The 140,817-nt window shown below is 52.7% G+C and overlaps 2 protein-coding genes across 2 annotated transcripts; one reads left to right on the forward strand and one right to left on the reverse strand.

Annotated features, from left to right (window-relative positions):
* Positions 1–26,902: 26,902 nt before the first annotated feature.
* MARCO (macrophage receptor with collagenous structure) lies at positions 26,903–78,250 on the forward strand. The gene is made up of 12 exons (XM_029069196.2): positions 26,903–27,121; positions 38,099–38,200; positions 39,132–39,413; positions 41,194–41,229; positions 44,231–44,275; positions 45,821–45,928; positions 52,851–52,949; positions 71,310–71,354; positions 72,000–72,107; positions 73,716–73,760; positions 74,009–74,182; positions 78,085–78,250. The coding sequence occupies exons 1-12, from the start codon at positions 26,956–26,958 to the stop codon at positions 78,213–78,215; spliced, it is 1,341 nt and encodes a 446-aa protein (XP_028925029.1). The 5' UTR covers positions 26,903–26,955; the 3' UTR covers positions 78,216–78,250.
* Positions 78,251–127,262: 49,012 nt separating this feature from the next.
* C1QL2 (complement C1q like 2) lies at positions 127,263–131,470 on the reverse strand. Its single transcript, XM_029072338.2, is given in 4 exon segments — positions 127,263–127,740; positions 130,817–131,068; positions 131,071–131,433; positions 131,435–131,470. Coding segments are annotated over 4 exon segments (831 nt in total). The 3' UTR covers positions 127,263–127,560.
* Between the last annotated feature and the right edge of the window lie 9,347 nt (positions 131,471–140,817).

Here is a 140,817-nt window from a genome sequence, read left to right on the forward strand (position 1 = left end):
TGTTGTTTCCCATTTTACAGATGAGGTAACTGAGGCTCAGAGAAGTGAAGCGACTCGCTCAATGTCACATGGCAGATAAGTGGCAGATCAGGGGTTAGAACCCGGGTTCTATCCACGAGACCACACTGCTTCTCATTTCCCCATCTGAATTTATTTCTTTGTCTGTCTCCCCCTCTAGATCGTAAGCTTCTCGTGGGCAGGGAATGTGTCTACCGACTGTTATTCTCTTCTTTCCCAAGCACTCGGTACAATGCTCAGCACACAGTAAGCGCTCCATAAATACAATCGATCGATTGGATCTCGTCTGCCGATTCCAGTGTTTTGCACTGAGAAGCAGCGTGGCTCAGTGGAAAGAGCCCGGGCTTCGGAGTCAGAGGTCATGGGTTCGACTCCCGGCTCGGCCACTCGTCAGCTGTGTGACTGTGGGCGAGTCACTTCACTTCTCTGGGCCTCAGTTCCCTCATCTGTAAAATGGGGATTAAGACTGTGAGCCCCTCGTGGGACAGCCTGATTCCCCTGTGTCTACCCCAGCGCTTAGAACGGTGCTCGGCACATAGTAAGCGCTTGACAAATACCAACATTATTATTATTATTATCACAGTCCCAAGCACTAAGCTGTAAGCTCGTTGAGGGCAGGGAATGTGTCTATTTGTTGTTATGCCGTTATGCCCTTTCCTCTTCATACAAACCGATTCCATGTTAACCCAAGCCCTTCTCCTCTCCTGCCTGGATGACCGTACCAGCCTCCTCGCTGACCTCCCTGCCTCCTGTCTCTCCCCCCTCCAGTCCAGATTTCACTCTGCGGCCCGGCTCGTTTTTCTACAAAAACGTTCAGGCCACGTCTCCCCCCTCCTCAAGAACCTCCGGGCCTGGGAGTCAGAGGCCGTGGCTTCTTACCCCGGCTCCGCCACTTGTCAGTTGTGTGACTTCGGGCAAGTCACTTCTCCGGGCCTCAGTGACCTCATCTGGAAAATGGGGATTAAAACTGTGAGCCCCACGTGGTACAAGATAACCTTGTTTCTCCCCCAGAACTTAGTGCTCGGCACATAGTAAGCACTTAACAAATACTATAATCATCATCCACCTCCGCATCAAACAGAAACGCCTCACCATGGGCTTTAAAGCCATCCATCAGGTCGCGCCCTCCTCCCTCACCTGGCTGCTCTCCTCCTCCAGCCCGGCCTGCAGACTCCGCTCCTCTAACACCAACCTGCTCCCTGTCCCTCCATCTCCTCTGTTTCCTCATATTCCACTCTTCCCCCCTTCAAAACCTTACTGAGGGCCCACCTCCTCCAAGCGGCCTTCCCTGACTGCGCCCTCCTTTCCTCTTCTCCCACTCTGACTCGCTCCCTTCATTCATCTCCCCCTTCCAGCCCCACACCACTTATGTCCACATCCTTCATTTATTTCTTTCTATTCGTGTCTGTCTCCCCCTCCAGACTGTCAGCTCACTGTGGGCGGGAACGAGTCTGTTATGCTGCCATATTTTACTCTCCCAAGTGCTTAGGACAGTGCTCTGCACACAGTAAACACTCAAGAAATACAATTGATTGATTGAATTAGGTCAGTCACAGTTCCCATTCCACAGTTTCTGTGAGACGGAGAACCGATCTTGATTCTCCATTTTACAGATGAGGAAACTGAAGCACAGAGGAAGTGAAATGACTTGCCCGGGATCACACAGTCAGGGCAAAGAGTCCAGGCCTAGGAAACAGGGAACCTGAGTTCTAATCCTAGCTCTGCCATTTGTCCTCTGGGTGTCCTTGGACAAGTCACCTCGCTTCTCTGTGCCTCAGTCACCTCATCCCTAAAATGGGGAATGAAAAGACTGCGAGCCCCACGTGGGACATGGACTGTGTGCAACCTGGTTATCTTGTTTCTATTCCAGGGTTTAGTACAGTGCCTGGGACTTAGTAAGCGCTTAATGAATATCATTAAGAAAAAAAAGTGGACCCGGGAATAGAACCCAGGTCCCCTGACTTCCAGGCCCTGGCTCTTTTCCCTAGGCCACACTGCTGCACTCACCCAAGTGCTTAGTCTAGTGTTCTGCACACAGTAAGTGCTCAATAAATATTGTCGATTGATTTTTTTCACGGTATTTGGTAAGTGCTTACAATGTGCCAGGCACTGTACTAAGCTTGGGGGTAGATAAAAGATAATTGGGTTGAACACTGTCCCTGTCCCACACAGGGCTCACACTCTCAATCCCCATTTTACAGATGAGGAAACTGAGGCCCAGAGAAGTGAAGTGACTTCCCCAAGGTCACAGAGCAGAAAAGTGGTGGAGCTGAGATTAGAACCCAGGTCCTTCTGACTCTCAGGGCACTGTGCTAAGCGCTTCGGAGAGCACAATGGAACAATAAATAGACACATCCCTGCCCACAGTGATCTCACGGTCTAGAGGGGGAGACGGACACGAATATCAATAAATAAATGACAGATCTGGATGTAAGTGCAGTGAGCTGGGATGGGGGGGATGAATGAGAGATTCAAACTCGTGCAGTTGAGCGGAGAAAATTCTTCCAATAACCTTGGCTGACTTCCAAATAGCAGCTTGAGGTGGGGTAAACATGATTCCGGCCTCAGGGAACCCTGGGTGTAGATGAGCTAGAAACATCCCCAACCACAGGGAATCCCCAGTGTAGACAGGGTAGACATGACCCCGGCCTCAGGGAATCCCCAGTGTAGACAGAGCAGACATGACCTTAGCCTCAGGAAACCCCCAGTGTAGACGGGATGGATGCGACCCCTGATCTCAGGGAACCTGGGTGTTGACAGGATAGACAGGATTCCAGTCTCAGGGAGCCCTGGGTGTAGATGGGATACAAACAACCTCAACAACAGGGAACCCTGGGTGTAGACAGGGTAGACACGACCCCGGCCTCAGAGAATCCCCAGTGTAGACACGACCCTGGCCTCAGGGAATCCCCAGTGTAGACAGGGCAGACATGCCCTTAGCCACAGGGAACCCCCAGTGTAGACGGGATGGATGCAACCCCGCTCTCAGGGATCCTGGGTGTTGACAGGATAGACAGGACTCCAGTCTCAGGGAGCCCTGGGTGTAGATGAGCTAGAAACATCCCCAACCACAGGGAATGCCCAGTGTAGACAGGGTAGACATGACCTTAGCCTCAGGGAACCCCCAGTGAAGACAGGATGGATGCGACCCCCGGTCTCAGGGATCCTGAGTGTTGACAAGATAGACATGACTCCAGTCTCAGGGAGCCCTGGGTGTAGATGAGCTAGAAACATCCCCAACCACAGGGTATCTCCAGTGTAGACAGGGTAGACACGACCCCGGCCTCAGGGAATCCCCAGTGTAGACAGGGAAGACATGACTTTAGCCTCAGGAAACCCCCAGTGAAGACAGGATGGATGCGACCCCCGGTCTCAGGGATCCTGGGTGTTGACAAGATAGACATGACTCCAGTCTCAGGGAGCCCTGGGTGTAGATGAGCTAGAAACATCCCCAACCACAGGGTATCTCCAGTGTAGTCAGGGTAGACACGACCCCGGCCTCAGGGAATCCCCAGTGTAGACAGGGCAGACATGACCTTAGCCTCAGGAAACCCCCAGTGTAGACAGGTTGGATGCGACCCCGGGCTAAGGGAACCTGGGAGTTGACAGGATAGACAAGACTCCAGTCTCAGGGAGCCTTGGGTGTAGATGGGATACAAACAACCTCAACAACAGGGAACCCTGGGTGTAGACAGGGTAGACATGACCCCGGCCTCAGGGAATCCCCAGTGTAGACAGAGTAGACACGGCCCTGGCCTCAGGAAACTCCCAGTGTAGACGGGATGGATGCGACCCTGGTCTGAGGGAACCTGGGTGTTGACAGGATAGACAGGACTCCAGTCTCAGGGAGCCCTGGGTGTAGATGAGCTAGAAACATCCCCAACCACAGGGTATCTCCAGTGTAGACAGGGTAGACACGACCCCGGCCTCAGGGAATCCCCAGTGTAGACAGGGCAGACATGACCTTAGCCTCAGGAAACCCCCAGTGTAGACAGGTTGGATGCGACCCCGGGCTCAGGGAACCTGGGTGTTGACAGGATAGACAGGACTCCAGTCTCAGGGAACCCTGGGTGTAGATGAGCTAGAAACATCCCCAACCACAGGGAATCTCCAGTGTAGACAGGGTAGACATGACCCCGGCCTCAGGGAATCCCCAGTGTAGACAGGGTAGACAAGACCCCGGCCTCAGGGAATCCCCAGTGTAGACAGGGTAGACAAGACCCCGGCCTCAGGGAATCCCCAGTGTAGACAGGGTAGACAAGACCACGGCCTCAGGGAATCCTGGGTTTAGATGGGATAGAAATGACCCCGGCCTCAGGGAACCCCCAGTGTAGACAGGATTGACGTGACCCCGGCCACAAGGAACCCTGGGAGCGAGAAAATTATACATGGCCCTGGCCCCAGGGGACACTGGCTGTAGACAGGGTAGACATGACCCTGACCGGAAGGAAACCTTAATATAATAATAAGCGTGGCTCAGTGGAAAGAGCACGGGCTTTGGAGTCAGAGGTCATGGGTTCGAATCCCGGATTGGCCACTTGTCAGCTCTGTGACTTTGGGCAAGTCACTTAACTTCTTGGTGCCTCAGTTACCTCATCTGTAAAATGGGGATGAAGACTGTGAGCCCCACGTGGGACAACCTGATTCCCCTGTGTCTACCCCAGCGCTTAGAACAGTGCTCGGCACATAGTAAGCACTGAACAAATACCAACATTATCATTATTATTATTATTAAGTGCTTACCGTGTGCCAGGCACTGCACTAAGCATTGGGGTGGATATAAGCAAATGGAGTTGGACACAGTCCCTGTCCCACATGGGGCTCCCAGTGTTAATCCCCATTTTACAGATGAATTAACTGAGGCCCAAAGTGAAGTGATTTGCCCAATGTCGCACAGCAGACAAGTGGCAGAGCTGGGATTAGAACCCAGGACCTTTTGACTTCCAGGCCCGTGCTCTATCCGCTACACCGTGCTGCTTCTCAACCCTAGCCTCAGGGAACCCCCCTTCGTTGACGGGATAGCCACGAAGCAACGTGGCGTAGGGGATAGAGCACGGGCCCGGGAGCCGTAAAGTCATGGGTTCTAATCCCGGCTCTGCCATTTCATTCATTCATTCTTTCATTCAATCGTGTTTATTCAGTGCTTACTGTGTGCAGAGCACTGTACTAAGTGCGTGGGAAAGTACAATACTGCAATAAAGACAGACAATCCCCTGCCTACCACAAGCTCACCGTCTAGAGGGACTGCGGCTGTGTCTTGTCTGCTGTGTGGCCTTGGGCAAATCCCTTCACTTCTCCTGGTGCCTCAGTGACCTCATCTGTCAAAGGGGATTGAGATCGTGAGCTCCACGTGGGGCAGGGACCTACCCAATTTGCTCGTATTCAGCCCGGCGCTTAGTATAGTGCCTGGCACATAGTAAGTGCTTAACAAATAGCATCATGATGATGATGACGATTATTATTATTATTATTATGACCCTAGCCTCAGGCCACCTTGGGTGTAGACAGGATGGGAAACAGCTTCTCCCTCGGGGAGTCCTTACAGAACCCCTGGTATAGACAGAAATGACACAATCCTGGCCTCGGGAACCCCCCGGTGTAGACGGGGTAGACCGGACCCTGGCCTCAGGGAATCCCCAGCGTAGACGGAAGATAAGACTATCTGTATATATCGCTGATGTATTTATTTATTTCTATTAATGTCTGTTTCCCTCTCTAGACGGTGGACTCGTTGTGGGCAGGGAATGTGTCTATTGTATTATCCTCTTCCAAGCACTTAGTACAGCGCTTTGCACACAGTGAGTGCTCAATAAACGCATTTGAATGAATGACTGAAGAAGGAGGACACCCAGGCAGTTCTTCCCTCAAGGGGAACCCCTAGTTCATTCAATCAGCGCTGTCCGGGTGCAAAACGCTGTACTAAGCGCTTGAGAGAGGACGATTCAACAAGCAACAGGCACATTCCCTGCCCACAGTGAGGTCACGATCCAGACAATGAGCTCATAGTCTAGGTGTAAATAATAATAATAATGTTGGTATTTGTTAAGCGCTTACTAGGTGCAGACCACTGTTCTAAGCGCTGGGGTAGAGACAGGGTCATCAGGTTGTCCCACGTGAGGCTCACAGTTAATCCCTATTTTCCAGATGAGGTCACTGAGGCACAGAGAAGTGAAGTGACTCGCCCACGGTCACCCAGCTAAGTGGCAGAGCTGGGATTAGAACCCACGACCTCTGACTCCCCAGCCCGGGCTCTTGCCACTGAGCCACGCTGTAGACCGAATCCACGTGGCTCCACCGTCAGGGAGCAATCTTCACGGACTGTCCCCTAGAATGTAAGCTCGTTAATGATGATAAATAATTTTGGATTTTTTAAAGCCCTTAATATGTGGCAGGCCCTGAAATAAGCACCGGAGGGGATGCAAGCAAATCGGGTTGGAGACAGTCCCCGTTCCATGTGGGGCTTGCAGTCTCCAACCCCATTTTACAGATGAGAGAACTGAGGCCCAGAGAAGTGAAACAACTTGCCCAAAGTCACACAGCAGACAAGTGGTGGAACAAGGATTAGAACTCATGACCTTCTGACTCCCAGGCCTCTGCTCTATCCACTACGCCGTGCTACTTCTCGTGTGGGTAGGGATCGAATCTACCAATTCTGTTGCATTGTACTCTCCAAGCGCTTAGTACAGTGCTGTGCACACAGGTCATTCATTCATTTATTTCAATTAATTTATTAAGCACTTACTGTGTGCAGAGCACTGTACTAATCGCTTGGGAAAGTACAATACAACAATATACGGTGACATTCCCCACCTGCAGTGAGCTCAGAGAAGCAGCGTGGCTCAGTGGAAAGAGCACGGGCTTTGGAGTCAGAGTTCATGGGTTCGAATCCCGGCTCGGCCACTTGTCAGCTGTGTGACTTTGGGCAAGTCACTTAATTTCTCTGTGCCTCAGTTCCCTCATCTGGAAAATGGGGATTAAGACTGTGAGCCCCACGTGGGACAACCTGATTCCCCTGTGTCTACCCCAGTCCTTAGAACAGTGCTCGGCACATAGTAAGCGCTTAACAAATACCAACATCATCATCATCAGCTCACAGGCTACAGGGGGAGAGACAGACATCAATACAAATAAAGAAAATCACAGATCAATACCATTGATTGGCAGCTGCCTGGCCTAGTAGCAAGCTCACAGGCTTGGGAGTCAGAGGTCGTGGGTTCTAATTCCGGTTCTGCCACTTGTCTGCCGTGTGACCTTGGGCGAGTCATTCAACTTCTCTGTCCCTCAGTTACCTCATCTGTAAAATGGGGATTGAGAGTGTGAGCCCCCCGTGGGACAATCTGATTACCTTGTGTTCATCCCAGCGCTTAGAACAGTGCTTGGCACATTCATTCATTCAATAGTATTCATTGAGCGCTTACTATGTGCAGAGCACTGTACTAAGCGCTTGAAATGTACAAATGGGTAACAGATAGAGACAGTCCCTGCCCTTTGACGGGCTTAAAGTCTAATCGGGGGAGACGGACAGACAAGGACAGTAGCAATAAAATATAATAAGATAATAATAAGAGCTTAACATAATAAGAGCTTAACAAATACCACAATTATCCAGCGCCTAGTACAGTAACTGGCACATAGTAGGTGCTTAACAAACACCATAATTACTATTATTAATTATCTCTATGTCTGTCTCTCCCTCTAGACTATAAACCCTTTGTGTGTAGGGATAGAGTCTATCATCTGCAGGATTGCCCGCCAGCCGTGTCCACCTGCATGACTGACCACCTACAGAAGCAGCGTGGCTCAGTGGAAAGAGCCCGGGCTTCGGAGTCAGAGGTCATGAGTTCGACTCCCGGCTCTGCCCCTTGTCAGCTGTGTGACCGCGGGCGAGTCACTTCACTTCTCTCTGTCTCCGTTCCCTCATCTGTAAAATGGGGATTAAAGTGTGTGAGCCCCAGGTGGGACAACCTGATGACCCTGTATCTCCCCCGGCGCTTAGAAGGGCGCTCTGCACCTAGTAAGCGCTTAACAAATACCAACATTATTATGATGACCGTCCACCTGCTCGAACGGCAAACTGCCAGATTGACCGTCTGCGGGATCGTCCATCTGCCGGGTCCACCTGCGTGACCGACCGCCTACGTGACTCTCCGCCTGCTGGAATGTCCGTCTGCTGGACTGACCGTCTGCAGTGCTGACCATCCGTAAGACTGTCAAAGGGACTAACCATCTGTGCGACTGACCACCTTCCAGACGGTCTGCCTGTTGGACTGTCCCCCTGTCAGACTGACCATCTGCAGGACTATCTATAATAATAATAATAATGTTGGTATTTATTAAGCGCTTACTATGTGCCGAGCACTGTTCTAAGCGCTGGGGTAGACAGAGGGGGATCAGGTGGTCCCACGTGGGGCTCACAGTCTTAATCCCCATTTTACAGATGAGGGAACTGAGGCGCAGAGAAGTGAAGTGACTTGCCCACAGTCACACAGCCGACAAGTGGCAGAGCTGGGATTCGAACTCATGAGCCCTGACTCCAAAGCCCGTGCTCTTTCCACTGAGCCACGCTGCCTCTCCATCTCTATCCGTCGGGCTGACCGTGGGTGGGACCAACCGTCTGCCAGACTGAACATTCGCATGCTAGAGAAGCCGCGTGGCTCAGTGGAAAGGGCCCAGGCTTGGGAGTCCGAGGTCGTGGGTTTGAATCCCGGCTCCGCCACTTGTCAGCTGTGTGACTGTGGGCGAGTCACTTCACTTCTCCGTGCCTCAGTTCCCGCATCTGTAAGATGGGGATGAAGACCGTGAGCCTCACGAGGGACAACCTGATGACCCTGTATCTACCCCAGCGCTTAGAACAGTGCTCGGCACATAGTAAGCGCTTAACAAATATCAACGTTATTATGACTGCACACCTCCCGGATTGTCCGTCTGCTGGACCGACCACCTGCAGGACTGGCCACCTCCAGGACTAACCATCTACAGGACGATTTATCTCCCCGCAGCACTTATATCCACATCTGTCATTTATTGATTTCTATTCATGTCGGTCTCTCCCCTCTAAACTGTAAGTTCACTGTGGGCAGGAAATATGTTTATTGTTGTATCGTCCTCTCCCAAGCACTTAGTACAGTGCTCTGCACACAGTAAGGGCTCAATAAATACGATCGGATGAATGAATCTGTGGGCCTGATCATCGGTGGAACGCCTCTCGGCGACAGTCAAGACAACGCCACTCGACCTTTCCTGCGGAAATCTTGGGGATCCCCCGTCCCCCGACTCTGGCCCAAACAGCCCCGTCCCAGGCAGCAGAAGGGTGGCACCAAGGTGGCGGAGAGACCGCCGGGCTGGAAGTCCGGAGACCCAGTCCTTGGAGCCAGAAGGACCTGGGTTCTAATCCCGGCTCCAACATTTGTCTGCGTTGTGACCTTGGGCAAGTCATTTCCCTTAATCAGCAAAAGGGCTCGCCATCTTACTTGGACTGAGAGCCCCATATAGGATCGGATAGAGAAGCAACTTGGTGTAGTGGGTAGAGCCCGCGTCTGGGAATGAGGCGGCCATGGGTTCTAATCCCCTCTCTGCCGCTTGTCTGCTGTATGGCCTTGGGCAAATCACTTGACTTCTCTGGGCCTCAGTTCCCTCATCTGTAAAATGGGGATTAAGACTGTGAGCCCCACTTGGGACAGGGATTGTGTCCAAGCCAATTTGCTTGTATCCACCCCAGTGCTTAGTACAATGCCTGGCACATAGTAAGCGCTTAACAAATACCACAATTATCATTTTTATTATTATTATCATCTTGTATCTACTCCAGCGCCTAGTACAGTTCTTGGCACACAGTACACACTTAACAGATACCACAATTATTATTATTACTTAGACTTTGAGCCCCATAAGTGACAGGGACTATATCCAACCTGATCCGCTTATAACTACCCCAGCTCTTCCAACAAGACAGTCATTCAGTCAGTAGATCATGTTTATTAAGTGCTTACTGTGTGCAAGACATTGTACTAAGCGCTTGGGAGACAATAGAACAATATAACAGGCATTTCCCTGCCCACAGAGAGCTTACAATCCAGAGGGGGAGACAGACATGAATAGAAATAAATGACGGATATGGACGTAAAATGGACATAATTCAGACATTATAAAATAAATGAATAAATTAGGGTATTTGTTAAGCGCTTACTATGTGCAAAGCACTGTTCTAAGCGCTGGGGGTTACAAGGTGCTCAGGTTGTCCCACGTGGGGCTCACAGTTTTAATCCCCATTTGACAGTTGAGGTAACTGAGGCCCAGAGAAGTTAACGACTTGCCCAAGGTCATCCAGCTGACTAGCGGCGGAGCCGGGATTAGAACCCGTGACCTCTGACTCCCAAGCCCGCGCTCTTTCCACTGAGCCACGCTGCTTATAAAATAATATGGACATAAGGGGGACAAAAAGTCCCCCTTTTAGACTGTGAGCCCGTTGCTGGGCAGGGATTGTCTCTATCTGTTGCCAAATCATACTTTCCAAGTGCTTAGTACAGTGCTCTGCACACAGTAAGTGCTCAATAAATACGATTGAATGAATGAATGAAACGGTGTGGGGCCGGAAGCGGGGAATGAATGAAGGGAGCAAGTCAGGGCGACGCAGAAGGGAGTGGGAGAAGAGGAGAGGAGGGCGCAGTCAGGGAAGGCCTCTTGGAGGAGATGGGCCTTCAGGTATTATTATTATTACTGTGGTATTTGTTAAGTGCTGACTATGTGCCGAGCACTGTTCTAAGCACAGGCTTTGAAGATGGGGAGAGTCACTGTCTGCGATTCGAGGAGGGAGGGCGTGCCAGGCCAGAGGCAGGACGTGGGCGAGCGGTCAACGGCGAGATGGGCGCGATCGAGGGACATTGAGAAGGTTGGTGTTAGAGGAGCAGCAAAGTGTGTGGGCTGGGTTTGCCACACAGTAAGCGCTGAGGAAATGCCATTCAAAAGCAAGTCTTTGAGCTGCGCTGGGCCTCAGCTTCCTCATCTGTGAAATGGGGGAAAGACCAGGGAAGCTGAGGAAATAAAACCAGGTCGCTGATGTAACAGCCCTCCACAGGCTCCAATCTGTTCACGTGAGCAGGGGAAGACCAAGGGAGGAGGGGATTGTCGGGGGATCGGGTCTGGGAGAGCACTTATTGTGTGCAGAGCACTGTACTAGGCGCTTGTGAGAGTTCAGTGGAACAATAGACACATTCCCCGCCCACAGTGAGCTTACAGTCTAGAGGGGGAGCCAGACATTAACATTATTATTATTATGGTACCTGTTGAGCGTTTACTATGAGCCAAGCACCGTTCTAAGCCTTGGGGTAGATAGAAACTCATGAGGTTGGACACGGTCTCTGCCCAAGGGGCCTCACAGTCTTAACCCCCATTTTTTACAGATGAGACAACTGAGGCACAGAGAAGTAACTTGCCCAAGGTCACACGGCAGACGTGGCAGAGCTGGGATTAGAACCCATGACCTTCTGACTCCCAGGCCCACACTCCATCCACTACACCACGCTGCTTCAGCCGGAGACCCTCCATCTGGATTCTTCCAAGCCTGATGGGAAACACTTGAACTTTTTTCTCTTTTTTTTTTAATAGTACTTATTAAACACTAATAAATTTGATTGATTGATTGACTATATGGTAAGTACTCCACTAAGTGCTGGGGTAGGTACAAGCTAATCAGGTTGGACACGGTCCATGTCCCGCATGGGGCTCCCAGGCTAAGAAAGAGGGAGTAGGATTTAATCCCCATTCTACAGATGAGGGAATGAGGCCCAGAGAAGTGAAGTGACTTGTCCAAGGTCACACGACAGACAAGTGGCAGAGCCGGGATTGGAACCCAGGTCCTCTGAATCCCAAGCCTGGGATCTTTCCATTGTGAGAGAACAGCAGAAGCGGGACTGCAGTCCAGTCAGTTCAACTTTCATGGCTCTTCTGAGAGCTCACCTCCTCCAGGAGGCCTTCCCAGACCGAGCCCTCCTTTTCCTCCGCTCCTCCTCCCCTCCCCATCGCCCCGACTCCCTCCCTCTGCTCTACCCCCCTCCCCGCCCCACTGCACTTGTGTATATTTGTACTTATTTATTACTCTATTTTATTAATGATGTGCATTTATCTCTGGTTCTATTTATTTATATTGATGCTATTGATGCCTGTCTACTTGTTTTGTTTTGTTTTGTTGTCTGTCTCCCCCCCTTCTAAAAATAATTATATTGGTATTTGTTAAGCGCTTATTATGTACAAAGCACTGTTCTAAGCACTGGGGGAGATACAAAGTGATCAGGTTGTCCCAGTGGGGCTCACAGTCTTAGTCCCCTATTTACAGATGAGGTAACTGAGGCACAGAGAAGTAAAATGACTCGCCCAAAGTCACCCAGCAGACAAGCGGCAGAGCCAGGATTAGAACCCACGACCTCTGACTCCCAAGCCCAGGCTCTTTCCACTGAGCCACACTGCTTCTAGACTGTGAGCCCGTTGTTGGGTAGGGAGTGTCTCTATTTCGATGCCGAGCTGTACTTTCCAAGTGCTTAGCACAGTGCTCTGTATACGGTAAGCACTCAATAAAGCAGAGAAGCAGCGTGGCTCAGTGGAAAGAGCACGGGCTTTGGAGTCAGAGTTCATGGGTTCGAATCCCGGCTCGGCCACTTGTCAGCTGGGTGACTGTGGGCGAGTCACTTAACTTCTCGCTGCCTCATTTACCTCATCTGGAAAATGGGGATTAAGACTGTGAGCCCCACATGGGACAACCTGATTCCCCTGTGTCTACCCCAGCGCTTAGAACAGTGCTCGGCACATAGTAAGCGCTTAACAAATACCAACATTATTAAATACAATTGAATGAATGAATGAATGTCCCTTCACTTCATCGCTAAAATCCATCCTTTCCTCTCCGTCCAAGCTGCTCCCATATTGTTCCAAGCACTTATCTTCTGCCTCGATGGCTGTATCAACCTCCCCGCTGACCTCCCTGCCTCCTGTCTCTCCCCACTCTGATCCAAACTACACTTTGCTGCCCGGATCATCTTTCTACAAAAACGTTCAGTCCACATCTCCCCACTCCTCAAGACCCTTCACTGGTTGCCCGTCTCCCTCTACATTAAACAGAATCGCTTCAGCATCGGCTTTAAAGCCGTCCATCAGCTTGCCCCCCTCCTACCTCACCTTGCTGATTCTCTACTCTAGCCCAGACATTTTCAATCATTCAATCATAATTATTGTGCATTTACTATGTGCAGAGCACTGTGCTAAGCACTTGAGAGAGGACAATACAACAAAAAACAGACATATTCCCTGCCCACAATCAGCTTAATAATAATAATGTTGGTAATTTGTGAAGTGCTTACTATGTGCTGAGCACTATTCTAAGTGCTGGGTAGATACAGGATAATCAGGTCTTGTCCCACGTGGGGCCTCACACTTTTAAGCCCCATTTTACAGATTGAGGTAACTGAGGTACCGAGGAGTTAAGTGACCTGCCCAAAGTCACGCAGCTGACAGGTGGCGGAGCCGGGATTAGAACCCATGACCTCTCAGTCCTAAGCCGGTGCTCTTCCCACTGAGCCACGCTGCTTCTCTAACAGTCTAGAGGGGGAGACAGACGTGAATATAAATCAATAAATGACAGATATGGCCATATGTGTTGTGGGGCTGGGAGGGGATGGAATAAAGGGAGCAAGATTTCGCCTAATTATGTTTCGTCAATAAAGACCTGCTATGGAACCATTTATTTTTAACACCCCGACTACCTCTAGGACTGCAAGCTTACTGTGGGCAGGGAATGTGTCTACCAACCGAGTACCAACTCTCCCAAGCGCTCAGTACAGTGCTCTGCACCGTCATTGGGCAGGGATTGTCTCAGTTGCCGAATCGTACATTCCAAGTGCTCTGCACATAGTAAGCGCTCAATAAATACTATCGAATGAATGAATAAGTGAGCAGCGAGGCCTAGTGGATAGAGCCCCGGACTGGGAGTCGGAAGGCCGTGGGTTCTAATCCCCGTTCCGCCACCTGTCTGCTGTGTGACTTTGGGTAAGTCACTTCACTGCTCTGGGCCTCAGTTCCCTCGTCTGGAAAACAGAGATTAAGACTGTGAGCCCCATGTGAAGGCAGCGTGGAAGCAGCGTGGCTCAGTGGAAAGAACATGGCTTTGGAGTCAGGGCTCATGAGTTCGAATCCCAGCTCTGCCACTTGTCTGCTGTGTGACTGTGGGCGAGTCACTTAACTTCTCTGGGCCTCAGTTCCCTCATCTGTAAAATGGGGATTAAGACTGTGAGCCCCACGTGGGACAACCTGATTCCCCTATGTCTACCCCAGCGCTTAGAACAGTGCTTGGCACATAGTAAGCACTTAACAAATACCAACAATATGTGGGACAGGAACTGTGTCCAACCTGGTTACCTTGTATTTATCCCAGCCCTTGGAACCAGTGCTTGGCACATAGTAAACACTTAACAATTACCCCTCCAAAATAAATAAAATAAATAAACACCATTGACGGATGGACTGATTTTTTTTTCTACAAAAACCTTAGGAACCTAATTCCCTACACCTCAAGAAACTCCAGTGGTTGCCCATCCACCTCTGCATCAGACAGAAACTCCTCACCATTAGCTTCAAAGCCGTTCATCAGGTCGCCCCCTCCTAAACCCTCCCCCACTTTCCCTCCGCTCCTCCCCCTCTCCCTTCCCCTCCCCTCGGCACTGTGCTCATTTGTATAGATTTTTATTACCCTATTTATTTTGTTAATGAGATGTACATCCCCTTGATTCTATTTACTGCTATTGTTCTCGTCTGTCTCCCCCGATTAGACCGTAAGCCCGTCAGTGGGCAGGGATTGTCTCTATCTGTTGCCGAATTGTACATAACAAGCGCTTAGTACAGTGCTCTGAACATAGAGTAAGCGCTCAATAAATACTATTGAATGAATGAATGAATACCTTACCTCGCTGCTTTCCTCCTCCAGCCCAGCCCGCACGCTCCGCTCCTCTGTCAGCTGTGTGACTGTGGGCAAGTCACTTCACTTCTCTGGGCCTCAGTTACCTCATCTGTAAAATGGGGATTAACTGTGAGCCTCACGTGGGACAACCTGATTGCCCTGTATCTACCCCAGTGCTTAGAACAGTGCTCGGCACGTAGTGAGCGCTTAACAAATACCGACATTTATTATTAACACCAACCTTCTCTCTGTACCATGATCTCCTCTATCTCACTGCCGACCCCCGGCCCACGTCCCGCCTCTGGCCGGAACACCCTCCCTCCTCGAATCCCACAGACAATGACTCTCTCTCATCTTCAAAGCCTTATAGAAAGCCCATCCCCTCCAGGAAGCCTTCCCTGACTGCGCCCTCCTTTCCTCTTCTCCCGCTCCCTTCTGCGTCGCCCCGACCCGCTCCCTTTCTTCATCCCCCCTCCCAGCCCCACACCGCTTAAGCCCATATCTGTCATTTATTTATATTAATGTCCATCACCTCCTCTAGACTGCAAGCTTGTTGTGGGTAGGAAACGTATCTGTTTATTGTTGCATTCTCCTTAGTGCTTAGAACGGAGCTCTGCACACAGTAAGCGCTCAATAAATACGATAGAATGAATGATGATTGCCTGTGGCCAGATTTCAGGACTTCAGTGTTCCCCATGATATTAGAACCAGACAAATTGTTGTCTTGTCCTTGCGCTGTGTTTTGGGAGGTTTTAAATAGTATTTATTAAGCACTTATTATGTGTCAAATACTTTTCTAAGCACTGGAGTAGACGTAAGTGAATTAGACCCAGTCCCTGTCCGGCATGGGGCTCACAGTCTAAGTAGGAGGGAGAACAGGAGACCTTGGGCAAGTCACTTCACTTCTCTGTGCTTTAGTTCCCTCATCTGGAAAATGGGGATCAAGACTGTGAGCCCCTGGAGGGACAGAGACTGTGTCCAACCTCATTTGCTTGTATTTTCCACTTCCCCTTGAACTCAGTACTTAAGTAGGCACTTAACAAATACTATCCAATCCCATCACATTACGTACATATCTGTACTTTATTTATCCGTACTGATGCCTTTCTCCCTGCCTCTAGACTGTAAACTCATTATGGGCCGGGAATGTGTCTGTTTATTGTTGTACTGTCCTCTCCCAAGCACTCAATACAGTGCTCTGCACACAGTAGCGGAAAGAAAGAAAGAGAGAAAGAAAGAGAGAGAGAAAGAGAGAGAGAAAGAGAGAGAGAGAGAAAGAAAGAGAGAAAGAGAGAAAGAAAGGAAGAAAGGAAGAAAGAGAGAGAGAGAGAAAGAAAGGAAGAAAGAGAGAAAGAAAGAGAGAAAGAGAGAGAGAGAAAGAGAGAGAGAGAGAAAGAGAGAGAGAAAGAGAGAGAGAAAGAGAGAGAGAAAGGAAGAAAGGAAGAAAGGAAGAAAGGAAGGAAGGAAGGAAGGAAGAAAGAAAGAAAGAAAGAAAGAAAGAAAGAAAGAAAGAAAGAAAGAAAGAAAGAAAGAAAGAAAGAAAGAAAGAAAGAAAGAAAGAAAGAAAGAAAGAAAGAAAGAAAGAAAGAAAGAAAGAAAGAAAAAGAAAGAAAGAAAGAAACACCACAGGAGAACTAAGTCATGGAGAAGTGAAATGACTTTGCCAAGATCACATAGCAGGCAGGTAGCAGCACGGGTTTTAGAACCCAGGTCCTCTGACTCCCAGACCTTGGGCTCTACCCACTAGACCGTGCTGCTTCTCCCTAGGGGAGTGGGCAGGGAATATGTCTGTTATGTGGTTGTGTTCTTTGTGGGCCTGGGAGTCAGAGGACCTGGGTTCTAATTCTGAGTCTGCCATGTGCACATGTGTCTATGTGACCTTGGGCAAGTCACTTCACTTCTCTGTGCCCCAGTTACCTCATCTATAAAATGGGGATTGAGACTGGGAGTCCCCCGTGGGACAGGGACTGTGTCCAACCTGATAGAGCACGGGCTTGGGAGTCAGAAGGTCATGGGTTCTAATCCCGGCTCTGCCACGTGTCTGCCATGTGACCTTGGGCAAGTCACGTCACTTCTCTGGGCCTCAGTTCCCTCATCTGGAAAATGGAGATGACAGAGAGCCCCAAGTGGGACAGGGACCGTGTCCAACCCTATTTGCTTGGATCCACCCCAGTGCTTAGTACAGTGCCCGGCACCTAGTGAGGGCTTAACAAATACCATTATTATTATCATTATTACAGTTCTCCGTACATAGCAAGTGCTCAATACAGACCAATGATCGATTGATTGATTGAGGGGGTTGGTGGGCCCTCCGCGAACCGGAGAACTGACCGGCGCACCCGGTGGGCCCCCTCCCGCTCCTCTCCCGGGCCGGTCCTCCAGCCCCATTCTCCCTCACCCCTTCCTCTGCTCCCGCGGCCCCTCTTCCACCACCCCCCTGCCCAGTGCCCACCCCCCACCCCTCAACCCCTCAGGGCCAAGCGGACATCCACCTTCCTGCTTTGGCCCTGGAAACCCCCTGGATCCTGCCCCAGGATCTCACCTCCTGAACGAGGGGGAGGGGGCGATGAGAGCTGGGGCGTGGGGGGGGGGGGGAAGGGGGTCAGCGCACAACCCCAGCCCTATCTGCCCCCGTCCCCCCAGCTCCCAGACACAGGCTCCAGCCCCCAGCCCCCTCCTGCCCCAGCTTCAGACCCCGTCCCAAACCCTCACCTGCCAGCCCAAGACCCCACCCCCAGACTCCACTCCAAACCCCCAGTCTTCAACCCACTCCCACCCCAACCACGGCCCCTAGCTCCAGCCCTAGCCCCAGCCCCCCATTCTTATCCCAAACTCCCACGCCCAGCCCCTAATTCTCAGCCCCAACCTCAGCCCCTAACCCCAACCCCAGCCCCTAACCCAGCCCCAACTCCTCCAGAGACGAGAGTCCCCACCCACAGCACTTCTCTCTTTCTCTTCTCCTTTTTGGGAGGAAGCCTGCCTGGAAAGCCTCCAGGAAAGCAAGACAGAACGGACGGTGGGTGGGGGGACATGGTATCACGGGGATCCTGCCCTCCCACCCCTGTCCCAGTCCACAGTGGTCAATTCCCTCTCCCGTCCCCCCACCGAGGCCAGGTCTGGACGCCGCCAGGCAGTTGCAGTGGTCAGAGCCCTGATGCCGGGCCGTTTTCAGTCGGTCGGTCAATCAGTTGTATTCATCGAGCGCTTACTGTGTGCGGAGCACCGTAGAGAAGCAGCGTGGCCTAGTGTCAAGACCACAGGCTTGGGAGTCAGAGGTTGTAGGTTCTAATCCTGACTCTGCCATCTGTCTGCTGTGTGACCTTGGGCAAGTCACTTCACTTCTCTGGGCCTCAGTTACCTCATTTGTGAAATGAGAATGGAGACTGTGAGCCCCGTGTGGGACAGGGACTGGGTCCAACCTGATTACCTTGTACCTACCCCAGCGCTTAGTACAGTGCCTGGCACATAGTAAGTGCTTAACAAATGTCATTATTACTATTATTATTATTAATAAGCACCTGGGAGAGTACAACAGTAAACAGATACATTCCCTGCCCGCAGTAAACTTAGAGTCTAGACGGGAGACAGACATTAATAGAAATAAATAAAATTACAGCTATGGACGTAAGTGATGTGGGGCTTGGAGGGGGGATGAATAAAGGGAGCGAGTCGGGGTGATGCGGAAGGGAGTGGGAGAAGCGGAAAGGAGGGCTTAGTCAGGAAAGGTCTCTGGGAAGAGATGGGCCTTCAGTAAGGCTTTGAAGTGGGGGGCAGAGAAATTTTCTGTCAGATTTCAGAAGGGAGGGTGTTCCAGGCCAGAGGCAGGATGTGGGCGAGAGGTCAGCGGCCAGATAGACAAGATCGAGGGACGGCGATAAGGTTAGTAGTAGAGGAGCAAAATGTTTGGGCTGGGTAGAAGTAGGAGAGCAGTGAAGTGAGGTAGGAGGGGGCGAGCTGATTGACTGTTTTGAAGTCAATGGTAAGGGGTTTCTGTTTGATGCGCAGTTGGATGGGCAACCACTGGAGGTTCTTGAGGATTGGGGAAGTATGGCCTGAACGTTTTCGTAGCAAAATGACCCGGGCAACAGAGCGAAGTATGGACCGGAGTGGGGAGACACAGAAGGCTGGAAGGTCAGCGAGGAGGCTGATAAAGTGATCAAGCCGGGACAGGATAAGTGCTTGGATTAAAGTTGTAGCAGTTTGGATGGAGGGAGGATTTTAGCGATGTTGTGAACATCAATCCAACAGGATTTAGTGATGGATCGATTACGTGGGTTGAATGGCAGAGAGGAGTCATGGAGCCCACGGTTACGGGCTTGTGAGACAGGTGGTGCTGTCTAGAGTGATGGGAAAGTCATGGGGAGGGGAGGGTTTGGGTAGGAAGATGAGGAACTCTGTTTTGGACATGTTAAGATTGAGGTGACAGCAGGAAATCAAAATACAGATATCCTGAAGGCAGGAGGAAGTACAAGACTGCAGATAGGGAGAGAGACGCGTCGTCAGATCTATGGCCAGAGGGAGAAAGTTGTGGTGGTCAGAGCCCCGGGGCCAGGAAATTGCGGCAGGCCGAGTCCTGGGGCCGGGCAGTTGTGGCGGTCAGAGCCCTGGGGCTGGGAAGTTGTGGTGGTCAGAGTCCTGGGGCCGGGCTGTTGTGGTGGTCAGAGCCTTCGCGACATCACTAAAATCTGTCCTTTCCTCTCCATCCAAACTCCTATCCGGCTAACCCAAGCTCTTATTCATTCAATAGTATTTATTGAGCGCTTACTCTGTGCAGAGCACTGTACTAAGCGCTTGGAACATACAATTCGGAAACAGATAGAGACAATCCCTGCCCAATGACGGGCTTGCCGTCTAATCTTATCCCACCTTGATTACTGTGCCAGCCTCCTCTCTGACCTTCCCAGCCTCCTGTCTCTCCCCATTTCAGTCCATACTTCGCTCTGCTGCCCAGATGATTTTTTTACAGAAACTTTCCGACCATGGTTCCCCACTCCTCAAGAAAGTCTGGTGGTTACTCATCCACCTCCACATCAAACAAAAACTCCTCACCATCGTCTTTAAAGCCGTCCATCACCTTGCCCCCTCCCACCTCACCTCGCTACTCTCCTAATCCATCCCGGCCCGCACACTTCGCTCCTCTAATGCCAACCTTCTCACTGTGCCTCAATTTTATCTATGTCACCGCTGACCCCTCACCCATGTCCCGCCTCTGGCCTGGAACACTGTCCCTCCTCAAATCTGACAATGACTGTCCCCCATTTCAAAGCCCTATTGAAGACCCTCCAAGAGGCCTTCCCAGACTAAGCCCCGCTTTTCCTCATCTCCCACTCCCTTCTGCGATGCCCTGACTTGCTCCCTTTATTCATCCTCTGTCCCAGCCCCACACCACTTATGTCCATAGCTGTCATTTATTTATTTCTATTAATGTCTGTCTTCCTCTCTCTAGGCCTTGAGCTCATTATGGGCAGGAACTGTTTCTATTTATTGTTATATTGTACTTCCCAAAGCGTTTAGTTGCACACAATAAACACTCAATATATACGATTGAATGAAAGAGCCTTGGGGCCTTGGGGCCAGGAAATAAAAAAGCACTCAACAAACACAATTGAATGAAAGACCCTTGGGGCCAGGAAATTGTGGTGGTCAGAGGCCTGGGGCCAGGCAGTTGTGGTGGTCAGAGTTTTGGGGCTGAGCAGTTGTGATGGTCAGAGTCCTGGGGCCAGGGAATTGTGGTGGTCAGTGCCCCGGGGCCACAAGGTTGTGGTGGTCAGAGCCTGAGGTCACAAGTTGTGGAGGTCAAAGTCCTAGAACCGGGCAGTTGTGGTGGTCAGAGCCCTGGGGCTGAGCATTTGTGACGGTCAGAGTCCTGGGGCCAGGAAATTGTGGTGGTCAGTGCCCTGGGGCCACAAGGTTGTGGTGGTCAGAGCCCTGGGGCCACGAAGTTGTGGTGGTCAAAGTCCTAGAACCGGGCAGTTGTGGTGGTCAGAGCCCTGGGGCTGAGCAGTTGTGATGGTCAGAGTCTTGGGGACAGGAAATTGTGGTGGTCAGCACCCCGGAACCACAAAGTTGTGGTGGTCAGAACCCCGGGCTCGGGCAGTTGTGGTGGTCAGAGCTCTGGGGCCAGGATGTTGTGGTGGTCGGAATCCTGTAGCCGGGCAGTTGTGGTGGGTTGAGTCCTGGAGCCCTGGGAAGCAGCCTTACTTAGTGGTTAGAGCGAGGGAAGGGAAGTCAGAAGGTCATGGGTTCTAATCCCCACTCCACCACTTGCCTGCTGTGTGGCCTTGGGTAAGTCATTTCACTTCTCTGGGCCTCAATTACCTCATCTGTAAAATGGAGATGAAGACCGCGATCCCCATGCGGAACAGGGACTATGTCCAACTCAATTTGCTTGTATCCACCCCAGTGCATAGTACAGTGTGTAGCACATAGTGAGCACTTGGAAATACCACAGTTATCATTATTATTTTTGGAGCCGGGGAGTTGTGGTGGTCAGAGCCCTGGAGCTGCGTAGTTGTGGTGGGGCATGTGTGTATGTGTGGATTTGTGTGTGTATATTCATTCATTCAATAGTATTTATTGAGCGCGTACTATGTGCAGAGCACTGTACTAAGCGCTTGGAATGAACAAGTCGGCAACAGATAGTCCCTGCCGTTCGACGGGCTTACGGTCTAATCGGGGGAGACGGACGGCGAGAACGATGGCGATAGAGTCGAGGGGAAACATCCTGTAAAAACCGATGGCGGATAATAGGATACGATGGCGATGTACATTTCATTAACAAAATGAATAGGGTGATGAAATATATACGGTCGAGCCGGCGACGAGTACGGTGCCGAGGGGAGGGGAAGGGAGAGGGGGGAGGAACGGAGGGAAATGGGGGGGAAAAGAGGGTTAAGCTGCGGAGAGTGAAGGGGGGGTCGGTAGAGGAGTAGAGGGAGAAGGGGAGCTCAATCTGGGAAGGCCTCTCGGAGAGCGTGAGTTGTAAGTAGGGTTTTGAAGAGGGGAAGGGAATCAGTTTGGCGGAGGTGAGGCAGCGAGGGCGTTCCGGGACCGCGGGAGGACGCGGCCCGGGGGTCCGACGTGGGACGGGCGAGACGAGGGACGGAGAGGAGGCGGGCGCGGAGGAGCGGAGCGTGCGGGGAGGCAGTGGAAAGAGAGAAGGGAGGAGAGGTAGAAAGGGGCTACCTCTGCCTTCTTGCCTTGGAGAAGCCAGCACTAATGGTCACAGTCCTCTAGGAGCACTTGTAATAATGTTGGTATTTGTTAAGCCGCTTACTCCTGTGCCGAGCACTATTTCTAAGCACTGTGGTAGATACAGGGTCATCAGGTTGTCCCCACATGAGGCTCACGGTTAATCCCCATTTTACAGATGAGGTAACTGAGACTCAGAGAAGTGAAGTGACTTGCCCACGGTCACACAGCTGACAGACGGCAGAGCCGGGATTCAAACCCATGACCTCTGACTCCCAAGCCCGGGCTCTTTCCACTGAGCCACACTGCTTTCGTAACAACTTATGTGGCCGAGAAGGCCCATGTAGGACCCACAGTCACACAGGACACACAAAAGGTCCGTCCCTCGTTGCATCATCGTATATGATGTGGGCACGATTTTCTCTTCGGCCTCCTCGCCCATCTAGGTGTGTGCAGCTTTTGGAAGCAGAGAGGGGCTCTCCAGTTGGCGTCAGCGACCCGGTCCGCTCCGTCCTCGGCCACGGGCCCCCGCCACCCGCCTGGGCCGCGGCCCCATCCGAGCCCGCTGGCCCCCTATCCCGAGAACGCTCCCTCCATCTTCCCGGCTCCCGATCCCGGCTGTCCACCCAGCGGCTCTTGGGCAATCTCCCGGCCGGGGCTCGATCTCCTCCCGTGTCCTGCCCAGAGTGGACGCCTGAAGGAGACTGGGGTTTCGACGCTCCGAGACCGACCACATTCCGACACTTCACCGTCCGTGATCCGGTCCGTGATATTGAGGGGCAGCGTGACTCTGTGGAAAGAGCCCGGGCTTGGGAGTCAGAGGTCGTGGGTTCTAATCCCAGCTCCACCCCGTGTCAGCTGTGTGACTTTGGGCAAGTCGCTTCACTTCTCTGGGTCTCAGTGACCTCAACTGGAAAATGGGGATTAAGACTGTAAGCCTCATGCGGGGCAGCCTGATGATCTTGGAAAGAGCCTGGGCTTCGGAGTCAGGGGTCATGGGTTCGACTCCCGGCTCTGCCACTTGTCAGCTGGGTGACTGTGGACAAGTCACTTAACTTCTCTGGGCCTCGGTTCCCTCATCTGTAAAATGGGGATTAACTGTGAACCTCATGTGGGACAACCTGATTACCCTGTATCTGCCCCAGCGCTTAGAACAGTGTTCTGCACATAATAAGCTTTTAACAAATACCAACATCATTATTATTATTATTATTATTACCCCAGCGCTTAGAACAGTGCTTACCACATAGTAAGTACTTAGCAAATACCATCATTATTATTATTACTATATTGAATTTGACCTTAAGCAGTGCCAGTGGGACCCTTAGATCCAGCAGGCCAGGGCCAGAGCCGGGACTCAAATCTAGATCTCCCCACCCTTGAGCTCTTTCCACTAGACCACACTGAAAATTAGTAGTAATAATAATAATGATGATAGTCGTTAAGCACTTACTATGTGCCAGGCACTGTACTAACCCCTGGGGTGGATACAAGCAAATCGGGTGGGTCACGGTCTCTGGCTCACATGGGACTCACAGTCTAAGTAGGAGAGATAACCGTTATTGAATCCTCATTTATCACAGTGGAGGAAACTGAGGCCCAGAGAAGTGAAGTGACTTGCCCAGGGTCACACAGCAGAAAAGTGGCGGATCTAAGATTAAAACCCAAGACCTTCTGATTCCCAGGCCCGCTCTATCCACTACACCATGCTGCTTCTATTCTCTTTCTTTCATGGGAAACAACATGACCTAATAGAGGGCCTGGGAGTCAGAGGACTTGGGTTCTAATCCCGGCTCTGCCACTTGCTTGCTGGGTGACCTTGGGTGAGTCACTTTGTTTCTGTGGGCCTCAGTTTCCTCCACTGTGAAAAATGAGGATTTAATACCTGTCATCCCTCCTACTTAGATTGCGAGTCCCATGTGAGACGGGGACTGTTTCTGACCAGATTGTATCTACCCCAGCACTTAGAACAGTGCTTGGCACATAGTAAGCCCTTAACAAATATAATAATAATAATAAAAATGGGAAGCAGCAGCATGGTCTAGTGAAAAAAAGCATGGACCTGGAAGTCAGAGGATGGGGTTTCTAATCCTGACTCTGCCATATGTCTGCTGCGTGACCCTGGGCAAGTCACTTTACTTCTTTGTGCATTAGTTCCCTCTGTAAAATGGGGATTAGGACTGTGAGCTCCAGGTGCGACAGGGATTGTGTCCATCCTGATTACCACATATCTACCCCAGTACTTCCCCTCTCAGGGACGCACCTGGAGAGTTTCCAGTCCTCTACCAGTCACGACTACAGGAGGGAGAGTCAAGCAGAGGCCTACCCATTCCATTCCTAGCTTGCCAGTGGCTAATAATAATAATGTTGGTATTTGCTAAGCGCTTACTATGTGCAGAGCACTGTTCTAAGCGCTGGGGGAGATACAGGGTCATCGGTTGTCCCATGTGAGGCTCACAGTCTTCATCCCCATTTTCCAGATGAGGTCACTGAGGCACAGAGAAGTGAAGTGACTTGCCCACAGTCACACAGCTGACAAGTGGCGGAGCCGGTATTCGAACCCATGACCTCTGACTCCCGAGCCCGGGTTCTTTCCACTGAGCCACGCTGCCTCTCTAGCTGCTTCTAAGAATAATAATAATAATAATGTTGGTATTTGTTAAGCGCTTACTATGTGCCGAGCACTGTTCTAAGCGCTGGGGTAGACATAGGGGAATCAGGTTGTCCCACGTGGGGCTCACAGTCTTAATCCCCATTTTACAGATGAGGGAACTGAGGCACGGAGAAGTTAAGTGACTTGCCCACAGTCACACAGCCGACAAGTGGCAGAGCTGGGATTCGAACTCATGAGCCCTGACTCCAAAGCCCGTGCTCTTTCCACTGAGCCACGCTGCTTCTCTGCTTGCTAGCGGTTGGAAGGCCATCTGCTACAAGTCAAAACTCACCTTTGCTGAGCAGCAGCGGCACGGGCGAGAGGCGAGGGTAGAGACTCCTTTTACTGCGCGGAAGGAGGCAGTGGTCAACCATGTCCGGATTTTTCCCAAGAAAACCGCATGGATCCACTCCCAGAACGGTTGCAGATGGAAGTGGGGCGTTCTGGGAGAGATAATAATGTTGGTAATTGTTAAAAACTTACTATGTGTGGAGCACTGTTCTAAGCACTGGGGTAGATACAGGGTAATCAGGTTGTCCCACGGGAGGCTCACAGTCTTAATCCCCATTTTACAGATGAGGGAACTGAGGTACCTAGAAATTAAGTGACTTGCCCAGGGTCACACAGCTGACAGGTGACGGAGCCGGGATTAGAATCCATGACCTCTGACTCCTAAGACCGTGATCTTTCCACATGCGTCAATGGCGTCGCTATGGGTCGGACGCGACTGGACAGCCTAAGACCACAACGCCAGTAATTAGAACAGTGCTTGGCATATAATAATAGTAATAATAATTATGGTATTTGTTAAGCACTAACTATGTGGCAAGCACTGTTCTAAGCGCTGGGGTAGTTACAAGGTAATGAGGTTGTCCCACGTGGGGCTCACAGTCTTCAGAAGCAGCGTGGCTCAGTGGAAAGAGCCCGGGCTTGTGAGTCAGAGGTCATGAGTTCAAATCCCAGCTCTGCCACTTGTCAGCTGTGTGACTGTGGGCGAGTCACTTAACTTCTCTGTGCCTCAGTTACCCCATCTGTAAAATGGGGATTAACTGTGAGCCTCACGTGGGACAACCTGATTACCCTGTATCTACCCCAGCGCTTAGAACAGTGCTCGGCACATAGTAAGCGCTTAACAAATACCAACATCATCATCATCATCATTCATCCCCATTTATAGATGAGGTAACTGAGGCACAGAGAAGTTAGGTGGCTTGTTTAAGGTCACACTGCAGACAAGCGGAGGAGCCGGGATTAGAACCCATGACCTCTGACTCCCAAGTCCTTGCTCTGTCCAGTTAGCCATAATAATAATAATGTTGGTATTTGTTAAGCGCTTACTGTGTGCAGGGCACTGTTCTAAGCGGTAGGGTAGATACAAGGTCATCAGGTTGTCCCACGTGAGGCTCACAGTCTTCATCCCCATTTGACAGATGGGGTCCCTGAGGCCCAGAGAAGTGAAGTGACTTGCCCACAGTCACACAGCTGACAAGTGGCAGAGCCGGGATTCGAACCCATGACATAGCAAGTGCTTAACGAATACCGCAATTATAATCACTATTACATTGTCCTCTCCCACGCCCTTAGTACGGTGCTCTGCACGCAGTAAGCGCTCGATAAATATGACTGAATGAATAATAATAAGGGGGAAACTGCGGTCCAGAGAGGTTGAGTGACTTGCCCAAGGTCACGCAGCAGGACAGGGTTGGTGATGGGTCTTTAATCCAGGTCCTCAGGCTCCCCACCCTCTCTCCCCTCCAGGCCACACTAGCTTCCCTCCCCCTAGGCCGGGCCAGGGGCCAGGTGAATTTCGTTCCGCGGCACCGGGGAAATCAGGTTTTGCCAGTGGTGGCTTCCCGACCTGGGCAAATCTCTGGGTCAAGATGCCACGCTCTGCTTCTGGTTCTGTTCCAGTCTCCCCATCCCCCCAACCAGGGGCGGGGGGCCGGGCCACCAGGGGCCGGACACTTTCGAGAAGTGGCTGAACTCCGACCTCAGCGGGAAGTCATGGGCGAGTTCCTGACGTCCAAGCTGGGGAGGGCGGGCGGTGGTCCGGCACCAGTACAAATACCGGACGGTCACGGGACGGGGGAGTAGCCACCCCTCGAGGGCCGCTCGCCTGGGTCACTCACCCCTGGTCCGCCCGCCCGCCGCCATGGACACGCGAGGGATCCTGAAGGAGGAGGTCACGGGTGACCCAGAGGACCTCCCTGGGGCAGCACCGACCACCGCCTTCGCTGGGTCAGTCCAGACCACCGCCTTCCCTGAGCCAGACCGAGTCACCACCTTCCTCTCGGGCATGGCTCCGCTCCAGATGTACGGTAAGTTCTTTTTCTTTTTTAAGATATTTGTTAAACGCTCACTGTGGGCCAGGCACTGTACCGAGAGTTGGGGGAGATACAGGCTAGACCGGGAGCTCGCTGCGGGCAGGGAATGTGTCAGTTTGTTGTCGTAGTGCCCTCTCCCAAGAGCTTAGTACAGTGCTTCGCACGCGGTAAGCGCTCAATAAATACGATCGAATGAATGATTGAAGCCAATCGGGTTGGACACACTCCCTGACCTACAAGTCACTTAACTTTCTGTGCCTCAGTTCCCTTATCTGTAAAATGGGGATTAAGATCGTGAGCCCCGTGTGGGGCAGGGACTGTGCCCCACCTGATTATCTTATACCTATCCCAGTGCTTAGAACAGTGCTTGGCACATAGTAAGTGCTTAAAAAGTATTACTATTATTATTATTCTCTCCCAAATACTTGGTAGAGCGCTCTACACACTGAGCACAGGAGCAGCATTGTGTAGTGGATAGACCACTGGCCTGGGAGTCAGAAGGCTATGGGTTCTAATTCCGGCTCCACCACTTGATAATAATGGTAATGATAATCATTATAACTGTGGTATTTGTTAAGCACTTACTATGTGCCAAGCCCTGTTCTAAGCGCTGGGGGAGATACGAGGTAATCAGGTTTACCCACGTGGGGCTCACGGTCTCAATCCCCATTTTACAGATGAGGTAACTGAGGCACGGAGAAGTTAAGTGATTTGCCCAAGGTCACACAGCAGACAAGTGATGGACTCAGGTTTAGAACCCATGACCTCTGACTCCCAAGCCCCTGTTCTTACCACTAGGCCATGCTGCTTTACTTGACTGCTGTGTGACCTTGGGTGAGTCACTGCACTTCTCTGGGCCTCAATTCCCTTATCTGAAAAATGGGGATTGAGACTGTGAGCCCCATGTGGGACAGGGACTGTGTCCAACCCGATTTACCTATGTCCACCCCAGTGCTTAGTACGGTGCCTGGCACATAGTAAGTGCTTAATAAATGCCACAGTTATTATTAGCAGATGCTCAATCAGTATCACTGATTGATTTTTTGATCGATTACTGAATATCTACAGTGTGCAGAGCCCTGAAGTCAGACCTGCAGAGACTGAAAGAGAAGTCATAATCTGCGCCTCTAGACTGTAAGTTCGCTGTGGGCAAGGAATGTGTTCATTCATTCACTAGTATTAATTGAGCGCTTACTATGTGCAAAGCACTGTACTAAATGCTTGGGATGAACAAATCGGTAACAGATAGAGACGGTCCCTGCCCTATGATGGGCTTACAGTTTATTGTTCTGCTGTACTCTCCCAAGCGCCTAGTACAGTGCTTTGTACGCAGTAAGCGCTCAATAAATACGATTGAACAAATGAATATGTCAGGCCTCGCCTTGCCCTCAAAGAGCTTCCACTCTAAAGGGGTGACAAAAAGAAAGATGGGCATCATTTACAGACCGGAAGAGCAGGAGATAGATTGAAGAGCCAGCAGGGAGCGGGTTGAAATCACTGGATAAATAATAAAATAACTCTACTTGGGAAAATATTGAGCCACGGTAAGTAGAAGCAGCGTGGCTCAGTGGCAAGAGCCTGGGCTTGGGAGTCAGAGGTCATGGGTTCGACTCCCAGCTCCGCCACTTGGCAGCTGTGTGACTGTGGGCAAGTCACTTCACTTCTCTGTGCCTCAGTTACCTCATCTGTAAAAGGGGGATGAAGACTGTGAGCCTCACACGCGGCAACCTGATTACCCTGTATCTCCCCCAGCGCTTAGACCAGTGCTCGGCACATAGCAAGCGCTTAACGAATACCAACGTTATTATTATTAATGTTAATGGAATCTGTGGTGTGCGCCTTCTGAGCCAAGCACTGCGCTAGCTGAGGTGTTTGGGGGCGGAGCTGGTGAAGGTGGCGATCGAAGCAGCGTGAAGCAGCGTGGCATGGGCTTGGGAGTCAGAGGATGTGGGTTCAAAATCCAGCTCTGCCGTTTCGCTGCTGTGTGACCCTGGGCAAGTCACTTCTCTGGGACTCGGTTCCCTTATCTGTAAAATGGGGATTAAGACTGTGAGCTCCATGTGGCTCACAACTACCATGTAAATAATAATAAGAGAAGGGGTCACGGACAGGTCTGACCATAGTCTCTGGTGCTTCCCAGCCTCAGAGATCTCTGCCCTCCCCAGCATGCTGTCTCCCCTCTCCCTTACCCACTATCTCCGCTCTCCCCCGCCCTTCTGTCTCTGCTTTTCCCACCCTGTGTCTCTGTTTTTCCCAGCCTACTATCTCCGGGTCTCTGCCTCTGCTTTTCCCAAGCCCACTATCTCCACTCTCCCCAGCCTGCCGTCTCTGGTCTTCCCAGCCTGCTGTCTCCGCTCTTCCCTGCTCACTGTCTCTCCTCCTCGCCGGCCCTCTGTCTGTCCTCCTCCCCAGACCACTGTCTCCGCTCTCCCCAGCCTGCTGACTCTGGTCTTCTAGCTCACTGTCTCCACTCTCCCCGGCTCTCTGTCTCTGCTTTCTGCTTTTCCCAGCCCTCTGTCTCTGTTCTCCCCACCCCGCTGTCTCCGCTCTCCCCCACCCACTGTCTCCGGTCTCCCCAGCCTGCTGACTCCGGTCTTCTAGCCCACTGTCTCCACTCTCCCCAGCTCTCTGTCTCTGCTTTCCCCAGCCCTCTGTCTCTGCTCTCCCCACCCTGCTGTCTCCACTCTCCCCCACCCACTGTCTCCATTCTCCCCAGCCCTCTGTCTCCGCCTTCCCCAACCCACTGTCTCCACTCTCCCTTGAATGATGTCTCTGCTCCTCCCCTTCCCTCTCTCTTTTCTCAGTGTTTGGCTCCTAGTAAGCACTTAAAAAACACCATCTTTTTTCTTCCTCTTCTCCTGCCTTCTGTCTCTCCTCCTCCCAAGCCCACCGTCTCCACTCTCCCCATCCGATCTTCCAGTTGCCCCAGCTCTCTTGTGAACTGGTGGAGGGCTTTAAAGCTGCTGGTGAGGAGTTTCTATTTGATGCAGAGGTGGAAAGGCAACCACTGGAGGTCTTGAGGAGTGGGGAAAAATGATCTGGACAGCAGAGTGGTGTACTTAATAACAATAATAATAATATTGTTGGTATTTGTTAAGCGCTTACTATGTGCAGAGCACTGTTCTAAGCGCTGGGGGAGATACAAGGTCATCAGGTTGTCCCACGTGGGGCTCACGGTCTTCATCCCCATTTTACAGATGAGGGAACTGAGGCGCAGAGAAGTGAAGTGGCGTACCCAAAGTCACACGGCTGACAAATGGCGGAGCCGGGATTAGAACCCAAGACCTCTGACTCCCCAGCCCGGGCTCTTTCCACTAAGCCATGCTGCTTCTCACTTAGACTGTGAGCCCCAAGTGGGACAGGGACTGTGTCCAAAATGATTAATTTGTACCTACCCCGGTGCTAAGTATTCATTCAATCATTCATTCAATAGTATTTATTGAGCGCATACTATGTGCAGAGCACTGTACTAAGCGCTTGTAATGTACAAATCGGTAACAGATAGAGACAGTCCCTGCCCTTTGACGGACTTACAGTCTAATCGGGGGAGACGGACAGACGAGAACAATGGCAATAAATAGAATCACGCAGGGCTTGACACAGTGAAAGTGCTTATCAAATACCATCATCATCATCTTCATTATCATCAAGTATGCATTACAGCGGGGAGAGACAGGAGGCAGAGAGGTTAGTGGGGAGACCGAGGCAAGAGTCAAGGCGGGATAGGATAAGGGCTTGGATTAACGTGGTACCAGGAGAGGAAAGGACAGATTTTAGCTATGTTGTAAAAGTTGAACCGAAAGGATTTGGTGATAAATCGAATAGGTGGGTTGAATGAGAGAAAGAAGCGAAGGATAAGGCCAAGGTTGCGGGCTTGTGAGACAGGAAGGATGGTGGTGTCGTCTACAGTGATGGGAAAGTCAAGGCAGGGAGAGGGTTTGGGTGGGAAGATAAGGAGCTCTGTTTTAGACACGTTAGGTTTGAAGTGTCAACAGGATATCCAAGTAGATGCCTAAAGATAGGAGGAAATGAGAGATCTCAGAGAAGGGGAGAGATCAGAGCTGGTGATTTAGCTTTTTTTAATGGTATTTGTTAAGCATTTACTATGTGCCAGGCACTGCATTAAGTGCTGGCGTTGATACTTGTTGGGCACAGTCCATGTCCCATATGGGGCTCACAGTCTTCATTCCTATTTTGCGGATGAGGTGATTGAGGCGCAGAAAAGTTAAAGTGACTCGCCCAAGTTCACAGCAGGCAAGTGGCGGAGTCAGGTCCTTCTGACACTAAGCGCTTCGTACCGTGCTCTGCACACAGTAAGCGCTCAATAAATATGATTAAGTGAATAAATGACACTAAATTCTACATTCCCAAAAGTAGATTTGGGAATCATCCACAGAGAGGTGACAATCGACGCCGTAAGAGCAAATGAGTTCTCCGAGGGAGTGGGTGTAGATGGAGAATAGAAGGGGATCCCGAACTGAGCCTCGAGGGACCCCCACAGTGAGGGGGTGGGAGGCAGAGGAGGAGCCCATCAAGGGGACGGAGAAGGAGCGGTCGGAGAGGTAGGAGGAGAACCGGGAGAGGACAGTGTCCGGGAAGCCGAGGTTGGATAACGTTTCCAGGAGAAGGGGGTGGCCTACAGTGTCGAAGGCAGCCGAGAGGTCGAGGAGAATTAGGATGGAGTTGAGGCCGTTGGATCTGGCGAGAAGGTCATCGGTAACCTTTGAGAGGGCAGTTTCTGTGGAGCGAAGGGGACGGAAGCCGGAGTGGAGGGGGTAAAGGAGAGAATTGGAGGAGAGGAAGTGGAAGCGGTGGGTGTAGGCAACTCGCTCAAGACTTTGGAGAGAAATGGTAGGAGGGAGATGGGGCAATAACTGGAGGGAACCATGGGGTCAAGCGAGGGGTTTTTTTTAGGACAGAGGAGACATGGGTATGTTTGAAAGCAGTGGGGAAGAAGCCCCCGGAGAGTGAATAGTTAAAGATGGCAGTCGGGGAGGGAGTAAGGGAGACCGCAAAAGTTTTGACAAGGTGTGAAGGAATTTGGAAAGGAGGCGGAAGATCTCCCGTTGAGATAGTGCTGGGAAAGATGGGAGAGACAAAGGGGCAGGATGAGGGAGACATCGGAGAGAAGCAGAGGAATTTCATCTGCAGTGTCACAGTCTATGGGAGGGGGAGAACAGGCATTTAATCCTGATTTTCCGGATGAAGAAACTGAGGCTTAGAGAAGTGAAGTGACCTTTCCAAGTTCATATCAGGCAGGTGGTGGATCCAATCTAGCAGTCAATCGATGGTATCTACCAAACACTTACAGTGTGCAAAGCACTGGTCTGAGTGCTTGGGAGAGGACATTAGAACAGAGTGTGTAAAACATGTTCTCTGCCACTGGAAGTAGAGGAGTTTACTTTCTAGAGGAGGAGGCAGATGAAGAAATAAACGGTGGCTATAAGCACAAGTGCTTGGGGCTGGGAGTGGGTAAAAATAAATAAATACCGGGGCATATTTATTTATTCCCAATTCAAGAGATGACTGATTGGTCCATAAAATTTAGGCTAGGTGGTGGAGGCTTAGAAAAGCAGTGTGGTCTAGTGGAAATCAATTAATCAGAGCTTTTTACTGAGCACTAATTATGTTCAGAGCACCATACTAAGTGCTTGGGAAAGTCCAGTATAACAGACTTGGTAGAAATATTCCCTGCCCACAAGGAGCTTTCAGCCTAGTGCGGCGACAGACATCGATATTTATTTATATCGATGCCTGTTCACTTGTTTTGATGTCTGTCTCTCCCCTTCTAAACTGTAACCCCGGTGAGGGAAGGGATTATCTCTCTTTATTCCTGAATTCTACTTTCCAAGGGCTTAGTACAGTGCTCTGCACACAGTAAGTGCTCAATAAATACGACTGAATGAATGAATGAATCGATAAATAAATCAGGGATATGGACATAAGTGCTGTGCAGCTGAAGGAGGGCTAAATAAAGGGGGCAAGCCTAAGTGGAAGGGTGAGACAGAAGGGAGAGGGAGAAAAGGAAAGGAGGACTTAATCAGGGAAGGCCTCTTGAAAGCCAGTATTAGAACCCAAAAGTCTCCTGACTCTCAGATTCAATATCTTTCCCCTTAGGCCTCATTCATGAACTTATTTTCACCCCCTTAATACTAATGGGCTAATAAATACTGATCAATTTATTATTTATTGATTGTGATCATTTCAGTTGCAAATATTTTTATATCCATCTCCGCCTTCTAGACTGTAAGACTGGTGTGGGCAGGGATTGTCTCTCTTTATTGTTATTTCATTCATTCACTCATTCAATCGTATTTATTGAGCGCTTACTGCGAGCAGAGCACTGCACTAGGCGCTTGGAAAGTATAACTGGACAACAAATAGAAACAACCCCTACCCAATAATGGGCTTACAATCTAGAAGGGGGGAGACAGACAACAAAAGAAGTAGACAGGAATTGATAGCAACAATATAAATAGAATTATAGAAATATACACATCATTAATAAAATAAATAGAATTATAAATAAGTACATATATGCACAAGAGCCGTGGGGAGGGGGGTAGAGAAGAGGGAGGGAGTGGGAGTGATGGGGAGGGGAGGAGGAGCAGAGGAAAAGGGGGGCTCAGTCTGGGAAGGCCTCCTGGAGGAGGTGAGCTTTCAGTAGGGCTTTGAAAGAGGGAAGTGTGCTAGTTTGGTGGATGTGAGGAGGTAGGGCATTCTAGAACAGAGATAGGACGTGGGCCAGGGAATTATTGCTGAATTGCACCTTCCAAGTGCTTAGTACAATTCATTCATTCATTCAATAGTATTTATTGAGCGCTTACTATGTGCAGAGCACTGTACTAAGCGCTTGGGATGAACAGGTCGGCAACAGATAGAGACAGTCCCTGCCATTTGACGGGCTTACAGTCTAATCGGGGGAGACGGACAGACAAGAACAATGGCACTAAACAGCGTCAAGGGGAAGAACATCTCGTAAAAACGATGGCAACTAAATAGAATCGAGGCGATGTACAATTCATTAACAAAATAAATAGGGTAACGAAAATATATACAGTCGAGCGGACGAGTACAGTGCTGTGGGGATGGGAAGGGAGAGGTGGAGGAGCAGAGGGAAAAGGGGAAAATGAGGCTTTAGCTGCGGAGAGGTAAAGGGGGGATGGCAGAGGGAGTAGAGGGGGAAGAGGAGCTCAGTCTGGGAAGGCCTCTTGGAGGAGGTGATCTTTAAGTAAGGTTTTGAAGAGGGAAAGAGAATCAGTTTGGCGGAGGTGAGGAGGGAGGGCGTTCCAGGACCGCGGGAGGACGTGACTCGGGGGTCGACGGCGGGATAGGCGAGACCGAGGGACGGCGAGGAGGTGGGCGGCAGAGGAGCGGAGCGTGCGGGGTGGGCGGTAGAAAGAGAGAAGGGAGGAGAGGTAGGAAGGGGCGAGGGGACGGAGAGCCTCGAAGCCTAGAGTGAGGAGTTTTTGTTTGGAGCGGAGGTCGATAGGCCACCACTGGAGTTGTTTAAGAAGGGGAGTGACATGCCCGGATCGTTTCTGCGGGAAGATGAGCCGGGCAGCGGAGTGAAGAATAGACCGGAGCGGGGCGAGAGAGGAGGAAGGGAGGTCAGAGAGAAGGCTGACACAGTAGTCTAGCCGGGATATAACGAGAGCCCGTAATAGTAAGGTAGCCGTTTGGGTGGAGAGGAAAGGGCGGATCTTGGCGATATTGTAGAGGTGAAACCGGCAGGTCTCGGTAACGGATAGGATGTGTGGGGTGAACGAGAGGGACGAGTCGAGGATGACACCGAGATCGCGGGCCTGCGGGACGGGAAGGATGGTCGTGCCATCCACGGTGATGGAGAAGTCTGGGAGCGGACCGGGCTTGGGAGGGAAGATGAGGAGCTCAGTCTCGCTCATGTTGAGTTTTAGGTGGCGGGCCGACATCCAGGTGGAGACGTCCCGGAGGCGGGAGGAGATGCGAGCCCGAAGGGAGGGGGAGAGAACAGGGGCGGAGATGTAGATCTGCGTGTCATCTGCGTAGAGATGGTAGTCAAAGCCGTGAGAGCGGATGAGTTCACCGAGGGAGTGAGTGTAAATGGAGAACAGAAGAGGGCCGAGAACTGACCCTTGAGGAACTCCAACAGTTAAAGGATGGGAGGGGGAGGAGGCTCCAGCGTAGGAGACCGAGAATGATCGGCCAGAGAGGTAAGAGGAGAACCGGGAGAGGACAGAGTCCGTGAAGCCGAGGTGAGATAAGGTATGGAGGAGGAGGGGATGGTCGACAGTGTCAAAGGCAGCAGAGAGGTCAAGGAGGATCAGAATGGAGTAGGAGCCATTGGATTTGGCAAGAAGGAGGTCACGGGTGACCTTAGAGAGAGCAGTCTCGGTAGAGTGGAGGGGACGGAAGCCAGATCGGAGGGGGTCTAGGAGAGAATGGGAGTTAAGGAATTCTAGGCATCGATTGTAGACGACTCGTTCTAAGATTTTGGAAAGGAAGGGTAGTAGGGAGATAGGACGATAACTGGAGGGGGAAGTGGGGTCGAGAGCGGGTTTTTTTAGGATGGGGGAGACGTGGGCGTGTTTGAAGGCAGAGGGGAAGGAGCCCTTGGAGATCGAGTGGTTAAAAATAGACGTTAAGGAAGGGAGGAGGGCAGGGGCGATGGTTTTAAGAAGGTGAGAGGGAATGGGGTCCGAGGCGCAGGTGGAGGGGGTGGCACTTGCGAGGAGGGAGGAGATCTCCTCTGAGGATACCGCAGGGAAGGATGGGAAAGTAGGGGAGGGGGTCGTTGGGGGGAAGGGGAGAGGCGGAGGGGTGACTTTGGGGAGCTCAGACCTGATCGTGTTGATTTTCGTGAGGAAATAGGTGGCCAGATCATTAGGGGTGAGAGATGGGGGAGGGGGAGGAACAGGGGGCCTAAGGAGAGAGTTAAAGGTCCGGAACAATCGGCGGGGGTGACGGGCATGGGTGTCGATGAGGGAGGAGAAGAAGCTTTGCCTGGCGGAGGAGAGGGCAGAGTTAAGGCAGGAAAGGATAAATTTGAAGTGTGTGAGGTCGGCTCGGTGCTTGGACTTTCGCCAGCAGCGCTCGGCAGCTCGAGCATAGGAGCGTAGGAGGCGGACGGAGGAGGTGAACCAGGGCTGTGGGTTAGTGGAGCGAGAGCGGCGGAGGGAAAGGGGGGCCAGAGAGTCGAGATGAGTAGAGAGGGTGGAGTTGAGAGCGGAGACCCGATCGTCGAGAGTGGGAAGAGAGGACAGGGCGGCAAGGTGAGGAGAGATGCTATTGGAAAGACGGATGGGATCGAGAGAGCGGAGGTCTCTGTGGGGCCGTAGCGAAGATCTGCAGGGGGAGGGAGTGTGAGAGATGAGGCAGGTGAGAAGGTTATGGTCAGAGAGAGGGATTTCAGAGTCGGTGAGTGAGGAGATAGCGCAGCGGTAGGAGATGACGAGATCGAGGGTGTGACCGAGTCGGTGAGTGGGCGCGGTATGGTGGAGGAGGAGGTCGGCAGAGTCGAGGAGGGATAGCAGGCGGGCGGCAGAGGAGTCGTCGGGTACATCCGTATGGATGTTGAAGTCTACAAGGATCAGAGTGGGCAGAGAGAAGGAGAGGAGGAAGGTGAGAAAGGGGTCAAGGTGGTCGAAGAAGTCGGAGGTGGGACCGGGAGGGCGGTAGATGACGGCGACAAGTAACTGGAGTGGGTGGTAGAGGCGAATGATATGGGCTTCGAAGGAGGGGAAGGAGATTCTGCACACAGTAATCGCTCAATAAATACGATGAATAAATTGAATGAATAAAGCTCCTATAAGGGTTCAAGAAATACCACTGATTGATTCAGTGGCTCCTTCCCCACTGCTTTCAACCTGCCCACTTATCTGATGTCCCAGGGAAAATGCCAAGGCTGTGGGCTGGAGAGATGGGGAAGATGGTAATGTTGCCTACAGTGATGGGAAATTCTGGAGGCTCAAAGGGATTGGGTGGAAAGATGAGGAGTTCTGATTTGGACATGTTAAGTTTGAGGTGCAGGCGGGACGTCCAGGTAAAGATGTGCGGAAGGCAGGAGGAACTAAAGAGAATGAAGAGGAAAGAGGGTGGGGCTGGAAAGGGAGATTTGGGAATCACCCGCATAGAGATGAAGCAGTGGGAGCAAATGAGTTCTCCAAGGGAGTGGGTGGAGGTGGAGAATAGAAGGGGACCCAGAACTGAGCCTCAAGGGACCCCCAAAGTGAGGGGGTGGAAGGGGGAGGAGGAGCCCGCCAAGGAGATTGAGAATGAGCGGCCAGAGAGATAACAGGAGGACCAAGAGAAGACGGAGTCCGTGAAACTAAGTTCGGATAAGGAGAAGGAAATGGTCCACCGTGTCGAAGGCAGCTGAGAGGTCGAGGAGGATCAGGATGGAGTAGAGGCCGTTGGAATTGGCCAGAAGGAGGTCACTGAGAACTTTAGAGAGGGTGGTTTCCTTGGAGTGAAGAAGACAGAAGTCAAGTTGGAGGGGACTGAGAGGAAGTGGAGGCAGCAGGTGTAGGCAACTCACTCTGGGAGTTTATTGTTGGGGAGACCCACAGCTCCCACGGGGCCTGTTGGGGGAAGGGATTATTTCATTCTCAGCCCACACCAATGTCCCCGGCGTTCTCACTTTGTGGGATGCCGTGCTAAGCCTCTGTTTGCTCCCTGAGCCGGATGCTAAGAGAAGCAGCGTGGCTCAATAGAAAGAGCCCGGGCTGGGGAGTCAGAGGTCATGAGTTCAAATCCCGGCTCAGCCGCTTGTCAGCTGTGTGATTTTGGGCAAGTCACAATATCTGTGCCTCAGTTACCTCATCTGTAAAATGGGGATTAAGACTGTGAGCCCCATGTGGGACAACCTGATCACCTTGTATCCTCTCCAGCACTTAGAACAGTGCTTTGCACATAGTAAGCGCTTAACAGATGCCATCACTATTATTATTATTATGTTGAGCTAGGCCTCTGTGACCGTTTGTCCCATTTTAGAGCCAAACCCAAAGCGTCCCAGTGGAAAGAACCGCTTCTTCGCAGCTGTCACTCTCTACCTCGTCCTGCTGACGGCAGGCCTGGGATTACTGCTGGCCCAAGGTATGTCTTCCTCTTCGTCTCGGTCGGAGAGCCAAAGCGGGAGTCGGGGGAGGCAGGCTCCCCCTCTGCCGATGTCTTTGGACTTGAGTGGGATGGATGGGTGAGTGGGTGGGTGGACGGATGGATGGATGGGTGGGTGGGTGGATGGTTGATGGTTGGTTGATGAATGGATAGATGAATGGATTGGGGGTGGGGTGGGGGGGGTGGATGGATGGTTGGATGATGGGTGGATGGATGGGTGGAGGGGTGGACTTGTGGACGCACGGATGGGTGGTCAGTTGGGTGGATGGTAGATGGATGAATGGACAAACGGTTGGGTGGATGGATGGTTGGATGGGTAGATGGATGGATACCCTCATTTCCAAGACCTAAAGGAAGTTCCCCAGGGCCGGGGTCACCTGGGGGAGGGCCGGTCCCACCATCTAATTCTCTTCCCCTCTTCAAATCCCTACTTAAAACTCACCTCCTCCAAGAGGCCCTCCCAGACTGAGCTCCCCCCTTTTTCCCTCTGCTCCCTCTACCCTCCCTTCACCTCTCCGCAGCTAAACCCTCTTCTCCCCCTTTCCCTCTCCTCCTCCCCCTCTCCCATCCCACCCCCTCGGCACTGTACTCGTCCGCTGGACTGTATATATCTTTATCACCCTATTTATTTTGTTTATTTTGTTTAATGAGATGTATATCACCCTGATTCTATTTAGTTGCCATTGTTTTTATGAGATGTTCTTCCCCTTGACTCTATTTATTGCCATCGTTCTTGTCTGCCCGTCTCCCCCGATTAGACTGTGCGCCCGTCAAAGGGCAGGGACCGTCTCTACCTGTTGCCGACTTGTTCATTCCAAGCGCTTAGTCCAGTGCTCTGCACATAATAAGCGCTCAATAAATACTATTGAGTGAATGAATGAATCTAACGCCCTCCCTGCCTCCGGTCCAGTTTTACACTTGCAGGAGAAAATGACAGTCCAGCAAGAGTGGTCCAGGGCTGTGGAAGAATCCCTGTTCCCCAATGCTTCCCACCTCTCCGGGCAGGACCTCGGCCCTCTCCCCACGGGAAGGAGTCCCTCCTTCTCCTACTTGCTTTCCCATTACAACCCCCCATCTCCCACCTTTGCGGGAGAGAGGGCGAGGCTCCAGACCCTAGAGAAGGAAGTCCAAGACATCTGGACCAGTCACGGAGACCTGATGCAAGCCTTGGACAATCTCACCCTGGTCCCAGGTACCCTCCGGTGCACTGAGGTCAAGCAACTAATCAATCATACTTGTTGAGCGCTTACTCTGTGCAGAGCAGTGAACTAAGCATTTGGGAGAGTACGATAGAACAATAAGCACATACTTTCCCTGACCACAACGAGCTTACAATCTAGAGGGGGAGACAGACATGAATAAAAAGTAATAAATGATAGATATGCACATAAGTATCCTCTCAAGGTCATTCCTGGAGAGTTTCCAGTCCTCTACCAGTCTCGACTACAGGAGGGAGAGTCAAGCAGAGGCATATCCATTCCACTGCTAGCTTGGGCAGTGGCTAGCGAGTCAAAGGCCATCTGCTACAAGTCAAGATTCCCCTGTGCTGAGCAGCAGCAGCATGAGAAAGAGTCAAGGGTGGAGACTAAAGTTTACTGCACGGAAGGAGACGATGGGAAACCACTTCCGGATTTTTACCAAGAAAACTCTATGGATAACTACCAGATTGATTGCAGATGAAGGGGAAGCATTCTCAGAGGGACGTGTCCATGGCGTCTCTATGGGTCGGAGACGACTCGACGGCATAAGACAAGACAAGATGGACATAAGTGGTGTGGGGCTGGGAAGGGGGATGAATGAAGGGAGTGGGAGAAGAGGAAAAGAGGGCTTAGTTAGGGAAGGCCTGGAGATGTGCCTTCAATAAGGCTTTGAAGTAAGGGAGAGTCATTGTTTGTCGGATGCAGGGAGGGAAGGCAACCCAGGCCAGAGGCAGGATGTGGATGAGGGTCGGCGGCGAGATGAACAAGATCGAGAAGGTTGGAGCTAGTGGAGTAAAGTGTGTGGGCTGGGTTGTAGTAAGAGAGTAGCGAGGTGAGGCAGGAGGGGGCAAGGTGATGGAGGCCTTTAAAACCAATGGTGAGGAATTTCTGTTTGAGGAGGAGGTGGATGGGCAACCACTGGAGGTTCTCGAGGAGTGGGGAAACATGGCCTGAACATTCCTGTAGCAAAATCATCTGGGCAGGAGAGTGAAATATGGCCTGGAGTGGAGAGAAACAGGAGGCAGGGAGGTCAGCAAAGCGACTGATACAGTAATCAAGGTGGGAGAGGGTAAGTGATTGTTGTGAGGGTGAAACCGAGAGGATTTAGTGACAGATTATGTGGTTTAAATGAGAGAGAGGAGTCAAGGTTAATGGCAAGGTTACGGTCTTGTGAGGCAAGAAGGATGGTGGTGCCATCTAAAATCAGGCGAAGACAGGGTTTGGATGGGAAAATAAGGAATTCTATTTTGGACGTGTGAAGCTTGAGGTGACGGGAGGATTACTAAGTAGAATTGTCTTGAAGGCAGGAGGAAGTACGAGGCCAGAGAGAGGGAGAGAGATCGAGGCTGGAGAGGGAGATTTAGGTTTCATCCGCATAGAGGTGGTAGGTGAAGCCGTGGGAGTGAATGAGTTCTCCGAGGGAGTGGGTGAGTAGAGGGAGAACCAGGGCAGAGCCAGCCCTTGGATGTTCAGGCCCAGAGGTCTTGCAGTGACCATTCGGCTGGGATTATCCCCCTGCTCCCTTCAGTCCACCCTTCCTCAGCCTCACTTCTGAAAGGGCAGAAATGCTCTAGGAGAGGAAGAAGCATTCCAGGAGGGGCAGAATCCCTCCAGGAGGGACAGGGATATTCTAGGATGGACATGGGGGTGGGGAGGGGCGGAGCACTCTAGGAGGGGCAGGAGCACTTTAGGGATGGGGATGGGGGAGCATGCCATTCCTGAGGGACAGGTCAAGGCCTTCCAGCCACTGACGAACTGTGCCTTGCGTTTCAGGTCCTCAGGGGCCCTCGGGAGCACCAGGCCCAACAGGTAGGCGCTTCCCCGGCTTGGCCTCGGACGGGACACCTTCTTCCCACGCCACCCCTGGCCCTAGCCCGACCCTAGTTTGGGGACAGTCCTTGAGGGGCTCTGGGCCTCCTCCTTCTCCTTATCCTCCTCTCCCTGCTCAACTCTTCCTCCTCCTCCTCTTTCTCTTCTTCCTTCTCCTCTTCCTCCTCCTCCTTTTCTACCTCCTCTTCTTCCTCCTTCTCCTCCTCTTCCTCCTCCTCCTTTTCTTCCTCCTCTTCTTCCTACTTCTTTTCTTCTTCTTCCTCCTCCTCTTTTCCTCTTCTTCCTCCTTCTCTTCTTCTTCCTCCTCTTCCTCCTTCTCTTTCTCTTCCTCCTCCTCCTTTTCCTCCTTCTCTTCTCCCTCTCCTCCTCCTTTCCCTCTCCTCCTCCTTCTCTCTCCCTCCTCATCCTCCTCCTCCCCTCCTCCTCCGCTTCCTTTCCCTCCTCATCCTCCTATTCCTCTCCCTCCTCCTCCTTCTTCTCTCCCTCTTTCTCTTCTTCCTCCTCCTCCACCCCAATGCAGGGGCGTGGCTATATGGCCTCAGTTTACCATGGCAGGCAGAGCCAAGGGTCACAGGGCCTGAAAACGTGGCCCTGGGCTCTGGCCTGGGCCTGGGGTCAGATAGCTTGGTACAGTGACCCCAGAGTGGGGGGGGGGGAGGGAACCCCCCTGGAGGGTACACCCAAGCCCCACCCCCGAATTCCTCCATACACCAGTCCTTTCCCACAAGCAACTGCCCAAGGCCTTATTTCTCCAATCTCCACAATACCCTCACGAACCCACTTGCCAATCCTCAGCATGCCCTTACCACCCCGCTGCCTTATTTCTCCAATCCCCACAATCCCTCACCACCCTACTGCCTTATTTCTCCAATCCCCAAAATCCTTTTGCCACCCCGCTGCCCCATTTCTCTAATCCCCATATTACCTTCACCATCCCACTGCCTTATTTCTGCCGATTAGACTGTAAGCCCGTCAGTGGGCAGGGATTGTCTCTATCGGCTGCCGTACTGTACATTCCAAGAGCTTAGTACAGTGCTCTGCACATAGTAAGCGCTCAATAAATTCTATTGAATGAATGAATGAATTTCTACAAGGACACAATGACCCCCTCTCCATCGGTGGATCACTTTCGGGTCTCCTGCCCTGCCACCTGCCTATCCCAGCCCCTACTCCACCCCCTACCCTGTTCACGCCATTGGAAACACTAGTTTCTCACTAATAATAATATTTTAATTATTAATAATAATGACGGTATTTGTTAAGGGCCTAGTATGTGCCAAGCACTGTTCTAAGCACTGGGGCTTGTTAATCAGGTTGAACACAATCCCTATCCTACATGGGGTTCACAGTCTCAATGCCCATTTGACAGATGAGGTAACTGAGGCCAGAGAAATGAAGTGACTTGCACATGGTCGCACAGCAGACAAGTGGTGGAGTCAGAATTAGAACCCATGACCTTCTGACTTCCAGGCCTATACTCTTTCCACTAGGCCAGGCTGCTTCTCTCTTACTATGTGCCAGGCCCTGTACTAAGCACTGGGGTAGATACAAGCAAATCGGGATGGACACAGTCACTGTCCCACATGGGTCTCAATCTTAATTCCTATTTTACAGATAAGGAAACTGAGGTACAGCGAAGTGAAACGACTTGCCCAAGTTCACCCAGCAGACAAGTGTCAGAGCCGGGGTTAGAATCTAGGTCCTTCTGACTCCCAGATCCGTGCTCTATCAATCAGGCCGTGAAACAAAAACATACAAATGTGGCTCAGTGGAAAGAGCCCGGGCTTTAGAGTCAGAGGTCATGAGTTTGAAACCTAACTCTGCCACTTGTCAGCTGTGTGACTGTGGGCAAGTCACTTCACTTCTCTGTGCCTCAGTTTCCTCATCTGTAAAATGGGGATGAAGACTGTGAGCCCCACGTGGGACAACCCGATTCCCCTGTGTCTACCCCAGCTCTTAGAACAGTGCTCTGCACATAGTAAGTGCTTAACAAATATTCAATAGTATTTTAATAGTATTTATTGAGCGCTTACTATGTGCAGAGCACTGTACTAAGCGCTTGGGATGAACAAGTGGGCAACAGATAGAGACGGTCCCTGCCGTCTGACGGGCTTACAGTCTAATCGGGGGAGACGGACAGACAAGAACAATGGCACTAAACAGCGTCAAGGGGAAGAACATCTCGTAAAAATACCAACATTATTATTATTATTATTATTATTATACAAAGATAAGTCACAGGCAGCATCAGGGCAGTTTTACTGGGTGAATTCAAGCCAAACTTGGTCAAGCCCCCTCCCCACCCCACCCCGTGGTCACTGAACCAAGCTATCTGACCTCAGGTCATGTCTCCAGGCCCCGGGCCCCTCGGTTCCACCTGCCATGGTAAACTGAGGCCATACAGCCATGTTCCCCCCAGGGGAGTTGGCGGGGGGGAAAGGAGAAGGAGTAGGAAGGAGAGGAGGAGAAGGAGGAGGAAAGAAGAAGAAGAGAAAGGAGGAGGGAGAGGAAGAGAAGGAGTTGGAGAAGGAAGAAGGAGTTGGAGAGGAAGGGGGAGAAGAGGAGGACGAGGAGGATGATGAGAAGAAGGAGAAGGGAAAGGAGGAGGAGGGAGAGAAGGGAGATGAGGAGGAGAAGGAGGAGGAGAGAAGAGAAAGGAGAAGGGAAAGGAGGAGGAAGAGGAGGAGGAGGGAGAGGAGGGAGACGAGGGAGACGAGGAGGAAAAGGAGGACGATGAGGAGGAGAAGGAGGAGGAAAGAAGAAGGGAAAGGAGAAAGGAAAGGAGGAGGGAGAGGAGGGAAAGGAGGAGGAGAAGGAAGAGGAAGAGGAGAAGGGAGAGGAAGGAGAGAAGGAGCAGGAGGAGAACGTTGTTGCTTTGTCTCCTTTGAGCCCTGCTCATGTCTAAGGAGTCTCTACAGTTCACCCTCTCTTTCTCCCTCTCTTTTGCTCTCTCGCCCCCCCTTCGCCACCCCCTGTCCAGGTCCTCGAGGAGATAATGGAGCCCCTGGAAAGGATGGAAATCCAGGTACGTCCTTATATTATCGGAATACCCGGGGTGTGTGCGCGCGGCTTATATCCTCCCAAAGTGCTTTCCCATCACTTAGACTGGAAGCTCCTTGAGGGCAGGAGCGGTGCCTACTGACTCTATTGTGCTCTCACAAGTTCTCAGCACAGTGCTCAGCACACAGTAGACTGGAAGCTCCTTGAGGGCCGGGATCACGTCTACTAACTATTGTGCTCCCCCAAGCGGAGTGGATAGAGCCCAGGTCTGGGAGACAGGAGGTCACGGGTTTTAACCCGGGCTCCGCCACTTGTCTGCTGAGTGACCTTGGGCAAGTCACTTCCCTTCTCTGGGCCTCAGTTCCCTCATCTGTAAAATGGGGATTCAGAGTGTGAGCCTCACGTGGGACGGGGACTGTGTCCAACCCGATTTGCTTGCATCCGCCCCAGCGTTTAGTACAGTCCCTGGCACAAAGTAAGCTCTTAACAAATACCACAGTTATTATTGTTATTATTAACACTCTGCACCCATTTTACCGTCAGCTTGTTGTGAGCAGAGATCATAGCTACTAACCCTGTTGCACTCTCCCAAGCAGTAAGTACTGTGGTCTGTGCATGGTAGACGTTCGGTAAATGCCGATATTTGTTTGGCTGACGAGTCCGATGGTGAGCTGTCCCTTCGTTTGTTTTGGATGAAGAAAGGGAGCAAGTCGGGGCGATGCGGACGGGAGAAGAGGAAAGGAGGCTTTAGTCAGGGAAGGCCTCTTGGAGGAGGTGGGAGGCTTTGAAGCGGGGGAGTCATCGACTATGGGATGAGGAGGGTGGGTGTTCCAGGCTTGAGGCAGGACGTGGGTGAAGGGTGAGATAGGTAACGGCAGAGCCCAGGCCCTCTCGGTGCGGACCCCCACCTGAACTCCCCTCCGCCCCTAATCCCACGCACCCCACGCTTCCCCCCTGCACCCCCAGCTTGCCCTCACTGATCCCCGCACCGAGAAGCAGCCCCGTCCCCCCACCTCACCCCCAAAGCCCAGCCCCAGCCTGGGCCGGCTCCGGCCCAGACCAGCTCCGGTGCACCCAAGTCCAGGCCCGGCCGGCTCAGACCAGCCCCGGACCAGTCCCCGCCCGGCCCCCGGACTGATCAGCTCCGGCCTAGCCCCAGCCGGCCCGGCCCCAGCCTGGCCCGGCCCCAGTCCACCCCCAGACTGGCCCAGCCCCGGCCCTGACCCGAGCCCAATCCAACCCAGCCCCAGCTCCAGCCTCAGCCCAGCCCCAACCTGACCCAACTCCAGCCCGGTCCATCCCAGCCCCAAGCCAGTTTCAGCCCTACCCAAGCCCAGCCCCAGTCCCAATCTGGCCCAGCCCCAACCTGACCTAACCCCAGCCCGGTCCATCCCAGTCCCAGCCCAGCCCCAGCCCAGTTTCAGCCCTACTCAAGCCCAGCCCCAGCCCCAGGCCCAACCCAGCCCCAATCTGGCCCAGCCCCAACTTGACCCAGCCCCAGCCCGGTCCATCCCACCCCCAGCCCTCCCCAGCCCCTGTACTCACACCCCCCATCTCTCTCTCCCCACAGGACGACCAGGACAACCTGGACAGACCGGGCCACGTGGGATCCAGGGCCCGGCCGGCCTCAGGGGGGATCCAGGAGTCCAAGGCCCGAAAGGAGCCCCAGGAGCCACCGGTGAGCACCCCCCCCCCACCTCCCCGGCCCCCTGCCAAGCTGTCTCCTCTCTCAGAACTGTGCTGTTTGTTAAGCGCTTACTATGTGACAAGCACTGGGATGGATACAAGATCATCACATCGGACCCAGTCCCTGTCCCCCATGGGGTTCACTGTATAAGGAAAACAGGGATCCAATCCCCATTTTACAGATGAGGGAAGTGAGGCCCAGAGAAGCAAAGTGACTTGTCCGAGGTCACGCAGCAGACAGGTGACACAGGCGGCATTAGAACCCAGGTCCTCTGAGACTGCTTAGTACGGTGCTGGGCACACAGTAAGTGATCAATAAATGCCAGTGATTGATTGACTCCTAAGCCTGGGCACTATCCATTAGGCCACATCGCTTCTGCTGTTTTCCTGGAGGGCGGGGGGGGGGGGGGCAGCGGGGTGTCTTCCTCCTGCAGTTCATTCATTCAATAGAATTTATTGAGCGCTTACTATGCGCAGACCACTGTACTAAGCACTTGGATTGTACAAATCAGCAACAGATAGAGACAGTCCCTGCCCATTGATGGGCTTACAGTCTAATCAAGTGCTCAGCACAGCACTCCACACCCAGTAGGAGCTCAATAAATACCAAGTGCTGAATAATTGGTAGGATCGGGGATAATAATAAAATAATAGCTATATTTGTTAAGCACTTACTATGTGTGGAGCACTGTTCTGAGCGTTGGGGTAGATACAGGGTCATCGGGTTGTCCCACATGAGGCTCACAGTTTTAATCCTTATTTTACAGATGAGGGAACTGAGGCACAAAGAAATGAAGTGACTTGCTAACAGTCACACAGCTGACAAGTGGCACAGCAGGAATTCGAACCCACGACCTCTGGCTCCCAAGCCTGTGCTCTTTCCACTGAGCCACGTTAAATGCCAGACCGGGGGGAGACAGACCCTACAATACAACAGAGACGGGGAGATAGTCCCTACTCTAAATGTCAGACACGGGGAGACAGAATCTACAATGTATAAGAGAAGCAGCGTGGCCCAGTGGAAAGAGCCCGGGCTTGGGAGTCAGAAGTCATGGGTTCAAATCCCGGCTCAGCCATTTGTCAGCTGTGTGACTTTGGGCAAGTCACTTGACTTCTCTGTGCCTCAGTTGCCCCATCTGTAAAATGGGGCACTTCTCACTCTCTCACTCCAGGCTTCACTCTCGGCCTCAAGGCTGTCCATCCCCTCGCCCCTTCCTACCTCTCCTCCCTTCCCTCTTTCCCCTGCCCACCCCGCACGCTCCGCTCCTCCGCCGCCCACCTCCTCGCCGTCCCTCGGTCTCGCCCGTCCCGCCGTCGACCCCCGGCCCGCGTCCTCCCGCTGTCCCTGAAGGCCCTCCTTCCTCACCTCCGCCAAACTCATTCTCTTCCCCTCTTCAAAACCTTACTGAGAGCTCTCCTCCTCCGAGAGGCCTTCCCACACTGAGCTCCCCTTCTCCCTCTGCTCCCTCTACTCCCCCTTCACCTCTCCGCAGCTAAACCCTCTTCTCCCCCCTCCCTCTCCTCCTCCCCCTCTCCCATCCCATCCCCTCGGCACCGCACTCGTCCGCTCGACTGTATAGATCTTCATCACCCTATTTATTTTGTTAATGAGATGTACATCACCTTGATTCTATTTATCTGCTATTGTTTTAATGAGATGTTCTTCCCCTCGATTCTATTTATTGCTGTTGGTCTTTTCTGTCCGTCTCCCCCGATTAATAATAATAATAATAATAATAATAATGTTGGTATTTGTTAAGCGCTTACTATGTGCCGAGCACTGTTCTAAGCGCTGGGGGAGATACAGGGTAATCAGGTTGTCCCACGTGAGGCTCACAGTTTTAATCCCCCTTTAACAGATGAGGTCACTGAGGCACAGAGAAGTGAAGTGACTTGCCCACAGTCACACAGCTGACAAGTGGCCGAGCAGGGATTCGAACCCATGACCTCTGACTCCCAAGCCCAGGGTCTTTCCACTAAGCCACGATTAGACCGTAAGCCCGTCAAAGGGCAGGGACTGTCTCTATCTGTTGCCGATTTGTACATTCCAAGCGCCTAGTACAGTGCTCTGCACATAGTAAGCGCTCAATAAATATTATTGAATGAATGAATGAATAAAATGGGGATTAAAACTGTGAGCCCCACGTGGGACAACCTGGTCACCTTGAAACAGCGCTTAGAACAGTGCTTTGCACATTGTAAGCACTTAACAAATACCATTATTATCATTATTATTATTATTATTATGACAGTCAGGGGGAGACAGACACCACAATAAATGTCAGATGGGGGAGACACACTATGATAAATGACAGACAAAGGGAGACAGGCATTATAATTAAAGATAGACGGTGGAAACACGTATTGCAAATGACAGACAGGGGAGACAGTCACTGCACTAAAAGACAGATGGGGGAGACCGATCCTACAGTAAATGTCAGACAGGGGAGACAGACACTCCAATAAATAATAATAATAATAATTTTGGTATTTATTAAGCACTTACTATGTGCCAAGCACTGTTCTAAGCACTGGGGTAGATAAAGGGTAATCAGGTTGTCCCACACGGGGCTCACACCTTTAATCCCCATTTCCCAGATGAGGTAACTGAGGCCCAGAGAAGTGAAGTGACTTGCCCGAGGTCACACAGCAGACAAGTGGCGGAGGCGGGACTAGAACCCATGACCTCTGACTCCCAAGCCCGGGCTCTTTCCACTAAGCCACTATCTAAATGTCCGACAGGTGGAGACGGACACTGTAGTAAACGTCAGACGGGGGACACAGACATTACCGTACATGGCCTACAGAGAGAGACAGAAACCACATTAAATGACAGACAGGGAGAGGCAAAAATACTCGAATTATTTGTATATAACTGCTATAAGGGAGTTGAAAATATCCAAGTTGCTTAGGTGACGAGGAACTGCCAAAGTGGCAGTTGAAGGACAAATTAAGTGAGGAAACGAGGGCTTTGTCGGGGAAAGTTTGCTAGAGGATTATTATTATTAATAATAATAATAATGATGATGGCATTTGTTCAGCGCTTACTATGTGCCAAGCACTGTTCTAAGCACCAGGATAGGTACAAGGTTATCAGGTTGTCCCACTTGAGGCTCCTTATTAATCCTTATTTTACAGATGAGGTAACTGAGGCACAGAGAAGTTAAGTGACTTGTCCAAAGTCACCCAGCTGACAAGTGGCAAAGTCAAGATTAGAACCCATGACCTCTGACTCCCAAGCCCATGCTCCTTCCACTAAACCACACTGTTTCTCTAATTTCGGTACTTGTTAAGCACTTCATGGTGAAGTGGATAGAGCACGGGGCTGGGACTCAGAAGGTTATGGGTTCTAATCCCAGCTCTGCCACTTGTCTGCTGGGTGACCTTGGGGAAGTCACTTCACTTCTCTGGGCCTCAGTGACCTCAACTGTAAAATGGGGATTGAGACTGTGAGCCTCTTGTGGGACAACCTGACGACCTTCTATCTACCCCAGCGCTTAGAAGAGTGCTTGGCACATAGTAAGTGCTTAATAAATGCCAGAATTATTATTACTTACTATTATTATTATTATTCTTGTCCTCCAGCAGCCATAAGAGTGTGTCTTTACCGGAATTGAGTCACCCCCGGAAACCAAGCCAGGAGGGCTTGTATGATAAAGCAGATGTGTCTGGCTAGGAGTGTGTGTGTGTGTGTGTATTTGGAGTAACAACAGCAGAAATAATAATAATAATAATAATGGTATTTGTTAAGCATATACTATGTGCCAAGCACTGTTCTAAGCACTGGGGTAAGTACAAAGTAATCAGGTTGTCCCACGTGGGGTTCACAGTTTTCACCCCCATTTTCCAGATGAGGTGACGGAGGCAGAGAGAAGTTTAAGTGACTTGGCCGAGGTCGCACAGCAGACATGTGGCGGAGCCGGGATTAAAACCCACGGCCTCTGACTCCCAAGCCCGGACTCTTGCCACTGAGCCATGCTGCTTCTCATATAGTAGCAGGAATAGTAGCAGCAGTAATAATAATAATAATAATAATCGTGGTATTTGTTAAGGTCTTACTACGTACCAGGCACTGTACTAAGCGCTGGGGTATATGCAAGTTTGTCAGTCTGGATGTAATTCTTGTCCCACCTGGGGCTCACAGTCATCATCACATGGGAGAAGCAGTGTGGCGTAATGGATGGAGCCCGGGAGGCCCATCTCCCCCATCCTAAAAAAACCCTCGCTTGACCCCACTTCCCCTTCCAGTTATCGTCCTATCTCCCTCCTGCCCTTCCTTTCCAAACTCCTAAACGTGTCATCTACACTCGCTGCCTTGAATTCGTTAACTCCAACTCTCTCCTGGACCCCCTCCGATCTAGCTTCCGCCCCCTCCACTCCACCGAAACGGCCCTCTCAAAAGTCACCTATGACCTCCTTCTTGCCAAATCCAACGGCACCTTCTCTATCCTAATCCTCCTCGACCTCTCAGCTGCCTTTGACCTTGTCGATCATCCCCTTCTCCTCAACACCTTATCCAACCTTGACTTCAGTGGACTCCATCCTCTCCCGGTTTTCCTCTTATCTCTCTGGCCGTTCGTTCTCGGTCTCTTTCGCGGGCTCCTCCTCCCCCTCCCATCCCCTAACCGTCGGGGTTCCTCGAGGGTTAGTTCTCGGTCACCTTCTGTTCTCCATCGACACTCACTCCCTCGGTGAACTCATCTGCTCCCACGGCTTTGACTCCCATCTCTACGCAGATGCCACCAAAATCTCCATCTCCGCCCCGTCCTCTCCCCCTCCCTCCAGGCTCGTATCTCCTCTTGCCTTCAGGACGTCTCCACCGGGATGTCCACCCACCACCTCAAACTCAACGTGTCCAAGACTGAGCTCCTTATCTTCCCTCCCAAGCCCTGTCCTCTCCCTGACTTCCCCGTCACGGAGGATGGCACAACCGTCCTTCCCGTCTCCCAGGCCCGCGACCTCACTGTCAACCTTGACTCCATTCTCTCATTCACCCCACACATCCAATCCGTCACCAACACCTGCCCGTCTCACCTTCACAGTATCGCCAAGATCCGCCCCTTCCTCTCCATCCAAGCTGGTACAAGCTCTCATCATATCCCGACTGGATTATTTTATCAGCCTCCTCTCTGATCTCCCTTCCTCCCGTCTCTCCCCACTCCAGTCTATTCTTCATTCCGCTGCCCGGCTCATCTTCCTACAGAAAAGCTTTGGGCCTGTCACTCCCCTCCTCAAAAACCTCCAGTGGTTGCCTATCAACCTTCGCATGAAACAAAAACTCCTCACTCTTGGCTTCAAAGCGGTCCATCCCCTTGTCCCCTCCTACCTCACCTCCCTTCTCTCCTTCTACGGCCCACCTCATACACTCCGTTCCTCTGCCGCTCACCTCTTCACGGTCCCTCGTTCGCGCCCGTCCCGCCGTCGACTCCTGGCCCAGGTCCTCCTGCTGACCTGGAACGCCCTCCCTCCTCTCACCTGCCAAACCAACTCTCTTCCCCTCTTCAAAGCCCTCCTGAGAGGTCACCTCCTCCAGGAGGCCTTCCCACACTGAGCCCTCCCTTTCCCTCTGCTCCTCCTCCCCTCCCCATTCCCCTTTCACCGCCCTCTGCTCTTCCCCTTCTCCTCCCCACAGCACTGTGCATATTTGTATATATTATTTATTACTCTATTCATTTTGTTAATGATGTGTATATCTCTATGATTCTATTTCTCTTGATGATATTTACGCCAGACTTCTTGTTTTGTTCTGTTTTGTTTTGCTGTCTCCCCCGTTTAGACTGTGAGCCCGTTATTGGGCAGGGAATGTCTCTACCTGTTGCCGAATCGTACATTCCAAGCGCTTAGTCCAGTGCTCTGCACATAGTAAGTGCTCAGTAAATACGATTGAATGAATGAATGAATATCCCATATGGGGCTCCCAGTTTTAATCCCCATTTTACAGATGAGGGAACTGAGACCCAAAGAAGTGAAGTAACTTGCCCTAGGTCACTTAGCAGATAACAGACCACAGACTAGAACTCAGGTCCTTCTGAATTCCAGGCTTGCGCTCTATCAATCAATCAGCCAATCAGTGATATTTATTGAACGCTTAATATATGCAGAGCACTGTTCTAAGTGCTTGGGAGAGTAGAATACAGCAGAATTATAATAATAATGTTCGTATTTGTTAAGCGCTTACTATGTGCAGAGCACTGTTCTAAGCACTGGGGTAGACACAGGGGAATCAGGTTGTCCCACGTGGGGCTCACAGTCTTAATCCCCATTTTACAGATGAGGTCACTGAGGCACAGAGAAGTTAAGTGACTTGCCCACAGTCACACAGCTGCCAAGTGGCAGAGCCGGGATTCGAACCCATGACATCTGACTCCAAAGCCTTATCTCTCTCTCTCTCTCTCTCACACACACACACACACACACACCCAGACTATGAGCCTTTTGTGGGCAGGGATTGTCTCTATTTGTTGCCTAATTGTACGTCTCAAGCACTTAGTACAGTGCTCTGCACACAGTAAGCGCTCAATAAATACGAACAAATGAATGAATGAATGACTCAACAGAAACATCCCCTGCCCATAACGGGCTTAAAGTCTAGAGGGAGAGACAGACATTACTATGAATAAATGTCATTTATAATGTACGCTATATAATTTAAAGCTAGGTACATAAGGGCTGCGGAGTTGGGGTGAACATCAAATGTCCAAAGGCCGCAGATCAAGTTCATATCAGCACAGGTGGGGCCAGGGTCTGTGTACAAGTGGAGAGTCTCGGCCCAGAGAGGCACAGCCACCTCCCCGAATCGCCCAGCAGCCGGGAGACGAGTGGGGAACGCGACTCCGGCCTCGGCGCGGAGGGTGGGAGCGGCGGGGGGAGGGTTAACTGATGAGATTCTCACGGCTGTTCTCTCCGACTCGAAGGTCTTTCTGGGGCCCATGGGGCCCCCGGACTTCAGGGGGCCAACGGGATCCCGGGTGACAAAGGACAGAAAGGGGAACCAGGCCTGGACGCATCTAGAGGTAAGTAAGCCTTCAGCATCTCGGCAGTGGAAATACCGGGGTCACTCCAGGGCCCGTTCACCGTAGGGTCCGTCCGCCCCAGGTCCGTCCACCCGGGACTCTGTCAACACCATAGGAACCATTCCACACGCTGACTTTTCCCCAGTGTCCCAGCATGGACCATCCCACTCCCTGACTTTCCCCCACTGTCCCAGCGTGGACCATCCCGCCCCCCGACTCTCCCCTCTCCATCCCTGACTCTCCCCCGGAATAATAATGATGTTGGTATTTGTTAAGCGCTGACTATGTGCAGAGCACTGTTCTAAGCGCTGGGGTAGACACAGGGGAATCAGGTTGTCCCACGTGGGGCTCGCAGTCTTCATCCCCATTTTACAGATGAGGTAACTGAGACACAGAGAAGTGAAGCGACCCGCCCAAAGTCACACCGCTGACAAGTGGCAGATCCGGGATTCGAACGCATGATCTCTGACTCCAAAGCCCGTGCTCTTTCCACTGAGCCACGCTGCTTCCAACACCCCTAACTCTCTCCCTTCTCAGTCACTCAGCGGCATTTCTTGAGCACTTACTGTGCGCGGAGCACAGAACGCACCATCCGATGACTCTCTCCCAGTGACCCAGGTTACGGCGGAGGGAGAGAACTGATCGTGTGCCTTAAATTAATGAGAGAGAGAACTGATCGTGTGCCTTAAATTAATGATAAGGAGTTTCTGCTTGATGCAGAGATAGATGGACAATCATTGGGGGTTTTTGAGGAGAAACGTGCACGGAATGACTTTTTAGGGAAAAGTTCCGGGCAGCAGAGTGAATTATGGACTGGAGTGGGGAGAGATCAGCAAGGAGGCTGATGCAGTAGAAGAGGTGGAATAGGATAAGCATTTGGATCAGGGGAAGGGACAGATTCTGGAAATGTGGTGAAAATAGAACTGAAAGCATCTGGTGACAGATTGAATATGTCAATGAAAGGGGACAGATGAGTCAAAATAATGTCAGTATCCCGGACTTGTGAAGCAGGGCAGGGGGTGGTGTTGTCTTCGACGACAGGTGGTGTTGTCTTCAAGGAGGAGAGAACGGGTGGGGGGGAAGATGAGGCGCTCTGTCTCGGTGTGGTAAGTTTGAGGTGTCGGCGGGACATCCCGGTAGAGAAGCAGTGTTGCTTAGTGGAAAGAGCACGGTCTTGGGAGTCAAAGGTCGCGGGTTCTAATCGCAACTCCGACCCTTGACGACTGTGTGACTTTGAGCAAGTCGCTTCCCTTCCCTGTGCCTCAGTTACCTCATTTGTAAAATGGGGATTAAGACTGTGAGCCCCACGTGGGACAACCTGTTAACCTACTATCTACCCCAGCGCTTAGAACAGTGCTTGGCTGATGGTAAGCCCTTCACAAATGCCATCGTCATTATTATCAGTATTATTAGATATTCTGAAGGCAGGAGGAAATGTGAAATTGCAGAGAAGGAGAGAGAGCAGGGCTGGAGAGGGAGATTTGAGAATCATCCGCATAGAGGTGGGAGTCGAGGCACGGGAGCGAAAGAGTTCTCCAAGGAGAGGGTGTAGATGGAGAATAGGAGGCCGGGAACTGAGCCTTGAGGGACCCCCACAGTGAGGGGGTGGGAGGCAGAGGAGGAGCCCACGAAGGACACGGAGTGGCCAGAGAGCGAGGAGGAGAACCGGGAGAGGACAGTGTCGGTGAAGCCAAGGTTGGATAATGTGTCTAGGAGAAGGAGGTGGTCCACGGCATCAAAGCGTCAAAGACCGCCTCAGAGGTTGAGGAGGATTAGGATGGAGTAGAGGCCAGAGGATTTGGCAAGAAGAAGAACATTGGTGACCTTTGGGAGGGCGGTTTCTGTGGAACGAAAGGGACGGAAGCCAGATTGGAGGGAGTCAAGCAGAGAACTGGTGGAGAGGAATGTGAAAGCAGCAGGTGTGGACAACTCACTCAAGGAATCTGGAGAGAAAAGGTAGGAGGGAGATGGGGTGATAACTGGAGGAAGCCATGGGGTCGAGGGAGGGGTTTGTTTTTTGTTTTTAGGGTAGGAGAGACATGAGCATGTTTGAAACCAGTGGGGAAGGAGAATGTGGAGCGTGAATAGTTGAAGATGGTGATCAGGGAGGGAAGAAGGGAGGGGGAAAGTATTTTGGATGGGGATGGAGGCCCAAGGGGAGGGGGTGGATTTTGAAAGGAGATGGAAAGTCTCTTCTGTCGCCAAATCCTATTGGTTCTACCTTTACAGCATCACTAAAATCCGCCCTTCTTCTCCATCCAAATTGCTACCATGCGGATCCAAGCCCTTATTCTACCCCGCTTTGATTCCTGTAACAGCCTCCTCTCTGACTCCCCTGCCTCCTGTCTCTCCCCACTCCAGTCCGTATTTCACTCTGCTGCTCGGGTTATTTTTCTACAAGAAGGTTCAGCCCACGTCTCTCCACTCCTCAAGAGCCTCCTGCGGTTGTCCGTCCACCTCCGTATCAAACAGAAACTCCTAGCTGTTGGCCTAAAATCACTCGATCAGCTCACCCCCTCCTATTTTACCTCTATGATTTCCTAAGAGCCCGGGCTTGGGAGACAGAGGTCATGGGTTCGAATCCCAGCTCCGCCGCTTGTCGGCTGTGTGACTTCGGGCAAGTCGCTTAACTTCCCTGTGCCTCGGTTACCTCATCTGTAAAAGGGGGATTAAAACCGTGAGCCCCACGTGGGACAACCTGATCAACTTGTATCCCCCAGCGCTTAGAACAGTGCTCTGCATATAGTAAGCGCTTAACAAATACCGCCATTATTACTCTTAAAATCCCATCTCCTCCAAGATGTTTTCTCCAACTAAACCCTCATCTCCCCTCCCCCCACCTCCCTACTGTGTCATTTCTTGAACTTAGATCTTGCCTCTTTCAGAACTTGATATTCGGCCCACCTTCAGCCTCACAGTACTTAAGTACATGTCCATAACTTTATTTTAATACCTGTGTCCCCTCTAGATCGTAAGCTCTTTATGGTCAGGGAACCTGTCCACCAACTCTATTGCACTGTCCTCTCCTTAGTGCTTAGTAGAGTGCACTGCACACAGAAAGCACTCAGTAGATACCCCTGATTGCTATTGCTGGGAAAGATGGAAGCGTCAAAGAGGGTGCGGGAGGAGGGAGGGACTACAGAGGAGATTTTAGGGAGATCACGCCAGATGGTTTCAATTTTCTCCACAAAGTCCGTGGCAAGGTCATTAGGGGCAAGAGATTAGGCGGCGGGAGGTTTGTGGGGCACGGGGTGGGCAGCGGGCTTGAAGAGGGAGTTAAATGTCTGCAACAGCTGGCATGGGGAACGAGCATGGGAGTCAATAAGGATGGAGAAATGTTGCTACGAAGAGATGGGAGTCAGTCAATTTAATAATAATAATAATGTTGGTATTTAAGTGCTTGCTATGTGCAGAGCCCTGTTCTAAGTGCTGGGGGAGATACAGGGTCATCAGGTTGTCTCACCTGAGGCTCACAGTCTTCATCCCCGTTTTACAGATGAGGTAACTGAGGCACAGAGAAGTGAAGTGACTTACCCACAGTCACACAGCTGACTAGTGGCAGAGCCGGGATTCGAACCCATGACCTCTGCCTCCAAGCCCGTGAGCGCTTAGTATTTCCAGAGCACTGTAGTAAGTGCTTGGGAGAGTCCAATATAACAGAGCTGCCAGACACGTCTAGAAGGGGAAACAGACACAAATATAAATAAATCATTTATAATATGCAATTTATACATATGTACAGAAGTGCTGGGGGTTTAAGGGTGGGGCTTATAACAAATGCCCAAAGGCCATGGATCCAAGTGAATTTAAAAAGGAAAAGTAATGTTGTTGGGAGGAGATGGGAGTCCAGCGTGGCTTAGTGGAAAGAGCCCGGCCCTGGGAGTCAGAGGTCGTGGGTTCTAATCCCGCTCCGCCACTTGTCAGCTGTGTGACTTTGGGCAAGTCACTTCCCTTTCCTGGGCCTCAGTTCCCTCATCTGTAAAATGGGGATTAAGACTGTGAGCCCCCACCACCGCCGTGGGACAACCTAATGACCCTGTACCTCAGGAGGCAAAAGTAATGTTTCTGGGAGGAGATGGGAGTCAATGAGGAAGGAGAAATAATAATGTTGGTATTTGTTAAGCGCTTACTATGTGCAGAGCACTGTTCTAAGCGCTGGGGGAGATACAGGGTAATCAGGTTGTCCCACATGAGGCTCACAGTCTTCGTCCCCATTTTACAGACGAGGGAACTGAGGCACAGAAAAGTTAAGTGACTTGCCCAAAGTCACACAGCTGACAAGTGGCAGAGCCGGCATTCGAACCCATGACCTCTGACTCCCAAGCCCAGGCTCTTTCCACTGAGCCTCGCTCCTTCTCTAAATGATGATTCTGGGAGAAGATGAGAGTCAGTGAGAAAGATGATGACGCTGCTGATGGTATTTGTTAGGTGCTTACCATGTGCCAAGCACTGTTCTAAGCGCTTGGGTCGGTACAAGGTAATCAGGTCGTCCCACATGGAGCTCACAGATTTAATCGCCGTTTTTGAGATGAGGTAACTGAGGCCCAGAGAAGTTAAGTGGCTTGCCCAAAGTCACACAGCTGATAAATGGCAAAGCCGGAATTGGAACCCTTGACCTCTGACTCCCAAGCCCGGGCTCTTTCCACTGAGCCTTTCCGCTAATGTTGTTGGGTGGAAATGGGAATCAATGGGGATGGAGAAATAATGTTGCCGGGAGGTGGAGAGGGCAGTTAGAGCCAGCAGGGGAGGGTGGGTTTGAGATGGACCAGGTGAACCTGATGTCTGGATTTCCATCAGTAGCGTACGGAGGTTCAGGTTCCAGCAGTGGAGCCGGTTAGCCGACGTGATCCGGGGACACCGAGGTCTCCTCTTTGGTTCTGCCCCTGCTGAAGCTCCAGTTGGGGGGGGGGGTCCCTCGTCCTGGGGGGAGGGGATTTGGGGAACATCGTGTCCACCCTGTCCACCGTTGCTGCTTCTATAAACTCCAGGCCTACTCCATCCCAGGCTGCAGTGTCCTGTTTCCATCCGACTGCTCTATCCGTCCCCCGGATCACTCTCGTTGGCCCCTGTCTATCTCTGCATATGGTGGGGGAGGAGGGAAGGAGATCCCCTCGGGAATGGGAAGGGGGGGCAGAAATCCACCTCCTTGGGGTCTCATCTCCTGGAATTGGAGAGGATGGGGCTAGGTCACTAGGTGGGAAGTGGGATAGTCGAGACTGAAGGCTGGGAGAGAAAACCTGGAATTCTAACCACCCTTAGCCAATCAGCGGTCAGCACCCCCTTCCTCTCCCGGCCTTCCGGGGAGAGATTTAGCCCCATTCCCCATCATCCGGGATTGGTGGATGAAGCGGTGTTCCGATTTCTCCTCCTCCTCTCCCTCCTCACCCCCTTCTTCCCGCTCCTCCTCTGTTTCAAATCCGTTTCAAGCCCGACTGAACAGGAGGGCCAGGGAGGGCCAGTCCTCGGCTCCAGAAATTTTTCCTGATCCAGAAGCCGACTATCCCGGTAACAACGATAATAATAATAATGGTATTAGTTAAGCGCTTACTACGTGCCAGGCACTGTTCTAAGTGCTGGGGTAGGTACAAGATTATTCATTCACTCACGTTTATTGAGCGCTTAGAACAGTGCTCAGTGCTTAGAACCGTGCTTGGCGCAGAGAAAGCGCTTAACAGATACCCTCATTATTATTATTATGTGCAGAGCACTGGACTAAGCGTTTGGAAAGTCCACTACAGTAATAAAGAGAGACAATCGCTACCCACAGCGGGCTTACAGTCTAGAGGGACACTGGGTTGGACACAGTCTCTGTCCCACACGGGGCTCACAGCCTTAATCCCCACTTTACGGATGAGGAAACTGAGGCCCAGAGAAGAGAAGTGACTTAACCAAGGTCATATGGCAAACAAGTGGAGGACTCCCTGCCCTTACTCTATCCTCTAGGCCACGCTGCTTCTCAAGGGAACCTCTTCCACCTGTAGTCCCCTGCCTGCCGCCCACCCCTCCCCCGTCATGCTCTTGGGACCCCCAACTCAACCCTCCCGGCCTCTCAACCCATTCCACCTGCCCCCGCCCACCCGGGGATCCTTGATCCTTGGGGGTCCTTCCCAGCTCCCTCCGCTTCCCGCAAAGCCAAACACAAGATTGGTTGGCATCAGGGGCGGCCAAGAGGCCGGAGGGGGGACTCGCCAGGGCAAGCTCTGCCTGCAACGGCTGGGGGAGTGGGATGAGGGAAGGGGATTAAGTGGGGAGGGGTCCCGGTCGGGGGGACGGGCGTTCTTAAGGGACACCGTGGGAAGCAGCATAGGGTAATGGCTGGGAGTCAGGAGATCATGGGTTCTAATCCCAGTTCCGCCACTTGTCTGCTGCGTGACCTTGGACGAGTCACTTCACTTCTCCGGGGCCTCAGTTCCCTCATCTGTCAAGTGGGGATGAAGCCTGTGAGCCCCACGAGGGACAACCTGATTACCCTGTATCCACCCCAGAGCTTAGAACGGTGCTTGGCATATAGTAATATCAGCATCATTATTATCGTTATTATTATAAGTGCTATGGGGTGGGGAGAGAGGGGGGAAGAGCAAAGGAAGCGAGGCAGGACGACGCGGAAGGGAGTGGGAGAGGAGGAAAAGCACGGTTTAGTCCGGGAAGGCCTCTCGGAGGAGATGGGCCTTCAGTAAGGTTTTGAAGCGGGGGGAAAATGGTTGTCTGTGGGATTCGAGGAGGGAGGGCGTTCCGGGCCAGAGGCGGGACGTGGGCCGGGGGTCGGAGGCGAGACGGGAGAGATGGAGGCCCAGGGAGAAGGTGAGCGGCGACAGAGGAGCGGAGTGTGCGGGCTGGGACGGAGAAGGACGGGAGGGAGGTGAGGGAGGAGGGGGCGAGCTGAGGGAGAGCTTTAAAGTCAATGGTGGGGGGCTTCTATGTGATATGGAGGTGGATGGGCACAACCGCTGGAGATTTGCAAGGATTCCGAACTGACCAGCGGGGTCCCCGCGGTGCCACTAATGTCCGCGCAGGGGGCCCCGGCACAAGGCTGGCGGGCGTTGCCGGGGGGGCCGTGCTGCGGGAGCCCACCGCCCAATTCAGCCCGCAGCTGCTCTGCCAGGAATCCCTTCTGCCCATTTGGAAGCGGGCAGGGGGCCGAGCGGCTGGCAGACCACCCCTCCCCGCCACACACAGCCTGCTCCAGACCCTCCCCCAGCCCCCACGGCAGCGTGGCTTAGTGGAGCGCGGGCTTGGCGGTCAGAGCTTGTGGGTTCGAATTCCGGCTCCGCCGCTTGTCCGCTGTGTGACCTTGGGCAAGTCGCTTCACTTCTCTGGGCCTCAGTGACCTCATCTGTCAAAAGGGGATGAAGACTGGGAGCCTCAGGTGGGACAACCGGATGACCCTGCATCTACCCCTGCGCTTAGAACAGTGCTGTGCACATAGTAAGCGCTTAACAAATACCAACATTATTATTATTATTATTCTTCTCTGGGCCTCAGTTACTTCATCAGGAAAATGGGGATTAAGACTGTGAGCCCCACGTGGGGCAAGCTGATTACCTTGTTTGTATCTACCACAGTGCTTAGAACAGTGCTAGGCATATAGTAAGCGCTTAACAAATTATAATAATGTTGGTATTTGTTAAGCGCTTACTAGGTGCAGAGCACTGTTCTAAGCGCTGGGGGAGATACAGGGTCATCAAGTTGTCCCACGTGAGGCTCACAGTTAATCCCCATTTTACAGATGAGGGAACTGAGGCCCAGAGAAGTGAAGTGACTTGCCCACAGTCACACAGCTGACAAGTGGCCCATCATTCCCATTCCCACAGCACCCTCCAGACCTACCCCTGCCCCCCACCTCTCGCCCGCCCCCGGCACAGCGCTCTCCGGCCCTTCCCCCACCACAACGCGCCCCATCCCCTCTCCACTACAGCGCACTCCAGTCCCTTCCCCACTACTAGAGAAGCAGCGGGGCTTAGTGAAAAGAGCCCGGAGTTGGGAGTCAGAGGTCGTGGGTTCTAATCCCGGCTCTGCCACTTAGCTGTGTAACTTTGGGCAAGTCACTTTACTTCTCTGGGCCTCAGTGACCACCTCTGTAAAATGGGGGTGAAGACTGTGAGCCCCACCTGGGACAACCTGATGATCTTGTATCTACCCCAGCGCTTAGAACAGTGCTTGGCACGTAGTAAGCACTTAGCAAGTACCATCATCAGCATTACCACAGCGCGCTCCATCCCTTCTCGACTACAACGGGCTCCAACCCCTCCCCACCACATCGCACTCCATCCCCGCGCCACCACAACGAGCCCCATCCCTTCTCCACCACAACGCGCTCCATCCCTTCTCCACAACAGCGCGCTCCAGCCCCCCACTACAGCGCGCTCCCTCCCTTCCCCACCACAACGCGCTCCAGCCCCTCCCCTACACAGAGCGCTCCTAGAAAAGCAGCGTGGCCCAGTGGAAAGAGCCCGGGCTTGGGAGTCAGAGGTCATGGGTTTTAATCCCGATTCCGCCGCTTGTCGTCTGTGTGACCGTGGGCAAGTCACTTCACTTCTCTGGGCCTCAGTTACCTCATCTGTAAAATGGGGATGAAGACTGGGAGCCTTATATGGGACAACCTGATTACCCTGTATCTACCCAGGGCTTAGAACAGTGCTTGGCACATAGTAAGTGTTTAACAAATACCAATAGTATTAATATTATTATTATTATCCCTTCTCCACTACAACGCTCTCCAGCCCCCCACTACGGCACGCTCCATCCCTTCCCCAACACAACGCGCTCCAACCCTTCCCCCCCACAACGTTCTCCATCCTTTCCCCACCATAACGCGCTCCAGCTCCTCCCCACTACAGCACTTTCCATCCTTTCCCCTCTACAGCGCGCTCCAGACCCTCCCCTACACAGCGCGCTCCATCCCTTCCCCACCACAGCGCGCTCCATTCATTCAATCATATTTACTGAGCGCCGACTGTGTGCCGAGCACTGTACTTTGGAAAAGGACAATATAATAATAATAATGTTGATATCTGTTAAGCGCTTACTATGTGCAGAGCACTGTTCTAAGCGCTGGGGTAGATACAGGGTCATCAGGTTGTCCCACGTGAGGCTCACAGGCTTCATCCCCATTTTACAGCTGAGGCTCAGAGAAGTGAAGTGACTTACCCACAGTCACACAGCTGACAAGTGGCAGAGCCGGGATTCGAACCCATGACCTCTGACTCCCAAGCCCGTGCTCTTTCCACTAAAACAATGAATAGACACATTTCCTGCCCACAACGAGCTGACACTCTAGGTACATCCCCTCCCCACTTGCGGCAGACTTTCACCACTCTGTACCTTGGCGGGGGTCTGCAGAGCACCCACTGGGGGTGGAAGGTTTGCGGGGCTCGTGGGAAGAGGATGGGAAAGAGAGAGCCGGATTGAAAGGCCAAAGATGCCAATCGGCAGCCCGAGTCCCCTTGGAGTGGCCAGAGCTCGAGAGACATGCCCAGGAAGAGACAGAGAAAAGTCTAGAGAGACAGAGCAACAAGCCTAGAGAGAGAGACAGGCAGACAGGGCCAGAGACAAAGAGAAAAGTCCAGAGAGAAAGAGATAATAATTATAATAATGTTGGTATTTGTTAAGCGCTTACTATGCGCAGATAAGTCCAGGGGGAAGAAACAAAAGAGGTGGAGACAGTCCCACCTCTGCCACTTGTCCTCTGTATGAACTTGGGCAAGTCACTTGAGTTCTCTGTGCCTCAGTTCCCTCATCTGTAAGATGGGGATTACGACTGTGAGCCCCATGTGGGACTTGGACTGTGTCCAACCCGCTTTGTTTGTATCCACCCCAGTGCTTAGTTCAGTGACTGGCACAAGTAAACACTTAACAAATATCATTAAAAAAAGATTTAAAATGCCCCACAAAAAAAAAAGAAAATATTCGTGTTTGTTAAGCGCTTACTATGTGCAGAGCACTGTTCTAAGCGCTGGGGGAGATACAGGGTCATCAGGTCATCCCACGTGAGGCTCACGGTTAATCCCCATTTTACAGATGAGGTAACTGAGGCACAGAGAAGTTAAGTGACTTGCCCACAGTCACACAGCTGACAAGTGGCAGGTAACCCACCTGATTATCTTGTATTGACCCCAGCATTTAGCACAGTGCCTGGCATATAAGTGCTTATCAAGTACCATTAAAAAAAAAAAACAGAGAAAGACCAGCCCAGGAGAGACAGAGAGACGCTGACCTCCCTGCCTCCTGTCTCTTTCCACTCCAGTCCATACTTCACTTTGCTGCCCAAATCATTTTTCTACAAAACAATTCAGTCCACATCTGCCCACGCCTCGAGACCCTCCAGTGGTTGACCATCACCCCCACATCAAAAAGAAACTCCTCACCATAAACTAGGCTAACGTTCCTTCCCTCACAAAAGGAGATTGTGGGCTTCTGAGACAGGGAGGGCGATGGTGGTGTCTACACCAGTGGGGAAGCGGCAGAAGGGATGCAGGGTCTGGGTGGGAAGATGAGGAGTTCTGTTTTGGACAGGTAAAGTTTGAGGTGACGGGAGGACATCCAAGTGGAAATGTCCTGAAGGCAGGTGGAAATGTGAAATTGCAGAGAAAGAGAGAGATCAGGGCTGGAGAGGGAGATTTGGGAATCATCCTCGTAGAGATGGGAGCTGAAGCGGTGGGAGCGAATGAGTTCTCCAAGGGAGTGGGTGTAGATGGAGAATAGAAGGAGCCTTGAAGGACCCCCACATTTAGGGGGTGGGAGGCAGAGGAGGAGCCCACAAAAAAGACAGAGAATGAGCAGCCAGAGAGCCAGGAGGAGAACCAGGAGAGAATGGTGTCCGTGAAGCCAAAGTTGGATAATGTGTCCGGGAGAAGGGGGTGGGCCACAGTGTCGAAGGCAGCTAAGAGGTCAAGGAGGATTAGGTTGGAGTAAAAGCCAGTGAATTTGGCACGGTGGAGATCATTGGTGTTTGAGAGGGTGGTTTCTGTGGTGTGAAGGAGGTGGAAGCCAGATTTTGGGGGGGGGGGGGGATGGTCAAGGAGGAGAGGAAGTGAAGGCAGTGGGAGTTGACAACTCACTCGAGGAGCTTGGAGAGAAATGGTAGGAGATGGAGCGATAGCTGGAGGGAGCTGTGGGGTCAAAGGAGGGTTGTTTTTAGGAGAGGGGAGACATGAGCAGGTTTGAATAATAATGGTAGTATTTGTTAATTACTTACTATGTGTCAAGAACTGTTCTAAGCACTGGGGGAGATAGAAGGTAACGAGGTTGTCCCACGTGGGGCTTACTTTCTTAATCCTCATTTTACAGATGAGGTAACTGAGACACTGAGAAGTGAAGTGACTTGCCCAAAGTCACACAGCTGACAAAGGAGGGAGCCGGGATTAGAACCCACGACCCCTGACTTCCAAACCCGGGGTCTTTCCACTAAGTCACACTGCTTCTGTTTGAAAGCAGCAGGGAAGAAGCCATTGGAGAGTGAATGGTTGCAAGTGGCAGTCAGGGAGGGAAGAAGGGAGGAGGTGAGTGTTTTGATAAACTGCCAAGGAACGCAAAGAGTAAGGGATGGATTTTGAGAGAAAGCGGGACATCTTTTGAGACGCTGCTGGAAAAGATGGGAGAGTCAGAGAAGGGGCAAGAGGAAGGAGCTGGAGGGAGCGGGGGAACGGGAAAAAAACAAGGGAGATTTTAGGGAAAACATGCTTGACGATTTCAATTTTCCCGATAGATTTTGTGGTCAGGTCACTAGGGGCAAGGGCTAGGAGGGCTGGGGGGAAGGGGGCGTTAATGATAATAATGTTGGTATTTGTTAAGCGCTTACTATATGCCAAGCACTGTTCTAAGCGCTGGGGTAGATACAGGGTAATCAGGTTGTCCCACATGAGGCTCACAGTCTTAATCGCCATTTTACAGATGAGGTCACTGAGGCACAAAGAAGTGAAGTGACTTGCCCACAGTCACACAGCCGACAAGTGGCGGAGCTGGGATTCGAACCCATGACCTCTGACTCCCAAGCCCGGGCTCTTTCCACTGAGCCACGCTGCTTCTCTAAGGCGTTGAGGAGGGAGTTAAATCCCTGAAACAGATGTTAGGGAAAAGGGCATGGGAGTCAATAAAGATGGAAAAGTATAGCGGTCGGGTAGAGGAGAAGGCCAAAGGGCAGTAGAATAATCATACTACTAGGTCTTGGGTAAGTCATTTCACTTCTCTGGGCCTCAGTTACCTCATCTGTAAAATGGGGAATAAGTCTGTGAGCCCTATATCGGGCAGGGACTGTGCCCAACCCTATTTGCTTATATCTACTTCAGCGCTTAGTACAGTGCCTGGCACATAGTAAGCGCTTAACAAATACCATTATTATTATTACCACTACTGCTACTATTCATTCATTCATTCAATAGTATTTATTGAGCGCTTACTATGTGTAGAGCACTGTACTAAGCACTTGGAATGGGCAATTGGGCAACAGATAGAGACAATCCCTGCCCAATGATGGGCTCACAGTCGAAATGGGGGAGGCAGACAGCAAAGCGAAAGAGAACAAAACAAAAACAAGACATCATCAAGATAAATAGAATCAAGGGGACGTACATCTCATTTACAAAATAAATAGGGTACTGGTCCCGAGAGCAGCGTGGCCCAGTGGATAGAGCATGGGCCTGGGAGTGTGTCTGACTTTTGGGTTCTAATCCCAGTTCCGCCGCTTGTCTGTTGTGTGACCTTGGGCAAGTCACTTCACTTCTCTGGGCCTCAGTTACCTCATCTGGAAAATGAGAATGAAGACTGTGACTCCTATATGGGACAGGGACGACGTCCAACTCAGTTCCTTTGTATCCACTCCATCGCTTAGTACAATGCCTGGTCCCCGTTTAATAATAATGTTGGTATTTGTTAAGCGCTTACTATGTGCCGAGCACTGTTCTAAGCGCTGGGGTAGACATAGTGGAATCAGGTTGTCCCACGTTGGGCTCACAGTCTTCATCCCCATTTTACAGATGAGGTAACTGAGGCACCGAGAAGTGAAGTGACTTGCCCACGGTCACATAGCTGACAAGTGGCTGAGTCAGGATTCGAACCCATGACCTCTGACTCCAAAGCCCGTGCTCTTTCCACTGAGCCATGCTGCTTCTCTGTTTAGACTGTGAGCCCGTCGTTGGGAGGGGATGGTCTCTATCTGTTGCCGAATTGTACATTCCAAGCGCTTAGTACGGTGCTCTGCACATAGTAAGCGCTCAATAAAGACAATTGAATGAATGGACATAGGAAGTGCTTAAAAAATACCACAGTTACTCTTCCTATTATTATCTGCTTATTGTTATATCGTATTCTCCCAAGGACTTAGTACGGTGCTCTGCATACAGTAAGCCCTCAATAAATACGATTGGATGAATGAATTATAATAATAATAAAGTTGCTATTTTTTAAGGGCTTACTATGTGCCAAGCACTGTTCTAAGCGCTGGGGTAGATACAAGGTATTCAGGTTGTCCCATGTGAGGCTCACAGTCTTAATCCCCATTTTCCAGATGAGGTCACTGAGGCACCAAGAAGTTAAGTGACTTGCCCAAAGTCACACAGCTGACAGGTGGCGGAGCAAGGATTAGACCGCTGACTCTTATGACTGGGCTCTTTCCACTGAGCCATGCTGCTTGTCTATTACTTATTATTATTATTATTATTACTACCACTGGTAATTCTACTGGTATTATTACAACTACTGTTAGTACTTCTGCTACCAGCGCTTAGAACAGTGCTCAGCACATAGTAAGCGCTTAACAAATACCATCATCATTATTACTGTTATTACTATGCTCTGACTATTACTACTGCTGCTAGTATTACTGCTACCATTAATAATAACAATGTTGCTATTTGTTAAGCACTTACTATGTGCCGAGCCCTGTCCTAAGTGCTGGGGTCGATACAAGGTCATCAAGTTGTTCCACGTGAGGCTCACATTCTTCATCCCCATTTTCCATATAAGGTCACTGAGGCACCCACAAGTGAAGTGACTTGCCCAAAGTCCCACAGCTGGCAGGTGGCGGAGGCGGGATTAGAACCCAGGACCTCTGACTCCTAAACCCGGGCTCTTTCCACCGAGCCACGCTGCTTATCTTTCTACCATCCCGGCTCTGCCACTTAATAATAATAATAATAATAATAATGTTGGTATTTGTTAAGCGCTCACTATGTGCAGAGCACTGTTCTAAGCCCTGGGGTAGACACAGGGGAATCAGGTTGTCCCACGTGGGGCTCACAGTCTTCATCCCCATTTTACAGATGAGGTAACTGAGGCACAGAGAAGTTAAGTGACTTGCCCACAGTCACACAGCTGACAAGTGGCAGAGCTGGGATTTGAACTCATGATCTCTGACTCCAAAGCCCATGCTCTTTCCACTGAGCCACTGAGCCACGCTGCTTCACTTGTCAGCTGTGTGACTGTGGGCAAGTCACTTCACTTCTCTGGGCCTCAGTGACCTCATCTGGAAAATGGGGATGAAGACTGGGAGCCTCACATGGAACAACCTGATGACCTTGTATTGACCCCAGCGCTTAGGACAGTGCTCTGCACATAGTAAGCGCTTAACAAATACCAACATTATTATTATTATTATTACTAGTACTATTACTAATGCCACTGTGATCTCCCCAAAATCTCCCCTGCCCCTCCGCAGTCCCTCCACTCCTGCCCCTTCTTCACCTCTCCCACCTTTCCCAACAGTATCTCTAGAGCGGATTTCCTGCCTTCTTTCAAAATCCACCCGCTCCACCTGCTTATCCGACCCCATTCCTTATGCTTCTCCTCTGTGGCTCAGTGGAAAGAGCACAGGCTTTGAAGTCAGGGGTCATGAGTTCGAATGCCAGCTCAGTCACTTAATTTCTCTGTGCCTCAGTTGCCTGATCTGTAAAATGGGGATGAAGACTGTGAGCCCCACGTGGGACAACCTGATGACACTGTGTCTACCCCAGCGCTTAGAACAGTGCTCTGCACATAGTAAGCGCTTAACAAATACCAACGTTATTATTACATTATTAAAACACTTGCCCCTTCCTTCTTCCCTCCCTAATTGGCATCTTCCCCACCGCTTTAATGCCCACGTTTCCCCTATTCTAAAGAAAAAAACCCCTTCCTCAACCCCATGACTCCCTCCATTTATGGCTCCGTCTCCCTCCTACCTTTCTTCTCCGAACTTGAGCAAGTTGTCTACAACCACTGTCTCCACTTCCTCTCTTCCAATTCTCTCCTGGCCTCCCTCCAGTCTGGCTTCTGTCCCCTTCGCTCCACAGAAACCGCCCTCTCAAAGGTCACCAGGGATTGGAGAAGCAGCGTGGCCCAGTGGAAAGAGCCCGGGCTTGGGAGTCAGAGGTCGTGGGTTCGAATTCCGGCTCTGCCACCTTGTCAGCTCTGTGACCGTGGGCAAGTCACTTCACTTCTCTGGGCCTCAGTTACCTCATCTGTAAAATGGGGATTAACTGGGAGCCTCACGTGGGACAACCTGATTACCCTGTACCTACCCCAGCGCTTAGAACAGTGCTCTGAACATAGTAAGCGCTTAACAAATACTAACATGATTATTATTATTAAATACCAACATTATTATCATTATTACTAGTACTATTACTAATGCCCTGTACCTACCCCAGCTAGAACAGTGTTCTGCACATAGTAAGCGCTTAACCAATACCAACATTATTGTTATTATTAACTCCTTCTTGCCAAATACAACAGCCTCTACACCATCCTAATCCTCCTCGACCTCTCGGCTGTCTTGGACACTGTGGGCCACCCCCTACTCCTGGAAACGTTATCCAACCTTGGCTTCGCGGACGCTGTCCTCGCCCGCTTCTCCTCCTACCTCTCTGGCCGCTCATTCTCGGTCTCTTTTGTGGGCTCCTCCTCTGTCTCCCACCCCTTAACTGTGGGGGTCCCTCAAGGTTCAGCTCTGGGTCCCCTTCTAGTCTCCAACTGCACCCCCTCCCTGGAGAACTCATTCACTTCCATGGCTTCAACTATCACCTTTATAATACATCGTGGCTCAGTGGAAAGAGCACGGGCTTTGGAGTCAGAGGTCATGGGATCGAATCCCAGCTCTGCCACGTGTCAGCTGTGTGACTGTGGGCAAGTCACTTCACTTCTCTGTGCCTCAGTTACCTCATCTGTAAAATGGGGATGAAGACTGTGAGCCCTACGTGGGACAACCTGATTCCCCTGTGTCTACCCCAGCGCTTAGAACAGTGCTCTGCACATAGTGAGCGCTTAACAAATACCAACATTATTATTATAATACATCTAATAAATAATAATCATGATGGTTAAGCGCTTACTATGTGCCAAGCACTGTTCTGTACAAGGTCACCAGGTTGTCCCAAGTGGGGCTCACAGTCTCATCCCCAGATGAGGGAACTGAGACCCAAAGAAGTGAAGTGACTTGCTCAAGGTCACACAGCCGACAAATGGCAGGGGTGGGATTAGAACCCACGACCTCTGACCCCCAAGCCTAGGCTCTTTCCACTGAACCGCACTGCTTCTCTACATCTCCCTCTCCAGCCCTGATCTCTCTCCCTCTCTGCAGTCTCGCATTTCCTCCTGCCTTCGAGACATCTCTTCTTGGATGTCTATTTACAGTGCTTGGCACATAGTAAGCACTTAACAAATACCATCATCGTCATCATCATCATTTGTCCTGATGTCTGTTTATTTGTATTGATGTCTGCCTCCCCCATCCCTAGACTGTGAACTCAGTGTGCCAGGAATTGTCACTCTTTCTTGTTGTATTATACTTTCCCGGGCGCTTAGTACTGTGCTCTGCACATAGTACGTGCTTAATAAATACGATCGACTGAATCTCCTCCTGTCATGTCATACTTAATATATCTAAAAGAGGCCATCGTATCTTCCCACCCAAACTCTGTCCTCCCCCTGACTTTCCCACCGTAATAGACGGCACTACCGTCCTTCCTGTCTCACAAGTCCATAACCTTGGCGTTAATCCTTGACTCCTCTCTCTCATTCGGCCCACATATTTCTTTCATCTCCATCTAAAATATATCGCTCATCCTATCCCACCTGGATGACTGTATCAGCCTCCTCGCTGACCTCCCCGCCTCCTGTCTCTCCCCACTCCGGTCCAGACTTCGCTCTGCTGCCCGGATCATTTTTCTACAGAAACATTCAGTCCATGTTCCTCCAATCCTCGAGAACCTCCAGGGGTTGCCCATCCACCTCCGCGCCAAACAGAAACTCCTCACCATCGGCTTCAAAGCACTGCCCCCTCCTACCTCACCTCGCTACCCTCCGAGTAATAATAATGTTGGTATTTGTTAAGCGCTTACTATGTGCAGAGATCTGTTCTAAGCGCTGGGGTAGATACAGGGTAGAGAAGCAGCGTGGCTCAGTGGAAAGAGCACGGTCTTTGGAGTCAGAGATCGTGGGTTCGAATCCCGGCTCTGCCGCTTGTCGGCTGTGTGACTGTGGGCAAGTCACTTCACTTCTCTGTGCCTGTTACCTCATCTGTAAAATAGGGATGAAGACTCTGAGTCCCACGTGGGACAACCTGATTCCCTTGTGTCTACCCCAGCGCTTAGAACAGTGCTCTGCACATAGTGAGCGCTTAACAAATACCAACATTATTATTATCATTATTAATCAGGTTGTCCCACGTGAGGCTCACAGTTAATCCCCATTTTACAGATGAGGTCACCGAGGCACAGAGAAGTGAAGTGACTTGCCCACAGTCACACAGCTGACAAGTGGCAGAGCCGGGATTCGAACCCATGACCTCTGACTCCCGAGCCCGGGCTCTTTCCACGGAGCCAACCCAGATGGCCCACTTGGCTCCTCTAATGCCAATCTTCTCACTGTGCCTCCATTTCACCTATCTCGCCGTCAACCCCTCGCCCACTTCCTGCCTGTGGCCTGGAACGCCCTCCCTCTTCAAATCTGACAGACAATGACTCTCCCCTCCTTCAAAGCCTTATTGAAGGTCACCTCCTCCAAGCGGCCTTCCCTGACTGCGCCCTCCTTTCCTCTTCTCTCACTCCCTCCTGCGTCACCCTGACTTGCTCCCTTGATTTATCCGAGCCCCACACCACTTATGTCCATATCTGTCATTTATTTCTTTCTATTAACATCTGTCTCCCCCTCTAGACTGGAAGCTCAGTGTGGGCAGGGAATGTGTCTGTTACATTGCTATATTGTCCTCTCCCAAGGGCTCAATACAGTGCTCTGCACTCAGTAAGTGCTCAATAAATATGATAGAATGAATGAATGAACGTGGGGTTTGAGGGAGTCCCCTTCTGAGTCCACGTGGCTCTCGGGGACCGGACCCCAGTTCCGGTCCACTGGGGTCCGAGGCTCAGACTCCATCTGTCCATCTCTCTTCAGGGCTGCAGGGACCAAAGGGAGACAAGGGGGATCCCGGATTTAGAGGTAAGGGGTTCTGGGCCTCGCTGTGGGGGGCTGCTTCCCCTGGCCACCATGTGGGTGAGGCCAAGGGGGGTCCCACCAGTAGCCGGGATGGCCAGCAGACTGGGCGGAGCCCCCCGGTGGGTCAGGCAGGGTGGGGGTGGGGGAGGTGGCCACAATCTTGCCCCGGTGAACCCCAACTGGCTCCTCCTGCAGCCGGAAACACTCCCGGTAACAGCTCCGGATGTTCCCTCTAGGCTGTATACTCCTTGGGGGCAGGGAATGTAACTGTTCTATTGTTCTCTCCCAAGTGCTTAGTACAGTGCTCAGCACACAGTAAGCACTTAAATACCATTGACTGACTCCTGGCCTACCACCATGGCAGCTGCCCCCTGCTACCTATCTCTCCCTCCTCCTTTTCCTCCTCCTCCCCTCCTTCATCTCCTCTTCCTTCTCCTCTTCCTCCTCCTCCCATTCCTCCTCCTTTTCCTCCTCCACCTGTCTCTCCCCGTCCTCTTGCTGCTCAACTTCTTTCTTGTTCTTCCCCTCTTGTCTTTGTCCTCCTCCCCCTTCTGCAGGGGCAGCCCAGCACCCAGCTCAGTGTGTGTATGCGCATGTGCTTGTGTGTGTTTGTGTATGGTCTCCCCTTCTGATCCTGTTTCCAATCAGGTTATCCAGGAAACCCGGGCCTCAAGGGGGCCAGTGGAAACCAAGGTCTGAAGGGCCAGAAAGGTGACCTGGGTGAGAAAGGAAGCCAGGGGCCAACTGGGCCTGCAGGTGAGGAGTGGAGGCCAGAGGGGAGGCTGGAACTGAGGTGGGACTGGGGGCTGGAGCGGGGGCAGAGTGGATGCTGGAGGGGAGGATGGAGGGGAGGAGAGTGGAGGCTGGAGGAGAGGTTGGAGTGGAACAGAGAGGAGGCTGGAGGGGAGGCAGAGTGGAGCAGAACAGAGGCTGGAGGGGAGGAAGGAGTGATGGAGAGCAGAGGCTGGAGGGGAGGCCGGAGGGGAGGGTGGAGTGGAACAGAGAGGAGGCTGGAGGGGAGGATGGAGGAGAGGATGAAGTGAGGGAGAGCAGAGGCTGGAGGGGAGGATGGAGGGCAGGGTGGAGTGATGGAGAGCAGAGGCTAGAGGGGAGGTTGAAGGGGAGGGTGGAGTGAAGGAGAGCAAAGGCTGGAGGGGAGGCTGAAGGGGAGGATGGAGTGACGGGTGACGGAGAGCAGAGGCTGGAGGGGAGGATGGAGGGGAGGGTGGAGTGAGGAGTGACGGAGAGCAGAGGCTGGAGGGGAGGATGGAGTGAAGGAGAGCAGAGTCTGGAGGGGAGGATGGAGTGGAACTGAAAGGAAACTAGAGGGGAGGCAGAGCGGAGCAGAGGGGAGGCTGAAGGTGTGACTAGAGGGGAGGACGAAGTAGAGCAGAAAGGAGGCTGGAGGGAAGGCAGAGTAGAGCAGAGCAGAGGCAGGGTGGAGACTGAGTGGACCGCAAATGGGAGAAATGAGGGCTTAGTCAGAGGAAGCCTCTTGGAGGAAGTGGGATTGGCATCGGTAAGCATTTACCAAAGACCACAAAAGTATAAGAAGCAGCACGGCCGAGTGGCTAGAGCCTGGGCCTGGGAGTCAGAAGGACCTGGTTTCTAATCCCGCCTCTGCCACGTATCGTGACCTTGGGCAAGTTACTTCACTTCTCTGGGCCTCGGTCTCCTCATCCGTCAAACGGATGTGAAGTGCACGTGGAACAGGGACTTTGTCCAACCCCATTTGCTTAAATCCACCCCGGCACTCAGAACAGTACCTAGCACATAGTAGGTGCTTTAACAGATAGTACAATTATTATTATTATGTGATGAGACATGTCCAAGGTCACACAACAAGCAGTGTGGCTTAGTGGATAGAGCACAGGCCTGGGAGCCAGAAGGTCATGGGTTCTAATCCCAGCTCCGCCACGGGTATGCTGTGTGACCCTGGGAAAGTCAGTTCACTTATCTGGGCCTCGGTTCCCTCATTTGTAAAATGGAGATTAAGACTGGGAGCCCTAAGTTGGCAGGGACTGTGTCCAACCTAACTTGCATCTACCCCAGTGCTTAGAACAATGCTTGGCACACCGTAAGTGCTGGACAAGTACCGTAATAATGATTACTACCAAATACCATTATTATTACTATTATTATTATGTGAAGTGACATGTCCAAGATCACACAGCAGGCAAGTGGCAGAACCGGGATTTGAACTCCCAGGCCCAGGCTTCCTTCCTCCCTCCGGGCTGCGCGACTGGGTGGGGGGCCGGAGCGGGGGTCCCAGGGCCTGGGGGTGGTTGTGAGGAGAGCGCTCAGACTAGGTGACACAAAAACCTTCCTACTCGGACCGGTGGTTTCTCCCCCTCCCCTCCACAGGACCCCCAGGGCAGCCCGGGATCAAGGGGGCCACTGGAGCCCCAGGTATGAAGCGCGTCTGCCTGGAGCCTCTGCTCCCCAAGCCCCGGACCCTGCCCCCGCTCAAGACCCCAGACCCGCCCCCCTCCCTCCCAAGACCCCCAGCCCTTCCTCATTCCCCCCCGACACCCTCAGTCCTGTCCCTACTCTCCCCCCAGGTCTCTGCCCAAGACCCCCAGCCCTCCCTCCGCTCCCCCGGCCCAAGACCCCCAGCCTGCCCCCGCTCCCAACGCCCCCCAACCACCATCCCACAGGGTCCTCGGGGTATAGCGTGCGGATCGCGGGCGGAGGCCGGCGGGGCCGCGCGGAGATCGAGTACCAGGGCATCTGGGGGACCATCTGCGACGACGACTGGGAGGCCGTGGACGCCAGGGTCTTCTGTCGCATGCTGGGCTACAGCACCGGATCCGCCGGCGTCCCCAGTCCGGGTGAGAGGGGCAGCCGGAGGGGGAGCGGGGCCGCCGAGTGAGGTGCTGAGCACTGTGCCGAATGCGAGAGGGACAGAAGAGTCATAAGAGCACAATAGAGTTAGTAGGCATGATCCCTGCCCTCGAGGAGCTGGCAGTCTACTGTGTGCAGAGCACTGTGCTGAGCGCTTGGGAGAGGACAATAAGAGTTAGTAGACACGATTCCCTGCCCTCAAGGAGCCGACAGTCTAGAGGGAGCAGCAGATCGTAAAACACATTTCAAGTAAGGGAAACAGCAAGTATAAAGGTAAGTATATAAGTGCCATTTGGATAGGGTGACTTTTCATTCCTCCGATCGTATTGATTGAGCGCTTACTGTGTGCAGAGCACTGTACTGAGCACTTGGGAGAGGACACTACAACATTAAACAGTCACATTCCCTATCCATGAGCTGACAGTCTAGAGTGGGGGACACAGACATCAATACAAATAATAAAAATGACAGATGTGGACATAAGTGGTGGGGGGAGGACAAAGGGAGCGAGTCAGGACGGTGCAGAAGGGAGTGAGAGATGAGGAAAAGTGGGGTTTAGTCTGGGAAGGCCTCTTGGAGGAGGTGGGCCTTCAGTAAGGCTTCGAAGAGGGGGAGAGCAATTATCTGTCAGATTTGAGGAGGGAGGACGTTCTGGGCCAGAGGCAGGACGTGGGCCAGGGATCATTGGTGGCGAGACAGAAGAGCTGGAGGCCCAGGGAGAAGGTACAGCAGAGGAGCGGAGTGTGCGGGCTGCGATGGAGAAAGAGAGATGGGAGGTGAGGTAGGAGGAGGCAAGGGGATGGAGGACTTTAAAGCTGCTGGTGAAGCATTTTTGTTTGATGCAGAGGGTGATGGGCAACCAGTGGAGTTTTCTGAGGAGCGGAGTGACATATCCTGAACATTTTTGTAGAAAAATCATCCGGGCGGCAGAGTGAAATCTGGACTGGAATGGGGAAAGACAGGTGGCAGGGAGGTCAGCAAGGAGGTTGATGCAGTAATCCAGGCGGGTTAGATGAGCGATTGTATTAACGTGATAGTTGTTTGGATGGAGAGGAGAGGGCAGGTTTTAGCGATGTTGTGAAGGTGGAAGCCACAGAATTTAGTGATGGATTGAATATGAGGTTGAATGAGAGAGAGCAGTTAAGGATAATAATGATAATAATAATAATAATGGTATTTGTTAAGTACTTTGGGCCAAGCACTGTTTTAAGTGCTGGGGTAGATACAAGGTAATTATTCATTCATTCATTCAATAGTATTTATTGAGCTACTATGTGCAGAGCACTGTACTAAGTGCTTGGAATGTACAAATCAGTAACCGATAGAGACAGTCCCTGCCCTTTGATGGGTTTACAGTGTAATCGGGGGAGACGGACAGACAAGAACAATGGCCCAGTCTTAATCCCCATTTTACAGATAGGGTAACTGAGACACAGAGAAGTTAAGTGTCTTGCCCAGAGTCACAGAGCTGATTAGTGGTGGAGCCGGGATTAGAACCCTCAACCTCTGATACCCAAGCCCGGGTTCTTCCCACTGAGCCATGCTGCTTCTCTATCACCAAGGTTTACTGGCTTGTGAGACAGGAAGGATGGTGGTGCCGTCTTACAGTGATGGGAAAGTCAGGGGGAGGACAGGGTTTGGGTGGGAAGATGAGGAACTCTGTTTTGGACGTGTTAAGTCTGAGGTGATAGGAAGACATCCAAGTAGAGATATCTTGAAGGCAGGAGATGTGAGACTGGAGAGAGAGAGAGAGCTCGGGGCTGGAGAGGGAGATTTGGGAATCATCTGTATAGAGGTGGGAGTTGAAGCCGTGGGAGCGGATGAGCTCTCCGAGGGAGGGGGTGGAGATGGAGACTAGAAGGGAACCCAGAACTGAGCCTTGAGGGACCCCCACAGTGAAGGGGCGGGAGGCAGAGGAGGAGCCTGCAAAGAGGACGGAGAATGAGCGGCCGGAGAACTAGGAGGAGAACCGGGAGAGGACAGTGTCCGTGGATAATATTTCCAGAAGAAGGGAGTGGGTCCACAGTATCATTCATTCAATCATATTTATTGAGCGCTTACTTTGTGCAGAGCACTGTACTAAGTGCTTGAAGGCAGCTGAGAGGTGGAGGGGGATCAGGATGGAGTAGAGGCCGTTGGATTTGGCAAGAAGGACATCGTCGGTGACCTTTGAGAGGGTGGTTTCTGTGGAGTGAAGGGGTACAAACCCAGAAGGGAGAGAGAGTGGGGTGGAGAGGTGAAATGTTTAGTCAGGGAAGGCCTCTTGGAGGAGGTGTGATTATAGGAGGGCTCCGAAGGAGGGGCGAGCAGTGGTCTGTCGGTTATGAAGGGGTTGGGAATTCTTTCCAATACTGTCCTTTGCCCCTCTGAGAAGTCTGTTAAATCCTAGTTTCCTCAAGCATGGAAATTTCTTCCCATGGTTCCTCTGTCTCTCTCTCAAATACTCGCTCAATGTTCCACACACTAGGGACTCAGCAAAGTGCTCCGCACAAAGTAGGTGCCCAGTGCGGCAGGCAACTGATATAGCAGCCTAGCGTAGTGGCTAGAACCTGGGCGTCAGAAGGTCATGGGTTCTAATCCGAGCTCCGCCGCAGGTGTGCTGTGCGACCTAGGGCGAGTCACTTCACTTCTCTGGGCCTCCTCTGTAAAACGGGGATTGAGACTGTGAGCCCCACATGGGACAGGCACCGTGTCTAACCTAATTTGCTTGCATCCGCTCAAGCGCTTAGTACAGTGCCTGACACATAGTAAGCACTTAACGAATACCCAAAATTAGAGAAGCAGCCTGGCATAGTGGATAGAGCCCGGTCCTGGGAGTCAGGAAGTTATAGCTTCTAATCCCGGCTCCACCACTTGTCTGCTGCGTGACCTTGGACAAATCACTTCACTTCTCTGGGCCTCAGTTCCCTCATCTGGAAAATGGGGACGGAGACTGTGAGCCCCGTATGGGACAGGGACAGTGTCCAACCCGATTTGCTTATATCCAAGCCAGCTCTTGGTACTGTGCCTGGCCCATAGTAAGGGCTCAAAAAAAATTGTAATTATTATTGTAAGTGCCCAGGACAGGGCTCTGCACAAGCTGACAACTAATACAGCACTCTGCTCTACTGGGGGCTTGCAGGGGCTTGCTCAGGCTGGTAGAGGCTCGCTGCAGCTTGTGGAGGCCGGTGGAGGCCGGTGGAGGTTCAGCGGGCCTGGAGGGAGGCTCACTGGGGCTGCTAGAGGTTCACTGGGGCTGGTGGGAGCTCGCAGAGCTGGTAGAGGCTCGGCGAAGGCTGGCTGGTGGAGGCTCGCCGGGGCTGGTGACGGTCGGTAGGGGTTTGCTGGGGCTGGTGGGGACTCGCTGGGGCTGATGAGGGGCTGCCTGGGGCTGCTGGAGAGGTTAGCTGGGGCTGGTGGAAGGTCCCTGGAGCTGGTGGGGGGGCTGGCTGAGGCTGGTGAAGGATGGTGGAAGGTCCCTGGAGCTGGTGGGGGGCTGGCGGAGGCTGGGGGAAGGTCCCTGGTGCTGGTGGGGGGCTGGCGGAGGCTGGCGGAAGGTCCCTGGAGCAGGTGGGGGCCTTGGCTGAGGCTAGGGGAAGCTCCCTGGGGCTGGTGGGGGGCTGGTGGAGGTTGGCGGAAGCTCTCTGGAGCTGGTGGGGGGCTGGCGGAGGTTAGTGGGAGCTCCCTGGAGCTGGTGGGGGGCTGGCGGAGGTTGGCGGAAGCTCTCTGGAGCCGGTGGGGGGCTGGCGGAGGTTGGCGGAAGCTCTCTGGAGCCGGTGGGGGGCTGGCGGAGGTTGGTGGGAGCTCCCTGGAACCGGTGGGGGGCTCGCTGGGAATGGTGGAGGCTGGAGGAGGCTGAGCGGAGCCGGTGGAGGGGGGGTGTGACGCTCCTCCCCCCGGCCGCCCCCAGGCACGGGCCGCATCTGGCTGGACAACGTGCAGTGCAGGGGCACCGAGACCACCATCTTCGAGTGTCCCAAGCAGCCCTGGGGAGACCACAACTGCAACCACAACGAGGACGCCGCCGTCAGCTGCTCCTGACGCACCCCCCGCCCCCCGGCCTCGCCCCCCGCCCCCACAAAGCCACCGGCGAGGCTCTGTGTGTGGGTGTCTGTGTGGGTGTGGGTGTGAGATGGGGTTGTGTGTGAGTGTAAGTGTGATGGGGTTGTGTATGTGTGTGGGTGATAGGGTTGTGTGGGTGAGTGTGATTGATAGGGTTGTGTGGGTGATAGGATTGTGTGTGTGTGAGTGTGATAGGGTTGTGTGTGTGTGATAGGGTCGGGTATGTGCGTGAGGGTGATAGGGTTGTGTGTGTAAGTGTGATAGGGCTGTGTTTGTGTGTTCGTGTGTGACTGTGAGTGTGATAGGGTTGGGCGTGTGAGTGTGATAGGGCTCTGCATGCGTGATAGGGTTGGGCATGTGCGTGAGTGTGATAGGGTGGTGTGGGGGAGGGTGATAGGGTTGTGTGTGGGAATGTGATGGGGGGTGCGGGAGTGTGAGTGTGATAGGGTCGGGTGTGAGCGTGAATGGGATAGGGTTGTGTGTGTGATAGGGTGGGGGATGTGCGTGAGTGTGATAGGGTGGTGTGTGTGCGTGTGATAGGGTGGTCTGTGTGAGGGTTGTGTGTGTGAATGTGATAGGGTTGTGTGTGAGTGTAAGTGTGATAGGGTTGTGTGTGTGGTTGAGTGTGATAGGTCTGTGTATGTGGGTGAGTGTGATGGGGTTGTGTGTGTGCGTGTGGGGCGGTGTCGATTGTGCATCCGCGTGCGGGTGCGTGTTTGTGCTTGTGTGAGCGAGGGGGTCGTGTCCCTGTGTAGATGTGAGGGATGGTGTTGTGTGTCCGCGTGGATGTGGGGAAGGGAGTAGGTTCGGGGTGTCAGTGTGTAGGCACGGGGGCCGGTGTGTGTGTGTGGAGTGGAAGAATATATTGAATGAAGGAACGGATGGATGGATGGATGGATGGATGGATGGATGGATGGATGGATGGATGGATGGATGGATGGATGGATGTGTGTGTGGAGTGTGTGGTGTGTGTGTGCAGATGTGAGGGACGGTGTTGTGTATCCTCGTGGATGTGGGTAAGGGAGACGGTTCGGGGTGTCAGTGTGTAGGCCCGTGGGCCGGTGTGTGTGTGTGCAGATGTGAGGGACGGTGTTGCGTATCCTCGTGGATGTGGGTAAGGGAGTCGGTTCGGGGTGTCCGTGTGTAGGCCCGTGGCCCGGTGTGTGTGTGTGTGGAGTGGGAGAATATAGGGTGAGTGGAGAGTGTACACTTATGTGTGCGCTTGTGTAGAATGGGAGCATGTTTGGGAGAGTGTGTGGTGTTGTGTGGCGTGTGCGTGTGTCCCCTACCTTGGCCCGAGGGGTGTGATTACAGACTCCTCCATCCCATCCACCAGGCCCCTGTACCCCAAGGCTTGGCTGGGCATTTAATAAACGCCCCCCGCATGTGGAATAAGGCTCCTGTCAGCTTCATTGCCCGCCCGGACTGAAGCCAGTCATTCATAATCATAATGACGATGGCATCGGTTAAGCGCTCACTATGTGAAGTGACTTGGCCAGAGTCACACAGCTCCCACCCTCCCCTCAGCACTGTGCTCATTAGCATATATTATTTATTACTCTATTTATTTTCCTGATGAGGTGTCTACCCTCTTCATTCTTTTTATCTTGATGATGTTGTCTTGTTTTTGTTTCGTTGTGTTTTGCTTTGCTGTCTGTCCGTTTCCACTGTGAGCCCGCCGTTGGGTAGGGATGGTCTCTCTCTGTTACCCAATTGTCCCTTCCAAGCGCTTAGTCCAGTGCTCTGCACCCAGTAAGCGCTTAATAAATACGATTGAAGGAATGAAGGAATGAAAGGTGGCGGAGCGGGAATTCGAACCCATGACCTCTGACTCCCAAGCCCGGGCTCTTTCCACTGATTAGACTGTGAGCCTGTTGTTAGGCAGGGATTGTCTCTATCTGTTGCCGAATTGTACAGTCCAAGCGCTTAGTACAGTGCTCTGCACGTGGTAAGTGCTCAATAAATGCTACTGAATGAATGAATAGTAAGAGAAGCAGCGCGGCTCAATGGAAAGAGCCCGGGCTTCGGAGTCAGAGGTCATGGATTCGAATCCCGGCTCAGCCACTCGTCAGCTGTGTGACTGTGGGCAAGTCACTTCACTTCTCGGTGCCTCAGTTACCTCATCTGTAAAATGGGGATGAAGACTGTGAGCCCCACGTGGGCAACCTGATTCCCCTGTGTCTACCCCAGCGCTTACAACAGTGCTCTGCCCATCATAAGCACTTAACAAGTACCAACATTATTATTATTATTATTATTATTAAGTGCTCAATAAATACGATTGAATGAATGAGCCCCATTCATCCATCCATTCAGTCATATTTGTTAAGCGCTTACTGTGCGCAGAGCACTGTACTAGAGAAGCAGCGTGGCTTCGTAGAAGGAGCCCGGGCTTGGGAGTCAGAGGTCATGGATTCTAATTCCGCCTCTGCCACTTGCCTGCTAAGTGACCTTGGGCAAGCCACTTCACTTCTCTGTGCCTCAGTGGCCTCATCTGAAAAATGGGGATGGAGACTGTGAGCCCCACGTGGGACAACCTGATTACCTCCTATCCACCCCAGCGCTTAGAACAGTGCTTGGCACACACACAGCGCATAACAAATAGCATAATTATTATTATTACAATACAGTAATAAAAAGTGACGATCCCTGTCCAGAGCTCCCAATCTAGAGGCGGGTGGAGACAGACATCAACTAGAGAAGCAGCGTGGTTTAGCGGAAAGAGCCCGGGCTTGGGAGTCCGAGGCGGTGGGTTCTAATCCTGCCTCGGCCACTTGTCAGCTGAGTGACTTTGGGCAAGTCACTTCACTTCTCAGGGCCTCAGTTCCCTCATCTGTAAAATAGGGATGAAGACTGGGAGCCCCGTGTGGGGCAACCTGATCACCCTGTATCTATCCCAGCGCTTAGAACGACGCTCGGCACATAGTGAGCGTTTAACAAATACCATCATCATGGCTCAGTGGAAAGAGCCCGGGCTTGGGAGTCAGAGGTCATGGGTTCGAATCCCAACTCTGCCACTGGGCTGTGTGACTGTGGGCAAGTCACTTCACTTCTCTGGGCTTCAGTGACCTCACCTGTCAAATGGGGATGAAGACAGTGAGCCTCACGTGGGACAACCTGATGACCCTCTATCTACCCCAGCGCTTAGAACAGTGCTCTGCACATAGTAAGCACTTAACAAATACCACCATTATTATTATTATTATTATCAATGCAAATGAATAAAATGAGGGATGTGGACATAAGTGGTGCGGGGCTGGGAGGGGGGAAGATCAAAGCGAGCGAGTCAGGGTGATGCAGAACGGAGGGGGAGAGGAGGAAAAGGGCGGGAAAGGATTGTCTCTATCTGTTGCCGAATTGTCCATTCTAAGCGCTTCGTACAGTGCTCTGCACATAGTAAGCGCTCAATAAATACTACTTAATGAATAAATGATTTGAGGAGGGAGAGCGTTCCGGGCCAGAGGTAGGACAGGCAGACCCTCTCCATTCATTCATTCATTCAATAGTATTTATTGAGCGCTTACTATGTGCAGAGCACTGTACTAAGCGCTTGGGATGAACAAGTCGGCAACAGATAGAGACGGTCCCTGCCGTTTGACGGGCTTACGGTCTAATCGGGGGAGACGGACAGACGAGAACAATGGCACTAAACAGCGTCGAGGGGAAGAACATCTCGTAAAAACCGATGGCGACTAAATAGAATCGAGGCGATGTACAATTCATTAACAAAATAAATAGGGTAACGAAAATACATACAGTTGAGCGGACGAGTACGGTGCTGTGGGGATGGGAAGGGAGAGGTGGAGGAGCAGAGGGAAAAGGGGAAAATGAGGCTTTAGCTGCGGAGAGGTAAAGGGGGGATGGCAGAGGGAGTAGAGGGGGAAGAGGAGCTCAGTCTGGGAAGGCCTCTTGGAGGAGGTGATCTTTAAGTAAGGTTTTGAAGAGGGAAAGAGAATCAGTTTGGCGGAGGTGAGGAGGGAGGGCGTTCCGGGACCGCGGGAGGACGTGACCCAGGGGTCGACGGCGGGATGGGCGAGACCGAGGGACGGCGAGGAGGTGGGCGGCAGAGGAGCGGAGCGTGCGGGGTGGGCGGTAGAAAGAGACAAGGGAGGAGAGGTAGGACTCCCCGACCCTTGCTGGACGCCCACCCAGCCAGCCAGGACGCCGGGGAATGACAATAATAATAATAATCACGGCATTTGTCCCAGCGCTTAGAACAGTGCTTTGCACATAGTAGGCGCTTAACAAATGCCAAAATGATTAAGCTCTTACTATGTGCCATGCACTGTTCCAACCGCTGGGTAGCTACAAGGTAATTAGGTTGTCCCACATGCCATCATTATTATTAGTATTATTATGGGGATAAAGACTGTGAGTCCCATGTGGGACGACCTGATGACCCTGTGTCTCCCCCAGCGCTTAGAACAGTGCTCTGCACATAGTAAGCGCTTAACAAATACCAACATGATTATTACGCACTTACTATGTGCCAAGGACTGTTTTAAGCACTGGGGTATTATTATTATTTTTATGGTATTTGTTAAGCACTTACTATGAGCACGGGCCTGCGAGTCAGAAGGTCATGGGTTCTAATTCCAACTCCGCCGCAGGTCTGCTGTGTGACGTTGGGCAAGTCACTTGATTTCTCTGTGCCTCGGTTACCTCATCTCTAAAATGGGGAGTGAGACTGTGAGCCCCACCTGGGACAGGGACTGTGTCCAACCTGATTGGCTGGTAATCATGGTGGTATTTGTTAAGCGCTTACTATGTGCAAAGCACTGTTCTAAGCGCTGGGTGGATACAAGGTGATCAGGTTGTCCCACGTGGGGCTCACAGTTTTAATCCCCATTTTACAGATGAGGTAACTGAGGCACAGAGAAGTGAAGTGACTTGCCCAAAGTCACACAGCTGACAAGCGGGGGAGCTCCAGTGCTTAGTACAGTGCTTGGCATATAGTAAGCACTTACAAATACCACAATTATTATTATTATTATGTGCCAGGCACTGTACTGAGCGCTGGGGTGGATACAAGCAAACGGGGTCACAATCTCAATCCCCATTTTACAGATGAGGGAACCGAGGCACAGAGAATTGAAGTCACTTGCCCAAAGTCACACAGCCGACAAGGGACGGAGCCGGGATTAGAACCCATGTCCTCTGACTCCCAAGAGCTTGTATCTACCCCAGCACTTAGAACAGTGCTTGGCACATAGTAAGTGCTGTAAAATGGGGACTGAGCCCCATGTGCGCCATAGACTGTCCAACCTGATTTGCTTGTATCCACCCCAGCGCTTAGTACAGCGCCTGGCACATAGTCAGTGCTTAACAAATGCCATCATTATCATTATTATGAACACATTAAGGCCATGTTTCCACACTCCTCAAGAACTGGCTCAGTGGAAAGAGCCTGGGCTTTGGAGTCAGAGGTCATGGGTTTGAATCCCAGCTCTGCCACTCGTCAGCTGTGTGACTGTGGGTGAGTCACTTCACTTCTCGGTGCCTCAGTGATCTCATCTGTAAAATGGGGATTAAGACTGTGAGCCCCACGTGGGACAACCCGATTCCCCTGTGTCTACCCCAGCGCTTAGAACAGTGCTCAGCACACAGTAAGCGCTTCACAAATACCAACATTATTATTATTATTATTATCAATCCCGGCTCCGCCACTTGTCAGCTGGGTGACTTTGGGCCAGTCACTTCGCTTCTCTGGGCCTCAGTGACCTCATCTGTAAAATGGGGATTAAGACCGTGAGCACCGCCTGGGACAATCTGATTAGCTTGTATCTGCCCCAGCGCTTAGAACAGTGCTTGGTACATAGTAAGCGCTTAACAGATACCAGCATTATTATGATAAAATGGGAATTAAGACCATGAGCCCCACGTGGGACAACCTGATTGCCTTGTAATGATAATAATAATAATGATGGTATTTGTTAAGCCCTTACTATGTGCCAAGCACTGTTCTAAGCGCTGAGGAAGATACAAGGTCATCTGATTGTCCCAAGGGGCGGGGGGGGGGGGGGCCCACAGGCTTCATCCCCATTTTACAGATGAGGGAACTGTGAAGTGACTTGCCCACAGCCACACAGCTGACAAGTGGTGGAGCCGGGATTAGAACCCATGTCCTCTGACTCCCAAGAGCTTGTATCTACCCCAGTACTTAGAACAGTGCTTGGCACATAGTAAGTGCTTAACACTGTTATTATTATTATTATTATTATGTCCATCTCTGTATATACCTGAGCCTTGGCCCGAGCCATTCCCGAGCCGGACACGAGTCTCGCCAAACCCAACCCAACCCCACCACAGCCTGATAAGAGGGTTCATTCATTCATTCACGCATTCATTCATTCAATCGTATTTATTGAGCGCTTATTGTGTGCAGAGCACTGGACTGAGCGCTTGGAAAGTACAATTTGGCAACAAATAGAGACAATCCCTGCCCATAACGGGCTCACAGTCTAGAAGGGGGGAGACAGACAGCAAAACACAACAAAGCAAGTAAACAGGCATCAGTAGCATTAATATAAATAAATAGAATTATAGATATATACACATTATTAATAAAATAAATCGAATAATAAATATGTAATCCCGGCTCCACCGCTGGTCTGCTGTGTGACCTTGGTTAAGGCATTCACCTCTTTGGGCCTCAGTTTCCTCACCTGTCAAATAGGGATTAAGACTGAGAGGCCCACGTGGGACGGGGACTGTGTCCAACCCGATTAGGTCGTATCCACCCCAGCGCTTAGTAGAGTGCCTGGCACATAGTGAGCACTTAACAAATACCACAATTATTATTTTCTGGGCCTCAGTTCCCTCAAATGGGAATAAAGACTGTGAGCCCCTTGTGGGACAGAGACTGTGTCCAACCTGATTACTTTTCCTCATTCATTCAATCGTATTTATTGAGCGCTAACTGTGTGCAGAGCACTCTACTCATCTCAATCATTCAGTCGTATTTATTGAGCACTTACTGTGTGCAGAGCACTGTACTAAGTGCTTGGAACGTACAACTGGGCAACAGATCTACCCCAGAGATTAGAACAGTGCTTGACACATACTAAGCGCTTAACCAATACCATCATTATTATTATTAACTTCAGTTACTTCATCTGTAAAATGGGGATTAAAACTGTAAACCCCACGTGGGACAACCTGATGACCTTGTATCTCCCCCAGCGCTTAGAACAGTGCTCCGCACATAGTAGGGGCTTAACAAATATGGAAAGAACATGGGCTTGGGAGACAGAGGTGATGGGTTCTAATCCCCACTCTGCCGCTTGCTAGCTGTGTGACTTTGGGCAAGTCACTTCACTTCTCTGTACTTCAGTTCCCTCATCTGTAAAATGGGGATGAAGACTGAGCCTCACGTGGGACAAACTGATGACCTTGAATCTCCCCCAGTGCTGAGAACAGTGCTTGGCACATAGTAAGCACTCAACAAATGCCATTCTTCTTCTTTTTCTCCTTCTCTGTGCCTCAGTTCTCAACTGTAAAATGGGGATGAAGACTGTGAGCCCTACATGGGACAACCTGATGACCTTGTATCTCTCCCAGGCCTTAGAACAGTGCTTGGCACATAGTAAGCGCTTAACAAATGTCATTCTTCTTCTTTTTCTTCTTCTCTGTGCCTCAGTTCTCAACTGTAAAATGGGGATGAAGACTGTAAGCCCTACATGGGACAACCTGATGACCTTGTATCTCCCCCAGCACTTAGAACAGTGCTTGGCACATAGTAAGCGCTTAACAAATGTCATTCTTCTTTTTCTTCTTCTCTGTGCCTCAGTTCCCTCATCTGTAAAATGGGGATGGGGAGTGTGAGCCCTACATGGGACAACCTGATGACCTTGTATCCACCCCAGAGCTTAGAACACTGCTTTGACACATAGTAAGCTCTTAACAAAACCAACATCATTGTTATTATTACAGTAAGCGCTCAGTAAATACGACTAAATGAACGAACCAAAGGGGAGCGCTTAAAGAAACACCACAGGAACCCCGCCTGAGGCCAAACCCGAGGCCAAACCCGAGCGCCGTCCGACCTCGACCCGAATCCGACCCGAGTCCGACCCGAGCGCCGCCCGAGCCCGAGTCCGACCCGAATCCGACCCGAGCGCCGGCCGAGCCCGAGCCCGACCCGAATCCGACCCGAGTCCTCCCCGAATGCCGCCCGAGCCCGACCCGAATCCGACCCGAGTGCCGCCCGAGTCCGAGCCCGACCCGAACGCCGCCCGAGCCCGACCCGAATCCGACCCGAGTCCGACCCGAACGCCGCCCGAGCCCGACCCGAGCCCCGCCCCCTGTCCCGCCCAATCACTGCCGTGCTGCAGTGGGCCGCACCGTCGCCGGTCGTCAGTAGGGGGCGCTCCCGCGCCGCTGGTGTCTGGGTACCCGCGGCTCCGGGCACGTGGACGATGCCAAGGGATACGGGGGATGCGGAGGGATAATAATAATAATGTTGGTATTTGTTAAGCGCTTCCTATGTGCAGAGCACTGTTCTAAGCGCTGGGGGAGATAGAAGGTCATCAGGTTGTCCCCCGTGAGGCTCACAGTCTTAATCCCCATTTTCCAGATGAGGGAACTGAGGCCCAGAGAAGTGAAGTGACTTGCCCACAGGCACACAGCTAACAAGTGGCAGAGCCGGGATTCGAACCTGTGACCTCTGACTCCCAAGCCCGGGCTCTTGCCACTGAGCCATGGGATGTGGGGGATGTAGGGGATGCGGGGGGATGCGGGGGGATGTGGGGGGATAAGGGGTTGGGAGGGGGACGGGAGGGGCGTAACTCCGGGCCGAGAACCGCAGCCTCTGCGCGGGCCGTTAATATTCCAAACCAATGCCCTCCCGAGGCATCGCCTCTGCCTGCTCACGTCTGTCTCCTGTGTCTCTGTGTGGGTGTCTCTCTCTTATTCTCTGTCTATTTCAGTCTCTCTGGCCAAGGTCACATTGGCCCGTGGCACTCGGTCCCCTCGCATAATACTATTCAGGCTGGCATTTGTTAAGCGCTTACCACGTGCCAAGCACTGTTCTAACTGCCGGGGTCGATCGACGGTATTCAGGCTGTCCCACTTGAGGCTCACAGTCTTAATCCCCATTTTTCAGAGGAGGTCACTGAGGCGCGGGGAAGTGAAGTGGCTTGTCCAAGGTCACATAGCAGACGAGAGGCGGGATTAGAACCCGTGATCTCTGACTCCCAAGCCCGGGCTCTTGGCACTAAGATAAGCTGCATCTTGCTTCCACACCGGCCTGGTCTCTGTCTGCAAGGAAAATGGGTCCCAGATATGACCCCCCAATCCCCTCCCCCCAAGGTAGGCCCCCTCACCCAAGACCACCGGGCCAGAACCCCTCATTGGACCCCCAAGCTAGACCCCCCCCCCTTCAGGCCAGGCCCCCTAATGATCATAACAATGGTGTTTGTTAAGCACTTACTATGTGCCAGGCACTGTTCTAAGCGCTGGGATGGAGATAAGCACTTTGGGTTGGACACAGTCGCAGCGTGGCTCACTGGAAAGAGCACGGGCTTTGGAGTCAGAGGTCATGGGTTCGAACCCCGGCTCTGCCACTTGCCAGCTGTGTGACTTTCGGCAAGTCACTTAACTTCTCGGTGCCTCAGTTCCCTCATCTGTAAAATGGGGATTAAGACTGTGAGCCCCACGTGGGACAACCTGATTCCCCTGTGTCTACCCCAGCGCTTAGAACAGTGCTCGGCACATAGTAAGTGCTTAACAAATACCAACACAGTCCCCGTCTCACGTGGGGATCACAATCCCAATTTCCCATTTTACAGATGAAAAGCGGAGTGACTTGCCCAAGGTCACCCAGCGAATAAGTGGCAAAGTCGGCATTAGAACCCATGACCTTCTGCCTTCCAGGCCCAGGCTCTAGCCACTACGCCGCGCTGCCCCCTTTACCTCTCTGGGCCTCAATTCCCTCCTCTGTAAAATGGGGATGAAGACCGTGAGCCCCACGTGGGACAGGGACGGTGCCCAAGGCGATTTGCCTGGCTCCACCCCAGCGCTTAGTACAGTGCCTGACACCTAGCAAGTGCTTAACTAATACTATAATTATTCGTTATTATTCACGCTTAGTAAGTGCATAACGAATACCACAATTATTTTTATGTTTATGGTGCAAAATGGCTAAGGGGCGGATGGGATGGGGGGGAAAGGGATGCCCAAGGCCCCCTGTAATCCAGGAGACCTCTGGGGTAGCCCCCTAGAGTGACCCCCAAGGTATTCTCCAAGGGTCCAGTCCACAAGGGGATCAGGAGAAGAGTCATTAAGGGCGCATTTGCATACACATTTGCATCTGATTTGCATGCCCCTTCGAAGCGTATTCCCAGGCAGCCCTCCAGTGAAAACGTTCAGCTTGCTCCTCCCGGGCTGTCAGACCTTGATCTCTCTCTTCTCTGTTCTTCCCCGACTCCCCCCCTCGTCGGCCCCCCTCTCCCAGATCCAGCCCCCTCCGTTCCCCGACCCAGATCTCCGAAACTCGGAGGGGAGGGGGGAGATGTCAGAGAGAAATTCGGAAAGCCAGAAGAGGCGGCCAGGACGGCCCCCGAAAAAGTTCCTCATCGGGCCTACCAGCTGCCCACCTCCGCCAAGGCCTAGGCGTTGAACCGCTGGGATCGTGGGCAAAGAACAGCCAGGGTGAGGGGAAAGGAGACGGAGAGGGGCATGATAATAATAGTAATGTTGGTATTTGTTAAGCGCTTACTAGGTGCAGAGCACCGTTCTAAGCGCTGGGGTAGATACAGGGTCATCAGGTTGTCCCCCGTGAAGCTCACGGTCTTCATTCCCATGTTACAGATGAGGTCACTGAGGCCCAGAGAAGTGAAGTGACTTGCCCACAGTCACGCAGCTGCCAAGTGGCAGAGCCGGGATTTGAACCCATGATTCCCAAGCCTGAGTTCTTTCCACTGAGCTACTCTGGAGGCCTCGCCCATCTGCATGGGACCCCAAAATCCCACCGCACCTCGTCGATAATAATAATAATGGCGGTATCTGTTAAGTGCTTACAATGTGCCGAGCACTGTTCTAAGCGCCGGGGTAGACACAGGGTCATCAGGTTGTCCCCCGTGAGGCTCGCAGTCTTCATCCCCATTTTACAGATGAGGGAACTGAGGCCCAGAAAAGTGAAGTAACTCGCCCAAAGTCGCACAGCTGACAGGTGGTGGGGCGGGGATTAGAACTCCTGACCTGAGACCTCACCTCCTCCAAAAGGCCTTCCCAGACTCAGCTTCCCCTTTTCCCCTCTGCTCCCTCTGCTCTCTCTCTGCCCCCCTTCACCTCCCCTCAGCTAAGCCCCCTTTTCTCCCCCTTTCCCTCTGCTCCTCCCCCCTCCCTTCCCCTCCCCTCAGCACTGTGTTTGTCCACTCATTTGTATATATTTTTATTACCCTATTTATTTTGTTAATGAGATGTACATCACCTAGATTCTATTTAGTGCTATTGTTTTAATGAGATGTACGTCCCCTCGATTCGATTTATTGCTATTATTTTTGTCCGTCCGTCTCCCCCGATTAGACTGTGAGCCCGTCAGTGGGCAGGGACGGTCTCTATCTGTTGCCGAATTGTCCATTCCAAACGCTTAGTACAGTGCTCTGCACATAGTAAGCGCTCAATAAATATTATTGAATGAAAGAATGAATGAATGACGGGGCTCTGATTCCCAAGCCTGTACTCTTTCCACTATCCTAGGCTGCTTTGATGATGGTATTTGTTAGAGGCTTTACCGTTTGCCAAGCATTGTTCTAAGCACCCGGGATAGATACGAGCTGATCAGGTTGGATGCAGTCATTGACCTACATGGGGCTCACTGTCTTCATCCTCATAATAATAATAATAATGCTGGCATTTGTTAAGCGCTTACTATGTGCCAAGCACTGTTCTAAGAGCTGGAGTAGATACAAGGCAATCTGGTTGTTCCACATCGGGTTCACAGTCTTCAACCCCATTTTCCGGATGAGGGAACTGAGGCCCAGAGAAATGAAGTGACTTGCCCGAAGTCACACAGCTGATAAGTGGCGGAGCCGGGATTAGAACCCACCACCTCTGACTCCCAAGCCCGTGCCCTTTCCACTAAGCCACGCTGCTTCTCTGCTTCTCATTTTACAGAGGAGGGAACTGAGACCGAGAGAAGTGAAGTGACTCGTTCAAGGTCATGCAGCAGACAAGCGGCGGAGCCGGAATTAGAACTCAGGTCTTTCTGGCTACCAGGCCCATATTCTATCCACTACACCAAGCTGCTTCTCAATAGCCCCCCTCTCCTGGGAACTGAAACCCACAAGATAATGATTCATTCATTCATTCAATAGTATTTATTGAGCGCTTACTATGTGCAGATCACTGTACTAAGCGCTTGGAATGGACAATTCGGCAACAGATAGAGACAATCCCTGCCCATTGACGGGCTTACGGTCTAATCGGGGGACAGTCTAGTAATGATAATGGTATTTGTTAAGCACTTACTATGTGCCAGGCACTGCTCTAAGCACTGGGGTAGATACAAGTTAATCAGGTTGGACATGGTCCCTATCCCACATAGGGATATCTGTAATTTATTTATTTATCTATATTAGTATCTGTCTCCCTCTCTAGACTGTGAGATCATTGCAGGCAGGGAATGTGTCTGTTGTTATATTGTACTCTCCCAAGCGCTTAGTACAGCGCTTAGAGAAGCAGCGTGGCTCAGTGGTAAGTACACGGGTTTGGGAGTCTGAGGTCATGGGTTCAAATCCCCGCTCAGCCACTTGTCAGCTCCGTGACTTTGGGTAAGTCACTTAACTTCTCTGGGCCTCAGTTACCCCATCTGTAAAATGGGGATTAAGACTGTGAGCCCCACGTGGGACAACCTGATCACCTTGCATCCTCCCCAGAGCTTAGAATAGTGCTTTGCACATAGCAAGCGCTTAACAAATGCCATCATCATTATTATTATTATTAAAGTGCTTTGCACACAGTAAGCACTCATTAATACGTTTGAATGAATGAATTTTACAGATGTGGGAACTGAGGCACAGAGAAGTGAAGCTGACTTGCTCAAGGTCACACAGCAGACAAGCAGCAGAGCCGGGATTCGGAGGTAGGACCGGACCCCAGTCTCGTCTATCTCGCCTCCGACCCCTCACCCACGTACTCCCACTGGCCCGGAATTCCCTCCCGCTTCATTTGGGGCAGACCACTGCCCTCCCCATCTTCAAAATCTCCTCAAATCACACCTCCTCCAGGAGGCCTTCCTGACTAAGCCCTCCTTTCCCTTTCTTACTCTTCCGTCTGCATGGCCGATTCGTTCATTCATTCAATAGTATTTACTGAGCGCTTACTATGTGCAGAGCACTGTACTAAGCGCTTGGAATGGACAATTGGGCAACAATCTACTGATCTACTCCAGCCCAGCCCGCACACTTTGCTCCTCTAATGCCAACCTCCTCCCTGGGCCTCCATCTCGTCTATCTCACTGCCAACCTCTAACCGCATCCTGCCTCTGGCCTGGAATCCCCTCCCTCTTCATATCCGAAAGACCACCCCTCACTTCTCCTTCAAAGCCCTCTTAAAATCACATAACTTCCGTCACAAAGACCTGCCGGTCTCACCTTTATACTATCGCCAAGATCCGCCCTTTCCTCTCCACCCAAACGGCTATCTTACTGGTACGGGCTCTCATAATATCCCGGCTGGATTACCGTGTCAGCCTTCTCTCTGATCTCTCTTCCTCCTCTCTCGCCCCGCTCCGGTCTATTCTTCGCTCCGCCGCCCGGCTCATCTTCCCGCAGAAACGATCTGGGCCTGTCACTCCCCTCCTTAGACAACTCCAGTGGTTGCCCATCGACCTCCGCTCCAAACAAAATCTCCTCACTCTAGGCTTCGAGGCTCTCCGTCACCTTGCCCCTTCCTACCTCTCCTCCCTTCTCTCTTTCCCCTGCCCACCCCGCACGCTCCGCTCCTCTGCCGCCCACCTCCTCACCGTCCCCCGACCCCCGGCCCACGTCCTCCCGCTGTCCCAGAACGCCCTCCCTCCTCACCTCCGCCAAACTAATTCTCTTTCCCTCTTCAAAGCCCTACTGAGAGCTCACCTCCTCCGAGAGGCCTTCCCACACTGAGCTTCCCCTTTTCCCTCTGCTCCCTCTGCTGCCTCTCTACCCCCCGTTCACCTCCCCTCAGATAAGCCCCCTTTTCCTCCCCTTTCCCTCTGTTCTTCCCCCTCTCCCTTCCCCTCCCCTCAGTACTGTGCTCGTCTGCTCATTTGTATATATTTTTATTACCCTATTTATTTTGTTAATGGGATGTACTTCCCCTTGATTCTATTTAGTGCTATTGTTTTAATGAGATGTCCATCCCCTTGATTCTATTTATTGCTATTGTTTTTGTCCGTCTGTCTCCCCCGATCAGACTGTGAGCCCGTCAATGGGCAGCGATTGTCTCTATCTGTTGCCGATTTGTACATTCCAAGCACTTAGTACAGTGCTCTGCACATAATAAGCGCTCAATAACTACGATTGAATGAATGAATGAATAATGATAATAATAATTGAGGCATTTGTTAAGCACTGTGTACTAAGCGCTGGGGTAGATACAGGCTAAGCAGGGTGAACACGGTCCCTGTCCCACCTGGGGCTCACAGTCTTCATCCCCATTTTCCAGATGAGGGAACTGAGTGAGAAGCAGCGTGGCTGAGTGGCAAGAGCCCGGGTTTGGGAGTCAGAGGACTTGGGTTCTAATCCCGGCTCTACCACTTGTCTGCCGTGTGACCTTTGGCAAGCCGCTTCATTTCTCTGTGCCTCAGTTATCTCATCTGTAAAATTGGATAAAGACTGGGAGCCCCACGTGGGACAACCCGATTACCTTGCATCTCCCCCAGCACTTAGAATAGTGCTTGGCACATATTATTATTATTATTAAGTGGCTTTTCTAAGGTCACAGAGCAGAAAAGAAGTGGCAGAGCCAGTATTAGAACCCAGGACTCTCTGACTCCCAGGCCCGGGCTCTATCCGCTGTGCCGCTCATCAGGTCATCGGTGTTGGGCCTTTCCAGAGCCGTGAGAGCCAGGAGGCCCGTCCGGCCACGAGGAAAGGAGGACCACGGTGGCGGGGAGGATGGATCCCGGCTCCATGGCGACGGACACCAGGGAGCCCAGCCAGCATCTCGGCCCCATCCCCGCCCGCCCTGGGAAAATCCGTATTCCGGGAAAATCCAGGTTGTCTCTGCTCCCCCGCCCCTCACCCCCCGGGCGAGGACAGTCACAGCCAGAGGGAATAGTGGAGGACGTGCGTGGGGCCGAGCGTGCGGATGTGCACGCTCACACGCATCCACCCGAGCACACACGCTGTGCTGGGCTCTGGGGCCGGACAGAGGGAAGAGGGGACACGGGCCCTGTCCTCGGGGGGGCTGCCGGCCTGGTGGGGAGACCGGACACACACAGCAGACACGCAGCTCTCTCGGAAAAGCACATAAACACAAATGACAGAAGTGTAACAATAATTGCTGAAGGCCTCTACCCAAGAGAGGAGCGGAAAGCGGAGATACAGACAGGGCTGCAGAGGGTCTTCGCAGGGATGGAAGTGATTGGATCTGGGGGGTTGATCTGGGAAGGCTCCCTGGAGGAGGGACAGATTAATTCGCATTTTGAAGGCGGCAGCATGCGGTCTGGCGGGTGCGGGTCCGGAACGCACGCTTACTCGGTGCTAAGGGCTCTGACAGATGCGGGATAATTCATCCGCATCAGTCGTATTTATCGAGTGCTTACCGTGTGCAGAGCACTGCATTAAGCGCTCAAGAGAGCACAATAGAACAGTAAACAGTCACATTCCCTGTCCACAATGGTCTTACAGTCTAGAGGGGTGACGGACGTGAATATGAATAAATAAGTGACAGATCTGGACATAAGCGGTACGGGGCTGGGATGGGGGAGGAAGAAAGGGAGCGAGTCGGGGCGACGCAGAAGGGAGCAGGAGAAGAGGAAAGGAGGGTGCAGTCAGGGAAGGCCTCTTGGAGGAGATTTGAACTGTCCATTCCAAGCGCTTAGTACGGTGATCTGCACATAGTGAGCGCTCAATAAATACTATTGAATGAATGAATGATCACGGAAAGGGCTGGACACAGATGAACATGGCTAACATGAGAAGCAGCAGAGCAGGATGGATAGAGCCCGGACCTGGGAGCCAGAAGGTCATAGGTTCTACTCCCGACTCTGCCACTTGTCTGCTGTGTGACCGGGGGCAAGTCACTTCACTTCTCTGGGCCTCAATTTCCTCATCTGTCAAATGGGGATGGAGACTGTGAGCCCCACATGGGACAGGGACTGCGTCCAACCAGATTTGCTTAGATCCACTCAAGCCCTTAGTACAGTGCCTGGCCCATAGTAAACGTTTAGCAAATCCCATAATTACCATTATTGTCATTACCTCCATCATCATCATCATATAATTATTTTTGAACCCCCTGTTTACAAGGCAGCTTATTCCCCACCCACCCCATCCCATCCCCCCGGCGACCCAATCCATCACGACGGCTACGCCCCAGCCGATGATTCCAGCAGCGCCCATCGGGATCTCTCAATGATTATCGGGTTTTATTTAAATATTTATCTTTTCCAGATTTGACTCAAAATCCATAAGCCATTAGTTACGGGGGAACCTCTCCGGGAGGCCGCAGACGAGAGACCCGCTTAATTCCTTATTCCGGATGGAAGGATGGTATTCTGGGCACGCCAGGCTTCAAAGGTCTAAACGGGAAGGGGGCGGCGGGGACAGGGCCGCTAAATGCCTTCATCTCGCCCAGATCCACAAGTGAAGATGTTCTTGGGGATTTGTGGGGGGAGGAGGAGGAGGTTGGGGGTGGGGGTAGAGAGGTAAAGGCCATGAAGAAGGAGGAGGAAGAGGAGGAAGAGGAAGGGAAGAGGCGGAGGAAGAAAGAAGGAGGAGAGGAAGGTGAGAGGAGGAGGGGGAGGAGGAGGAGGAAGTGAGGACGAGAGGAAGAAATGGAAGAAGAGGAGGAGGAGGAAGAGAGGAGGAGGAGAGGAAGGAGAAGAAAGGAGGAAGAAGAGAAGAGGAGGAGAAGGAAGAAGAGAGGAGGAGGAGAAGAGGAGGAGGAGGTAAAAGAAGAGAGGAGGAGGAAGAAGAGAAGAGGAGGAGGGAGAAAAGAGGGGGAAGGGAGGAAGAAGGGAGGAGGAAGAGGAGGAAAAGAAGATTAGAGGAGGAAGAAGAAGTAAGGAGAAGAGGAGACAGAGGAAGAGAGGAGGGGGAGGAGAAGGGGAGGAAGTGAGGAGGAAAAAGAGGAGGAAAAAGGAGGAGGAGAAGAGAAGGAAAAAGGAGGAGGAGGAGGAGGAAGAGAGGAAGAAGAAAGAGAGGGGAGAAGGAAAGAGAGAGGAGACATAGGAGAAGGGAGAAAGGAGGAGGGAAGGAGGAAGAGAAGAGGAGGGAAGGAGGAAGAGAGGAGGAGAAAGAGAAGAGAGGAGGAGGGGGAGGAGGAGGAAGTGAGGAGAAAAAAAGAGGAGGAGAAAGAGAGAAGGAGACCAGGAGCAGGAGGAGAAAGAGGAAAAGGGGGAGGAGGGAGAGAGGAGGAAAAAGGAGGAAAAGAGGAGAATGAAAAAGAGGAGGAGGAGGAAGAGAGGAGGAGGAGGAAAGGAGGAAGAGGAGGAACAGAAGAAGAGGAGAGAGGAGAAGGAGGAAGAGCAGGAGAAAGAAAAAGAGAGGAGTAGGAGAAGGAAGAGAGGAGGAGGGAAGGAGGAAGAGAAGAAGAGGCGGAGGAGGAGAAGCGTTTGGGAAGCAAGTGGGACAGGAGAGTGTAGGAATTTCTTCCTCGGGCCGTCCGGCCAGCTCTGTGTTGGTGTTTGAGGGGCAGGTTCAGCCAGCTCAGAGGAAAATCCATGAATTGCTGATCGTCTCCTTTCCTCTCTGGGGGCAAAGCTGGGATTTTAAAGGGCGACAGAAAGAAGAAAATGCAAAGTGGCACCAGCTAATTAAAGGGACTGACAAACCAGAAGCAGTGTCACCTAGCGGGTAGAGCCCGGGCCTGGGAGTCAGAAGCTCCTGGCTTCTAATGCCGGCTCCGCCACTTGTCTGCTCTGTGACCTTGGGGAAGTCACTTCACTTCTCTGGGCCTCGGTTCCCTCATCTAGAAAATTAGGATTAAGATTGTGAGCCCCATGTGGGACATGGACCGTGTCCAACCTGACTAGCTTGTATTTACCCCAGTGTTCAGTACTGGCTGGCACATAGTAAACACTTAACAAATATCATAAAAAACAAATTGCTCCCAGCAAGGAGTGTGGAGACAGGGGGACTGAACCGTTGTTCTGTAGTTTGACACAGAGTCAGCAAATCATGTCACTGATCTTCATTCAATCTTATTTATTATTATTATTATTAATAATAATAATAATACTAGCAATGATTGTGGTATTTATTGCGCACTTACTATGTGCCAGGCACTGTACTAAATGCTGGGTTGGATACAAGCCAATCGGGTTGGACACAGTCCCTGTCCCACGTGGGTCTCACAGTCTCGATCCCCATTTCTCAGATGAGGGAACTGAGGCCCTGAGAAGTGAATTGAGTTGCCCAAGGTCTCACAGCAGACAAGTGGCAGAGCTAGGATTAGAACCCAGGACTTCTGATTCCCAGGCCCGGATTCTATCCACTAAACCGTGCTGCTTATCCTACTGGGGGACGTAAATCCAGAGGAATGTGGATGAACATGGAAAGAAACAGATTAAGATGACAGTCATGAAAAGACAGATATGAACATGGATTCATTCATCATTCAATCGTATGTTTTGAGCACTTACTATGTGCAGAGCACTGTACTAAGCGCTTGGAATGTACAATTCGGCAACTGATAGAGACAATCCCTGCCCAACAACGGGATAACATGGAAGGACATGAATGACCATGAATAGACATGGGTAGACAAACATGGACAGACCCAACCAGGCACCGATAGACATGGATGACCACAGACAGAGAGCCGTGGACACAGATAAATAAGATAAACATGGTTGGACATGGAAGGACACAGATTAAAATTGAACATGGCTAACGTAAGAAGCAGCATGGTATAGTGGATAGTGCACAGGCCTGGGAGTCAGAAGGTTATAGGTTCTAATCCTAGCTCCGCCACTTGCCTGCTGCGAGACCTTGGGCAAGTCACTTTACTTCTCTGGGCCTCAGTTCCCTCATCTGTAAAATGGGGTTTGAGTCCCTGACCCATAGGACAGGGACTGTGTCCAACCTGATTTGCTTGTATCCACCCCAGTGCTTAGAACAGTGCCTGGCACACAATAATAATACTAATGTTGGTATTTGTTAAGCACTTACTATGTGCAGCGCACTGTTCTAAGCGCTGGGGTACATAAAGGGTAATCAGGTTGTCCCACATGAGGCTCACAGTTTTAATCCCCATTTTCCAGATGAGGTAACTGAGGCACCGAGAGGTTAAGTGACTCGCCCACAGTCACACAGCTGCCAAGTGGCAGAGCTGGGATTCGAACCCATGACCTCTGATTCCTAAGCCCGGGCTCTTGCCACTGAGCCATGCTGGCACATAGTAAACACTTCACAAATACCATCATTATTATTATTATTATTATGACTTGAAAAGACATGGATGAAAATGGAGAGACCTGGATACAGAGGAGCGTGGATGGACACAGATTAAGATAATAATGATGGCATTTGTTAAGCACTTACTATGTGCCAAGCACTGTTCTAAGCGCTGGGGTAGATACAAGGTCTTCAGGTTTTCTCACATAGGGCTCACAGTCTCCATCCCCATTTTACAAATGAGGTCGCTGAGACACAGAGAAGTGAAGTGGCTCGCCCAAGGTCACACAGCAGACAAGTGGCAGAGCCGGAATTAGAACCCACGTCCTCTGACTCTCAAGCCCGGCCTCTTTCCACTTAGCCACGCTGCTTCTCTAATGAAGGGGAGGGGAATCTGGGGATGAAGAGGGAAGACTGGGAAAAGAGAGGAAACTGGGAGGGGAGATAATAATAATAATATTGGTATTTGTTAAGCGCTTACTATGTGCAGAGCACTGATCTAAGCGCTGGGGCAGATACAGGGTCATCAGTTTGTCCCCCGTGAGGCTCACAGTTAATCCCCATTTTACAGGTGAGGGAACTGAGGCCCAGAGAAGTGAAGTGACTTGCCCACAGTTGACAAGTGGCAGAGTCAGGATTCGAACCCTTGACCTCTGACTCCCAAGCCCGGGCTCTTTCCACTGAGCCACGCTGCTTCTCTAATGCTGGGGAGGGGAGGGGAAACTGAGGAAGTAAAGGGACCGGGGTGGGGGAGGAGGAGCTGGGAGTGGAGAGGGAAGACGGAGAGATGGGAGATTGGGGTGAGACGAGAGGGAACCGGTGGCCGGGGGGAGAAGGGACTGGGGGTAGAAGGGACAGAGATGCCCCCGCCCCGGCCCCCAGATAAACGATCATGGGAATACACAGGCATGGTATGAACACGGATAACATGGAAGGACATGGAAGACCACGGACAGACACGAGTAGACAGAAATGGACAGACGTAAGTAATAACGCTGGTATTTGTTAAGCGCTTACTATGTGCAGGGCACTGTTCTAAGCGCCGGGGTAGATACAGGGTCATCAGGTTGTCCCACGTGGGGCTCACAGTTTTAATCCCCATTTTACAGATGAGGTCACTGAGGCACAGAGAAGTGAAGTGAGTTGCCCACAGTCACACAACTGACCAGTGGCGGAGCTGGGATTCGAACCCATGACCTCTGACTCCCAAGCCCGGGCTCTTTCCACTGAGCCACGCAGCTTCTCTAATGGCAGAGGTGATAATAATAATAACGACAATTATAACCTTGGTACTTGTTATTCATTCATTCAATAGTATTTACTGAGCGCCTACTATGTGCAGACCACTGTACTAAGCGCTTGGAATGGACAAATTGGCAAAAGATAGAGACCATCCCTGCCCAATGATGGGCTCACAGTCTAATAAGCAGCTGTTAAGCACCAGCTATGTTCCAGGCACTGTACTAAGCGCAGGATTAGGTACAGGATTACCAGGTTGGATACAGTCCCTGTCCCACCTGAGGCTCACATATTTAATCCCCATTTTACAGGTGAAGAAATCGAGTTCCACAAACGTGAAGTGACTCAGTACTAAGAATAATAGTAATCATGGTACTCGTTAAGCAATTGCCGTGTGCCAATCACTGTTCTAAGCGCTCCGGTAGATACAAGCTAATCGGGTTGGACACGGTTCCCCATGGGGCTCACAGTCTTAATCCCAGGTGAGGGAACTGAGGTCCAGAGAAGCGAAGTGACTTGTCCAAGGTCACACAGCAGAAAAGGGGCCCAGTCAGGAATAAAATAATAATAATGATGACGGTATTTGTTAAGGTCTTACTACGTGCCGAGCACCGTTCTAAGCACTGGAACCCAGGTCCTCCTGAGTCCCAGGCCCGGGCTCTATCCACTAGGCCGTGCCGCTTCTTTGTGCGGCTGGAGGCAGACGGGGGGACCTCGGGGTGGGGGCGACGGGCGTTGGGCCGTGATTGCGGGGGGCAGAGGGGGGATGCGGGGGTGGGGGGGAGCACAGTGGGGGGGCAGCGAGGGGCACTGATGAGGGAGAGCACAGAGAGGAGGTAAAGCAGTCTGGGCCCGCGGCGCTGAGCGGCTCTGCTGATTGCAAGTGATTGACGAAGCAGAGGAAGGGAGGAAGGAGGCACAGGTGTCTCTCACCACCCTCCCCCGAAGCCCCCCTCAATCCCGGAATAGGGGTGGGGGCTCCCACGGAGCAGGCGGTGACACCTGTACCCCCTCCGGGCTGATTGGGGTGGGCCCCAGGGTCCCTGCGGGGATGGGGAACTTTCCCCACAGCTCAGAGTCATAATCATAATAATCATGATGATGATGAATGTCCCGGAACGGCCCTCCCTCCTCACCTCCGCCAAACTCATTCTCTTCCCCTCTTCAAAACCCTACTTAGAGCTCACCTCCTCCGAGAGGCCTTCCCACACTGAGCTCCCCTTTTCCCTCTGCTCCCTCTCCCCCCCTCCCTTCACCTCTCCGCAGCTAAACCCTCTTCTTCCCCCTTTCCCTCTGCTCCTCCCCCTCTTCCATCCCCTCCCCTCGGCACCGTACTCGTCCGCTCGACTGTCTATGTCTTCATCACCCTATTTATTTTGTTAATGAGATGTACATCACCCTGATTTTATTTATCTTCTATTGTTTTAATAATAATAATAATAATAATAATGTTGGTATTTGTTAAGCGCTTACTCTGTGCAGAGCACTGTTCTAAGCGCTGGGGGAGATAGAGGGGAATCGGGTCGTCCCACGTGAGGCTCCCAGTTAATCCCCATTTTACAGATGAGGTAACTGAGGCACAGAGAAGTTAAGTGACTCGCCCAAAGTCACACAGCTGACAAGGGGCAGAGCGAGATTCGAACTCATGACCTCTGACTCCCAAGCCCGGGCTCTTGCCACTGAGCCACGCTGCTAATGAGATGTTCGTCCCCTCGATTCCATTTATCGCCATCGGTCTTGTCTGTCCGTCTCCCCCGATTAGACCGTAAACCCGTCAAAGGGCAGGGACCGTCTCTATCTGTTGCCGATTTGTCCACTCCAAGCGCTTAGTCCGGTGCTCTGCACATAGTGAGCGCTCAATAAATGCTATTAAATGAGTGAATGAATGATGATATTTGTTAAGCGCTTACTAGGTAAAGTAGGATGGCTGCTACGGAAGCAGCATGGCTTAGTGGAAAAGAGCCCCGGCTTGGGAGTCAGAGATCGTGGGTTCTAATCCCGGCTCCTCCACTTGTCAGCTGTGTGACCGTGAGCAAGTCACTTCACTTCTCTGCGCCTCATCTGTAAAATGGGGATGAAGATAGTGAGCCTCACAGAGGACAAGCTGATGACCTTGTATCTACCCCAGCGCTTAGAACAGTGCTTGGCGTAGAGTAGGTGCTTAACAAATGCCATCATCATTATTATTATTATATGTGCCAAGCACTGTCTCCCACAGAGATGGGGGTTGTGGGGACAGAGGGGAGGGAAGTCAGAGGTGTGGGATGGTCTGTGTGGGGTCACTGAGGAGGGACAGGGATGGACAGGGGAGTCAGGGGGGTGGGATGGTCCATGGTGGGTCACTGGGAAGGGTCAGGGATGGACAGGAGAGAGTCAGGGGGGTGGGATGGCCCGTGCTGGGGCACTGGGGAGGGTCAGGGATGGACAGGAGAGAGTCGGGGGGGTGGGATGGTCCGTGCTGGGGCACTGGGGAGGGTCAGGGATGGACAGGAGAGAGTCAGGGGGGTGGGATGGTCCGTGCTGGGGCACTGGGGAGGGACAGGGATGGACAGGAGAGAGTCAGGGGGGTGGGATGGTCCGTGCTGGGGCACTGGGGAGGGACAGGGATGGACAGGGGAGTCGGGGGGGGGGGTGGGATGGTCCATGGTGGGTCACTGGGAAGGGTCAGGGATGGACAGGAGAGAGTCAGGGGGGTGGGATGGTCCGTGCTGGGGCACTGGGGAGGGACAGGGATGGACAGGGGAGTCGGGGGGGGGGTGGGATGGTCCATGGTGGGTCACTGGGAAGGGTCAGGGATGGACAGGAGAGAGTCAGGGGGGTGGGATGGTCCGTGCTGGGGCACTGGGGAGGGTCAGGGATGGACAGGAGAGAGTCAGGGGGGTGGGATGGTCCGTGCTGGGGCACTGGGGAGGGACAGGGATGGACAGGAGAGAGTCAGGGGGGTGGGATGGTCCATGGTGGGTCACTGGGAAGGGTCAGGGATGGACAGGAGAGAGTCAGGGGGGCGGGATGGTCCGTGCTGGGTCACTGGGGGACAGTCAAGGATGGAGAGTGACCTTTCCTCGGCGGCTGTGTGACTTGGGGCAAACCACTTCACTTCCCTGGGCCTCAGTCACCTCATCTGTAAAATGGGGATGAAGACTGTGAGCCCCACGTGGGACAACCCGATTACCCGGTATCTACCCCAACGCTTAGAACAGTGCTCTGCACATAGTAAGCGCTTAATAAATACATTATTATTACTCCAGTGCTTAGAAGAGTACTTTGCACGTGGCAAGCGCTTAACATACACCATGATTATTATGTTATCATTATTAACCACTTTAAAGCCCTCCGTCAGCTCGCCCCCCTCCTACCTCACACCCTGATCTCCAAGAACCTTTAAAAAAGAAAAGGAAAAGTGGGGTGGGAGAAGGGAGGGGTGAAGAGGTGGGGAAGGAAAGGGGGTCTCGGTTTTTGGCAGGTCGGCCATTTCCCCTCCTCCGTTGACAATCCCGGTGGTCATCCTCAGTCGGGAATTCCAGGAACAACCGGACACAGGGGGTCCTGGCCCGGGGCCAAACCACTGCCCCGATCCAGAATCAACAGACCCTCTGAGTCCCCCCTCCAGCTGCCAGCTGCTGCCATCCCCTCCTCCACCCCCAGACTCCAGCTCTCTTCACCTTTTCATTCATTCATTCAATAGTATTTATTGAGCGCTTACTTTGTGCAGAGCACTGGACTAAGAGCTTGGAACGGACAAATCGGTAACAGATAGAGACGGTCCCTGCCCTTTGAAGGGCTTACGGTCTAATCGGAGGAGACGGACAGAAAAGAACAATGGCAATAAATAGAACCTGATGACCTTATATCTGCCCATCACATAGAACAGAGCTTGGCACATAGTAAGCGCTTAACAAGTACAATTATAATAATCATCATTATTATTATTCACCACCTTATTCACTCATTCAATTCAATCGTATCTAGAAGACAGGGTCAGAAAAATAATTGCTCTCCTTCACTTCAAAGCCTTCTTGAAGGCCCATCTCCTCCAAGAAGCCTTGGCTCAGTGGAAAGAGCCCGGGCTTGGGAGTCAGAGGTCATGGGTTCGAATCCCGGCTCTGCCACTTGGCAGCTGTGTGAGTGTGGGCAAGTCACTTCACTTCTCTGTGCCTCAGTTACCTCTAAAATGGGGATTAACTGTGAGTCTCACGTGGGACAACCTGATTACCCTGTATCTACCCCAGCGCTTAGAACAGTGCTCTGCACATAGTAAGTGCTTAACAAATACCAACATTATTATTCTCTGATTAAGCCCTCCTCTCCTCTCCTCCTGCTCCCTTCTGCGTCGCCCTGACTTGCTCCCTTCATTCATCCTCCCTCCCAGCCCCACAGCACATAAGATATATCTGGTTAGATCTGTAATTTATGTATTCATTCATTTATTTATTTATGTATATTAATGTCTGTCTCCCCCTCTAGACTGTGAGCTCATTGTGAGCAGGGAATATGTCTGTTTGTTGTTGTATTGTCCTCTCCCAAGCATTTAGTACAGTACTTTGCAAACAATAAGCGCTCAATAAATCCAAATGAGGGAATGAAGGAACTGTGGTATTTGTTAAGTGCTTGCTATGTGCCGTAATAAGTGTCGGGGTGGATGTGAGTAATTCGGGTTGGGCACAGTCCCTGTCCCTCTTGGGGCTCACAGTCTTAATCCCCATTTTACAGATGAGGCCACCGAGGCATGGAGAAGTGACTTGCCCAAGGCCACACAGCAGACAAGTGGTGGAGTCAGGATTAGAACTCACGACCTTCAGAATCCCAGGCCCGCACTCTATCCACTACGCCATGCTGCTGGTGGAGACGGCAGGGTCAGGCCAGGGGGTGGACAGTTGGGGACGGCGGGGTCAGTCCAGAGGGTGGACAGGGTCAGGACAGGGGGTCGACAGGGTCAGGACGGTGGAGATGGGAGGGTCAGCCCGAGGGGGCAGGGGCAGGTCAGAGGTTGGACAGGTTCAGGGAGATGGGGATAGACAGGTCAGGCCAAGGGGTGGACAGGGTCAGGACAATCGGGACAGCAGGGTCGGGCCAAGAGGAGGACGGGGCCAGGCTGGGAAGTGGACGGGGTCAGGACAATGGGGACAGCAAGGTCGGGCCAAGGGATGGACTGGGTCAGGCTGGGAGCCGTACAGGGTCGGGACGGTGGAGATGGCAGCATCGGGCCGGGGGGCGGCCAGAGTCAGGCCGGGGAGTGGACGGTTCCAGGACAATGGGGATGGCAAGGTCAGGCCAAGGAGTGGACAGGGTCAGGACAACGGGAACGGTAGGGTCAGGCCAAGGGGTGGACGGGGTCAGGATGTTGGGAGCAACAGGGTTAGGATGGAGCGTGGACAGGGTCAGGACTGTGAGGACGGCAGGGTCAGTCCAGGGGGTGGACTGAGCCAAGCCCGGCTGGGGGGGGGGGGGGTCACGAGGCCCCCGGCTCTGAATCACCGGGGAGAGCCAGGTCATCGCCCCCTCCCCCCAACTCCCTGGCCTAATCAGTTTTTGAAAGTTCACAAACACAATCTCCACTGGTTGATCAATTATTTAGCAGAAAATGATGCATCGAGTTCGAAACTAAACACCATTTAATATGCCCCCGGAATCCTAATTGAGAGTGATCAGCACTCGCCAATGAAAAGGGGCTGGCCTGGTCGTCTCTCAATCCTCCCGGACACTGACCTCCCATCGCTCTCCTCCCACGACCTCCCCGCCCGCGGCTTCCCCTCCTGAAGGGCTCCACCGGGCTTGACTTGAGCACCGGGCACCGTGCTGAGCACTGGGGTGGCTAAAGAGAAGCAGCGTGGCTTAGAGGAAAGAGCCCGGGCTTGGGAGTCAGAAGACGTGGGTTCTAATCCCGGCTCCGCCACTTGTCAGCTGCGTGACTTGGGGCAAATCACTTCACTTCTCTGGGCCTCAGTTCCCTCATCTGGAAAATGGGGATGAAGACTGGGAGCCCCCCTGGGGACAAGCAGATGCCAGCACTTAGAACAGTGCTTGGCACCTAGTAAGCGCTTAACTAATACAATCATCATTTTTATTATTATTATAAAGAAGCATCCGATCCGACAGGGTCCCTGTCCCACCGAGAGAGACGGGGAAGGAGACGGAGAACGAGAGACGGAGAAATCTTTACCCCATTGTACAGATGGGGAAACTGAGGAGTGCAACGCTGAATGACTAGTGTGTGGTGTGTGTGCGTGGGTGTGTTTGTGTGATTGTAACAGTTCTGCCCAGCTGCTCCTGGTTTGGGGTTTGGTTTTTATGGTATTTGTTGAGAGCTTACTAGGTGCCAGTCACTGTATTAAGCGCTGGGGTAGATAGAAGCCAATCAGGTTGGACACAGTCCCTGTCCCACATGGGGCTCACAGTCTTCATCCCCATTTTCCAGATGATGTAACTGAGGTCCAGAGGAGATTCAATCATTCATTCATTCATATTTATTGAATGCTTACTGTGTACAGAGCACCGTCCTGAGCACTTGGGAGAGTATAATACAACAATAAACGGACCCATTCCCTGCCCGGCAGTGTGGCTCAGTGGAAATAGCGCGGGCTTGGGAGTCAGAGGTCACGGGTTCTAATCCCAGCTCCGCCGTTACTCAGCTGTGTGACCTTGGGCAAGTCGCTTCGCTTCTCTGTGCCTCAGTAACCTCATCTGTTAAATGGGGATTAAAACTGTGAGCCCCACAAGGGAAACCTGATCACCTTGTATCCCCCAGTGCTTAGAACAGTGGTTTGCACACAGTAAGCGCTTAACAAATATCACAATTTACAATAATAATAATAATAATAATGTTGATATTTGTTAAGCACTTACTACGTGCAGAGCACTGTTCTAAGCTCTGGGGGAGATACAGGGTCATCACGTTGTCCCACGGGAGGCTCCCAGTCTTCATCCCCATCTTGCAGATGAGGTCACTGAGGCCCAGAGAAGTGAAGTGACTTGTGCACAGTCACACAGCTGACAAGTGGCAGAGCAGGGATTCGAACCCATGACCTCTGGCTCCCAAGCCCGGGCGCTTTCCACTGAGCCACGCTGCTTCTCATAATAATAATAATAACGGTATTTGTACGGCGCTTATTGTGTGCCAGGCACTGTTCTAAGCTCCGGGATAGATACAAGGTCATCAGGTAGGACACCGTCCCTCTCCCCCTTGGGGCGCCCAGTCTTAATCTGTGAAGAGAAGCAGCGTGGCTCCGTGGAAAGAGCCCGGGCTTAGGAGTCAGAGGTCGTGGGTTCTAATTCCAGCTCCGCCACCTGTCAGCTGTGTGGCTTTGGGCAAGTCACTTGACTTCTCGGTGCCTCAGTTACCTCATCGGGATAATGGGAGCCCCACGTGGGACAACCTCCAAAAATGTATCTGGATTCCTTCTCTTGAGCACAGATGAGAATTGGGAACCAAGAGGAGCAGGAGGAGGACGAGACCCTCGTCTCAGCCCTCCAGGGGTGATCAGTCTGATGGGGAGACTGGACACACGATGTATATACAAACACACACACACACAAAAAAATACACTGCGCTGGACGCTGGGGGAGGATAGAGGGAAGAGGAGACTCAGTCCTTTCTCACGAGGGGCTGCCAGTCTGATAGGGAGACCTGACACACACGTAAACACACATACACACAAATAATAATAATAATGATAGTATTTGTTAAGCCCTTTACTATGTGTCAAGCACTGTTTTAAGCCTTGGGGTAATAATAATAATCATAATAATGACGTTGGTATTTGTTAAGCGCTTATTATGTGCCGTGCACTGTTCTAAGCGCTGGGGGAGACAGAGGAGAATCAGGTTGTCCCACGTGGGGCTCACGGTCTTAATCCCCATTTTATTCATTCATTCATTCAATAGTATTTATTGAGCGCTTACTATGTGCAGAGCACTGTACTAAGCGCTTGGGATGAACAAGTCGGCAACAGATAGAGACGGTCCCTGCCGTTTGACGGGCTTACAGTCTAATGAGGTAACTGAGGCACCGAGAAGTTAAGCGGCTTGCCCAAAGTCACACAGCTGACGGGTGGCGGAGCCGGGATTCGAACCCACGACCTCTGCCTCCTGAGCCCAGGCTCTTTCCACTGAGCCACGCCGCTTCTACGAATGCACTGTGCTGGACGCCGGGGGAGGACAGAGGGAAGGGGAGACTTAGTCTTTACCCTGGAGGGGCTGCCAGTCTGAAGGAGAGAATGGGGACACAAACACACACACGCACACACACACCCTACAAACACACACACGCACACACACACCTCTACAAACACACGCAGGCACACACACGCTCCAAGTGCTACCGACATGATGGTGCCTTTCCGACATCTGTGCCCTCGACACCTATCCCCCTCCACTCCGGCTCCCCGCCGTCTCCAGGCCCGTTACTACTTTCTCCCTCCATTCCCACCCCAACACCACTCAGTCATCAATCAATCAATCAATGGCATTTATCGAGTGCCTACTGGTGGCCCATCCCCCTTCCCATCAATCAGAAACCCATCACTATCGGCTTTAGAGCCGTCCGCCGGCTCGTCCCCCTTCTCACCTCCCCTCCCTTCCGTCCTTCTCCATCCCAGCCCGCACACTCCGCTCCCCTGCCGCCGCTCACCTCCTCCCTGGGCCTCCATCTCACCCGTCCCGCCATCGATCCCCGGCCCACGTCCTTCCTCTGGCCCGGAACGTCCTCCCTCCTCAAATCCCACACGCAATGATTCCCTGCCGTCAAAGCCCTCCTGACGGCCCACCTCCTCCAAGAAGCCTTCCCTAACTGTGCCCTCCTTTCCTCTTCTCCCTCTCCTTTCTTCTTCATTCTGACTTGCTCCCTTTCTTCAACCCCCCTCCCAGCCCCACACCACTTTAATGTTGGTATCTGTTAAGCGCTTACTATGTGCAGAGCACTGTTCTAAGCCCTGAGGGAGATACAGGGTCATCAGGTCGTCCCACGTGAGGCTCACGGTCTTCATCCCCATTTTACAGATGAGGTCACTGAGGCACGGAGAAGTGAAGTGACTTGCCCAGAGTCACACAGCTGACGAGTGGTGGAGGTGGAATTCGAACCTACGACCTCTGACTCCCAAGCCCGGCCTCTTTCCCCCGAGCCACGCTGCTTCTCTATCTTTGGTCCGTATCTGCCGTTTATTGATTTCTATTACTCTCTGTCCCTCCTTCCAAGACTGTAACCTCGTTGTGGGCAGAGACCGTGCCTGTTTATGGTTGCATTGTCCTCTCCCTAGCGTTTAGAACAGTGCTCTGCACATAGCGAGCGCTCAGTACATAGGACTGACTGACAAGGAGGTGGCACAGTGAACGGTTCGGACGTGATCCCGGCCTCGCAGAGGGCTCGCCGCCTAGGCGGGGAAGGACAAACAGAGGGAGAGAATAAATAAATTACAGGCCAGGGGAGCGTTTCAATATACAAGAAATAAAAGCTAAAGGGCAAAGGGAGGGAGATGGACGATGCTCAGAGGAAGGAGGCCTGCTGCCGCTCCTCACTCCCCACCGATGCTCCTCGCCGCTCCCTCTGACCATCGCTCATCTCTCTCTTTTGCCCTTTTGCTTTTATTTCTTGTATTTTTAAATGTTCCTCGGTCTTTGCTTCCAGACGGTCGCGGGTTCCGGTGGTCTTGCAGTGAGGAAGCTTCGCTGAGTCCGGTCCCTTCCCTGACTCGGTCCACTGACCCGGCACGGACCCTCCAGACCCCGATTCTCCCCTGTCCGTCCCCAACTCATCCCAGTGACCCAGCACAGATGATGATGATGATGATATTTGTTAAGCGCTTGCTCTGTACCAAGCACTGGACTAAGCGCTGGACCCCTGTTCTAAGTGCTGGAATAATAATAATGATGGTATTTGTTAAGCGCTTACTATGCACCAAGCACTGTTCTAAGCACTGGGGTAGCTACAAGGTCATCAGGCTGTCCCACTTGGGGCTCACAGTCTGAATCCCCATTTTACGGATGAGGGAACTGAGGCCCAGGGAAGGGAAGTGACTTAGCCCAAAGTCACACAGCTGAGAAGTGGCAGAGGCGGAATTAGAACCCATGACCTCTGGCTCCCAAACCCGGGCTCCTTCCGCTAAGCCACGCTGAGAGAGGGAGAGACGGAGAAAGATAAAGCGAGACAAAGAGAGAATGTGTATGATGTGAAAACCTTGCTTCATATGCTCCTTTCTGAAATTGAATGAAACAAAATTACTTCTCAGGCACGAATTTGGTCTAGCGAAATGATGGCACCGACACGCTCCCACAGCTCTGACTCTCCTCTCTCCATCCTTGACTCTCTCCAGTGACCCAGCACGGACGATCCCACCCCTCCCCTGTCCATCCCTGACTCTTCCCAGTGAACCAGCACGGACCTCCCCACCCCCCTGACCCTCCCCTGTCCATCCCTGACTCTTCCCAGTGATCCAGCATGGACCTTCCCACCCTCCTGACTCTCCCCTCTCCATCCCTGACTCTCCCCCAGTGCCCCAACACAGACCATCCCACCCCCCTGACCCTCCCCTGTCCATCCCTGACTCTCCCCAGTGACCCAACACGGACCTTCCCATCCCCCTGACTCTCCCCTCTCCATCCCTGACTCTTCCCAGTGATCCAGCATGGACCTTCCCACCCTCCTGACTCTCCCCTCTCCATCCCTGACTCTCCCCCAGTGATCCAGCATGGACCTTACCACCCCCTGACTCTCCCCTGTCCATCCCTGACTCTTCCCAGGGATCCAGCACGGACCTTCCCACCCCCCCGACCCTCCCCTCTCCATCCCTAACCCTCCCCAGTGCCCCAGCACGGACCATCCCACCCCCCTGACCTTCCCCTGTCCATCTCTGACTCTCCCCAGTGACCCATCACGGACCTTACGCTCCGCTCCTCTGCCGCCCACCTCCTCGCCATCCCTCGGTCTCGCCTATCCCGCCGTCGACCCCTGGGTCACGTCCTCCTGCGGTCCTGGAACGCCCTCCCTCCTCACCTCCGCCAAACTGATTCTCTTTCCCTCTTCAAAACCTTACTTAAAAATCACCTCCTCCAAGAGGCCTTCCCAGACTGAGCTCCTCTTCCCCCTCTACTCCCTCTGCCATCCCCCCTTTACCTCTCCGCAGCTAAAGCCTCATTTTCCCCTTTTCCCTCCGCTCCTCCACCTCTCCCTTCCCATCCCCACAGCACTGTACTCGTCCGCTCGACTGTATATATTTTCATTACCCTATTTATTTTGTTAATGAATTGTACATCGCCTCGATTCTATTTAGTCGCCATCGGTTTTTACGAGATGTTCTTCCCCTCGACGCTGTTTAGTGCCATTGTTCTTGTCTGTCCGTCTCCCCCGATTAGACTGTAAGCCCGTCAAACGGCAGGGACTGTCTCTATCTGTTGCCGACTTGTTCATCCCAAGCGCTTAGTACAGTGCTCTGCACATAGTAAGCGCTCTATAAATACTATTGAATGAGTATTGAATGAACCTTCCCACCCCCCTGACCCTCCCCTGTCCATCCCTGACTCTTCCCAGTGCCCAGCACGGACCATCCCACCCCCCCGACCCTCCCCTCTCCATCCCTGACTCTCCCCAGTGACCCATCACGGACCATCCCACCCCCTGACTCTTAGGATTGTGGACATTATCCCTCTAACTCCAGCTCTCGTCACAAAGGCCACCGCCAAAACACTTTGCCTGAAATATCCAGCTAATTGTAGCAGCTGAACGTCTTTGTCAAACAACTGCTCCAAACAGAGCAGTGATGCTGATCTCCTCTACTGTACCGTCCTAAGCGCTCAGCACAGTGCTCTGCAAACAGTAGGCTGGAACAGTGCTTGGCACACAGAAGGGTGGAAGCTCCTGGAGGGCCTGAATCGTGCCTACTAACTCTAGGGAACATACCCAAACGCTCAGAGCAGTGTTTGGCACACAAAGATTGTTTTGTTTGCTTTTTTTCCCCTTTTATTAGGGTATTTTTTAAGCGTCTACTATGTGCCACTCCCTTCTGCATCACCCTGACTTGCTCCCTTTATTCATGCCCCCCTCCCAGCCCCACACCACCGATGTCCATCTCCCTCATTTATTCATTTCTATTCATGCCCCTCTAGACTGTCAGCTCACTGTGGGCAGGAAATGTGTCTGTTTATTATTTAGTGTCCTCTCCCAAGCGCTTAGTACATAGTAAGTGCTCAATAAACACGATTGACCAACCGACTGACTGCCGGGCACCGTACGAAGCACAGGGGTAGATATAAGCTAATCAGTTCGGACATAATCCCTGTCCCACATTTTGTTAAAAAAATGGTATTTGTTAGACGCTTAACGCCGTGCCAGGCACTGTTCTAAGCGCTGAGGTAGATACAAGATAATGGGGTTGGACACAGTCCTTGTCCCACGTAGCGTTCCCGGTCTTAATCCCCATTTTCCAGATGAGGGAACTGAGGCCAGAGAAGTGAAGTGACCCGCCCGAGGACACCCAGCAGACGAGTGGCGGAGCCGGGATTAGTTGGGGGAAGCAGTGAGGCTTAGTGGAGAGAGCAATGAGAGTTAGAGGGTGTGGGTTCTAATCCTGACTCTGCCACTTGTCTGCTGTGTCACCTTGGGCAAGGCACTTCACTTCTCTGTGCCTCAGTGACCTCATCTGTAAAATGGGGATGAAGACTGGGAGCCTCACGTGGGACGACCTGATGACCTCGGATCTACCCCAGCTCTTAGAACAGTGCCTGGCACAGAGTAAGTAATAGCAAATGCCATTATTATTAGTAGTAGTATTAATAATAACCCAGATCCTTCCCACTCCCTGGTCCCGGGCTCTACCCACTAGACCACGCTGCTTCCAAGGTTGGCTGGGGGTCTGAGGGCGAGAAGGCCCAGGCAGACAAATTCATCTGGGCCTCGCGAGCCGAGAGCGTCGCCTCTTCGGTCGGTTGAAACTAAGCTTTGGATAAACATCAAACTTTCTGTTGCCATGAATAATGAATGGGGAAAACGAAAACACGTCAGAGATGACTTTCTTGGAAAATTTCTCAATTGTTTCTCTTTGTTCTCCTTGGGGCAGAGAGAGGTTGAATCGTCAGCAGCGTGGAGAGAATGAAAGCCCTGCTGGGTGCCCAGGCCCGGACGGCTGTAATGAGCACTTGCTGAGTCACAGCACTGTAATAATAATAATAATAATAATGGTGGTATTTGTTAAGCGCTTACTATGTGTCGAGCACTGCTCTAAGCGCTGGGATAGATACAGGGTCATCAGGTTGTCCCACGTGAGGCTCACAGTTAATTCCCATTTTACAGATGAGGTCATTGAGGCACAGAGAAGTGAAGTGACTCGCCCACAGTCACACAGCTGCCCAGTGGCAGATCTGGGATTCGAACTCATGATCCATGACTCCCAAGCCCGTGCTCTTTCCACTGAGCCACGCTGCTTCTCTGCGTACTGGGGGGGGGGGTCGCTGAGGCCGAGCACTGGACTTGCTGGTTGCCGAGTCAGAGCACTGTATAGGACCAGACAAATCCTGCAGTATAGACGGGGACCGTCCCTGCAGTAGCAATAATAATTTATCGTGATAATGTCTTGTTTTTGTTTTGTTCTGTTTTGCTTTGCTGTCTGTCTCCCCCGATTAGACTGTGAGCCCCTCACTGGGCAGGGATCGTCTCCATCTGTTGCCGAATTGTACCTTCCAAGCGCTTAGTACGGTGCTCTGCACATAGTAAGCGCTCAATAAATACTAATGAATGAATGAATGAATAATAATAATAATGATGGTATTTGTTAAGCGTCGAGCATTATTCTAAGCACTGCGGTAGACACGAGCTAATCGGGTTGGACACAGTCCCTGTCCCCCACGGGCCTCACAGTCTTCATCCCCATTTGACGGATGAAGGAACTGAAGCCCAGAGAAGTGGAATGACTTGCCCAAGGTCACACAGCAGACAGTGGCGGAGCCGGGATTAGAACCCACCTCCTCTGACTTCCAGGCCCGGGCTCTTTCCACTAGTCCACGCTGCTTCTGGGTAGAGAGATGGAGACCATTCCTGCAGAAGAGAAGCAGCGTGGCTTAGTGGCAAAAGCCCGGGCTTGGGAGTTAGAGGTCCCGGGTTCTAATCCTGACTCCGCTACTTGTCAGCTGTGTGACTTTGGGCAAGTCGCTTCGCTTTTCTGTGCCTCAGTTCCCTCATCTGTAAAATGGAGATGAAGACTGTGAGCCCACATGGGGCATCCTGACTGATTGGAACAGTGCTTGGCACATAGTAAGCACTTAAATATTATTATTATTATAGACAGGGACCATTCCAGTGGGAGTCGACCAGACTTCCGTGAGCTGTAGTTCAGCGGTGTAAGCGCAGGGTTGGTGGAAGCCAATGGTCGGCGTCAACCGGGGATGGGGGTCCACGGGGGGTGAGGCTTCATAGAGGGGCCGGGGTCTGTAGGGGTGGGTGTTCTTTCATTCATTTATTCATTCATTCAGCCGATCGTATTTGTTGAGTTCTTACTGTGTGCAGAGCACTGTACTAAGCGCTTGGGAGAACACAATAGAAAAATAGACACATTTCCGGCCCACAGTGAGCTTCCAGTCTAGAGGGGGAGACGGACGTGAATATGAATAAATGAGGGATGTGGACATAGGTGCCGTGGGGCTGGGAGGGGGGGATGAAGAAAGGGAGAGAGTCGGGGCGACGCGGAAGGGAGTGGGAGAAGAGGAAAAGGGGGCCTTAATCAGGGAAGGCTTCTTGGAGGAACTGGGCTTTTAATAAAGAAGCAGCATGAGGTAGTGGGTAGAGCCCGGGCCTGGGAGTCAGAAGGTCACGGGTTCTAATCCCAGCTCCGCCACCTGTCTGCTGTGTGACCTCGGGAAAGTCCGTTCGTTTCTCTGGGCTTCTCACCTGTCAAATGGGGACGAAATCTGAGAGCCCCATGTGGGACAGGGATTGTGTCCAACCAAATTACCTCGTATCTACCCCAGCGCTTAGGACAGTGCCTGGTACATAGTAAGTGCTTAATAAATACCACAGTTATTATTATTATTATTTCAATAAGGCTTTTAAGTGAGGGAGAGTCGATGTCTGGCGGCGTCCGTGGGGTTCCCTGGGGGATGAGGGTTCATGGATGCCTGTTCAACTTGTTTTGATGTCTGTCTCCCCCCTTCTAGACCGTAAGCCCACTGTGGGCGGGGATTGTCTCTCTTCATTGCTGAATGGTACTTTCCAAGTGCTTAGTCCAGTGCTCTGCACACAGTAAGCGCTCAGTAAATACGACTGAATGAATGGATCCACAGGGATGCCGTTCTGTGGGGTGCAAGAATCCGTGGAGAAGGAGGTCTGTGTCTGGGCCCACGGTGGGAAGGGGGTCATCGGGGGTGGAGGGTCCACAGCAGTCCATAGGGCAGGGGGATTGTAAAGGACAGAGGTTCACGGGTCTTTGGGGGTGGTCTTTGTGTCCATGAGTCCACAGGGAGTGGGGGGTCTACAAGGCGTGGGGTCCTCAGGGAGGCAATCTCGCCCGCCGAGACAGGGCTCACTGCGCTACGAAATGACTGGTTGGGGAGAAACGCCGCGGACGCGAGTTATTTTTACATCCCGCGGGAGCGGCCTCGGCAAACAATTCAGGATCTGAAGGACACCCGGTTAACAAAAGCGAATTAGGAGGATGAAAAGCCACACGCTATTCGGGAAGTTCCTTCGGAGCCGGGAGAGCCACCCCGAGAAAGCCCGCACTGTCCACCCGGGGACGGGAGGACAGGGAGGACCCCTGCTGAAAGCGGGGGACGGGAGGCGCGGGACACCCAGGTCAGAGTGGCTTCGCCACTTGTCTGCTCTGTGATCTTGGGCAAGTCACTTCACTTCTCTGTGCCTCAGTTACCTCATCTGGAAAATGGGGACTAAGATTCGTGAGCCCCACGTGGGACAACCTGATGACCTCGTATCTACCCCAGAGCTTAGGACAGTGCTTGTTCTACCGTCGCTTAACAAATACCATCACTATCATCATTATTATTGGCCCCTGACCCCCGCCCTCATCATTCAGTCAAACGTATTTACTGAGCGCTTACTGTGGGCAGAGCACCGTACTAAGCTCTTGGGAGAGTCCAGGATAACAATAAGCAGACATATTCCCTGCCCACAACGAGTTGACAGTCCAGAGGGGGAGACAGACATGGATAGAAATCAATAAATAAGAGAGATGGACCTAAGGGGTTGGGGCTGGGAGGGGGGAGATGAAGAAAGGGAGCGAGTCGGGGCGACGCAGAAGGGAGCGGGAGAAGAGGAAAGGGGGGGCGCAGTCAGGGAAGGCTTCTTGGAGGAGGTGGGCCTTCCCGAAGGCTTTGAAGGAGGGGAGAGTCACTGTCTGTGGGATTTAAAGAGGGAGGGCGTTCCGGGCCAGAAGCGGGACGCGGACGAGAAGGCGGCGGTGAGGCAGGCGAGATCGAGGCACATTGAGTGGGTTGGCCCTCTAAATAAAAACTCAGTTTTGGTATTTGTTAAGTGCTCACTATGTGCAAAGCACTGTTCTAAGCGCTGGGGGGATATGAGGTGATCAGGTTGTCCCACGTGGGGCTCCCAGTCTTCATCTCCATTTCCCAGATGAGGGAACTGAGGCTCAGAGAAGTCAAGTGACTTGGCCAAAGTCACCCGGCTGACAAGTGGCGGAGCCGGGATTAGAACCCGTGACCTCTGACTGCCAGGCCCAGGCTCTTTCCACTAAGCCGCGGCAGGGAATGCCCTCTCCCAAGCGCTTAGTACAGTGCTCTGCACGCAGTCAGTGCTCAACAAATGCGATTGAATGAATGAATTAGAGGGCGGGAGCGGGAGTTGGCGCTCGGAGAGCCCCAGGGGAACGTGGGGAGGGGTGGGAGGGGCCCAGGGGGTCATCTGCCAAATTGGCCATTCCAAGCGCTTAGTACAGTGTTCTGCACATAGCAAGCGCTCAATAAATGCTATTGAATGAATGAAACGGCCCCTGACCCCTCTCCCAGCCCCCGTTCCTGACCCCCCCCACCCCCCGCCCCTGCTCTGGACTGAGCACTTGGGACAGAACAGTAGAGTTGTAGACACCATCCCTGCCCTCCAGGAGCTTCCAGTCTACTGTTTGCAGAACACTGTGCTGAGCGCTTAGGGAGAGGACATTAAAGATGGCAGACACGATCCCGGCCCTCCAGGAGCTGCCAGTCTACTGTGTCCAGAGCTCTGTACTGAACACTTAGGGAGAGGACAATAGATTTACAGACATGATCCCTGCCCTTCAGGAGTATACGCTCAACTGTGTGCAGAGCACTGTGCCAAGTGTATGGGAGAGTCCAGTGGAGTTAGAAGACACAAGAAGCAGCGTCGCTCAGTGGAAGGAGCGCAGCCCTGGGTGTGAGGGGTCATGGGTTCTAATCCCGACTCCGCCACTTATCAACTGTGTGACTTTGGGCAAGTCACTTCGCTTCTCTGTGCCTCAGTTCCCTCAGCCGTCAAATGGGGATGAAGACCGTTAACCCCAGGGGGGACAACCTGGTTACCTTGTATCTACCCAGCGCTTAGAACAGTGCTTGGCACATAGTAAGCGCTTAACAAATACCAAGATTAAGGAGCTTACACTCCAGCGGCGGAGACAAGCACATCGTATTTATTGAGTGTTTACCGGGTGCAGAGCACTGTACTAAGTGCTTGGAAAGTACAATTCGGCAACAGATTGAGACAACAGAAAGAGACAGAGAAGCAGCGCGGCTCAGTGGAAAGAGCCCGCGCTTGGGAGTCAGAGGTCATGGGTTCTAATCCATGTAGATTGTAGCTATGTGACTTTGGGCAAGTCACTTCTCGGTGCCTCAGTTACCTCGTCTGTAAAATGGGGATTAAAACCGTGAGGCCCACATGGGACAACCTGATCGCCTTGGATCCCCCCCCAGCACTTAGAACAGTGCTTGGCACAGCTGTGTGACTTCGGGGAAGTCATTTCACTTCTCTGGGCCTCAGTGACCTCATCTGTAAAATGGGGATAAAGGCTGTCAGCCCCACGTAGGACAACCTCATTAACTTGTACCCCCCCAACCGTACACTTAGAACAGTGCTCGGCACATAGTAAGCACTTAAATACCGTCATCGTCATCATACCGCAATTAATACATTCACTCAATCGGATTTACTGAGCACTTACTGTGTGCAGAGCACCGTATTAAGCACTTAATACGGTACCCGGCACAAAGTAAGTGCTTAACAAATACCGTAATTATTAATCGCTATTATTATCATTTTGGGGGCACAGAATAAGAGAGGCCCCACAAAGCCCAGGGGTCAGGGCAGCGGCCAGCCGCCCCAGGAGGACGGGAGCCAGAAGGGGAGCCTTCCTCCGGCCCCCCAGATGGCCCCTCTGCGACAATCACCGGCGGCTCATTCCAGGGAAGACAGGGAACGGCCGGTGGGAGCCGGAAGGCTATTAGAGCGGCTAATGGGAAACCGGCAGCCGGGGTCCAGGGACAGAGCCGCGGCCCGCCTTGCTGACCCTCCACGGGAATGAGGATCGACAGGCCAGACGGGCTGTCGGAGAAACCCTCGGACAGGCTGGACGGCGGGGGCGGTGAGGGCGAGGGGGACCGCGACCCCCTCGCCAACCCCAGGAGACCACAATCAGGCCGGGCCGGAGCTGTAGCAGCCCCCACCCTTGCCCGGCAGTTCCCCCGAGATGGCCAGCGATAATAGTAATAATAATGATGATGATGATGATGATATCGGTTAAGGGCTTACTAGGTGCCAGGCACTGTAATAACATCCCCTTGGTTCTATACATCCCCTTGATTCTATACATCCCCTTGATTCTATTTATCGTGATTATGTTGTCTTGTTTTTGTCCGTCCGTCTCCCCCGATTAGACTGTGAGCCCCACATTGAGCAGGGAGGGTCTCTATCTGTTGCTGAATTGTCCATTCCAACCGCGTAGTAATAATAACAATAATGTTGGTATTTGTTAAGCGCTTACTATGTGCGGAGCACTGTTCTAAGTGCTGGGGGAGACACAGGGTAATCAGGTTGTCCCACGTGAGGCTCACAGTCTTAATCCCCATTTTACAGATGAGGGAACTGAGGCACAGGGAAGTGAAGTGACTTGCCCACAGTCACACAGCTGACAAGTGGCGGAGCAGGGATTCGAACCCATGACCTCTGACTCCCAAGCCCGGGCTCTTTCCACTGAGCCATGCTGCCCTGCACATAGTAAGCGCTCAATAAGTACTACTGAATGAATAATATAATAATAATGACGTTGGTATTTGTTAAGTGCTTACAATGTGCTGACACTGTTCTAAGCTCTGGGGTCGATATAAGGGAATCAGGTTGTCCCACGTGAGGCTCACAATCTTAATCCCCATTTTACAGATGAGGGAACAGAGGCACCGCGAAGCGAAGCGACTTGCCTAAAGTCCAGAGCTGACAAGTGGCGGGGCCGGGATTAGAACCCACGACCTCTGACTCCTAAACCCGCGTTCTCTCCACTAAGTCCGTTTTCCGGTAAGCCACGCTGCTTCTGTACTATGCACGGTAGTTAGGAATTCATTCAATAGTTCATTCAATAGTATTTATTGAGCGCTTACTATGTGCAGAGCACTGTACTAAGTGCTTAGGAATCAATAAATCAGTCAACCTATAATAATAATAGTGATGATAATTGTTCATTTCCCCTCTCAGGGTCACTCCTCGAGAGTTTCCAGACCTCTACCATTCTCGTCATTCATTCATTCAATCGTATTTATTGAGCGCTTACTGTGTGCCGAGCACTAAGCGCTGAGAAAGTACAACAGTGCTCGGCACATAGTAAGCGCTTAACAAATACCAACATTATTATTATTATTATTATTATTATTACAATTCAGCAATAGAGACAATCTCTGCCCACACTGAGGTTACAGGCTTGACGATGAGAGGGCGAGTGAAGCAGAGGCATACCCCACTTGTCTGCTGTGTGACCTTGGGCAAGTCACTTCACTTCTCTGTGCCTCAGTGACCTCATCTGCAAAATGGGGATCAGGACTGTGAACCCCATGTGGGACAGAGATTGGGTCCAACCCGAATAGCTTATATCCACCCCAGTGCTTAGTACAGTGCCTGGCACACGGGAAGAGCTTAACAAATAAGAAGCAGCGTGGCTCAGTGGAAAGAGCACGGCCTTGGGAGTCAGAGGTCATGGGTTCGAATCCCAGCGCCGCCACTTGTCAGCTGTGTGACTTTGGGCAAGTCCCTTCACTTCTCTGGGCCTCAGTTCCCTCATCTGTAAAATGGGGATGAAGACTGGGAGCGCCACGCGGGACAACCTGATCACCTTGCATCCCCTCCCAGCGCTTAGAACAGCGCTTTGCACATAGTAAGCGCTAAACAAATACCATCATCATCAAATACCATCATTACTGTGACGGCCGATTGAGGCCGCCTGAGACTCCCAGACCTTCGGCCGTCGGCAGTCCGGGGACCCTATGTAAGCGCTTAGTACAGTGCTCTGCACCCAGGAAGCGCTCAATAAGGACTATTGAATGACTAGGGCCCGCAGGGAATCCAGGCCTCTGGCTGCCGACATGCTACCGATGCCTGGCTACTTGTTTTCTTTTGTTGTCTGTCTCCCCTCATCTAGACCGCGAGCCCGTCGTTGGGCAGGGACGGTCTCCATCTGTTTCCGAATTGTCCATTCCAAGCGCTCAGTCCAGTGCTGTGCACACGGTAAGCGCTCAATAAACACGACTGAATGAATGGTTCTTGTCTGTCTTCCCCGATTAGACCGTAAGCCCGTCAGAGGGCAGGGACCGTCTCTATCTGTTACCGATTTGTCCATTCCAAGCGCTTAGTCCAGTGCTCTGCACCTAGTGAGCGCTCAATAAATACTATTGAATGAATGAATGGATGGATGGATGAGTGAATGAATGACAAGGGGGTGCCCGCAGCCAGTCCGGGGATCCTAAGAGGCGGACACAGGACCTTGGGCCTCCGACCTTTGGCTTCAAGACTCTCCATCCCCTGGCCCCCTCCTACCTCACCTCCCTTCTCTCTTTCTCCCGCCCACCCCGCACGCTCCGCTCCTCCGCCGCCCGCCTCCTCGCCGTCCCCCGTTCACGCCTGTCCCACCGTCGACCCCCGGCCCGCGTCCTCCCGCTGCCCCGGAACGCCCTCCCTCCTCACCTCCGCCAAACTCGCTCTCTTCAAAGCCCTCCCGAGAGCTCACCTCCTCCAGGAGGCCTTCCCAGACTGAGCTCCCCCTTTCCCTGTGCTCTCCCTCCCTCTCCACCCTCTGCTCTTCCTCCTTCCCCTCCCCTCAGCACTGTGCTCATTTGTATATATTATTTATGACCCTATTTATTTAGTTAATGAGGTGTACATCTCCTTGATTCTATTTATCTTGATGATGTTGTCTTGTTTTTGTTTCGTTCTGTTTTGCTTTGCTGTCTCCCCGGTGACACCGGACGGGGACTGTCTCTGTTGCCGAATTGTACGTTCCAAGAGCTTAGTTCAGTGCTCTGCACATAGTAAGCGCTCAATAAATACTACTGAATGAATGAATAATGACTAACCCCGGCCTTAGTCATCTGTGTCTGTCTTCACCCGATGGCCACCCCAGCGGGCCCGGCCCTCCCGGCCCTGACATTATTATTTAGCAGGAGAGGGATTCGTGGACCCAGGAGGCCGGAGAGGTGTCCCCAGCTCTGGCAGGGTGTGGGGGGAGGGTCTCCTCTTCCAGGCTTCGCCCTGGGGTCACCCAAGAAGCTGGGGCTGCAGCCTCTTTCTTTCATAATAACAATCGTGGGGTTTCTTACCTCTTGATTCTACTAAATGTCCGTCTCCCCTTCTAAACCGTGAGCTCATTATGGGCAGGGAACGTGTCTGCTAATTCTGTTGTACTGGGCTCTTCCAAGCGCTTAGTAGAGTGCTCTCCTCCTCCTCTTCCTTCTCGTCCTCCTCCTTCTCTTCCTCCTCCTTTTCTTCCTCCGCCTCTTTATCTTCGATTCTCCTCCTCCTTCTCTTTCTTCACCTCTTTCTCTTCCTCCACCTTTCTCTTCCATCCTCCTCCTCTTCGTCCTCCTCTTTCTCTTCCATCCCCCTCCCTCCCTTCCTCCTCCTCTTTCTCTTCCATCCCCCTCCTTCCCTTCCTCCTCCTCTTTCTCTTCCATCCCCCTCCTTCCCTTCCTCCTCCTCTTTCTCTTCCATCCCCCTCCTTCCCTTCCTCCTCCTCTTTCTCTTCCATCCCCCTCCTTCCCTTCCTCCTCCTCTTTCTCTTCCATCCTCCTCCTTCCCTGCCTCTTTCTCTTCCATCCTCCTCCTTCCCTGCCTCTTTCTCTTCCATCCTCCTCGTCCTCCTTGCCTTCCTCTTCCGCCTCCTCTTCCAGCTCTTCCTCCTGCCTCTGTCCCCTGTCCCCGGCCCCCGGGTTTCCCGAGGGGTGGACGGGCCGGCCTCTCAGTTAGACGCCGCCGGTCAGGGGAGAAAGGTCCACCCCGTGGACTGGGGCGGGGTCGAAATGGGCGGGACTGAAATGGGCGAGGCCCAAAGGAGGCGTGGCATCTCATCCCGCCTCTGCCCCTTGTCAGCTGTGTGACTGTGGGCGAGTCACTTCACTTCTCTGGGCCTCAGTTTCCTCATCTGTCAAATGGGGATGAAGACTGGGAGCCCCACGTGGGACAATCTCATTACCCGATATCTCCCCCAGCGCTTAGACCAGTGCTCTGCACATAGTAAGCGCTTAACAAATACCGACATTATTATTATTATTTTTCCATGGATGATGCCCAGGCGCCTAGACCGCTGCCAGGGTGAGGTCCATGATGGGGCGCGTCCCTCCCCTCTCCCTGCCCACCCACTCTCCCACCCAGCCCCCCGCCCTCCCACCCACCCATTCTCCCACCCACCTGCATCCCTATCATTCATTCATTCAATCATATTTATTGAGCTCTTACTGTGTGCAGAGCACTGTACTAAGGGCACATTTCGGCAACAGATAGAGACAATCCCTGCCCAACAACGGGCTCACAGTCCAGAAGACCGGCTCACAGTCTAAAAGGCGGGCTCACAGTACCATTCTTCCAGCCATCCTTTCAGCCTTCGATGCAACCATCCGCTCATCCACCCACCCACCCATCTATCCACCCCACCCATCTTTCCACCCACCCATCCATCCATCCAGCCATCCATCCGCCCATCACTTCATCCACCCATCCGCCCATCCGTCTATTCTTCCACCAATCCATCCATCCATCTATCCATCCATCCATCCATCCATCTATCCATCCATCTATCCACCCATCTACCCAAAAATTCTCCCATCCATCCATCCATCCATCCATCCATCCATCCATCCATCCATCCATCCATCTATCCACCCATCTACCCAAAAATTCTCCCATCCATCCATCCATCCATCAATCCATCCACCCACCCACCCATCCATCTATCCATCCATCCATCCATCCATCCATCCATCCATCCATCCATCCATTCATCCATCCATCCATCCATCCATCCATCCATCCATCCGATTCCCCCTATTCCCGGGAAAGACTCCCCATTCTCCCCTCTACCTTTCTTTCTCTTCTTCTTCTCCCCCACCCCGACAGTGTCCGCTTTCCCCCTCCCCATTCCCCACCCATCCCTCCCCGACCTCGGCTTCCTCCGCCGCCGGACAACCTGTCTGCCTGTCTGTCCGTCTCGGTTCTCTTTGGGGGTCGGGGTCTGGGGGGCGAGGCCGGGGAGGGTTGGGGGTCGGCCGGTGGTCCAGAGCAATTAGGGGTCGGGGGGCTGCTCCTGGGAGTATCTCCACTCTGGGGAGGGGGCGGGGATGGGATGGGATGGGATGGGATGGGATGGGATGGGATGGGATGAGATAGAGGAGGGGGCGGGGGGATTCGCGCTGCTTCCAGCTCGGGTTTCGGCGGAGGAAAGGGAAGACGTCGGAGAGACCGAATCCCAGCGGGAGGTGGGGAGGGGGCCGGGGGAGAGGATGGGGGGAATAGAGGGGGGCTGGGAAGGCGGGGGGAGAAAGGAAAGGGGGGCTGGGGAGGAAGGGGGCTGGGGAGGAAGGTGGGCTGGGGGAGGAAGGAGGGCTGGGGAAGGAAGGGATGGGGCTGGGAGAGGGAGGGGACTGGGAAGGGATGGGGAGGGAGGGAGGAGGTTGGGGGGGGCTGAGGGAGGAAGGGGAGCTTGGGGAGGAAGGTGGGCTGGGGGAGGGAGGAGGGCTGGGAAGGAAGGGAGGGGGCTGAGGGAGAAAGGGGGGGCCGGGAGAGAGAGGGAGGGGGCTGAGGGAGAACGGGGGGCTGGGGGAGGAAGGTGGGCTGGGGAGGGAGGAGGGCTGGGGAAGGAAGAGGGGGCCGGAAAAGGGAGAGGGGCTGGGGGGGGATAGGGAGGGGAGAAGGGAAGGGGGTTAGGGGAGGTTGGGGGGAGAAAAGAAAGGGGGCTGGAGGAGGAAGAGGGCTGGGGGAGGGAGGGGGCTGGGAGAATAGATGGGGGCTAGGGGAAGGGGGGCTGGGGAGATTGGGGGAGGGAGGGAGGGAAAGGGCTGACGGGGAGAAGGAGGAAGGAAACTGTTGTAACAGTTCCAAACACTGTTCTAAGCGTTGGGGTAGATACTAGGTCCTCAGGTTGTCCCACGTGGGGCTCACAGGCTTAATCCCTATTTTACAGTTGAGGGAATTGAGGCCCAGAGATGTGAAGCGGCTTGCCCAAGGTCCCACAGCAGACAAGTGGTGGGGCCCGAATAGGAACACACGACCTCCAGTTGAATGAATACGCAGATACATCCACAATTAGTCAGTCTTGTATACAACCTGATTAACTTGTATCTACCCTAGTGCTTAGAATAGTGCTTGGCACATAGTAAGCCCTTAATAATAGTAATAATAATAATGGTATTTGTTAAGCGCTTACTACATGCTAAGCACTCTTCTAAGTGCTGGGGTAGACCCAGAGTGATAGATTGTCCCACGTGGGGCTCACATTTTTAATCCTCATTTTACAGATGAGGGAACTGAGGCACAGAGAAGTTAAGGGACTCGCCCGAGGTCACACAGCAGACAAGTGGCAGAGCGGGATTAGAAATCATGACCTCTGACTCCCGAGCCTGTACTCTTTCCACTAAGCCATACTGCTTCTCTAACAAATGCCATTATTACTATTATTCAATCATATTTACTGAGCGCTTACTGTGTGCAGAGCACTGTACTAAGCGTTTGGAAGTCAGCAACAAAGAGAAACAATCAATCAGCGGTATTCATTGAGCGCTTGCTGGATGCCGAACACCGTACTAGGCTCTCGGGAGAGGACAATAAAATAATGTTAGTAGACCCAATCCCTGCCCACAAGGAGGGGATTACGGATTAATCCAGACCTGACAATAATAAATAATTATAATGTTGGTATTTGTTAAGAGCTTACTATGTGCAGAGCACTGTTCTAAGCAATAAATGACAGTTACGGACATACGTGCTGTGGAGCTGAGCCCGGGGGTAGGGAGGGTTGAGGGACTGAATAAAGGGTGAAAAATCCAAGTGCCAGAGTGATGCAGAAGGGAGAGGGAGAAGAAGAAATGAGGGCCTAGTCAGGGAAGGCCTCTTGGAGGAGGTGTGACCTTGGGAAAGTTTTTTCAGGTGGGGAGAGGGCTCCACTGTCAGACTTGAAGAGGGAGGGAGTTTCAGGGCCGAGGGAGGAGGAGGAGGAGGAGGGAGAGGAGTGGGCAGAGAGGTAGGCCCGAGGGAGGCACAGCGTGAGGACAAAAGTGCCGGGCAGGGAGGGCGTCTTAATAATGTTGGTATTTGTTAAGCGCTTACTATGTGCAGAGCACTTTTCTAAGCTCTGGGGTAGATACAGGGTCATCAGGTTGTCCCCCGTGGGGCTCACGGTCTTCATCCCCATTTTCCAGATGAGGTCACTGAGGCCCAGAGAAGTGAGGTGACTTGCCCACAGGCACCCAGCTGCCAAGGGGCAGAGCTGGGAGTCGAACCCATGACCTCTGACTCCCAAGCCCGGGCTCTTTCCCCTGAGCCACGCTGCTTCGGTTTCTACACGCACTCAGACACGCATACACACTCTAACAACACACTCGCTCGCTCTCTCTTTCACACACCCGCCCTATTTCTCTCTCTCTTAGCCCTGGCTGTACGACCGGTATTATAAACTAAGTTTCTAATAACGATGATAATAACGTTGGCATTTGTTAAGCGCTTACTACGTGCCAAGCACTGTTCTGGGCGCTGGGCTAGATCCAAGGGTTATTGGGTTGTGCCACGTGGGGCTGACGGTCTCGAACCCCATTTTCCAGATGAGGTCACTGAGGCCCAGAGAAGTGAAGTGACTTGGCCAAAGTCACCCAGCTGACAGGTGGAGGGGGCAGGATTAGAACCCACGACTTTTGACTCTTAAGCACCCACACACGCTCTCTCTCACCCACACACTCTCTCTCAGCCCTGGCCGCCCCACCCATGTTATAAACCAAGTCTTTATTCATTCATTCAGTAGTATCTATTGAGCGCTTTCTATGTGCAGAGCACTGTACTAAGCGCTCGGAATGAACAACCCGGCAACAGATAGAGACGGTCCCGGCCGTTGGACGGGCTTACGGTCTAATCGGGGGAGACGGACGGACAAGAACAAAGCGCACACACACTCTCTCTTGCTCACAGACACACTCTAACACCACACACTCTCACACCACACTCTCACACACCCTCTCCCCCCCACACTCATTCTGCCTCATGCGCACACTCTCACAAACACCCTCCGGCACACTCGTTCTCTCCCACCCACGCTCATAGGCCCACTCACCCACATACACGCTCTCTCCCGCACACATTCACCTTTTCACCCCCTCACTCTCTCGCACGAACTCCCACCCTCACACACACTCTCTCACACATTCTCGCACACAGTCGGTCTCACCCACTCATTCTCTCACCCACTCATTCTCTTACGCTAATCCCGGCTCCGCCGCTCGTCTGCTGTGTGCCCTTCGTTTCTCTGGGCCTCAGTTCCCTCTGCTGGAGAATGGGGATGGAGACTGTGAGACCCAGGTGGGACAGGGACCGCGTTCAACCCCATTTGCTCGTATCCACCCTGGGGCTTAGTACAGTGCCCGGCACCCAGTAAGCGCTTAACAAATACCACAGTCATTATTACAGACACACACAAACACACTCTCTGTCTCTGTCTATACTCACACATTCTTCCTCATGCACACACACACACGGTATCTCTCTGTCTATACTCACGTACGCTCTTCCTCTCTCTCTCTCACACTCACTATCTCTCTTTCTCTCTGTGTCTCTGTCTGTCTCTGTCAGATGGGCGGGCTTGGAGTCATCCTACCTTGTTTTCCCCTTCCCTCCCCGCCGCCCCACCCGTCCTCCCCCGGGACCCCCCCCGAAGCCCCTACTCCTCTTCACCCCCGGCCCCAGCCCCGTCTGACCCCGTGGTATAAGGGGGCATCGAGGCCCTCGGACGCTTTGGGCCTGATCTCCTGGGTCCGACCGGAGGGATCGAGCCAGACCCGACTTGAATAATAATAATAATAACAATGTTGGTATTTGTTAAGCGCTAACTATGTGCAGAGCACTGTTCTAAGCGCTGGGGGAGATACAGGGTCATCAGGTGGTCCCACGTGAGGCCCACAGTTAATCCCCATTTTATAGATGAGGTCACTGAGGCCCAGAGAAGTGAAGTGACTCGCCCACAGTCACACAGCTGCCAAGTGGCAGAGCGGGATTCGAACCCATGATGATGATATTTGTTAAGCGCTTACTATGTGCCAAGCACTGTTCTAAGCACTGAGGTAGATACAAGGTTGTCCCATGTGGGGCACCCAGCCTTCATCCCCATTTTACAGATAAGGGAACTGAGGCACCGAGAAGCAGAGTGACTCGCCCCGGGTCACCCAGCAGACGAGTGGCGGAGTCGGCATTAGAACCCACGTCCTCCGACTCCCAGGCCCACGCTCTTTCCACTATAATGATGGCATTTGTTAAGCGCTTACTATGTGCCAAACACTACTCCAAGCGCGGAGGTAGATACGAGGTCATCAGGTTGTCCCATGCAGGGCTCCGCCTCTTCATCCCCATTTTGCAGACGAGGGGACCGAGGTCCAGGGACGTCGGGTGCCTCGCCCCAGGTCACACAGCAGACGCGTGACGGAGGCGGGATCAGAACCCAGGCCCTCCGACTCCCAAGCCCGGATTTTTGCCGCTAGGCCACACTGACCTCCCCATCCCCACCCACCCCCAGCCCGGGTCCGTGGGCACAGAGACGCGGAAGCCTTCGTCTAAAAAGACCATTTAATGCGGAGTGGGACGGCGGACGGACGGACGGACGGACGGACGGACGGGGACGTTCACGCGAACGTTTCGCGTCACAGAGATTTGACCTTTCGGGGTCCCTTCCCCAGGGCCGTCGGGGTGGAGGGTGCAGGCCGGGGGTGGAGACGGAGGGGTGTCCAGGCGCGGGAAGGAAGGACAGGAGCCAGGTGGACGCCCCCAACACACACACCAAATTTGGGGTGGGGGGGGAAGGAGGGGACTCCCTCCATTTCCTCAGCAGTTTCTGCAGGCGGGGGGCTAGGGGGGGAAGGCCCCGCTAGTCGGGGTATAAAAGGAACCCCGAAAAAGTGCTATACTTGTTGCTGTTCCCTCCGTGCGCCTTCCCGCCGTCCAGTTTGACGTAGACCTCGTCCCCGGCGTCCAGGCGCAGCACAACGCTGTTGCTGGCGTAGTCGTAGTTCTGGTCCGCGTCCTGGGCGATGGCACTGGCCCGTACCTGCCGGGGGCGAGTAATCATAATCATAATGAGCATTATTATTATTATTATTATTATTACCATGGCTCAGTGGAAAGTGCCCGGGCTTGGGAGTCACCGGTCATGGGTTCGAATCCCGGCTCTGCCACTTGGCAGCAGTGTGACTGTGGGCAAGTCACTTCACTTCTCTGGGCCTCAGTTCCCTCATCTGCAAAATGGGGTTTCATTCATTCAATAGTATTTATTGAGCGCTTACTATGTGCAGAGCACTGGACTAAGCGCTTGGAATGCACAAATCGGCAACAGATACAGTCCCTGCCCCTTCACATGGGACAACCTGATGACCCTGTATCTCCCCCAGCGCTTAGAACAGTGCTCTGCACATAGTAAGCGCTTAACAAATACCAACATTATTATTATTATGTGCCAGATACTCCACTAAGCGCCGGGGTGCATACAAGCCAAAGAGATCGGACACAGTCTCTGTCCCACCTGAGCCTCTCACGCGTCATCCCCGTTTTCCAGAGGAGGTCACTGAGGCCCAGAGATGTGATAATGATGATATTGGTTAAGAGCTTACTCCGTGCCAAGCACCGTTCTAAGCGCTGGGGGTGGGATACAAGGTCATCAGGTTGTCCCAGGTGGGGCTCACGGTCTTCATCGCCATTTTGCAGATGAGGGAACTGAGGCCCAGAGAAGTGAAGTGACTGGCCCAAGGTCACACAGCCGACGAGTGGCGGAGCGGGGATTAGAACCCGGGTCCTCTGAGGCCCAAGCCCGGGTTCTTGCCACTAGACCGGGCTGCTCTCGCCGCCCGCCGCCCCCTCCCTCCAGCCCGCCGCCTAAGGTCTCTGCCGCCCGAGGTCTCTGCCCCCCGGCCCCTCCCCCTCCCCCCCATTTTGGGATTCTGGGATGGGGAAGAGCGGGGACATGGAGAAAACCTGAGTGGGGAAGGGGCTGGGGGCGGGCAGAAGACCGGGGCGCGAGGAGGAGTACTGAGCGCTTAATGCAGTGCTTTGCACATAGTAGGCGCTCAATAAATGGTAATAATAATAATGTTGGTATCTGTTAAGGGCTTACTATGTGCCGAGCACTGTTCTAAGCGCCGGGGTAGATACGGGGCCATCAGGTTGTCCCGCGTGAGGCTCACAGTTAATCCCCATTTTACAGAGGAGGGAACTGAGGCCCAGAGGAGTGAAGTGACTCGCCCACAGTCACCCAGCTGACGAGTGGCGGAGGCGGGATTCGAACCCATGACCTCTGACTCCCGAGCCTGGACTCTTTCCACTGAGCCACGCTGCTTCTCAAATACGATTGAAATGAAGGAGCAGTGAAGTCGGTCGCCGGGGGTGGGCACCGGGGATTCCCGGGCGCGAAGGGGCAAAGACTGGCGAGGGGCAAAAGGATCGGGGGGCTCTCAGGTCCCGGGGGCAGCCGGGGAGAGCGCGCCAGCCACCGATAATAAATACTAAGAACGATCAGCCTAATAAGGATAATCGTGGTATTCGTTAAGCGCTTTCTATGTGCCACGCACTGTACTAAGCGCTGGGGTGGGTAATCATAGTACTAATAATCATGGCATTTGCTAAGCGCTTACTACGTGCCAGGAAGCGCTAGGGTGGGTAACGATAATGATAACGATCATAATAAGAACCACGGCGATTGCATTTGTTACCCCACCTGGCACCTAGTAAGCGCTTCCCAAATACCATTATTATCATTATCTTCCCTGTGCCTCAGTGTCCTCATCTGTCAATTAGGGATGAAGACTGTGAGCCCCCCGTGAAACAACCCGCTGCCCTCCTATCCACCCCGGCGCTTAGAACAGCGCCTGGCACATAGTAAGCGCTTCGCAAATGCCATTATTATTATTATTATTATTATTATTATCTTCTGTGTGTCTCTCAGTTCCCTCCTCTGTCAAATGGGGATGCAGACTGTAAGCCCCCGTGGGACATCCTTACCTCCTATCTCCCCGGCGCTTAGAACAGTGCTTGGCACGTAGTAAGCGCTTCGCAAACACCCTCATTCTTTTTCTCTTCGCTGCGCCTCAGTTCCCTCATCTGTCAAATGGGGATGGACAAACTGATGTCCTCGTATCTCCCCCGGCGCTTAGAACAGTGCTTGGCACGTAGTAAGCGCTTCGCAAACACCCTCATTCTTTTTCTCTTCGCTGCGCCTCAGTTCCCTCATCTGTCAAATGGGGATGGACAAACTGATGTCCTCGTATCTCCCCCGGCGCTTAGAACAGTGCTTGGCACATAGTAAGCGCTTCCCAAATACCGTCACTATTCTTATCTTCTGTATGCCTCAATTCCCTCACCTGTCAAATGGGGATGGACCACCCGATGTCCTCGTATCTATCTCCCCCGGCGCTTAGACAGTGCTTGGCACATAGTAAGCGTTCGCAAACACCGTCATCATTCTTCTCTTCACTGTGCCTCAGTTCCCGCATCCCCTCACCTGTCAAATGGGGACGGACCACCCGATGGCCCCGCATCTCCCCCGGCGCTTAGGACGGCGCTCGGCACACAGTCAGGCGCTTCCCAAACACCATTATTCTTCTCTTCGCTGTGCCTCAGTCCCCTCGTCTGTCAAATGGGGACGGGCCACCCGATGTCCTCCTATCTCCCCCGGCGCTTAGGACGGCGCTCGGCACACAGTAAGCGCTTCTCAAACACCATCGTTATTCTTCTCTTCGCTGTGCCTCAGTCCCCTAGTCTGTCAAATGGGGACGGACAACCCGATGTCCCCGCGTCTCCCCCGGCGCTTGGGACGGCGCTCGGCACACAGTCAGGCGCTTCCCAAACACCATCGTTATTCTTCTCTTCGCTGTGCCTCAGTCCCCTCGTCTGTCAAATGGGGACGGACAACCCGATGTCCCCGTGTCTCCCCCGGCGCTTAGGACGGCGCTCGGCACACAGTAAGCGCTCGGCGAGCCCCCTCACCCCGGCCAGTCCGGTCGGAGCGGGCCGCTTCTCCCAAGCCGGGGCCGGGGTAGGCGGGGCAGGCCCGGAGGGGGTCCCGGAGGAGGAGGAGGAGGAGGAGGAGGAGGAGGGGTCGGGGGGTCCCGGGGGAGGGTGGGGGTCCGGCTGACCTGGCCGTTCTTGCAGAGATCGGCCCACATGCTGGTGCCGTCCCCGCCGCGCATGAGGATGTGGTAGGTGAAGAAGTAGGTGCCCCGCAGTTGGCAGCTGAACTTGCCGGTGGCGGGGTCGTACTGGTTGCCCAGGTTGGTGACCACGTCGTCGAACTTGAGCAGCTCGTAGCCCTCGTGGGGGCTCTTCAGCCCCACGTAGAAGGCGATCCTGGGGGCCCCCGGGGCGGCGGGGGCGGCGGGGGCGGCGGGGCGGCGGGGGCGGCGGGCCCGGCGGCCCCTTCCCCGGAGGAGCCCCCCGCCGCCGGCCGCGGGCCCGGGACCCCCGGGACCCCCGGGACCCCCGGGGGGCCCGGCCGGCCCGCCTCGCCCCGCTGCCCCGGGGGGCCCCGAGGCCCCGGGGGGCCCGGAGCCCCTCGAGGCCCGGGCTTCCCGGCTCTGCCCTGCGGACCCCGCAGCACGAACGGGGACGGGGGAGGGGCCGGGGGGAGCCCCGGCGGCGGGGCCGCCCTCCGGGGGGCGCCCTGCGGCTCGTTGGGGGCGTAGGGGTGACAGACCATGCGACAGGCGCCCATCATCTCGTACGGGGCTGGCCGGGGGGTCGCGCCCTGCAGGAGGCAGCAGGGGCACGGCCACCAGGACGGACAAGCCCATGGTCAGCGCCGCCCCAGGACCCCCAGGCGGGCTCGGGACGAGGAGGGGCCGGGCCGGGGGGCGGGCCCGGGGCCGCGGGGAGGGGGCTCCGGAGCCCCCCGGTCCCCGGGCCCGGGGGTCGGGGGGCGTGGGGGGCTGGGGCTGGCCGGCGCCGTCTCTCCCGCCGGCCCTCCGGGCGGACCCCCCACTTGCTCCGGGAGCCGGGGGGCGGGCCCGGGTGACGTCAGAGGGAGGGAGGGGGTGGGGGGGCGAGGCTGGCACCGCCCCCCCGGCCCGCGGACCCCCTGGCCTTCCGCGCCTTTCCAACGGACTGGCCGAGCGCTTCACTCTGCGCGGTGCGCTGCCGCTGCCCACGGCCCGGCTCAAGCGCCCGCCGGGTGCCCGGGGCTGTTCTAAGCGCTGGGGGCGGGGGGGGATACGAGGTCATCGGGTGGTCCCGCGGGGGGCTCACGATCTTCATCCCCATTTTACTGCGCGGTAAAGAGGGACGATCCCTGCCCACGACGGACTTGGTAACACTAATAATTATTATTATCATCGTGGCATGCGTTAAGCACTTACTGTGTGCCAAGCACTGGTCTAAGCACTAGATCTTCGGTCATGCCATTGTCCCACGTGGGGCTCACAGTCCCATTTTACTGCACGATCTAGCAATAAAGAGAGACAATCCCGCCCACAACGGGCATAGAAATAGTGATGGTCTTTGTGAAGGGCTTACTAGGGGTCAGGCACTGTTCTAAGCGCTGGGGTAGAGATGAGATAATTGGGTTGGACACCGTCCCTGTCCCACAGAGGGCTCACCATCTTCCTCCCCATTTTCCAGATGAGGGAACTGAGGCCCAGAGAAGTGAAGTGACTTGCCCACGGTCACCCAGCAGACCAGTGTCGGAGCCGGGAATAGAACCCATGACCTTCCGCCTCTCAAGCCCTTCCAAGCCAGGGCGACTGTTCTAGCCACTACGCCATGCTGCCTGACCAGGTTGTCCCACGTGGGGCCCACGGTCTTCATCCCCATTTTCCAGATGAGGGCACGGAGGCCCAGAGGAGTAAAGTGACTTGCCCAAGGTCACACAGCAGACCAGCGGTGGAGCCTGAATTAGAACCCACGTCCTCTGACTCCCGAGCCGGGGCTCTTGCCACTAAGCCACGCTGCTTCCGAAACTCGTACGTCCGGGAGCAGGCACACACGTGTGAACACGTTCCAAGCGCTTAGTACAGTGCTCTGCACATAGTAAGCGCTCGATAAATACTATTGAATGAATGAACACACCTGCATGTACACACGCGTGCACACACGGGCACACCCCTCCACCGACCCCGGCCCGCAGGTCATCTCTGGCCCAGCTGGATTATCCACAGATGCTTCCTCTGGATCTAACCCAAGTCGGTCCTGCGGCAGTGTGAACCCCGGCTCCACCGTCCTCTCGTTCATTCACTCGATCGTATTTGTTGAGCGCTTACTGTGTGCGGAACACTGTACAAAGCGCTGGGGAAAGTACACTACAACAATAAACAGTGACATTCCCTGCCCGCCACGACCGTTTCATCCCCATCCGCCCCCACTCCCCAAGCCCTCCCTTTCCACCCTCCTCTAGATGATCAGCTCATTGCGGGCGGGGAAAGTGTCAGAGTGTTATATCGTACTCTCCCAAGCGCTCAGAACAGTGCTCTGCACATAGTAAGTGCTTAATTAAAGATGATCGATTTGATTGTTGATTCGCCAGTGACCCAGCACGGACGCGTTCCAACCCCCCTGAGCTGTCCCCTCTCCATCCGCCTGACTCTCTCCCAGTGCCCCAGCGCGGACCCGCCAACCCCCCTGCTGCCCCTCGGGGACTCTCCCCTCTCCGTCCTCTGATGCTTCCCCAGGGACCCAGCACGGACCCCCGGGGCAAGAGCCCGGGTTTAGGAGTCAGAGGTCATGGGTTCGCATCCCGACTCCGCCACCTGACAGCAGTGTGACTTTGGACAAGTCACTTAGCTTCTCTGTGCCTCGGTTACCTCATCTGGAAAATGGGGATTAACGGTGAGCCTCACGTGGGACAACCTGACTACCCTGTGGCTACCCCAGCGCTTAGAACAGTGCTCGGCACGCAGTAAGCGCTTAACAAATACCAACATCATTATTATTACCCCCCGCCTCTCCCCTCTCCATCCCTGGCTTTCCCCAGTGACCTAAAACCCACCATCCCACACCCCTGACTTACCCCGTCATCCTTGACTTTCCCCTAATGATGATGATGGTATTTGTTAAGCACTGACTATGTGCCGAACACTGTTCTAAGCGCTGGGGTAGATACGAGCTAATCAGGTTGTCCCACGTGAGGCTCACAGTCTTCATCCCCATTTGACAGAGGAGGGAACTGAGGCCCAGAGAAGTGAGGCGACTTGCCCGAAGTCACACAGCGGACATGTGGCAGAGCCGGGATTCGAACCCATGACCCCTGACTCCAAAGCCTGTGCTCTTTCCACCGCGCCACTCTGCTTCGACCTAATGACCCACTACGGCCCATCGCAGACCCCTGACTCTCTTCTCAGCGTGGCTCAGTGGAAAGAGCCTGGGTTCGGGAATCTGAGGTCATGGGTTCGAAGCCCGGCTCCGCCACTTGGCAGCTGTGTGATGGTGGGCAAGTCACTTCACTTCTCTGGGCCTCAGTGACCTCATCTGTAAAATGGGGGTTAAGACTGTGAGCCTCACCTGGGACACCTGATGACCCGGTATCTCCCCCAGCCGCTTTAGGAACGGTGCTCTGCACATGGTAAGCGCTTAACAAATACCAATATTATTATTCTCTCCCTCTCTGACCCTCCCCAGTGACCCAGAACGGACCCTCCAACCCCCCGGACTCTCCCTTTCTGACCCTCCCCAGTGCCCCAGCACAGACCAACCCACCCCCGACTGTCCCCTCTCCCTCCCTGCCTCTCCCCAGTGACCCAGCACGGACCATCCAATAACCATATAATAATAATGCTATTTGTTAAGCGCTTACTATGTGCCAAGCACTGTTCCGAGCACGGGGGTAATAATGTTGGTATTTGTTAAGCGCTCACTATGTGCCGAGCACTGTTCTAAGCGCTGGGGTAGACCCAGGGGAATCAAGTTGTCCCACGTGGGGCTCACAGTCTTCATCCCCATTTTACAGATGAGGTCACTGAGGCCCCGAGAAGTCAAGTGACTCGCCCAAAGTCACACAGCTAAGTGGCCGAGCCGGGATTCGAACCCATGACCTCTGACTCCCAAGCCCGTGCTCCTTCCACTGAGCCACGAGATGCAAGGGAGTCAGGTTGTCCCACGTGGAGCTCCCAGTCTTAATCCCCATTTTCCAGAGGAGGTAACTGGGGCCCAGAGAAGTGAAGTGACTTGCCAAGGTCACACAGCAGACAGTGGCGGAGGCAGGATTAGAACCCATGACCTTCTGACTCCCAGGCCCGGGCTCTAGACACTACGCTATGCTGCTTCTCCCACTCTGCATCCATGACTCTCCCCAGTGACCCAAGCCGGTCTCCGGCCCGGAGATCTGTCCACTCCCTCCGTCCCTTCCGCTCTTTCCGGCCACCCACCTCCCTGTGGGAATGGACTCCAGCCCCCCCCCCCCCAACTCTGGCAGGACCCGCAACCTGCTGCGTATTTGGGGGGAGCACTCCCTTGGCTCTTCCCCCCTCGCAGCCCCACACCCCATTAGAGCAGCAGCATGGCTCAGTGGCAAGAGCCCGGGCTTGGGAGTCAGAAGTCACGGGTTCGAATCCCAGCCCCGCCACTTGTCCGCTGTGTGACTGTGGGCGAGTCGCTTCACTTCTCTGGGCTTCGGTTCCCTCATCTGGAAAATGGGGATGAAGACTATGAGCCCACGGGGGACAACCTGACTACCCTGTATCTCCCCCAGCGCTTAGAACAGCGCTCTGCACATAGTAAGCGCTTAACAGATACCACCACTATTATTATTATATGTCCACATCTCTCATTTAGTCATTTCTACTCATTTCTGTCTTCCCCCTTCTAGACCGTAAGCTCACCGAGGGCGGGGAATGGGTCTGTTTCTTATGTAGTACTTTCCCAAGCGTTTAGCAAAGTGTTCTGCACACAGTAAGCGCTCATTACCATTGAATGTATGAATGAGGGGACAGAAAGACCGGAGGCTTCACGACGAAGCCCCACTTTTCCTCAATCTCCCACTCCCTTCTGCGTCGCCCTGACTGACTCCCTTTGCTCTTCCCCCCTCCCTACGCTTATGTAGATATCAGTCATTTTATGTATTTGTTGCCCGTCTCCCCCCTCCAACTATTCTTTCATTCCGTCACATTTATTGAGCGCTCAGTGTATGCAGAGCACTGTACTAAGCGCTGGGAAAGTACAGTTCGGCAATAGAGACCGTCCCTGCCCACACCGGGCTTACAGTCTAGAAGGTGGGAGACAGACGGCAAAACAAGTAAACAGGCATCGACAGAAACAAATAAGGTGACAGATTTACACGTGTGAAGCGGCGTGGGTCAGTGGAAAGAGCCCGGGCTTGGGAGTCAGGGGTACTGGGTTCTAATCCTGTGTCCTCCACTTGGCAGCTGGGTGACTTTGGGCGAGTCGCTTCACTTCTCTGTTCCTCAGTGCCCTCATCTGTCAAAATGGGGATGAAGACCGTGAGCCTCACGTGGGACGACCGGATGACCCTGTATCTCCCCCAGCGCTTAGAACAGTGCTTGGCACATAGTAAGCGCTTAACAAATGCCAACATTATTATTATTATATATACTCTAGACTTTAAGCCCGTCGGGGGCTTATGGCTGAATTGTCCTCTCCTAAGCGCTTAGTACAGTAGTCTGCACATGGTTAGCGCTCCATAAATACGAGTGGATGGATGGATGGATGGATGGATGGATGGATGGATGGATGGATGGATGGATGGATGGATGGATGGATGGATGGATGAATGAATGAATGAATGAATGAATGAATGAATGAATGAATGAATGGCGATCCCGGCCGTTTAACGGTGGAAGGCGCGTCCTGCTCCCCCTTGTGGCCCTAAGCGGTATAACAACCCCGTCTCTCCCACCCTCCCCCCTTGAGCTCAGATGATGATGATGATGATGATGGGATTTGTTAAGCGCTCACTATGTGCCAGGCACTGTAATAATAATAATAATAATGGTATTTGTTAAACTATCCCTATGTGCCAATCTCTGTTCTAAGCGCTGGGGGAGATACAAGGTGTTCAGGTTGTCCCCCGTGGGGCTCCCAGTCTTCATCTCCATTTGACAGATGAGGTCACTGAGGCCCAGAGAAGTCAAGTGACTTGTCCCAAATCACACAGCTTTATTACCCCATTTATTTTGTTAATGAGGTGTACGTCCCCTTGATTCTATTTATTGCTACTGTTCTCGTCTGTCCGTCTCCCCCGATCAGACCGTAAGCCCGTCAGAGGGCAGGGACTGTCTCTATCTGTTGCCGATTTATACATTCCAAGCGCTTAGTACAGTGCTCTGCACATACTAAGCGCTCAATAAATACTATTGAATGAATGAATGAAAGTGGTGGAGCCGGGATAACAATAATAATAATAATATTGGTATCTGTTAAGCGCTTACTATGTGCCGAGCACTGTTCTAAGCGCTGGGGTTGTCCCACATGGGGCTCACAATCTTCATCCCCAATTCACAGATGAGGTCACTGAGGCACAAAGGAAGGGAAGTGACTTGCCCACAGTCACACAGCCGACGAATGGCAGAGCTGGGATTAGAACCCACGCCCTGTGACTCCCAAGCCCGGGCTCTTTCCTTTAAGCCACGCTGCTCCTCTCAGCGCTGGGCACGGTACTAAGCGCCAGAGACAGGTTCGGCTAGACATGGAGGAAGAACGCGGGCCTGAGAGTCAGGGGAGCTGGGATCGAGTTCCGGCTCTGCCACTTGTCTGCTGTGTGACCGTGGGCAAGTCACTTCGCGTCTCTGGGCCTCAAGTACATAATAACAACAATAACAATGACATCGTTAGTGGATGGAGCCAGGGCCTGGGAGGCAGAAGGACCTGGGTTCTAATTCCAGTTCCGCCACCTGACTGCTGGGTGACCTCCGGCAAGTCACTTCACATCTCTGTGCCTCCGTTCCCTCATCTGTAAAATGGGGATGAAGACTGGGAGCCCCTGTGGGGGGACAGAGACTGCGTTCAACCTGATGCTCTTCTGTCCACCCCAGTGCTTAAAACAGTGCTTGACACATGTGAGCAGGGAATGTCACTGTTTATTGTCGCACTGTACTTCCCCAAGCGCTTAGTACAGCGTTCTGCACACAGTAAGCGCTTAATAAATACGACTGACTCTGAATACGTAGTAAGCGCTTAATGAGTACCACAGTAATCATTACTAACGACAATAACGATGCTGATAATAACAATGATAATATGATATGGTATTCGTTAACTTCTTACTACGTATCAAGCACCATACTAAGCACTGGGGCAGATACCGGTTATTAATAATAAAATAATAATGATAACAATAACGGTATTTGTTAAGCGCTTACTGTGCCAAGCACTGTACTAAGCACTGGGGTGGATACAAGCGAATCAAGCTGGACCCAGTCACTGTCCCATGGACTGTAAACTCGTTGTGGGCGGGGAACGTACCCGCTAATTCTGTTCTATTGTACTCTCCCGTGCTCTTACTTTAGTTCTCGGCAACCAGCGAGCACTCAGAAGAGACCATTGATTGATTAAATATTTCCATTTTTAATATTTGCAATTTAATCCCCATTTGACAGATGAGGGAACCGAGGCCCAGAGAAGTGAAGTGACTTCCCCAAGGTCACACGGCAGACAAGTGGAGAAGCAGCGTGGCCCGGTGGATGGAGCCCGGGCCTGGGAGTCAGAAGGTCACGGGTTCTAATCCCGGGCTCCGCCACTTGTCTGCCCCGTGGCTTTGGGCGAGTCACTTCCCTGTACCTCGGTTCCCTCAGCTGTAAAATGGGGATTGAGACCCTGAGCCCCACGTGGGCCGGGGACTGCGTCCGACCTGACTTGCTCGTATCCACCCCAGTGCTCAGTACAGTGCCCGGCACGGAGTAAGCGCTCAACTAATTCCACGGTTATTATTATCAGCTGGCATTAGAAGCCCCGGAGCCAGGCTCCGTCCACGAGGCCAAGCCGCTCCCTTTCTCAGAGGTCTGAGATTGCTCCTTTACCCTTCCGGCCTCGGAGAGCACAACCCGCATCTCTAGACCAGGGCCCCAGGGCACCCAGGGACTGCTGCGATACATGCTCTGCACAAGGAAGGTACTCGGTACAGTGCTCTGTGAGCAGTCCAAGCCCTATACAGTGCTCTGCGTAAAGAAGGTAGCCAGTACAGCGCTCGATACATAGTTCGTTCACTTACCTGTGAGAAGCAGCGTGGCTTAGTGGAAAGAGCCCGGGCTTAGGAGTCAGAGGTCATGGGTTCTAATCCCCACTCCGCCACTCGTCGGCTGGGTGACTTTGGGCAAGCCGCTTCTCTTCTCCGTGCCTCAGTGACCTCATCTGGAAAATGGGGATGAAGACCGTGAGCCCCACGGGGGACTACCTGATGACCTCGTATCTACCCCAGCATTTAGAACAGTGCTCGGCACACAGTAAGTGCTTAACAAATACCAACATTATTATTATTATTATTATTAATTCTATTCAGAGCTGTCTCCCTTCTTGACTGTAAACCCGTTGTGGGCAGGGAACGTGTCCATTTTTATGTTGCATCGTACTCTCTCCAGCGTTTAGTACAGCACTCTGCACACAGTAAGCGCTCAATAAATACGATTGAATGAACGAATGACTAAATGACAGTGTTCTGCACTGCTCTGAGCACAGTCGAAGCTCCGTACAGTGCTCTGCACACGGTCCAATCCATCAGTGGTATTTATTGAGCGCTTTATGGGTGAGGGGCACTGTATTAAGCACTTGGGAGAGAGTACAATATAACTGAGTCAGTGGATGGTACTTATTAAGCAGCGTGGCTCAGTGGAAAGAGCCTGGGCTTCAGAGTCAGAGGTCATGGGTTCGACTCCCGGCTCTGCCACTTGTCTGCTGTGTGACTGTGGGCGAGTCACTTCGCTTCTCTGTGCCTCAGTTCCCTCATCTGGAAAATGGGGATTAACTGTGAGCCTCACGTGGGACAACCCGATGACCCTGTATCTACCCCAGCGCTTAGAACAGTGCTCTGCACAGAGTAAGCGCTTAACAAATACCAACATTATTATTATTATTATTAAGAGTATAATATAATAGAGTTTGTAGACACACTTCCTACCCTACAGTGCTCTGTACACAGTCCAAGTCCTGTACAGTGCTCTGAACAGAGTCCAATCAATCAGTCATATTTATTGAACGATTACTGTATGCAGAGCACTGTTCTACGTGTACTTGGAAGAGTATAATATAATAATAATGTTGGTAGTTGTTAAGCACTTACTATGTGCAGAGCACTGTTCTAAGTGCTGGAGTAGATACAGGGTCATCAGGTTGTCCCACATGAGGCTCACAGTTAATCCCCATTTTCCAGATGAGGTAACTGAGGCCCAGAGAAGTGAAGTGACTTGCCCACAGTCACACAGCTGACAAGTGTCAGAGCTGGAATTCGAACTCACGACTTCTGACTCCCAAGCCCAGACTCTTTCCACGAGGCCACACTGCTTCTCTCTCTCTCTCTCTCTCTCTCCATATATATATATATAATATAATAGAGTTTGTAGATATACTTTCTTACCCTACAGTGCTCTGTACACAGTCCAAGTCCTGTACAGTGCTCTGAACAGATTCCAATCAATCAATCAATCATATTTATTGAACGATTACTGTGCGCAGAGCACTGTTCTAAGTGCACTTGGAAGAGTATAATATAATAGAGTTTGTAGACACACTTCCTACCCTGCAGTGCTCTGTACACAGTCCAAGTCCTGTACAGTGCTCTGAACGGAGTCCAATCAATCGATCAGATTTATTGAACGATTACTGTGCGCAGAGCACTGTTCTAAGTGCACTTGGAAGAGTATAATATAATAGAGTTTGTAGACACACTTTCTACTCTACAGTGCTCTGTACACTGTCCAAGCCCTTTTCAGTGCTCTGCACACAGGAAAATGCTCTGGACACAGCAGCACAGTGCTCCACACATAAATAGGTACAAGAACATAGAGGTACGACCTGTAAGTGTTTTAAAGGAAAACCAATCAATCACTTGTATTTATTGAGTGCTTACGGTGTGTAGAGAAGCAGCGTGGCTCAGTGGGAGGAGCCCGAGCTTGGGAGTCAGAGGCCGTGGGTTCTAATTCCGGCTCTGCCACTCGGCAACCGTGTGACTGTGGACAAGTCACTTCGCTTCTCTGTGTCTCAGTGA

The sequence above is a fragment of the Ornithorhynchus anatinus genome, chromosome 1, assembly GCF_004115215.2.
Source record: "Ornithorhynchus anatinus isolate Pmale09 chromosome 1, mOrnAna1.pri.v4, whole genome shotgun sequence".
NCBI classification, from domain to species: domain Eukaryota; kingdom Metazoa; phylum Chordata; class Mammalia; order Monotremata; family Ornithorhynchidae; genus Ornithorhynchus; species Ornithorhynchus anatinus.

What these genes read in the sequence shown, in the direction of transcription:
- MARCO (XM_029069196.2), top strand. Translation starts at nt 26,956, where the DNA reads ATGGACACGCGAGGGATCCTGAAGGAGGAGGTCACGGGTGACCCAGAG. An exon ending in CAATCTCACCCTGGTCCCAG is followed by an intron (nt 39,414 to 41,193) that starts GTACCCTCCGGT and finishes CTTGCGTTTCAG; the next exon opens with GTCCTCAGGGGCCCTCGGGA. An exon ending in AGGAGCCCCAGGAGCCACCG is followed by an intron (nt 45,929 to 52,850) that starts GTGAGCACCCCC and finishes TCCGACTCGAAG; the next exon opens with GTCTTTCTGGGGCCCATGGG.